Source organism: Falco rusticolus, chromosome 4 (genome assembly GCF_015220075.1).
Source record: "Falco rusticolus isolate bFalRus1 chromosome 4, bFalRus1.pri, whole genome shotgun sequence".
NCBI lineage: Eukaryota > Metazoa > Chordata > Aves > Falconiformes > Falconidae > Falco > Falco rusticolus.
Window position 1 is genome coordinate 59,279,726 of NC_051190.1, and position 144,179 is coordinate 59,423,904.

A 144,179-nucleotide genomic window follows, 5' to 3' on the forward strand; every position below is an offset into this window, starting at 1 on the left:
GAAATATTCTATTCTATCCTATCCTATTCTATTCTATTCTATTCTATTCTATTCTATTCTATTCTATTCTATTCTATTCTATTCTATTCTATTCTATTCTATTCTATTCTATTCTGTTCTATTCTATTCTGTTCTATTCTATTCTGTTCTATTCTATTCTATTCTATTCTATTCTGTTCTATTCTATTCTGTTCTGTTCTATTCTATTCTATTCTATTCTATCTATTCTATCAATATGGTGATAGGTGCTTTATATATAAATATAAATATAAATATAAATATAAATATAAATATAAATATAAATATAAATATAAATATAAATATAAATATAAATATAAATATAAATATAAATATAAATATAAATATAAATATGGTAGATATGGATAAATATAAAGATAAATATGAATATAAAGATAAAGATAAATATATATGTATAAATATATATATACATAAATATATACATTATCTATATAAAAATATATGAATATATTATTTTATTATATATTCTATTCTATTCTACTCTATTCTATTCTATTCTGTGATTTAGGACAATTCAAACCTCACTTAAAGATATCATTAGCAAATAGGGGAGGGATGGCAATGAAAGGAAGCAGGGAGGAGAAATTGTAACTAGAAAAGGAAGAAAAAAAATACACATCCAAGCAAAATTTGTAATTCCCACATACAGGAAAGGAGAGGTAATGATGCACATCAAACTAATGAAATTATCCTGCAGACTGACTACTAGCTAATTAAATTTCTTACTTAGCATACATTAACTGAGCTGCAACTGGCGTTTCACTGCACTCAGATTAGCCAAAACTCTTCTCGTCAGCAGTGAGAAAAATGCCACAAGGGCAGAGCAAGACAGCTTTATTTCACACTACACCCACCACGAAGGGCAGGAGTCGGCGGATAGCCCAGGCAGGGGGTCAGCCGCCCACGAGGCTGGGGCTCAGCTCTGAGCAAAGCCTGGGGGGGACCGCAGCGCACCGCCCCAGCACAGTGCCGCAGGCACAGGCATCAGCACCACCGTGTGTAGCCCTCAGATAAAAGGCCACCCTCTACAAGTGACATGGTGGAGGGGTCACATTCATGGTTTTTCAGGGGCTGCAGACCAGGCGTGTTCTGACTGAGAACCGAGGAATATGTTCTTCTGATCTGACAACCCCATTCGTGAGAGCTGGAGCACAGAAGGGAAATCAGATTTATTCTGGTTCATGTGGGTAACCCAGCAGGACTATTTTGTGGATGGAGATTCATTATTTAGCAATTTTACTGAGGTCAGTAGAGCTGTATTAGGATACATCTCTCCACGACTGGAAGCTAATAGCTCTAGGACAGCAGACCAGCACACCTCTCTGTGCGCACACCCCCACACCCAGGGTGCCTTTTTTTACCCTTAAAATGTGATAGACTCCAGACAAGAAGTTAAGATACTTCAGGTTTAAAAGTAATAAGTGTGCCTGTCGGGATTTTTTCTTTTCTAGAAACATGAAGTCAGAGGTTGGCATCACCTGCAGAGCCCACAGAAGTCCTCCCAGTAGTTTGAGCCGGGAACAGGAGGTGGGCAGCAGTCAGACATGTTGGGGAGCCCAGGAATTAGATGGAGAAACTGTCCTGTTGCCCATCCCATTTTACATCCTGCTGGTACAGGTCTGCTCTCCCATATCCCTGTGGTAAGGCTAAAAGCAAACTTGTTGAGTGGGGCCACATCTCTGATTGCACTTTTCTAGGGTATTTCACAATCTCTGTCACTTAGCATATTCGTGGGCACAACTAAACAACACCAGCCACAGCTTGGCACCATTCAGGTGGGCAGAAGGGCTTCGTAAGGCCTCCAGAGAGCAACCCTCCTAATGGCAATTACTGCTTTTTAGAAAAGGATTAGAGGTTAATGGTAGAAAAGTACCCACACAGGAGCTGACGGCTGCTGTTATGGAAGACTCTTCCCCCCTGGTTTGCTTCAGTTTGGTTTTAAGGAGCCTTTGGGAGCATGATGCTGTCACGATGCTGAAGTTCAGCTGGAGACAAGTGCTGAATCACAGCAAATGTTTCACTTAAAGTGAACCTCATTCTAGATTTCAGAGAGATGGGATTAGATTATTTTTCTGAATTTTAGTCAGATAATATACACATTCCCTTACCAAATGATGTAATCCTTAATCAATACTTAAAGCTTTAAGATACATAAATTTATCTTTTTTTTTTTTTTGGCATTTTTCCCATACTTTTCAGCTAAATTGCAAACAACCACAAAACTTGACTGAAAAGTTCTCCATCATGCATTTTTGTCCCTCTACATTAGGATTCAAGGTAAATCATTCAGTAAAGTTTATCTGGGTCTGCAATCCAACGATAAAGGTCAGGCACACTGGAAATCCTGATTCCACCACACACCTCCCCCCAAAACAGTAAATATCTTACAGGGAGGGCTCATCACATCAAGCGTCAGAGAGTCTACCTCCAGAACAGACCCCATGATGAACCACAAGAAGGGTCATCCCACTTTTCCAGGCATGTGTTTATACCCGTCTGTATGCACTGCCTTAAAAAAGCCCTTCTCAAACACCAAAACAATCACTTCTGTGTTACTCAACCATTGCTGAATAATCACTCTGAGTCTACTGTGTCTTCCTGCTGGCTGAAACAATTCCCATCCGTAAAAACCATAAAAAGGTCTTTGGGACAAGAGCTGAAAAATCGTCAAACTGGAAGGCCCATGAGTCAAAGCTCTGTTCCAATGCTTAGCTGAGGCATTGCAGAGCAAAAGAAACAGTTTCCGTTTCCCACAGACCAATGTTTCTTCAATTCCTACCCTTCAAGGTCAGTTAAAGTTTTCAAAATGTACTTGACAAAAGTTGTGCAGCTTTAGCAAGCGGCCACCTCTCCGGGGCCCCAGCTCATCTGAATAGCGTGCCGTAACCTTCAGCCTGTCTTGATGTCTGATTCCCTGCTTGGATCCTATTATCATTACTCACTGGGGACACCAGGTATGTTTGAAGGAAGCCAAGTCTTCCAGCTTGTCAGCTATGAAATATGTTGCCTGAGGCTGCCCAGGCTTTTGTTATTCCTTATTCAGTATGTGGGCTAAGGCTACCTGCAGCTTTCACCCTCTTTGCTGCGCAGATGGATTTATCTTTTGACCGCTGACATTTAGGAAGAGGGGAGAGTTGTCTTGCAGCATCGGACACATACAGCCTTTAGCCGTACAAAACACAACGTTACTCAGAATTGCAGTGCCTCGAAGTGACAGAGGGAGCGTTGCCCAGTAAAACCTGTGGCAGTAAAGCCAGCTCAGGCTCACGGCTGGTCTGCAGCTGGACGTGCGTCTCTAATTCACCCCAGTTTCTTTACTTTGGTCATCCATTTACCACTCCTTCCCTATCTCCTCTCACAGCACATCTCTAAGAAAAGAAGGGTTGCTGTCAAATGGAAAGCGTCGCCACCCAGGCCCTCACCCCACGCCAGCACATGCCCTCTTGATGGCAGGGCACTGGCTCTGGGATTCTGCAGCTTTGTGCCCGCACCTCTGCCACAGACTGCTTCTGAGATGCACACCTCCTTGCACAAGCGCCCGACACTGCAGCTCTTGAAACATATGCACGCACCACGGGATGCCTCTGCGTGTGGACGTGTCAGGACTTCAAGAGCACAAGCCGATGTGCAGCTAACAGCAGGGCTGGGAGTGGTGGGGGCAGGCTCTCCCCGTTTGCCTCCAGCACAGGGTAGTTTTGCTGGCACCCTTCTCCAAAGCTGGTGGCACCGGCCACCCCAGAAGGGACAATGAGGGAGATGGACCCCAGCACTGACCCACAGCGTGGGGCCACGCAGGTCAGAGCCACGTGCTGTCATTGCACTCTGGTAAATGCATGTGCACATTCAGTGGCAGCAAAGCCAGGAAGGGACAATGTGCCTGGTGCAGGCAAGTGGTCCCCAAGCACCAGCCCCTAGAGCATGTCTGATCTCCCACATCCAGGTAAATGCCTTGGCTGTGGCCAGGCACCATGCTGGAGGGCAACGTGGGTGCTGTCACCTTCTCCAGCACTGGTATGGACTCCAGGAGAAGCAGCACTTGGGCACCTGAGAGCCAGGCTTCCCTGCCTGCACCCCGCTTGCCACATGGCCCAGGCTGCCTCTGGCAGGGGTGGGTGGGTGTGAAATCAGTTCATGCTGCAACATGGGTGGGCTTCAAGACTCTCAAGCTGAAGAGAGAGCTTCCAGGTGGTGCCAAGGCTCTCAGGAACATCCATCTCAGTGCCAAAAGCCACGCCGGACCCAGGGAGGCACTGCGCTGCTGCGAGGACGGTCATGGGTGGCACAGCAGGATTGGGTACCTACCGCAGAAGGGGTGGAGAGATGGGGGCTCCAGAGAGGGGTCTCTGAAGTGAGTGAGCAGGCCCAGGGACATGATATGAGGGTGTCACCGTCCTGTAACACAAGGCCACGGGTGCCACTGGCTACTCCTCCCACAGCGAGGGCTGCCAGGAGGTCACTTCATTCCAAGGTCATAGGAGGAAAGCTGCATTTCCCGACAGGGAAACAGATCCTCACATATGTCAGCTGGGAGACTTTTCTTTTATAAAGAAGTATTAGGAAAAGGAAAACCTTTTACATTCAATGGCTGTTTCCCTCGCAGTTGCTTTAAAATCACATCCAAGCCTTTCCCCGGGTTTGCTGTGGCTCAGACACGCTCCATCTAGTGGCAATGCCACCGCCGCGGCACGAGGACCCCTGGCCACCCGAGCTGTGAAACACGAGGGCAGGGACACAGAGAAGGCTCCGGGCCAGCCATGGTGCAGGCTGCATGCTGCTGCTGGGGCTAAAGGATGGGGACAGCTGAGCTCCGACCCTCATTTCTGCTGCAACACCCACTGATGCTCAGGGCACGTGGGGAGGATGCTCACGAGAGTGGCAAAAGCAAAGCTGGGAATTAAGTTCTTACCAGTCACGTAGCCCTGAAAACCTTCACAAACCCACTGACTCAAGGAGTGTGTGCTCCTGGTCCATCTCGATGCAGAAAAACTGCACAACATGCCTTCAGGTGAGGATTTGAGCAGAAAGTTCTCCACCTTCCACCAGCCTGCTCCAGTGAGCCAGTCACTGCCCGCTCCTTCCCTCCCCTCCCATCTTGGGGATGCACCTCCCTACTAAGTTTAGCCCTTAATTTTCAAATTTCCATTGACTTTTTGATAAAATGCCTAAAAAATATATATAATTAGATCAGAAAGAAAGTCTTTAAGCCCGGAGGGTTTTACTTACAACTCACTGGCTGCTCTGTAACATGCCAGCAATCAAGCAAACAGGTTATAGACCAGTTCAGCCACAGAAACAGAAAATTTGCTTATTCCACTAAAGATAAAAAAGAAGAACCTGAAGATATCACATGAGAAAGAGAGGGACACAAGGATGCGGGGTTACTCCATTTTTAGCTAAGCGAGGCTTCTGCAATCGTTCCTCTCAGGTACACGTGCTGATTTTGTTTGTCCTCCTCCCTTCCTCATCCCCAACAGCTCCCTAACCCTCTGCTCACTGTCAGCGGAGATAATGGTCTCAACTATACCGAGCTACAAGTTGTGTGAAAACAGGTGCTTGCATGGAACAGTAGCCTTAAATGTCCTCACTGAAAGACAGTGGCGTTTACTGTGAAGTCACACATGAGAAAGTCCCTGGAAAGCAGGTGGTGGTTGTTCTACTGATCTAGAAAATTTCTTTCTTGTGGAGTGAGCAGAGAGATGAGATTAGCTTTTACCTGGCTAAGAGCCATAGCTCTCATTTTAAATAGGAAGGGAAAAGTCAGACAAGCAAATCAAAGTCATGGGGGCAATTTCACATTTGTGCAGGATGGACACTGCTGGTTTGGTTCATAAACTCCCTCTCCCCACGTCCCAGGCCTTGCACTGATGCAAAGGCTGCTAGCTCACCGTCAGCAGAGCTGGGTAAAGCTCAGGCTTAGCATAAAAGATCCAGATTCACTGACACAGCTCATGCGGTACCCAGCATCCTGGCCAGTGCTTTGGAAGAGGTTCCTAACCTCAGGACGCTGCATCGCTGTTGGAGGGGAACTACGTGAGGACAGCAGAAGTGACTCAGCCTGTCAACGCTGTCTGCACTTTGTAATTATAATATATAGCACTTTCCTCAAGGAGCCGCACACACAGTAATGAAGCAAGTGTCACACCGGCCCTCCGCGGGCGGCATGGGGAGCCCTGTGTGACCGCTGGGAACACTGGTGGAGTGAGGAGCCTCGGCTGAGGTTTGAGCAGGGCTTGTGCAACAGGGATGGGGGTAGGTGGGGATCCCCTGGCTCCAGCTCCACACTCCCACTGTCAAAGGCAGCGGCTGTGCCAGCAGCTCTCAGAAGGCAGTTCAGCTGTCTGAGCTGAAGGCTCAGCAGTTCAGCAGGGACCCTCTCCCAGAACACAGTGACTCTGAACGCTGCCCCGGCAAAAAAAAGCCCTGGAAACAGCATTAGTTGGTGGAAGCATAAGCAGGACTTTTTTCTGCATCCTTGAAAGTGGTCTGGGCTTTTGTGGTTCCTGATGGAGAAACACCTCACACTGTCCAGGTTCCCTTGGGGTGAGCAAAGCTAGGACGAGGAGCCCTGCCTTGCAGGGCAGGCGTGCGGAGGTGGTCCCTCGCCCACACGGGTGGCAGGACCACCGCTAAGCTGCCCCTGGGAAAGGGCTTCCCTGAAAGCTGTGGCAGCATTTGTGGGGGGAGATAATAATTTACCTCATTTTCGTAAGAGTCAAAACCAGTGGGGACGGGCCCCGTGCCCTGAGTGGGGTCGGCGCCGGGAGCCGGGCGGTGCGGGCGGCAGGTGGCAGCAGAGGCCGCGCTGAGCAGCCGTCGGGCGGCGCCGGGTCTCGCATCTCCCCTGCCCCGCATGTCCCCTGCCCCGCATCTCCCCCTGCTCCGCATCTCCCCCTGCTCCGCATCTCCCCCTGCTCCGCATCTCCCCTGCACCGCATCTCCCCCTGCTCCGCATCTCCCCTGCACCGCATCTCCCCCTGCCCCGCAGCACCGTGTCTCCGCATCTCCCCCCGTCCCGCATCTCCCCCTGCCCCGCAACTCCCGCTGCCCCGCATCTCCCCCTGCCCTGCATCTCCCCCTGCTCCGCATCTCCCCTGCCCGCATCTCCCCCTGCCAGCAGCACTCCCTGTCCCGCATCTCCCCCTGCCCCGCATTTCCTTCTGCTCTGCAGCGCTCCCTGCCCCGCAGCGCTCCCTTCCCGCAGCGCTCCCTCCCCCCCGCGGGTTGTCTCCGCAGGGTGCCCCCAGCCCTGCAGAAGATGTGCCCAGCACTGGCACTGGGCCCGGCGGGCAGCCCACAGCTGGAGGGGACCTTGTCACTGGGTTTGGGGTTTTCCCCCCTTTTCCAAACGCAGCCGCCCTCCCTGGGACCAGCCCCGCACGGCGGTTTAGGGGATCACCCGGAGCTGCCTGCTGCTCCCACTGCAGCCAGTCTAGAAGGGGCAGGTATTTTGGACAGACTGTGACAGCCGGGAGCAAGGAGGGACACAGTATACCGCGGCAGTATATCCTAGTTTAAAGCTTCCCAGCAGTGGAACACTTCCCTGTGTTTTCACCTCGTCCTTTCTGCACAATACAGTGTTCCGCAGGGAAGGCGCCTTGCTGCAGTGTCCCCTGGCACCTTCGTTGGCCTTAGTTCAGCGGCATCCACAAAGGCACCTGCCTTTCCAGCCCAGATCCATCATAACGTTGAGACTCCACCTTGGTGAGAGGTCCAGGCATCTGGATCCAGGTGTCAGCTCTGCGTGCCGTGATTTTCTGCCCTTACTGCACGCACAGTGATGTCTTCTGGGGACCTGAGATCCAAACAAATTCCAGCATTTCTTATTTCTGTGGCTCTTTCCATTTCCTATCGTAACATAAAGGAATAGAAAAGCCATCCCAGTAAAGGGACAGGGGATAAAGAAAAGACTTTTGCTGATATTTGTGATCAAAGGTCCAAATCTAGGGACTGCTGAGCAGAGATCAGGTACCTCCTCCAGCGACATTTCCATGGAGGTGACCACAGACCTTAATGACCGATGCAATGAAGAACAATTGACTTCAGTATTTCTTGTACTGTTACCTTTCTTTGTGAGAAGCAGGTTCGAATCATATTTTGAAGACGCGGTTTCATTCAGTCCCGTTTGCCTCGTTGGTGCCGATGTGGAGTACAACCTTCTGTCTTGTGGGGCATCACCTCCAGCGGCCGCTGTGCAATCCCTGGTTCATCTGAGAGCAATCCCGTCCGCGCTGCATGCAGGGCTGCCGTGCTGTGGGTATGCAGGGTACTAAACAAGTAATTCTGGGTGATTCTGAAAACTGAAGAGTCCCTCCTCTCTACCAACAAAAGAAATAATAAGGGACAAGATAATTGGCAGATGATCTTTTTCATTTTCCGTTCTAGGTTTAATGAGTACAATGAGCCTTTTGATTTATTTACACAGAAGCCAGAAGGGTCTGGATTCAGACAACCAGAAGTTTTGAGGAACCGAAACTCACTCTGAAACCCAAACAGAAGCAAACAATTGCAGTGACCCAGGTACTGCTGTGCCTCGGAGGTACAGGGCGGGGGCTCACCTAGAGAGTCCAGATGTAAAGTGATGCTCTGCAAAGACAGGCATGAACAGGATGAATCCACAGCTTTCTGAAAAGACAAGTGCCAGCCATTCCCACCCCCCTGGAAAGACTCCTTCATTGTCACTTCAAAGATGCTCATTCTTGTGAAAGCTGATCTTGTTGTTAGAATAAGCCTTATTTATAGCATAAGCTATAAATTGCAGCTCCCTTAATTTTCTTCTCTCCCATTTTCATATCATGTTTATATTTAGTTAGGAGACTCTGTCCTTGTGGCTCTCAGAACCCTCACAGTTACAAAACTTCTTCCTGAAGCTGAATTGTTTGAACTTACAAAAACGCTTTAAAGAAACTTTAACATGACCTGCAGTATCTTCATAAAAGACTAAGCAATTTTTTAAGTGCTGCAGCAGTACATTTGTACAGGTAAAATTACATACGGGTGTGTTTTCTTAATGTTTTTATCGTAGCTGCATCACACTAGTAAGTTGTAGGGCATAAACTGTGGACAAGACATAATTAGGAGCACTATTTATTTTCATTAAAGTGTATTATTAGATACAGTATTCCAAATCCCCAGAGGTGCAGCAACAGGTTTCTAAAGGAATGTATGCAAAATATCTTCTCATCATACAGAAATTCTGCTTCACATGCTGTATCTCCTGTGCAAAACGTACTCACTGAGGAAAATGGCTACCTCTTGTAAGTGCTTAGGAAATACTGCTTTGCTGGTGAATGTGAGAGAGTTTCAAGGGGGAAATATTGCTGTAACTCGGGTATTGAACGCATGGCGAAGGAGTCTCTCAGCTCATGACCTAATCCATATTGATGGTGAACAAGTTTTGCTGCTTGGTGACTTGGTGACGTCCCTTGCTGGCCGCAGCTGGTCTTACCTCTGGGCTGGCATCAGGCTGTGGTGAGGGACAGCACAGGGAAAGGTGAGCCCTGCCTGGTGGCACCAGCTCTGTCCACACCAGGGACATGCGGACCTGGTCTAGCAGGTGATTGCTCCAGGGCCAAGCCACTCCTGGCTGACCAGGCCACCAGGAGGTCTGTACTTTGCCCCTTTGAATGCAGGTTCCCTATAAATGAAGAGGTCAGTCTTCCAGGATTTCTCTTCTAGGCTCAGAGGACACTGTTGTATTTGGACATCTTTTACCTCTGTCCAACAAAACTTCTGTTTAATACAGGCTGAGCTCAGAGCCATCACCTGAAGAGGGGAGACACCACCCAATGGTGCTTCTGGTGTTTTCTGATGTTTCCAGCTGAACAGAAAAGCAGATAAAGGAAAACCTTCACACTCTAAAATCTACCCAGCCCACCTGCATCTGGCTTTCCACCTGCTGAGACTACCCTGGACGCTGCTGCCTGTGTCCCCGTCAGGATTGCAGCAGATGTCCCTGGGGCTAGCAACCACAGCCCTGCCCATGCCATGGCCCAGGTTGCCCAGGTTGCTTCCCAGTGCCCAGGTTGCCCTCTTGCAGCTCCTGGGGCAGGAGTAGCCAAACCACCCGGCACAAGGCATCTGCTCGGGTGACACCGCCTTTGGATAAAATGATGCTACGAGGCCAGCTTAGATAAAACGTCATTTACAGGGAGAGGTAATAGCTAAAAATGGAGCAGTCACACCAAAATCTGAACTCGGACAATCCCTCACCCCACAACTCAGACTGCTAAAACCATGTCTAGAAATCCTAAACCCACAAAAGAGAGCTCTGAACCAGAGGGATCAGGAGGAGCCTGGTGTCATGGCAAACAGGCTGAAGGACCCTGGCAGGCAGCACCCTCCTTCTCCTCTTTCTGCAGAGGAGCTGGATCTCACCATTCTGGTTGATGTCCCTGACCAGCAGGATTCGAGATAGCACACTGGGATGATGAGATTTCTCCTGGAATGCCCTAGGACTTTCAGGGGTTTAAAACAGTGTTTCTGAACAGCTAGTCATTTTAAGCCACTTGAGGAAAGTTGCAATAGTTAATCACTACTCTTTCCATGAGTGGAAAAAAAATTACAAGAACTATCGCTAGAGAAAGTTTCCATCTCTGAAGAGCAGAGAAATGTACTCCTGTTTCTTTGCAAGCACGATCAGAAGGAAGAAGATCTCTGAATTTTAATGCGTGCCTCTGCGTGTGATTAAGCCCATGTGAGAAGATGGCAGCAGTGCCGCTGCCTGTATGGACAACTGAAGATTCATGTTGGCAGGGGAAGGAAAGGATGAACAAAGGTCACAGCAAACCCCAGGGGTGTCCTTTACAATATCCCCTTGGCTTTCAGTGCACACAGAAGCAGCACCGACTGGGCTCCGCTCTGGGCAATTGCACCGATGCATGGCCAGTGCCCTCCCATGCCAGCACTGCTGCCCCGGCCCGTCTGACGTGTCTCTGGTGTCGATTTATGAGTGGGGAAGAAGGAGCTGCCCAGAGCAGCTGTCACGTTGTCATCTTTGCTGCACTTTCATGTCTGCAGTTCCTGTTCTCCTGCACACATGGATACCAAGTAGGCTAACCAGCCTAGTGTGAAGCCACCCCACAGCAGACACACGATCTCATATTATCTTAACTCCTTCACCTTTAAAAGCTGATCTGATTAATTGGACTCAAAAATCACAGGTATCTAACAGGTAGGTGCCAGTGCCCGGGAGGGAGCCTTGGCTGGATGCAGGGCACGGCAAGGTGATCTACGGAGTCATCCTTAAGTAAAATAATCAGTAAAACACGCAGATGAGCTGTTCTCCAGGCGTGCAGCCGCAGCCCAGCCTGGGCAGCTTCTGATAGAGTGAGAGGTTGCAAAGGGTCAGCAACAAACAGCCTCAGGGCACAAGCAGATGAGAGCAGTCTTCATCCCTGGGGCCAGCTGAAGATAGAAACGGAGCCCAAAGAAAAGCATTCAGATAAACAGGAATTATTTTCTGGTTTATGCTGATCCCATGCTTACCTGCAACTTCCAGCTCTTTCCACTTCTACTAACGTTAAAACAGGGGTAAATATGTTCAAGTGGCTTTGTTAAACTGCCACCAAGAACGTTAAAAGCAGAGCTGTAAGGCGTGAGTGTCTGTCCCTGCTTTTCTCAGGATTTTCCTAGGGCAAGGGGAATCCCACAGACCCCGTGAGAGAAGGATGCTCCTCAGCTCCTGACTGTCACTCCACACCTCTGGCCTGAGCACATGACGTTCCCTGTCTCAATTTCTTCCTCTAACAGAAGGACTAAAATCAATCATAGTGAAAAAGGAAAGTCAAATTAACACAGTCCATATTAATGGGCAACTTATTAAATGGAGAGGAAAGCCTTTTCACAGCAACCTACGCAGATGCATACATCTGCAATTATCTTTTTTAATTCTAAATCAAAGCAAATTAGCAGTCTAGTGCCAAGCAGTAAACATGATTTGATTACACATTTCATACCCAGGATAAAACAGGATTTTTTGAAGAACCCAATTACTCCCATGCATCCTGCTTTCTCTGTGTTACGCACAGCTCACCACCACAGCAGTGGCAGCTCAGCGCATGGTCAGCTTCTCAAAGCTTTCCTTTTGGCCTGGCAGACTGAGTAGATACTAAGATTGTAGGAACTGGCATTACCACAACTCACTGCGCGTTGGGTGGTACTTTTAGTGTCACCTACAGCTCCACCTCCTGGAGTGGCCAAGAGCAAGGTCCTGCCCCTGGGTTGGGGCAATCCCCAGTATCAGTACAAGTGGGGGGATAAACGGATGGAAAGCAGCCCTGTGGAGAAGGACCTGGGGACACTGGTGGGTGAAAAATGGAACATGAGCCAGCAATGGGTGATTGCAGTCCAGAAAGTGAGCCATGCGCTGGGCTGCACCACAAGAAGCATGGCCAGCAGTTAAAGGAGGTGATTCTCCCCTTCTGCTCTGCTCTTGAGACCCCACCTGGAGTGCTGCATCCAGCTCTGGGGTCCTCAGCACACGAAAGACATGGACGTGTTACAGCAGGTCCAGAGGAGGGCCATGAAGATGGTCAGAGGGCAGGAACACAAAAAGAGATTTTTTTATGCTGAGGGTGATGAGGTACTGGAACTGGCTGCCCAGAGAAGTTGTAGATCTCCCACCCCTGGAAGTGTTCAAGGCCAGGCTGGACAGGGCTTTGAGCAACCCCATCTAGTGGAAGATACCCCTGTCCATGGCAGGGAGGTTGTACTAGATGATCTTTAAAGGTCCCTGCCAACCCAAGCCATTCTACGATTCTACTCAGCCCCATGCAGCCACTCACTCACTCCCCCACAGTGGGATGGGGAAGAGGATCGGAAGAGTAAAAGTGAGAAACCTCATGGGCTGAGATAAAGGTAGTTTGATAGGTAAAGCAGAAGCCGTGCATGAAATCAAAGCAAAAGAAGGAATTCATTCACTACTTTCCATCTCAGGCAGGTGTCCGGCCACCCCCAGGAAAGCCGGGCTCCATCATGTGTAACAGTTACCTGGGAAGACAAACTCCATAATGCTGAACGTTGCCCCCTTCGTTCTTCTTCCCCCAGCTCATATACTCTGCATGATGTTATACGGTATGGAATATCCCTTCTGTCAGTTCAGGCCAGCTGTCCTGGCTGTGGCTGAAGCCAGGACAGTGATGTTGCCAGACCAACAGAGCAAACAAGAGGGTCCAGAGGAACTTTACAATGAATTTGGCCATCACTAAGGTCATGTTTTTGTGCTCAAAAGCTGTACGGCAGGTGAACTCAAACATGAGACAAGGATGCGTCTTTGGGAGACTCAGCATATGAATGTCTCAACAGCCTATTTAGAGTTAAATGTAAGCATTCAATATAAATAAATATATTCTTACAGGAGGGACATTTGTGTCCAGCAAACATCACGTACAAGTTGTTGTGACGGTGCGTATATAAACAATAAATCTTGGCTAATAAACCTGTCTGTAATGGCTTGCTTCTCGCCAGCTTTTGATTTACTCTCATCACAAAGCAGGAGGCAAACACCAGGAACCAGTGTTCCGCCAGGCTGCAGAACCCAAGAAAATCAACAAATAGAATAAACCAGCATTAGCAGGCTTGTTACAGCCACGCCAGAGCAAGACCCCACTACACAATCTGGTCCCTCCAAGCACTTTGTTCCATGCTGACCTAAAGAAAAACCTTCTTGTCTTCAGTGCTGCCTTTAACTCTGAGTGTGGCCACATTTCTGCATGAAGATCACAGAGTCAATCAAGAAGAGCACAGCTGGAGGGAGAGATGGGGTGTAGGTGGCAGATGGCAGACAGACGTGCCGCAACTCTCCTCCTCCTTCTAGAAGGGAACTGTCTTGCCCTTGCCATAACCACAGAGCACAAACGATCCTCTTTTTCCCATCAGAAGTCACAGGACCCTGAAACTGCAGCCAGTTTTGCTTAGAAAGCAGCACGCTGGTGTGCCTGCCACATGTAACTGGTGACACTCTCTTGCCACTGTCTAGTCTCACCTGTTTGGAGAAGGGCTCAGAAGTACCTATTTGTGTCAGAGGAGCAGCATGTTGAGGAGCAGCAAGTACCAACTACAGCAGAAACCTCTGCCACACGTGCTAACTGGTCATTTATCACTCCAAGAGCCTGGGGCTGCAGGTGACGGATGACAGTGCAGAACTTTTCAGACACCAGGATTATGTCTTGTCCTACGGCATGAAAGAGGACAGGTGACAAAACCCAACCAGAACTTAAAGAACAGCGCCCAGCAACAGATCACGCTGTAAAGGCTGTCAGTGTTTTCGTCTATGCAGACACAATAACTAGCGCTGTCACACAGATTCACTGTCATGTAAAGTCAGTCACATATTCTGTGCATTTTGAGGGTGGAAGAAGTGAGGCAAAGATTATTCTTCTTCTTTAGTGCTGCTGAGTTATTATTACAAGTTTTCATCCATGCCGAAATTGGGATTCACACTGCAAACTGGCAGAGCATAGAATTGCAAGAAGTCAGCAACAAAACCAGAGGTCTAGCTCTGCGTGTTTGCAGCCACCAAACATGTACTTTGGAAGAAAATTTGCCACAATGGATAAAACTACCAGGGAGTAATGAGTGGTGTTGATGCAGGAGGGTGGGACTAGATGGCCGTGGCGGTGTCCGTGCTGCTGTCAGTAGGCTGTCCACCTGGTACTTGGTTAAACCCAGCTGCACTGCTTTCAGTGCAGGTTTAAGTTTGGTGATAATCGCAAGAGAGGTCAGTGCGGCTGCTTCCATGCTTCATGTTAAACGTGTTTTCATTCCCCAGGGACTGAAGTTACTTGGGCTTTCATCACTGGATCCAGCAGCTAAAGGGCAAAACCCAGGGAGAGCAATTCAGTCTTTGCTGATGTATTAAATTCCCTTCCAATGACACAAAGTGTACATCGCTTTGCTAAAAATCCAGGGAGCCAGACTCACCACAGCAAAGCAAACCAGACCTTCTGTTGAAAGAAGCAAAGCAAAGCAGCACTGAGTGCAACAGGTCCTTTGACCTTCTTCATCATTTCCAAATTCAATAAGCAGAGAAGCCCAGGAATCATGGTTTTTTCCACTATGAAACATAGCCCACTGTAAGTTGGGTTTGGTATGGGTGTTTTTCAGAAGGGAAGGAAAGGAATTAAATTATTTATAGGTAGAAAAAGAGCTCATTTTCTGCCTTTGTATTTTCTCATGCTGCACTTTTTAAGTTTATAGGATGGTGCTACCAAAGCTGTAATTTTCCTGCAGTCCTTTGAAGGACACACCTCTCCTTATACTTCTGCCCCTCTTTTTTCTTAGCACACTGCTCTGGTTTCAGCTGAGAAAAAGTTAATTTTCTTCTTAGTGCTGTGTTTTGGATTTAGGATGAGAACAATGCTGATAACACACCGATGGTTTAGTTGTTGCTCAGTAGTGCTTGCCCTAAGTCAAGGACTTTTCAGTGTCCCATGCTCTGCCAGTGAGCAGGGGCACAAGATACTGGGATGAAGCAGAGCCAGGACAGCTGACCCGAACTAGCCAAAGGGATATTCCATACCATAGAACGTCATGCTTGGTATGTAAACTGGGGGGGGGAACTGGCTGGGGGCTGCTGATCACTGTCTGGGCATCGGTCAGCAGGTGGTGAGGAATTGTAACATCACTTGGTTTGGTTTTTTTCCCTTGGGTTTTATTCCTCTCAGTTTCTCTCTCCTTTTCATTACAATTGTTATTATTATTTTATTTTATTTCAATTATTAAATTGTTCTTATCTCAACCCAGAAGTTTTATCTTCTTCTGATTCTCCTCCCCATGCCACTGGCGGGGGAGGGGGCAGGGATTGAGGGAGCAGCTGTGTGGTACTTACCTGTGGCTGGGGTCGGTCCATGACACCCACTCACGCAGAGGATGCTCAGGCCAGAGACTTCACCTTTGCTCACTAAGGGCTAGCACGGCTGCTTGCAGCTTCTGTGTGGCGGGAGGGTGATGAGTTTCTAGAGCTCTGTGCAATTGAAGGTTAAACAATTAGTAATGTCAGTTATGTCACCTATATAAATGACTGAACTACCCTGAAGTGCTGCACAATGTGCTAGCGTTTTTGTTAGAGGCACGTGCTACAAGGAGTAGCTGGTAAGTTTGCAGTTATGCTTAGTGTGGTGCTTGAGGAAAAAATAAAATTGAGAAGTTCAGACTCTGGATAAACTGCAAGACTTCTGCAGCATTTCAGCACTTACAAAGTGATGCTGCTGCTGCAAAACTGGATATATGAATTCCCATTTCAGTTTCCCTACATTGAGCACATTTGATTATAGTTTTATAATCAAATATATATAATTATAATTATAAAATGTTTTGTTTCTACTTTGTTTTCTCTATTAATTTCATTCCAACTACTTTACTGTTTGATACTTTGTTAATTCATTTTGCCTTCCTAGTCAAAAAGTCCCAAGCTGGTTTCATCAAAATAGACAGTTTCTTGCAATATAGTTCAATTTAAATGGAATCATTTACTAATTTGTCAGCTCCCAGAGGCTCCTAGCTTCGCAAAATCCCACCCACCCACCTTTTTTGGGGGGCAGGGGACATTTTCCTTCATTGCTCAGAGGCACTAGCATCAAGTTTCCAGTCTCACTTGATATTGCCCCCGTATCTCTTTCAATGCAAGCACAGTAGTACTTACTATGCCTCCACAGGATGCTCACCTGCTCCAGCTTCAGGCTGACAACCAGCGGCTCAGATTTTTAGAGCCATCTCAGCATGTACCATCACATTTCTTGTGTTCCCTTGTCCTTGTTGGCCCAGCTATTGAGCTCAATATTTCATTTAGCCCTCATACATTGGTTCTTGGAAAGTCCCAAGGTCTCACATCCATTTGGAAATAGGTTTTTAATGGCTCTGTAAATAGTTTAGCATTTGAAATGATCAGAGAGAAGCACCGCAGCTCCAGCCCATGGGCAAGTTTTGTTCTCTTGCCATTGCATTGCTCACGAGTGACTGATGCTCCCAGGGGTTCAGTGCAGCTCACTGACACAGGGCAGCAACCGCACTGGGGGGGACAACATCCTTTACTTAATCAGATGATATCACCAGATAAAACCGAGGAGTTTTCAATGACAAAAGCCTTCCTCCAGGTGCACACATGATCCAGAGCTTGGCCGCTTTGATCATCCGTGTATCAGCTCTTTTAGGAAGAGATATTTCCTCTCCTTGTAAGGCTTTTTCTAGTACTTCTGGGTCATCACAGCTGTAACAGTGCTGCCAACAGTTTGTCAAGATCAGCCTTTCACCCCAAATGCAGATGAATGGCTGTTGGACAGAGCTTGCGTTTGATCCCTTTGCATTTCAGGTATGTTGCTACCTTAGGGCACAGCAAATCAGAGCAGTTCACCAATGCCGTTTTCTCCTACCTAACTTCCAAGATCAAGATAGATACTACTTTTAATAACTAGCCTTTGTTGTATCATCTGTTCCACGGAAGCAGAAATGCAGTTCACATAAAAAAACCTTCTTGGGCTGGTAAGAGAGGAAATGAAGCTGTATCAGTCACTGCTGACCGAGAGGGAAAGGCTTCATAGAACAGACATGTTGGGATGTTCATTGCAAAGGAACTCTGGGGAACTTGCTAGTGAGCAAAGTGCTTGATATCCTCTCCAGAGCCGAGCCGTGACCCCACATTCACATGAGGACAGACACGTTGAAGAGCACAGGAGGAAATCAGTGCTGCTGTTCACCCCGCAGACAGCATCCTGGGGGGGCGAGAGGCTGGTCAGAGGCTGAAGACACAAAATAGATTACTTTTAATGCCCTCAGTAGCATTTTTAATATCCTGGATCATTTATATACCGCACTGGGTGGTCTGTCAGAAAGATGGTGGCATTTGGGAGGCCAAGTAAAGCAGTCTTCAGTCCAGCAAGAGCTAGCGAGTCTGGAAAGTTAAATACATGGTCATTGCAGCCTTCTCTGGACAAAGAGGGAGAAGAAGGAGCCAGAGGGAAAAGCACTGTGAAATTAGACGGTAAGAAGCACTGGACCAACCAATGCACCACATGAGAAACAAAGATGCTGGTTTTGCTGGGGAGATGTGAGTCTCATTCTCACCCAGTCCAGGCAGAGTCAGAAAGATGGGTTTGCTGTATTCAAAACTCCGCTAAAAAGCCGATTTAAGTATGCCTTGGACCACCGTTCCTCTGAGTTCTCCCCTGAAGTGGTGCGAGCTGTAACCATCAAGCCCCTCAGCTAAAGGATGCTGGAAGAGGAAGGATACGGCTGTGCTCTGATTCCTTCTGTCCCTCCCAGTGCGTTTCAGTCAGGGTCTCTCCTGCCAGCTCCCCCCTGGCTGGGCTGAGAGCACAAAAACGCACTCGTCCGTAGGATTATTCCATAGAATAATAGTAGGATTATCCAGGTTTGAACGCTGGAGCGAGTTGCCACAGAAGGGCTCTGTGGATGCACTTTAGCCAGGCAGGAGAGCAAAACTTCACTGCAGGCAGAACCAGGCTGGGTTACTTCCCTTCTGGGGTGGCCTTGGAGCACACAGCCCAGCCAGGGCTCCATAACTTTTTACCCCTCCTGACTCCTCTGCAATTCCCATCTTTCTCCAAGCTGGCCTAGTGGCTCCAGCCTGCCTCTCTCCACGTGGGGCTGGAAGCCACCACATCGCCACGTGAAGTATTGCGCACTTCTCTTCACACACACACCCCCTTTTTTTTTTTCTCCTTTGAAAGTGTTTTATTGCTTTAACAGAACATAGGAAATTCTAAGCAGGTTGGAAATACTCACGTATTTTTCTTCAGAGGGTTCCTTCTGGGAAGGCTGACCGACCTCGCCTGGGCTCTTGGCTGGCGTATCACTGAGCTCCTGCTCCAGCCTGGCCTCTGGAAGGCTGGTGGGCCCCAAGTGTTTGGGCCCCAGGGATCAACTCTGATCTCCCAAATGTAGCTCAAAGACACAGCTTTTCTGACAAAGCCATTTCTCTCTCTTCTCTCACAAAGTCTCTTTGTACTGCAGGAAGGGACTGTATGATATAATTGCTGTCAATAAAAAGCTGTGAGTTCATCAAATGTAAATGTCACATTCCAAAAGCCATGAAAAGGGTGAGGAGGTATCATTGCTTAGCAAAGTATTTTCAGTATCTGGAAAAAGAAACCTCCTGTTCACCAGAAAGGACCGTGTGATTTCCCACATCCCCAAACACCCCAAGCCGAATGAAATAAAGTGAAGATCAGTCCTACAAAGCCACAGAGAACAGGGAAGGAGATATCTTGTTTCACCTCCTTTCTCTTTGATGTAGCTGCTTCATTTAAAAGCCATCTAGTTGACATGCTAATAAAATTTGGCCTCTTGAACTTAAAAGATTAATTATTTTTTTTCTTTTTGGTAGCTTGCTGTGAGGAAATGTCCTAGGCAGGCCCATTCCAAGCTGTGTTGGATCTGGGATGCCCCTGGACACCAGGCTTCCTCCCTGGCAGACACAGCCTGCTCTCCTGACAAAACATGGCTTGAGGACCAAAGAAATGTACCCTATTGATAAAGGGTAGGAATATTTTTCCAAGCATCACTCACTCTTCACAATTGTCTGCGTACATACTCCGCAGGTTAAAATTCCCTTAGCAGAGCTCCAAGCATCTCCTGAGGGCTCAGTCACCTTCCTCTTGGCTTCCTCCAGGGAAAGCTCCTGTATCCCAGAGGAAGCTTCTCAAGCTACGCCTTTCCCTCACAAGGAGCCTGTTGTATTTCAAAGAGACAGTGGATTGCTTTTTTAAGAAAATGGTGGCACTTCCTAATGCACCACCTAGCGCTAGCACTGCCTGCTCTGCACCGAACAGCCGGTACACAGATCCCGCTCCCAAAGAACGTGGATGGGCAGCAAGCCCATGGGGATGGCAGCACCAGCATCAGAATGAAATGGCCTGGGTAGGCGCTGCTTGTGCCAGAACTGCTGGCCTACGGGCCGTGCAAGCCACAGCAGCAGCCAGGCTCAAGATGTTTAGGAACCCCAACAACTAGAAAGCATTTTCCTTCAACACCAGCAGACTGTCTGAAGACTAAGAAATCAACAAGTGAGCACCTGTAGCTGGCAGTGCTTCCTGCAGAATGAATTTTATCAAACAAAATCATTTTGGAGACAGCCTCTCTGGTGAGTGCCTCTCCTCTCACAGCCATGCAGCTCAAACGGAACACATCTGCAACTTCCTTATTAATATTTTTGCATTCATTTCTGCTATTCCATAGAAATTCTAGGAAAACTTACCCCCGTTAAACCCTGAAATAATTTGTTCAAGTTTGTTCCAAGGTTTCAGCCTCTCTCTTTCCTTGTTTCACTCCTCGGTGCACGCTTTCTCCTGTTGCCGCTCCTTGGCTCCGCTGCTTTAGTGTTTCTTTATTCTTGCTGCGAGCAGCATAGGACAGGCAGAAGAGAAAGGGAGAAGCCTTTGACTGGCTGTCAAGATGTGAACTTTGAATTTAGCTACCCTGGGTTTTATTCCCTGCTTCACCATTCCCAGTGCAAATTCCTCTCAATCTTAATTTCCATCCATCAAAAGGGCAGCTCTTGCCTAACATACATTCGTCTATGCAAACTCCTAGCACCCTGTAAAGCATCACAGTATTTAAAGTATATATACATCAACAAAGCTGTCTTCTCATCTAATCTTTTGTCTTGAGGTAGGACAAATTAAACGGCGCTTAGAAAATGTTTGATGAACTTTTAATAGCAGAGCTCTGCAAAGACTGAAGTTGCACAACCTTCCCAAACACATCCACTCCGGTGCTTACCTGCTCTGCTCAGATGTTTTATACAACTTGAACCTTGTAGTTGATTTTCCATTCAGGAGAAGCTCTACCCGAGTTGAAACCAGCAAGAGTCGTGAAAAGCAGCGTGAAAAGATTCTGTAAACACATCAGCAGCAAAAAAGAAAAGAAAGGACAAGGGAAGTCTGCTGCTCAGTGTGGCAAGAGACCTAGTGATGAAAGGTGTGAAAAAGGCCAAGGTATCCAGTGCCTTTTTTCTCTCTTTTCACAGTTTTGGGCTCCCCCAGAGGGTAAGACGATGACCTACTAGAGCAAGTCCAGCAGAAGCCCATGAAGGTGATGAGGGGTGTAGGCCCACAACGTGCAAGGAGAGGCTGAGCTGAGTGTGCTCAGCCTTAGGAACAGAAGGTCTTGTTGCCTCTTACAGCTCCTGCTAGGAGCACAGAATGAAGACAAGAGCCAGACTCTGCCTGTAGGTGCACATGGATGAAATTAAGTCAACAGCCACTTGTGGGGAAAATGGACATTCTGATTAGATATGAGGACAGTTTACTTATTACCTTGAGGGTAGCAAAATACAGACACAGAATGCCCACAGAGATTGTGGCATCGCCATCGTTCAAGATACTGAAAATTTGCCTGGTCCTCCGGAGGTGTCTTCCAGCTGTACTTCTACAGTTCTGGTCTACAATTGTACTTTACAACTCATGGCAAAGAAAGCTGCAGGGTGATTAGCGGAGACCATGTCTCCCTGACTTCCAGCAGATCCCTACCTGACGGGACATCTTTGCTCTTACAGACACATTCTACATTTATCTTTAAATAACTGCTGTATCAGGAGAGAATTTCTAGGAAGAACACAAGCTTACATTACAGACCTCACGCTTCTGCAAGCAACTACACATGAAAGGCACTTATATTTTTCCTGACTATAGGAGTCAGGATGGAACAGACACTTAAGTATTATAACCTTACACTAAAGGAAAAGTGTGTTTGTAACAGCAACCTAGTATCAGAACACTTCATCAAACCCTTTCCCTATCACTAATCACACACACAGCAACATCTGTGCAGGCCAGTTGGCTCTGGACGGCTCCTGTGGTTCTTGAAAGACTATTTCTTGGCAGGTTCTGTTTTTGACTCTAATTGAAAGGTTAATCAAATCAGTCATACTTGTATGTTGGCTAAATAAACACACAGTCTCCACTGATGATGAAACAGATGCAGTAGCACTCCCAGCTCCCACGGGGTTCATTTGTTCCATGATTGCATTAGGTTTTCTTCAAGCTCCTCTATGCAGTATCTGACAGCATTTTGGATAGTTTTCATAAGGAAATTTACCTTTCAGATGCTATTGCATTCACATGTCTCTTAACTCCAGCAGCTTTGGGCAAACACACTGTATATCCGCCGCGCTGCTTCAGCATGGAAGAAGTTAATCCTGCAAAAGGTGAGAACTCTTACCGGGGCAAAAACGCACGGTCGAGTCTAGCAGTTTACGTTGCTGAGGCAGAACCTGCTAACACATGCAAACCTGGTTTCTCTCTGCCTCTCCTCCCTCAGTGCCGAGTTTCATTTTGCAGAAAACTATTTTAGCAGGTCTTGTTACCTCCTAGAACCCAGTCCTGCACATTCATATGCCTCGTGTTCGATTTCATGCACAGTTAAATGATGCCGCCGACTCCTTACCTGTGTCTATCCTCTCTTTCAAACCAGTGTTTACATTTAACACAGCAATTCATTGTTTGTAAGGCATGCAGAAGATATGCTGAATGCATGAGAGTTAGAAAATATTTATTCAAGTTAAGAGGTTTTGCGTATCACAACATTTTCACAAGTCCAAAAGCTACAACAGCTGATATTTGTTTCAAAGGAAAAGGCATCCAAAAACTACCTGCAACCTGCTAACTAGTATAATAAAGTCTCAAGCCGTACAGAGATTAACACAGATATAGATTATTTCAATATTACACCTTCTGAAGTGTATTTAAAGGAGAAAAAAAGTGTACTTTTCTCTCCATTAAGAAAACGATACCTATGCAATGCACTATGAAGTTCTTTAGGGTGGGATTCATCTCATCTATTTTCTGTGTTATAAAAGATACATACAACTAAACTAGTTTGCTAAAGTGTTAAGAGATGCGCTCTCTGCAAGAGTCTTTAAGTCAGATTTCAGAGATCCTCTCCCTCCATTGACAGTAAAGGGAGAACAGACTTTCCAGGTCTACACGTTTGAACAATTTAAGTCATTTGCACAACTACTCATCAGCCAGCAGTTAACTCCCACGGCAGTTCTTCCTTCTTTGTTTTTGAAAGTTAAAGCATAAAATCATGCCATCAACTTCTGACCTTAAGTTTCCACATTAAAATCTTTTTCCTAATCTACCTCATAATGAAGAGCAAACTATTACGGAGAGCTGAATAGCAGCTAAGAAAAAGCACCTAACTTTGCTGTTACAAGTAAATAGCATTTGGGAAAAAGCACCATTTCCTCCCGCCCCATACCACACTTTTTTAACCTCCGATCCACCTAACACCATCTTGAGTCAAAGTATAACATTCTCATTTACTACATTTTGTCATCTTACCAAAAATCACGCTGATAGGAATTCTACCATTCTCATTACCAACACCTAGCCTCTCATCACTTACAACTGCAGCATCAAACAGGAGTAAATCAGGATAGCCGAGGAACCCAGAGCCAGCAGTAACAGGCAACAGGCACAGTGCTGACCTCCACGGGACTTCTTTTATCTTGAAATTTTACTACCACTGTGTTCTTACAGCTTCAATTTGTTACTTGCTTAAGCACTTTGTGGAACTGAGGCATGGGAAGAAAGGCAACTGATGCAGTGGTCAAGTATCAGGTGGATTCAGATTTTAAGCCGTAGCACAAGAGAGATATTCATAATTTCTCTGTAGAATGGGACAGGAAGAAACCGCATCAAGTTACGCCAGGAGAGGTTTAGATTAGATATTTAGGAAAAAAATTTTCACTGCAAGGGTGGTCACGTGTTGGAACAGGCTGCTCAAGGAGGTGGTGAATCACCATCCCTGGAGGTGTTTAAAAAATACTTTGATGTGGTGCTTAGGGACATGGTTTAGTGACTGGCTTGGCAGTCCTGGGTCAACGGTTGGACTTGATGAGCTCAATGGTCTTTTCCAACCTAAATGATCCCATAAGCTAAGAATAGCAGCTTACCTCAGTTTTGTAAAAGCTTCCCTGTGAAATGGTACTGCATAAAAATACAAAATCCTTGGGGATACAAAGTGTGATAAGCTACTGTTTAAAGTATTCTTTCATCTTGCATTTTGAATTGTTCTGTGATTGGTTCACCAGGTAGTATAATGTATTTGATGCCGTACAGACAAATGAGTATCTGCACTCCCCCACCAAAGTTCAATGGCTTGCTGATCAGAGAATAAATGCTTTCAGGACAGCCTTTTCATCTACTAGAATCTAAACTGACAAAAAATGGTAAAGTCACATTATTAGAACTGTGTGTGTACTAGGAAATACAACTGAATATAGAATTGGGAAATTGTTTTTTAATATTTATTTAGTAAAACTCACTATACAAACAAAAGTTATCACAACAGCGTAATAATGCAGGATTATAGTTTCTCCTTCCTTCGAGCTGCTTCTTTGTTTCAGTAAAAACATGTATATACATTTACAATGATTTCCCTTTAAAGCACTGGGATTTCATATATTAAAACATACCTGGTAAAATAAGCTTAAAATAATTTTACATTGCTTGGAAAAAGATTTGAGTAATTTACTCTTACCAGAGTGCGATTGTTGCACAGTATTCAAAAAAATGAACCACCACTAAAATATAGAGTAAAACATTTAAAAGTACATTTATTTAAAATGTGGGCAAAATATCAATATAAAAGAAAATAGAGTATAAGAAATAAAAATAAAGTACAAAACATTTTCATCTTCAACATCCATAATTTAATAGATAGCAAGCCCTTTTATTTTTACATCCAAATTACACGTTTGGCTGAAGTACCGTCATTTACGTTAAAATGTTTAAAAACGGGCTAATCATGATACCTGAAGTGGGCTCTTTTAAAATGGTAGTATAATACAAAACATAGTAAATTATGTTTCAGCATAATAAAATTACACATCCTAAAAAAGATGCAGTTTATTTATGCTTTCCTGCTTTACACTGCTCATCATCCCTAGGAAAACAGCTGGAAAACAGCATCCACAGGAAGTTTTAGTTGCTTTGTACAATGGCTGAACAGCTAGATTTAATGCTCCAAGGATTCCGAAGCAGTAAGGCATTTTACTATCCATCAAGTAAATTTATATGTATGCTTGTTAAGAAAGAAGAACTTCAAGAAGTGACTGCAAAATAGAAATTATATAAAAAACATGCATAAAGACACAGAACCCTTACTGGTCCCTTCACTTCATTTATCAAACAAGGTTTATAATCTTCTTCAGCAAAAAGGGATTTTCCTCACCTGCAAGTAAATCCTGAGAAGTATTATCCTTAGTGACAAGTGCTTTTTTCCTGTTGCTTAATACTCTACTACTATTACTTTTTGACAACCCTGATTCCCACCTCCCCGAAGTATTTCCTATCAAAAAGTAATTCCACTCTGAATTTAAGCTAGGTTTCTACGTGTTAAACTAGCCTCCTATCAAGTAAACATTACACATCCCAAAAAACCTAAATATCAGTTCCTAGTTAAGAAAAACTTCTAGCAAACCACACTTCCCTTAGCAGCAGACAGCCTTCACACAAAAAGGATATGATTCATAATCCAGTGTTTGAGTAAGTACTCCAGTCAGGACAAACTCAGCATTGTGGACATCTGGAAATATCGAAAACATGCACACAGTTTACACCCTACGAAGACATTCCTTCTCATTCTGTATGCACGTCAGGAGGGGCCATTCTGTACCCTCCTGCTCTTCACACAAAGGCATATGGGAGTATTGCCCCACCGCTATCAGGGCCCTATTATTAGCCATCACACACTTCACATCGCAAATACTTGGCTTCCTCGTGCATACCTTTGTTAACTTTTCACCTTAGCTGTTTTTACTTCAGTGTAAAACCCCAAATCTTTAAGTAACTTGATGAATACTGAGACAGTAATCCTGCCTCATGCAGGACTGAAGCCCCAAGTTCAAGCCTACCCTTCCAGAGATTTATGGTGACCTGGCTATAAAATACCTCTATCAGAAATACCTAGCAATCAGCTGGCTCAGATTTCTCCATGGTTTGCAGAACAGACCATATATTTCTCTATCGTTATTTGAAAGCTTCAAAAGATGTCTGTACTTGTAAAATAATAAGTAAAAAAATTTATCAGAATAACCACTACACTATACAAATTACACTGATAGTTTATACATACCTATGCCTCTTGCAAAATATTCTCGACATAAATGAAGGTCATTTTCACAGGAAATCAAGATTATCTCTGGCAAACTCTAAATGAAAGAAACGAATTGTAAGCTCAGAACAACACAGTAAGATATTACCAGTAAATTTTAAAAAGCAACACTCTACACACTTTATTCTGCTTATGCTCCATGAGTTTTCGAAAAGAAGGTTGTTTAGATAATACTTTTCCTCCAGCGCATTCCACAATAGCTTTCATGGTGGAAAGACTAGGACAAATTCCAGGTGTAATGTAAAAATATTTTCCCTACAAGACAAAAAAAAGAATATAAGAAAAAACGTTAGTTAACTGATTTCTGCAACGCGTTAAGTTTTATTATCACATAACTCTTCTCCGCATATTCAACCATGGGGCAGGCTTTGTAAGATGGTATTAGGTATCACAGCTTATGGCAACAAATTTACCAGCTTGTGAGTTGTCCATAATTACCACTGATGTCTTCTCTGGAGGGGAAAACCCACAATTTAGGTAACTTTGAATATCTTAGGTGTGCCTATTCAACACCTGTAAAATAACAACCAGGAAACCTTCAAATGCCCACTGGTTAAGCTAGCATTAAAACAAAAACCCAAACAAAACAAAAATAAAATAAAACCACTCCAAAAAATAAAAAAGGTAACTGCAGGTTGGCAAGACATATAAAAGCAACAATGCTCCTTGCTGCTTCAAGTACAGGGATGTCTCGAAGTGTTGCAAAAGAACTTTCAGCTTTTAATTAAGAGACAGTTTATTACTTCCTGATAAAAATTATCCTACTACTTGACCGAACCTGATACAGGTGATCAGATCACAAAGTAGATTATCTTTGTTTATCAGCTAGAAATAAAAAAAACACCTGCTATTTAGACTGCAAAATGGAGTGAAATGTAGTATTTAGACTTAATAAATTTGAGACATCAATTCTTATTCATTACAGGTTGTAAAAATATCCTTTTTAGGTGGTTTGCCTCAATAAACAGTCTCAAATTCAGTTAGGCTTAAGAATCTCAAGCAACTTGGATCTTCAGATACCTCTCTGCAATATAATGGGATTTTAACCGGAGGCGTAAAAAACATCTTGCACCATCCTAGCAAACAGCCTGGTGGTAAGCACAGTCTTCAAGGAGAATCAAACTGGAAATCCCTGAGGCTGAAGGGCAAACTCACCCTCAGACTTCCAATCTTACGGGCATGTGTTCTGACTACCAAGCTAGTGTAACAAAGAAAGGAGAAGAAAAGAAAAACAAAAAACCCATATCCCTTCTGTACATGGCTTTTTGCAAGCAACAGAGCTATGTTCTAAATTTTGTAAGGGAACACACACAGTCAAGTATACTGAGCATGTTTTGTTCACATCTACAGAAATCCACTCCCTCCCTCAGAGGGCTTAGATCCACCCCAATGATGCTTAGACAGGAAACAGGCATCCAGTAAAAAATAAAATTTTTAACAAATGCTTCACACTATATACTGGTCATTGCCCTCAGCTAGAAACCTGTGGTCCCAGTTCTGAAAAAAACGAGGCAGAAAAGCTTCAAGTACTTAAATGTCATTTTAAACTGCATACCTTGAACAGTGGAGCTACTTGTGCTCTCTTCAGAGACTCCTCTAAACTGAAGCAGAAAAGTACCTCAGCTTCAGCATCTCTGAGCACAAAGTTCTGCTCATCTGAAAAAGAAAGATTGACAACGTAACACGCAGCAGACAAAAACATCCACCTAACCCAGGATGTAATCTGATCAGAAAATGGTGGTGGTAGGGTGACTCTAAACCTACCAGTTTTAACATGATTATAATACCCCCTTTTTTTAGGCTTCTTACAGCGATGACCCACAATTACTTGAAGAATAAAACTACATGTGTATTTCATACTTGTATACCTAACGATAGCCACTGTCTTATAAAGTCCCTTTTTCTAACTTATTGGAGGAACTTGCAAATTTTTATTTGTTAATTCTCTGCAGGTAAAGGAGCAGAAGGATTAAGCTGAAGTTCAAACCCCTGTGACAACCTATGGAAGCCCAGAAAGTGTCTTCAATTCCTCATGCAGCTTTAACAGAGCAAGCTTTTCATCTGTCTCCCACGTCCTCTTATTCAACTGATTGTTCATTTTTTATTAGGGATAGAGTTTCAGTTTTAACTTTATCGTTCCACTAAAAGCTATGTCAAACATATTGCTAAAACAGACTTAATTCAAAACACCCAAGTCAAAGAAGAAAATATTCTACATGGAGAACAAATTGGTCTTTCAAAGGACAATTCCAACAATCTGCAAGAGATGGTGTTAAAGAGTCTTCTGTAAGAAATCCAGTAAGACAGTTTTTCTAAACAATTGCCATATTTTCCATCATTGTACTAGGTATGAAAGTGAAGGCAGACCACTAGCTACAAATCAACTAAATTTCAGTAGACAAGTGAAGTACTTCACGTACTAGATCAAAACCACCATCCTTCTAAATCCCCAGACTTTCTTTATCTTCTAATAGCTTTCAAATGGATTGATTTCTCAGTTCACTGATGCTGAACCAAGGAAGTTGCCTTCTTGAGATTTATAAAAATGTTTGCTGGGTTATTGGTTAATTATTTGCAGATTTAAGTCTCTATGACGGTTAGGCAGCAACATTATATAATGGCACCTTACAAACAAGTCATATAAAAAGCATAAAACAATCATAAAAGAAATAAACAGCCTTTAAGAAGACTTAGATAAAATAATGCAACCATAAGTAAAAATCTACAAATGGCTACACAAGAAAGAAATACAATGCTTAACAACATCCAACTACTTAATCACTCTAAAGCAAACTTTTAAAATACATTTTTACTTCATTTCAGGAAAAGAAACTGTATTAAATCAAATGAAAACTAAATGAAACCAAATGTTCTCTTGAAAGAGAATTAAAAAAAAAAACAAAACCAAAAAAAACCCACACAAAACTTCCCCATAATTTAGTCTTATGACAGCTTTATTTAACCGTACTAACATAATCCTCTAACTGAAGTGGAATACATACTAGCTGCTAATGTAATTGTTTAAAAACTCTGTGCATAATTCTTCAAGAGCTGTGACAAACTTGCAGAAGAATTAATAACTCCGCTTTCAAAAACTGAACTGTTTAGAAAACTGACAAGAAACGCTGAAGTCAGAAGTCAACACAACAAAGTATATTTAAATATGCTTGTCATGAACCTGAAGGGGGTTTTTTACTATATAAATTGGTACTAGCTTAACTTACCAACAAACTTCTGGCATTTGAAACACTCTTCTAACCACTCCGGAGTTACGATGTGCTTGACTACAGAAATTGCTGTCAGGAATTTGACAGTTCGCGTCACTTTACTGGCAATTAGGTGGGTACATTTCTGGGCAGATTCTGCTACTTCACCTCCAAGGATATACAGTTTCTGAAAGTTGTAGAAAACACACATCAGAATGGAATAGTCCTTTAAAAATTGGATGAAAATAATGAAGAACCGTAACATCACCATAAAATAAAACTAAGTTCCTAATAACACAGTAAACATAGGAGATTTCTGTATTACAGTCATTTCTTTACTAATAAAGCTGATTAATCTTGACAGAATTTACAGCCACCATGACGGAATTTACAGCCACCACAAAGGCATTTCCAGACATATATTTCATCTGGCAAGACTGAAAGCTACATTCTGCTTCTGCAGTTTTTCAGGTTTGGGTTGTGGTTTTTTAAGAAAGAAAATAACTGTTAAGATACAAATTAAAACCTTTAAGTGAAACACTCTATTAAATTTGAATAAGCAGAAAATGTAGTAACTCTTTTATGTGGAAGGTGTGGTATACACTGTAGCTACAGTAAACTCAATTTCTTAATTTTGCCAGTCTTTTCTTTGAAGAGAAAAGCACCTCGTGAAAAACATGTATTCTTTTCATACACTAGCTCCACATGTATTTTTGATGATACTGAGTAATCCCTTTCTCCTGGTTTAAACTACAACCCCAAACTAACTCATCACAGCTGCTATCTTGTCAGTTAAGATCCGAGTCATTATCCGAAGGGATTAGTAACACAACTGATCAACAGGTGAGGCATATCAAACTACCACAGATGTTTAGAGATAAGAGTGTTTCCTCTCATAAAACTTTAAAGAAGAAAAAAATGTTTGGACAGCTTTATTAGTATCTATGCGTCATGAATTTCTGATTTTCTATGGCAAGTATTTCATACAAATAAATTAACAAAACACCAATATCTTTAAGTATAAATATTTAAGATACTAGGGTGATTTTATTACATCAGTCATCAGGAGTCACCCAAGCAAGAAGGCCTACTGGGTATATTAGAACCCTGAAAATCTCTGGCATCCCTCTGCACTCTACTGCTCTGATAATAACGAACAAGTAGGATAGAGAGGGACAATGTTTTAAGCTTTTCTTTACAGTGCTGGCTTACTTTGATGGTTTGCATAAAGACAATACACAAAAGTATTATGCAATGACACCAAACCTCTCTAGTAATTTATTTCCTTCAGGGCATGTATAAACACATAGTACACTTACACACCTACGAAAGGCAAAGGCTGTTATTTCCATAGTTAACACACATTCACCTCAAACACTGTGTATCTATGAATGCAGACCTTGCAAGATTTCCTTTCTGATGTTCAAAGAAACTTTTGGGCATACAGGAGAAAAAAAAAAAAGACTACCCCTCCATCTCAAGAAGGTGAGAAGTAGCTAGAAACCTAAATTTGAAAGGTCTTGATGGTATCTTAGTTGCCAAGTTTAGATGGAACTTCACAAGCCTCGAGGCTGAAGTTCATTTTTTGTATTTGTGAGCCATAGCTGTTACCAAAACAGATTCTCCATATAATTAACACAGTGCCAACTCGACAGAAAATGAGGAATTGAGGCTGGAATTGTATGGGATCTACTAAAAAATATCTTATGCTCCAAAATATTTACTATGAAGTTTCAAATGCAAACACTGCAGGGGGAAAAAAACCTCCAAAGCCCAACTACTTTAGAAACAACTATAGGTATAATAAAGGTATTAGATATTTTTGAGCACACCAAAGCGATGCATATTTCTAAGAAATGTAGTGGACTCAAACTAGGCTTCACTTTTCACTACTGAAGCAGGCATCAGTAGCAGCATCTTTCCATGCACTACTGAGGTCAGCAGTTAAAAAACCCTCTGCTTCAAACCTCAGCCAAAAAGTGAAAAATAACATAAATGAAAAGTTATGTTGGAAAAAACATTTAGTCATTATTATGGTTCGAAGAATTTTTGGATTTTTACGCCATTAAAAGAAGGTTAAAAATTAAGAGTGAAGTTTTGGGGCAATTTTATTTGGGAACAAAACAAAATCTCTATGGGAACTTATTATCTCACATCTGTCATAAGCTTTGCCGTCAGTTTTCTTTGAAGCGTTTCGCATTACACATAACAACTACACTAGAGGAATCTTGGCTCTTATCCACTACAACCATCACTACTTTTCTGACCTAAACTTGGTCATGCCGTTTGCTGATTTAAAACCAAATGTAGAAGGTTTCTTAATTTTCAAAACACCACATGGAAAGAAAAACCAAGTAGCACAGAAGTATAAAGTTAACTAAAGCAGAACAGTTACCACATAAAGCTCACTTCATGTAAATCTACACTCTAGCCCCAGCCCCAGTAAGTATACATTTGTATCCACTAGATGTCTACTAATCAAGCCTTAGCTAGCAAAAATTCAACATGAAGAAAAAAAGTTATCAGGTGTTTCAGTGTAGTTCACAAGACAAAAGGATGAAAGTCACCTTAATGTACTGCTGAACTTGCATAGGCTCAAATCCTGTGAAGAGCACCACTGGCGTCAGTTCTGGGGTGAGTTTTTTAGTAGGTGGTGGTAGGTCTTCAATCCTAGGAAATACATGAAATACAGCAGGATGCGAAGTTTGGGGCCAGAGTATTATTATGTTAAAACTAGACAAGCACACTCTTGCTACTTCTACCAATGGAAGCACTCAGATGAACAAGAATTAGGCAGGATCAATCTTCTGAAGAAAAAAATTACTGTGTTGAGAAGAGGACATATTCTCCCATTTCTCTTCTCTCCCAATTCTCTTACTACTTCACTCTAGTTATTATTTTATTCTTGCCAGTTGAGTAGCTGGTAACATGCAAAAAACATTGATAGTTATTTCAATTAGCAGGGCTCAGGATGGAACCAGACTGATGACCAGCTGACACCTATGTGGAAAAGTAAATTAAGGACTACTAGCACCGATTGCTTGCTATTCTTACCTTGCTCTTTTAGAAGATGGCTGAAGACTGGATTCATTTTGCTTTGGTTTCAAAGGCAATCTCACACCCTGAAATTAAACCATCTACATGTTTATATTTGAATTGAGCAGGGAAACCAACTTCTATTCTGAAAGAGAAAAACTATACAACAGTATTCTGAGAACATATTAAAGAGAATCAAACACAAACCAAAAAGACATGTTACTGAACATGTACTGATGCACCTGTTGCTTACACAACTGACTTGAGCGAAGCTTGAGCAGTAACTAAAGCTTCTCCACAAAGTATGTAACCATTTAAGTGTACACCAAATAAAACAGTGTGGGACTTTTTTTCCTTTAAAGATGGTACATCATCAATAGAAAACCCAAAGAATTAAATGACTGAAAAACCTGTCCATTTATTAAATACATGAAGACTACTACTCGGTGTTTAAATATCAACAGAAAATACTGGCACCTGCATTCTAAACATTCAGGTTCCCCAACTACATAAACAGAAGCTCCAGTGTATGCTCAGGTACTCCCTGGTCAGACTCTCCTGCCTCCCCAGCCATGACAGCATTTGCCCGGGGGTACAGAAATGGAGCTTTTAGGTTCTCCTTGGCCTGGGAAAGTTGAAACCACAGCTCTCAAGTCGCAGGAGTGTGTGACTTCTATTCCTTTTTAACCTTCAAATCTACACCTGCAATTTAATGAGGAATGCTACAGGCAAATGACCAGAAAGACAGGCAGCATTATTCCAGCCTTGCGGCGAGGGTGGCCCTTTGGGAGGAACAGGCCGCAGGGGTTTGCTCCCTATGCTCAGGAACATGCGTTTTTATGCTAGACAGTCACTAGTAGGAGCATCTGGAAAGAAAAGTGCACACACTTGCTTTTTGATAGACATTTCAACTATGCAAACGGAAAAGGTAGACTGTATCAACACTATCTGACAGCCAGCTGTCCTTAAGAGGACCCCATACTTTAAATCCCCAGACAAACAGAAAAGCCTACTGTGAAAGCAGTGAAGTACTGGTCTGAAACTCCTACACGCCCTGCATTTTCTACTACCAAATCATATTCTTCATATGTGGGCATCCTGCAGGGAGCTGGACAAGATCATGCCCAGAAGTCTCTTTTGATCTAAGTTACAAGATTCTCACATCACATGGCCACGAAGGGTCCCCACAGAGTAAATACAGAAAGGGAGGTGCTAAATTAGGCTTCTGATCCCTAAGTTCCCTCCCATTTCCTACAGAACACAGGACATGGACCACCACCTGCTCTGGTGAAATCACACGAAGGCAGCACATGCCCAATTTGAAGATGAGCTCAACTGCAGTATGGATGCAAAGGGTGGTGGTAACAAGTCCAAAACTGAGTTGGTTAAAAAAATATTTAAAGTAATAATAGTGCATACTGATTCTCCTCAAGGATTTTTTTTATTTTGCCACTAGTAGAATCCATCCTTCTCCAGGAAAACATGAAGTACACAAATTTTTAAAAGCATTTAATTTTCTAAAGCTAGTTTCCTACAGGTCCACAAACAACTCCACACGGGTCTATAAGAAGAAGGAAATTTCAAACTTCTGGCCAGGGATACAGAAGTGGCTATTTCTAAAGCTGAAAGGTATTAAAAATAGTGCTCAGATCCCATTTTAAAGTATTAGTACAAACTAAGTTATGACAGTTACTAAGCTCCTCTATTCTGAAGAGTATACAAAACGACTGAGATAAGTGATCCAGAACACAAAAGGTGTGGCAAAACATTTTTGTGCAATGTAAAATGTTACCTGACAGTCACCTGTTGTACAAATGAACTGAAAGCTTAGTAGCTTAAACTGGGATTTACCTACTGTCAAGACAGACGCTGTGAAAACAGTTACCAAGTATAAATCTGAAAACAGGAGATACAAATATTTTTTTTGTACATTACAATACAAAAACTGAAACAGTTTTCTGCATGTTCAGAACAAAGAAACAGTTCAGAAGATGTTGCATTTTCCACCTCACTTCTTACATCTGGCTCCTGTTTTGCATGTTTCATAAAATACATTACAAAAATTGATGTTTTCTATCTTTTTTAAGGTACATTCTTCTTTGTTCACTTACACTGCTGTTATTTCCAAGGCTATCACCTACACTTTCTAAAGCATGAAATATTTTTAAATTACAAAATATATGGATTATATGCCCATGGTTTTAGTTCTTAGAATATTTCAAAGAGATTTTATAAAGTAGTTCCACCCTTAATTTACATTGTCTATCCTATTCAAAGTTTAGCCAATAGTCTATCAAAATTCTTACTGATTTTGGGTGTTCTGCCTTAAAAACCCTTATGTGGCCTGATTTTCAGATAGGTACTGACTCAAATACTAAGCCCTTTCTAAAGGTCTGATGTAAAAATTAAGGAATAACTAGCCCAAAATGTCTCAAAAGTAACTTAATTTTGTACATTGCACTCCAGTTTCTTAGTTCTGCAAAACCTTATTCCTCAGATTTCTCAAAATAAAATAGATACAGAAATATAATAAAACATTAGTAGGAAGTACAGCCAGGAGGTTCGGTATGGGTCTGTGTAAGCCCCCCTGTCATGTTGCTCACACTAAAAACACTAAAGAGCAATTTTACAAAACCAGCTGTATATATACAATAATTCCACATACCATTAGAAGTTCTGGTGATACCTTTAATGGGACTCTCCAAGCATCTAGGAATTTAAGAACAAAACAAAAATTAAACCATTGCAGTGTTATTTATAACAGAAAAACACATGCTTTTATTAAGCAGGTGCATATATGCATGCTAGAGAACACAGGGGTTTGTGACTGAAACTTACCCAGAAGGTTTAGAACTAGATGTTGACTAGGAGAAAGCGGATCCTGAAGACTGAATACCGTATACCGACTGTGCTGTATCTGCCGTAAAGCTTCAAAATTTCCTAGCAGTATGTCACAGAGCCATTGCGCATTTACACATGGTATTCTCCACTCTTTAGCCTTCTCATACTTCAAGCCACTGGGTCTTATTGTTCAGAAATGAAGAAAAATAAAATTACGTTCTGATAAAATAGGTAAAATTGCAATTTCTAATAATAAACCTAAAATACCAGTATTTCTTTGTTGGCCTACTATCTGTTGTAACTGTGACAGAGTAGATACTCTGAAAAAATACTTTTGTTCTAGGTGCCAGAACAAGTCAGTTAGGGTAGAATTTCTGCCCCAAACGGAATCCAATTAGACCTGGATTTAACTTAATTTTCCCATGTCAAACTTTAACAATTATTAAAAAGAAAGGTATTTTACTTATAGATTATGTAACTAACAGTCAGCATCGCTTACAAAATATTTTAAAATAGTAAATTTTTTTTTTTGCCTGGGTCCAGAAGGCCAAATTCATTGCGTAACAGTATGCACTAACTTAGTTCAAGGAACAACATCACTAAGTTCTGCTATCTAATTGCAGAATTTATTAAAATTAACATTCTCATAACGAGGTGAAACTAGCACCTCACGGTAAGGAAAACACTAACTGGCAATAGGCTACAAGAACGTGAATACTGCAGAAATAAACCACTTACTCTTTACAGATGAGAACGGTATTGCTGCGACAGAGATAGCCTGTGTATTTGGCACCTGCTAGGTAGGCCATCAGTTTCAGGTCATCTCTGTCACTATCAACAAATCCTGTCACAGAGATTATCTACAGATAGAAAGAGGCAGTTACAAATAACGGAACATCAATAGTTACTTACAAAATGCTCCTGTTGAAAATCTTTTACCATTACTAATCGTTTTACATTACAATGAAATACAGAGTACCGTAACTATGGCATATAGGCACTTAATTAAAACATGGCTTGTGGGATACATGAAGTACAATCTAAAACTAATTCGTTTATACATAAAAAAGTGAGGTTTCTAGCACTAGTTCTGCAGGAAGAATCATCTTCATTCTGCAGGAAGAATCATCTTCATTCTGATGGTCAGCTTTTTCTCATTTACAAAGACTATTACGAAATAGCTCACACCTAATTTTCTTCTCGTACATCTCACCTCTTTCTCCTGCTGCTGTTTATATTCAGGGAGACACAGAAATGCTCACACTTACTTTGCCCTTCTCTGCTTTTAAAAATCTTTTTAATGCTCTGCTCTACTCTGCCATGAAGCCAAATAAACCATGCCAGCCAATTATTGGTGGTGAACTGTAATTCCACTTCTTCCATTCTTATCCTTAGTTTTGCCAGGTTGCCACTCTCTCTTTTTATTTAGGAAAAAGCAACAGCAATTCTGTTGTTGATAATAAGCTACATTTATTACGTTACATATTACATTTACTACCAACCCCTGTGCTCACAGGCATATTGTTGTATTCTAATTTTCCCAAACCTGTATTTCTTTTTATGTCTTTTAGAACAGGCTAGCAGCAAGGCCATCATCCTGTATGTCTGTATTCAGCAAAAAGAAACGCGATGTGTAACATACTTTGGCATCTTGTTTCATATTGCACAGTGTTACTTCAAGATGCATCTGATTCAACTCTGCACGTTTCCCTTTCCACCCCACAAAATTCAGCTTGCCCAGTGCTCCTCACTGCATGGGCTGCTTGTAACTGCAACCTCCTATTCTCTGATTAACAATACGAGCTTCCTTTTTTTATATTTGCTGGGTATTGACCGAGAAAAAGAAACCCCTCAAAAAATCCCCTCAAAACATTGGGTTATGGTAAAGGAAGCAGAGACTGTTAGATGTGCTGTTAGTAAAAAAACGACACAGCTTGGATTCCTGCCGTCTTGCTATGTACAACTCATAGAAACTGAGATGCAAACATTACAAGAGGCTCATTCCCAAACAAGGTGTTACTCCTCAGCACTCAGAACTCAGTAAGACTTGCAAAGCACTCATAATCACCCAGCAGCCTGCACCACATCAACACAGGACCTTAAGATTAACAGCAGCTTTTCTTCCAAGACGAAAGAAATGCCTATTATGCTTCGAGTAACCACTTTCTAGCTACATTTTAATGTTGCTCTTGTAAGAAAGCAAGCATTCCTTAGAAGTAAGCTTTTTCATCTTACATGTTGAGAGCATGGCTTTCCTCCTGGTGGAAATGCCACTGGAAAATGAAGGGCTCGATGAGGTGGTACCATTTTCTTCTTCTTCAAGATTGAGTTGAGCCAATGTGCTGTAATGCATCTCTTCCTTTCTCTTAAAGCCTATGAATACAGGCATAAAAACAGCTTTTAAAAAGCAAAATACATCTTCATTTTATTTTAAACTTTTTCTACAACACAAAGCTTCAATTTTAGTAATTTTTCTCTTTCTTTTCAGTATCCTCCTTCTCACAGCATCTTTCTCAGTGCTCTCCGGAATAAATCCATGACATGCATTATGAAAATTTGTTATACCATAAACCACAAATCATAAAAAAGCACGTAATGAAAGACTGTAATTTTATACTTGCAATCTAACCATTAAGTACATACTGAAAAGCCCTACCTTTCCAGTAATGAAAGCATGCATGAATAGACGATACTGGTTTGCATACCTGAGCATACATGTTACTGACTTGGCTTTCACAAAGAAGATGTGTACATCTGCTTGTTAGGGTAGGGTCCACTGTCCCACCATGTGCTTGAATGATCTGATAAAGACAACAAACCCACAACTTCTAATATATGCAACGATTTTTAAATTACCCTAAGAAATAAACAGTCTGAAATGAAAGTCTACTCTTTAGGACACTGCCACCATCAGCACCATTTCACTGAAGAGTTACCCCCCCAAAAAAAGGCTTGTTATCTACCTTAAGAACATTTTGGAAAAGAATTAAAAAAAAAAAAAAAAAAAAAGAAAAAAGAGAAAACAAAATTAAATATGCACCTTCTCACTGAGCTACCAAAAAAATAATCTATATTTTAGAATCAATTAAAAAACCAAATAAATATATATAAACAAAAATAACCCTTCTCACGTTTTTTATTGTTGCAGTATAACTATTAAACAATTCTTCATGAACTACTCAATTCTATCTCAGCAATAAACACAAGTGCTGTTAAAAATGTCAACAGCTTACTTGATTATGCAAAATTGTAGGGAAAATTCAACTATAAAATCCATCAGAAGTTTCTGAAGAACATCAAAGTCCTCTCATTTAGGAAAGGATACAATCAGATTTTTCTGAAAAATAGAAGTTGGCAAAAAACAGAAACACTCTATTCTTCCATCTTATTCACTCAGGTGGATACCTCACAGGCTATTAAATGCCAAAATTATATGCAAAAAAAGAGTCTTTTTATACAATCAAGTTAAAGATAGATAGCAATGCTATATTACATTTGCTGTACTACAGCTGCCTGATTAAAAGCATAATAGTTGGGAAATAGTTAAGGCTATAACTTATTTAGCTAATGTTCTCACTAAAGACCTAATTGAACCAGGCTGCAGATCTAAAGCATTTTTATTACTTTTTCTGGTCAGCTGCAGCTGAATCATGTTTTTTTAGGTTGTAACACACATTACACAAAAGGATGCCTAAAGAAAAGCAAATAGTGCTGAAATACTTCCAAAGATTTCTTCTAGAATTTAGTTACTATGACATTACATTATCATAGTTGTTTAAAAATACAGCAGAATCTTACCCGTTTCCAGGTTGCTAACAGCTGTTTGTCAGACATCTGTTCTGGGTAATCAGCAATTGCAAAGACACAGCCCAGTAGGAAATAGTCTTCTGGAACTGGAATAGTTTGGCACATAAAAGAACAAAAAATTAAATACTTACAAGTCTGAAGAGTTCATCTCGGAACATATTTGCTACACTAACCTTTTCTATTACCACATTATAAACGTCATTCAATTTTCAAGTAAATCTTTCTTGGAAAAAGTAGGATCCAAAATTTCAAAGCTGACAGCCCACACCTAAAGGCACAGTTCAGCCCAGGATGGTTTTGTTCTGGGTGGTTTTTATCCTGGGGAAGGGGGGCTAAAGGGGCACCAAAAGGAAAACAAACAACTATTTTATACAGATCAGCAATTAATAGTCAAAACAATCAAAAGCTTTCAGTTCTACTAGCACGGACAGAATTCAAAGGTATGACAGCTTTCTATCTGATACTGAATCCTCATTAATTTACTAGTACTTCCATTATTTAAGCTGTCTTTCCAGTTGCTATGCTGTTTGAAAGCTTCCCCATTCCCCTCTTCCAAAGTTAAAAAACCCCTTATGGTATGCACAGACTATCACTGTTCTCACAGTATAATTTATATGCTAGGGGCATAAAGTATATATTTGAAAAGAGAATGTTCTCAGTGCTCTCATGCTTTTCAGATTTCTGGATCATCCTTGGTTATAATTGAAATCTGTTTGTCTAAAAATTAGTAGAAGAGGTCCTGCGCCATGAATGGCATTTCTAAGTCTTACAATCCCATACTTACATACAAAGTAAACAGAGCATTACTTTTTTTATATTCTAAACCACATTATATCATGTCATTAGCCACTTTTTTCCAGAATCAGAAGGCAATAATTACTAACTCTCCGCTGCTGGATCGTGTCCAAAAAGTGGCTGCTGTTGCAGTTGTTGCTGTTGCTGCTGGTGGTGTTGTGGCTGCTGGGCTGCAACTTGATGCTGTAGTGTTTGAGATGTCTGAGTTAAGTGCTGTGTTGCCTGATTCTGCATTTGTTGTTGCTGATGCTGTTGGTGTAATCGCTGCAAGTGCTGCTGCTGCATTTGCTGCTGCTGATGTTGCAGCTGCTGATGTTGCAGCTGTTGTTGCAGATTCTGTTGCTGTAGCTGCTGCAACTGTTGCTGCTGTAGCTGCTGCTGCTGCAACTGATGAAGTTGCTGTTGCAAAGCATGCTGCTGTTGGAACTGGAGCTGTTGCTGAGGTCGATGTAGCTGCTGTTGAGCATGTAACTGCTGCTGGGGAAACTGAAGCTGCTGCTGTGTGAACTGGTGCTGCTGATGAACTTGCTGTTGCTGTTGCGAAAACTGATGAGGCTGTTGCTGTTGGAAAGACTGCTGGGAAATCTGGGGCTGTTGCTGCTGCTGCTGTTGTAGCTGCATAAGTTGTTGAGGTTGAAGGTGTAAAAGAGGATGGTGCTGTTGCTGCTGTGCTTGATGTGACTGCTGTAATAAATGTGTCTCTGGTGTTAGTTTCACTTGACTAAACAGCACCACATTTGGATGTCCCTGTTGGCTATGATTTACTTGTTGTTCTAAACTTTTTGTAGGTGCTGAAAGTGATTGTAATATCTAGAAAACAAAGATTAGTTTTGTGACCTTTTTGTTGTCATTCAGTTTTTAAAATATTAAAGAACTACTGGGCAAATACAGTTTTCAAAAGAAGAGAACCCTATGCTTAAATATATTGTGAGCTAAACAAAAATCTTTAAATTACTAGCAAAATGAAAAGTGGACTGACACGTAGAAGTGCATGGAGCTACAGATGGCTCCTAATATAAGGCAATGCATGTTTTAGCAAAATTTAAGATTAAAACCCACCCTTGTATTACTGATGATATCTCCAATAGCATTATGACTATTAACACTATAGTAATAATGACATTGATCAACTCAATCAACTGTAAATATGTATTTTACAATTCTGATGGCCTGTTACATTAAATTTAGTTCCATAGCCTTAATTAACTTAAAAACTGCTAATAAAGTCTCTACTAATTAGTGCTGTTTGAAACATGGGAACCTAGCCAACCCATACTTAATAATAATAGATTTTAGGTTTATACAGAATGCTGAAGTAACGTGGAGTTTAATTCATTTTTAGGTATGTAACTCACTGTTAAGGGAAGAATCATTTCACGCTAAGGAGGCACAAGTTAGCAAGTGTGTTTTTAAAGCATCAGAAAAGGGAAAATTAGGCAATCTCCTAATAATCAGCATGAGCTCTACATATTTATTAGAACATTTTAATATCAACTACCTATTAAAAATTAGAAGGAGCAATAGGAAACTAGGCTCGCCACTCAAAGTCTTTTAAACATGAAGTCAGCTTTAGTGAATTCTGCAAAGCTTGTTTCCTTCACCCACACCATTTCATCACATACAGTGTGAACTTCAGTGATGCATGTGGGCGAGAGAGAGGAATCAAAGCACATCACTAAAACACTAAGCCAATTAACTGTATCCTCTCAATGAGCTGTCCATCTACTCTTCATCAGAGGTGGCTCAAGTATTTTTTACAATGCACTTCAAAACATCCCAGAATTTTGATGTTGGTACAGCATACATGTACAACCACATTTATGAATGCATTACCCATACTAATGTCTAGACAGCACCACAGTATAACTTCAATAACTAAAAATAACACACAAAAAGAGTGTTTCTGATGCTCAGTATGAGATCTTCATACTGCTCTGCACAAGAAGCCCCAAAAGTCAAAATTACAGAAGCTTCAGGACACATATTTCAAAATAAAGGAATAAAACTTTCAAAAGTATCCAAGACTATATTCAGAAAGTAACTTTCTATCTGTAAAATTCCTTATTACAGATCTTGCCATTCAGCAGAAATCTGAGGTTTGAATTAAACATGAACTTCCCAAGACTGTGCACCAAGGCATGGAATCCACCCAAGACTGGTACCCAAGCAGGATACAAAGCACAATTAAGACTAGCCAGAAGGAAGTTAGAAGGAAAAAGGTAGAATTGGTATTCCTCCCTCTAGGAAGCAGATTCACAGCTCTTAAGACGCAAAGCTTTCCTCCTCATGCTGGAGCTAGAATGGCAACATACAGCAGCCTGATGTGGTACTTAAGAACACTCCTTGCAGACCATAGTCATGTCCCTAGTCTAACAGACTTTGGGAGAACAAAGTCTAGCCAAAGCACAATACCATCAACTGCCCTGGGGCTCTATTACTTACAGAAAAATACTTCCACAGAGGTGCCACTAAAGAGTATTTGATAGTACAATGACTGGGTTGTAGAAGATGTGGTGTTCAGACATGAAAGCATCAGCCAATTTTCCAGGCACTGGCCAACTGCCCAGGATGCTGATGGTTCTCCTCAGTCCTGACCCAAAAGTCTCAGTCCTTAAAACAATTCAAGGCACTGAGAAGAGGAATCTAAGATTCAGTTTTAAAATGAAGCCTGTATTTCCATTTCATATTCAGAACCCATATGGAAACAAAGAATATTTCTGAGTGACTCCACCTTTTGTGTTTAAGTACTAGCTGTAAGCTTCTAGATTATTCAGGCACCTTTGAAAGTTTTACCATCAGATGAGCATCCAAATAAATGCACCAGTGCAATTACTTAAGTAAAGAGATGTCTAACATTTACCAGAACCTACTTTTCTCATGTTCCCTTCCCATGAACATCTAAGAATTTCAATGCTGCAAGTTATTTCAGTGCATGCTCACTCACTTTTTGTTTTCTTCCAAAAATAAATTCAATACAAAAGCTGCAAGTATTTCAACTATACGAGCAGCATAAGAACTTATAAATTAGAACTACCGCATCATAATCCTGACTATACCATATAACAACTTAATGATGCCCAGCAGAACACAGTATAGAGCTGAACCTGCTGTGAGAACGATCAATTTCACAGTTATATGTGTTTATAGGACAAATAATCCCTTGCACTGAATGAAAAGCTTGAACGGTATGAAATCAGGTTTTCTGAGCTAGCCAAGTAATACTAAATTGAAGAACTATTTTTTCTTTTTGCTCTTACCGAGAAATCAGTACTGAAACTCTAAAGCACACTATAGTTGAACACAGCTCTACACTTCCACACATTTTTTCCAAATGCGTTCTTACTTCCGTGAACCTGCTAGGAATGAAGTTACTTATTATGGGGAGGTTACTAATTTGGCCACAACCTCTACGTAATATGGGGAACTTTTAATCCTCTATACATTTAAAGAACAGTAACAGGAAACTGAAGTTCCTGGATGTGATAGTTCCTAAGAAAAAGTCCAATATCATATAAATTAAAAATCCAACACTTACATGTGCTACATTTGATGGTCTATTAATCTGCTGAATATCAGCACTATTAGTAATATTCCTTAATGTCCGCACGGCTGGACTCCACGTAGCCATCATTTCCTGTCGATCAGAACTTTGGGCACCTTGTACTGAAGCCATTAGATTGCCTCTCATATCTGGAGGCAAAATATTACCTGGCACTGGTGGGACATTGGCACATAAATTAATTAACCCAGAGTCTTTCCCTTGAGGCAACCTACGCTTTGCTGTAGATGCCTGGGGGACTTCAGCTGGTGTCCAATTCAAATTCCTTTCTTGCTTTTCTGGAGAGGAATCTGAAGAATCATCAAACATCAGTTCCCCTTTTGCCTTATCAGCAGTAGTAGATTTTGGTGAAAAAACTTGATCACCCAAAGGTGATCCTTCTCGAGAAGATGCAGGGCTTGATAATTTTTCATCAGTACTAGCTTCATTTTGAGAATCTTGTTCTTCGTTTTCTGCTTCTTCCTCCTCTTCCTCCTCCTCCTCTTCTTCCTCCTCGTATATAATTAAACGAGGATGATAAGGAGTCTCTTCTTTTCTAGTCTTATCAGCTATAGAATCTAGTACCCAGTCTGGTGTCACAATTTTAATGCTGTCCCGTTTACAAGCACATTCATATTTTTCCTGGAGAGAAACAGGAGGGGAGGGGGGGGAAGAATAAGTTTTATTTCAAGACAAAAAATCCCAAATAACGTTTTTGAGGGCAGGGCTAGAGCATGGAGAGGCAGACCAAAAGAGGCTGTCCAATAAGAAAAAGTGATCTCTCCCAGAACCAACAGGATATTCCACACTACTGTGTGAAACCACAAGTTCCAAGAGATTGTAACAAAAACCTCCATATTTACAATATAAAGGACTCAAAAGGCACAACTGCAGAAGATTAAGTCTTCACTTGCAAAAACACCACTGCTCGAATTCTTCTCAAACCAAATCACCAAAGGTTTCAAAATCATGACGTTTGGTTCTGAAAAAGCCTTCAGAACTCCAGCAATCAGGAACACCACAGTCAATACTAAGAAGCAGCTGATTTTTAGGTGGACATTACTGTGAGTCTAAATACAGTGCATACTTAGATTTTCTCCACTAAAAAAAAATATGGATAAATAACCACAAAAAAACCCAAACAACAAAAAACCCAAAACACCACCGTGAAAAATCACTTAGGGAAAAACTCAGAATTTCACAATAGAGACAAGTATTTACAAGGTGATCGCTGACAAAAAATGCATCTCAGCAGGAACTGAAATCAGACACTGCTGGGGTATTTCCCATATGCCTTCTCAGAAGCTGCAAACTGTAATGTTGCCCTCAACTGGAAAATGACACTTCTGTCCAAATATTGGCTAAATCTATTTCAGTGAGAGCTTACAATGACAACGAAGTATAAAACTTTATCCCCCTCTCCTTCCTTATGATTTCATCATTTCAAGATATATACAAATAGTAAAACTTTACTGTTTCCTTTCTTATGAAATAGAAATAAGACACAGTCAGTGCTCTATTGATACAAGCATCCTTTTGATGGAAGCCCCTCACAAATATCGAGACAGTGGGGGAAAAAAAAAAAAAAAAGAAAACTTTCTTCAGAAGATTTGAAACTAATTTCAGGATCTCATATTTAAAAGTGATTGAACTGGGATTTTCTTTGTATGTCAAACAATAAAAATTAACAACCAGCACATTCACAGGAAATTAATTTAATTTAATGATTCTCTAGAGTTATTTCCTACGATGAAACTGTCATTCATACACAATAAAGAGATTACAGATGAAACCAAGTTTATTTGCAGATATGAGTTTTCATTCTTTCTTTGTGGTGAGAATTATTAAGAATCTTGTTTTATCATCTTGTGTCTAGTCAAAGCAAGCATTTCAATCTTCCTAGTGTCAAAACTGTTCTCATTACAAACGGCTGCAGATTCCCTTGTAGTAGTATGTCAGAGCAACAGGACTAGAAGCATTTTAAAGTAATCATCCTATAAAACTGTTCCCATTCAAAGATTATGTAAATTTAAACAAGATACTTATTTTATTGCACAGATATGAAATGCTAATGTGGGGGGGGTTCAGTTTCTTGACTGGCAAGCTCAAGACAACATCCTTGAGTCTAAAAAGCTTACAATTTAAGGCAACACTTCTTAAACATGTATTACTGCCTCTTAAAAACACCATTTTAGGTAGCAAAGCTCTTTGTCCAAACACTACATTTTGCTGTGATGGAGGAGACAACTAGGATGCTGTTTGGTAAACCTTTTAACTCTGCCATAGAATAAAGATCATGCACTTAAAAAAAAAAAAAAAAACAGCCAAAACCAAAAAACCCACATCCCCTTCCAAAAAAAATCTCTGCAAAGATTCCTAAGAGTTTTAAATGTAACAGGGAAGAAAAAGCAAGCATTTCCAATGTCCATACCTTCTCTTCCAATGCCAGCCCATGTTTTATTGTAAAGTACTTTCCTATGTATTGCACACACAATACATAAATACAATAAACAGTTTATTGTCATCCTACTAGCCACGTTTTCCCCTCAGTATTAGAGAGTTTACACTAACTCCAAAATATGAAAAGCATTATTGGTGGGACAATAATATACTCTATTTGTATAAAGCAACATCAGAAACTTGACAAAGTTTTACAGATTTATCTAAGGAGGTAGCGCATAGAACCTGATCTTAAGAGTTACTCACATTCTAACTAAACTGTGTGACCCCTCACACTGATTTGAAACTTTAAAAAATGGTAATGGAAATGTGCTCATGTTATTAAAGGACAAAAAATAAAACACAAAAAACAAAACCAAAAGCTTGCTCTGTCCACCACGTTAACTAAAAGCATCCAAGCAATCATTTTTAAGTGAGCTTCTATTTGTTTTCAGTTATTTTCAGTCTCTGAACAAACACGCTACATCAATTATAAATGTATTTCTTTTTCAGGAGGAGTACCTGAACACTTCCTGAAGTTCCAGTGAACTATTACAACCGAAACATTACCAGCATTACAGTAAAGAAGGGTATTCTGATGTGCTTAATGCTGCCTTTAGCCAGTTACCTGGCCTGATTCAGTTTCTCCATCTGCATGAAGACAGCAACATTCGACTTCCTACATGGGAGTAGGAAGTCAAGCGATGACACTATTTGATACCCTTGAGAGTAGAGAGGCTTTACAGAAAGATGGGGACAGACTATAGAGAGCTGGACAATCACCAACCGTATTAAATTTAACAACAGCAAGTGCCACATTCTGCACCTGGGACAGTGTAACCCTAGTTACACATACAAACTGGAGGACGAGAGACCGAAGAGCAGCCCTGTTGGAAAGGGATATGGGGGTTTGGGTGGACAGTCAGTCGGATACGATTCAACAGTGTGCCCTGGCAGCCAAAAGGGACAACCAAGCCAAAAGGGGTGAATCAAGCACAGCATAGCTAGCCACCCGAGGAAGGTGATTGCTGCGCTTTACACTGCACTGGTGTGGCTGCACCTCGAGTACTGTGCGCAGTTCTGGGCAACTCAGTTTATAGGAGGAGGAGATCAAACTATTAGTGTGCCCAGAGGAGGCCAACCAAGATGGTGAAAGGTCTTGGCTTGTAAGGAGCAGCTGAGATCACTTGGTTTGTTCAGCTTGGAGAAGAGAAGGCTGAGGGGTGACCTCCTCACACTCTACAGCTTCCTCAAGGTGGGTAGTGAAGGGGGAGCTGCTGCTGATCCTCTCTCTGGCAACCAGCGATAGGATTTGAAGAAATGGAATGAAGCTGCATCAGGGGAAGTTCAGATGAGACATTAGGAAAAGCTTCTTCACCAAGAGGGTGGCTGGTCACTGGAACGGGCTCCCCAGGGAAGTGCTCATGGCACCAAGTCTGTCAGAGTTCAAGGGGCGTCTGGACAAGAGTTCAAGGGGCGTCTCAAGTCATATGGTTTAGCTTTAGGGAGTTCTGCCAGGCGCGGGGAGTTGGATGAGATGATCCTTACGGTTCCCTTCCAACTTGAGATAGTCTATGATGCTATGATGGGAGTGATCTGAACTATGACTACTTTATCAGCAATTGGACAGCAACACTGTGTACTGTTTATCCTATCATCTAAGAGGAATGAGCTGAGCGATTTTGAGACTTCTCTGTTCTTTAAAAAACAAACAAACAAACAAAAAAACCAATCCCTGTTCCTCCTTCTGCACTCTTTAGCTCTTTCTCCCTCAAAACATCGAAGAGCATTTTATCTATTTTTCAATTTTGTCCTTTGTTTTTCTTCACTGATTATGTATCTACAGATTTACAAACCACAACCACTAGCTATTAGGACATGTCAAAATTAGGTTAAGACAAGCAGAATAAAGAATAACATGCTTTATTCAATCAGAAATACAAATACCTGGACATCTTTTGAATTAATCAGGCTTAAAGCGATGCAGAAAATAAATACAGACTGAATAGCTGCAATGCATAATTGTGTTGAATTTAGCTGTTCAGGACTAATGAACAGTTCTAAGAATCCTAACTTCAGGGAGACGGAAAATTTTTGATTATTCAAAAGCAAATGAGAGCTACAACAAGGAGAATTGTACATGTAATAAACTCTTACCCCCTTTGGCTCAGGCACAATCAAATGAGTACACTTATTATTGAGGCTCAGCTGGCAATTCCCTCCATAAAAAGTAATCAAAGCCCACAGCGTACTTCGGTCTTCAGATAAAACCTAAAAGGAAGGTAATAAGCCCTTTAGTTCTATGCAACCAGCTGCCTTCTGCTTGAAGAATTTTAGTACAATCCATGACATGCTATTTACAAGTCTGACTGCTGTATTACCTATCAGTTTTAAATACCAAATTAGCATGAAAGTTACAAAGAAAAAAAAGAGTGGCAAAGAGACACAACAAAAAAAGACATTGAACAATCATTTTTAACCTGCACAGAGAAAAACCTTCTTCACTTCTGTAAAACTCAACACTAATACATCACCTTCCACAGGAGAAAAAAGTTAGTAATCCAGCAAACAAGAATTATTTATCTCAGACAACCTGTTTAAATTCATTAAACAGAATTTTAACAAGTAGACCAAATTAACAGCCTGCGTAAACTCATGAAGTGTTTATTTCTAACCATTTATGTCACAGTAATGTCCCCCTCCCTTGCCAAGAAAGCACATGTATTTAAGCCATCAGCACTGGGAGTAAGTGACAGTATTACAGAAGCAATCTGTTTGAAAGTCTAAAGCACATATATTCCATCAGCACCTAGGCCCTGATCCTGTCCGTCTGCGCACACACCCTGGTCACAGACCCATGGAGCTGGCTATGGACACAGGCCACTGAAGCCCACCTTTCCTTACTTTACTCGCTGGCACCCTCGTTAAGGTTTCAGTGCATAAGCAGGTAAAACATGTTGACTGAATATTGTCTTAATGCAGAAACAGAAGAATAGGAGCAAAGACTTATAGTCTAGTGTACTCTTCATTTTAGAATCATTATAAGGCTTAATACTAGATAAATTACTGATTGAATGTTCACAGTCTGAAATGTCCATGCCCTCATTTTCAGTGAAAAACTGTCTTTGGCGATAATTCACCTAACATACGGGGAAAAAAGTCAAGAGTACAACAGAAAAACTGGGATCTCCTCAAAAAAACAAAGCATCACACAGATACTGTACATTGCAGTAGACTGAAACATGGTACACTTCTTACCTGAGAGAGACAGGCAGTGACTCCAAAAAAGATCTGACACGATTCTGGTGAAAAGCCATTTACACTGGAAAGCAGGTGTCAAGGATGCAAAACAATTTAAATGACAGTTTCCTGAGGGACATCAGAAGGAAATTAAACAGTGTGCACAGCACTCCTCAGCTATTTTTGTACTGGGTCTGGCTGAGCCCCGCAGCAGCCCTCACAGCGCTGTGCTTGTACGGCTGGCTAGAAGGGTGGTGATCACACAACAGTTTTGGCTGCTGCTGAGCAGCGCTCGCGCAGCATCAGGGCTGTCTCTCCAACCTTCCCCCACACACACACCAGTAGGCTGCGGGTGGGCAAGATCCTGGGAGGGGACACAGCCAGGACAGCTGACCCAAACTGACCAAAGGGATATTCCATACCGTATGATGTCTGCTCAGATAGAAAAGCTAAGAGAAAGGAGGAGGAAGGGGGGGGGCATTCATTTTTTACAACATTCGTCTTCTGGAGCAGCCACGCGTACTGAAGCCCTGCTTCCCGGGAAGAGCCTGAATATCACCTGCTGATGGGAAGTAAAGAATAACATCTTTTGTTTTCCTTCACTTGCACGCATGTGACTTTTGCTACTGCTTCATTAAACTGCCTTTATTGTGACCCACAATTTCTTTTTTCCATCTTATTTTCTCCCCCTCATTCTTCTGAGGTGGGGAGTGATAAAGCAGCTTAGTGGGCACCTGGCGTTCAGCCAAGGTCAATGTACCACAATTATCAAGTATTTGACCATTCAAAAACTCTTATCTTTAAAAGCACAATGTCTGTTTCAAACTGAAGTTGTATGGATAAAAAACAAATAATAAATGTGGTGGAAACTGGATCAGGACAACTCCAATATTATGACCAATTCTGGTAACAACATAAACTTGCCTCTTCCCAGAACACCTCCCTCAGCCCATCTCAGGATGCTCAGCTTGTAGGAGTCAAGTCATTAGCAAGAGCTTCCTTCCATTATCAAGAGCTTATGTTCCATGCTTAAAAATACAGAAGAATATGAAGAAGAAATTTTTACTTAGAGTCAGTAACAGACCATATAGAATTATTATGATGCACAAGAAATTCAATAAAACAAGACAGACCAAGAAAAGTGTGAAATAAAAGCTAATAGCAGACAGCTTTGAAAAACTTAAAAGTGCCTGTCTTGCATGCTTTTTAAAAAGGACAGCAATTTGGTGGATGAGTTTGTTTTAAACCAGAAAGAAATAAAAGCACAGCCTTAAAAAAATGAAAAGAAAATGGGTTAGAAACCAATACAGAAGCCAAAGGTTTCAGAAATGGCTAAGTTTGGTAACCAAATGGGGGAATTTTTGGTTGAAGAGATCTTTTGCAACCTAACCTGCCCTTTGTAATTTCCCAAAGGCTGGAAAAGTAGAAACTGTTCCCTAGCACACAGCATGACTATTACCTCCACACAAGGCACCGAACAACAAAAATACCAAGAGACAAGCTCATGTATCAAGAAAAACAACAAACCAAAGTATTAGAGAAATTAACTGCAAAGAGTAGTAGGCAAGTCAGTATAAGCAACTACCAAATCTTCCATTTGATTTTTTCCTACCGAGGTATGTAACTCTGCACTGGAAGTCAGCTAGGTACCTGATACAGGGAGGAGGGGAGAAGTCTAGGAGCTACTGTGAGACAGAAACATCCCACACTGGGATGTAACAGCAGAAACATTACCTGAAACTAACATGAAATTTTCCACCCTACTTTCAAAATTCAGCAAGACCTCTGGAAGCAATGCATATTTGTTTTCAGATACATGAAACAATATGTGAAAAAGAACAGTGAGAATTTTTACAGACCTAGTAAACATGACTTACAAGAGGAAACTTGAAAGACCAGAATTGATGTGTTTTAAGAAACTAAGATGACGCATTATCAAATCCTTGAAAGGCTGCCAAATGAAGAGAGAAGTAGTTTCTTCTTTTTCTTTTGCATGGTCCAGAACTTTTCCATTGGCACCCAGGATTCAGACAGCAAAAAGACACCCAGCACAGCAGGACAAGGTGACACATTCACAACTGAGGTGTAAAAGCAGGAAAGAAACACAACTGTAGGCTTCCTGGGGAGGGAAGTCTGTAACTAGCTAGTTTGAAGGACCTGGAGAAAAGGGACACAAGAGCTGCAGGTAAGGGGATTTTGAGAAAGCAAAAAGCTAAGGACTGAAAGCTTTGCTAGGGCCCTGAGCACTATGACTTTGGAGCAAAGAGTCAGGAACTGGTAAGCTGAGCAAATGTGTTTAAGCCCCAGAGACTGCCACTCCATGCAGTGGAAGTGTTGGTGAAGGCAAATGAACATGCTAAGAAATAAAGATGAACGGAGGAGAAAGAGGCTGCCAGTACTGGAGCAGACAACCTAAGAAGAGCAGCTTGGGTGATTTCTGGATCCCAGCTGGGCTTGGGATAAAAGAGGATAAAATTGTAGCTGGAGGAGCCTGAGTGTGAAGAGGGACACAGCTGTAAATACCTGAGAGAAGCTGCGGTTGAAAAGGCAGCCACAAGTGGATTTTATTTTGTTTCCTTTTTAGATATAGGCACTTAACTGCTCAGTCTCGCTTTCGGCACTTTCATCCTTTATTGGAGCTCATCCTTACAATGCATTTCTTTTTGCGAATTGGAACAATACCATAAGCAGTATATTAGCTCAGCTCCTCAACTGCCTCTGCTAAAGTAATGGTTCAAAATAAGAAAATAATCTCTTAGCAAATGTATTAAGAGATTTAAATATTTTTGCATTTTTTATCTGTGTCAATAATGGTCACTACTATTTTGGCTGTAGAGATACTTCAGGAAAAGAAACCTTGTGGTTCAAAAAAAAAAAAAAATAGCACTGAAGCCCTTGCTTAGATGGTTAGTGTGTAAGCTATATACAACCACAGTTACACCTGTTCAACAATATTAACACTAAATTTAACTGTGGAGGATGAACTCAGGCTCTAGTAAGATTTATCAATGATCTGGACAAGAGGATTGAGTGCACCCTTAGTAAGTTTGCAGATGACATCAAGTTGGGGAGGAGTGTTGATCCGCCTGAGGGCAAGAGGCTCTGCAGAGGGATCTGGACAGGCTGGAAAGATGGGCTGAGGCTAGCTTTGTATGAGGTTCAAGAAGGCTCAGTGCCGGGTCCTGCACCTGGGTCACAAAAACCCCACGCAGCTGCAGGCTTGGGGAAGGACAGCTGAAAAGCTGCCTGGCAGAAAAAGACCTGGGGGTGCTGGCTGACAGCTAGCTGAACAAAAGCCAGCAGTGTGCCCAGGTGGCCAAGAAGGCAAACAGCATCCTGGCTCATATCCAAACCAGTGTGGCCAGCAGGACTAGGGGTTTGATTGTTCCCCTGTGCTCAGCATCAGTGAGGCCGCACCTTAAACCCTGTGTTCAGGGTTGGGCCCCTCGCTACAAGAAAGATGCTGAGGGGCTGGAGCGTGTCCAGACAGGCAGGGGGCTGGGGAAGGGGCTGGGGCACAAGTCTTATGAAGAACGGCTGAGGGAACTCGGCTGATGGAACTCGGGGGGTTGTTTAGCATGGAGATAAGGAGGCTCAGAGGGGACCTTATCACTCTCTACAACTACCTGAAAGGAGGCTGCATCGAGGTGCATGTCAGTGTCTTCTCTCAATCAACAAGTGACAGGACAAGAGGAAAAGGCCTCAAGTTGCACCTGGGGAGGTTTAGATTGGATATTAGGAAAAAATTTTCACCAGAAGGGTTGTTAAGCATTGGAACGGGCTGCCCAGGGAAGTGTTGGAGTCACCATCCCTGGAGGTATTTAAAAGACATGTAGATGCGGCACTTCAGGACATGGTTTAGTGGTGAACTTGGCAGTGTTACATTAACAGTTGGACTCAATGATCTTAAAGGTCTTTTCCACCCTAAACTATGCTGTGATTCTACTCTATGATTGTTCTCCCCATTCAGAGTTGGCTCAGATAAATCAAAACAGGGTTAGACTGCAGCACGGTAATGGGGTTAAACTCTAGCAACACAACAGTGAGGCACTGTAAATTGACTGGGGAGACTATGAAACCTCTACTATGGGAGGGGCCTTGTAAAACAGGAGAGAGAATGGTTTTGACAGAAGCGACCTGAAAAAGACAGATGGACCACTTGATTTCTGTAACTTCCCTCCCTTTTCCACACTTTCATAATGATTTTGTGTTTAAGATGCATGCACAGCGCATCTTGTTGGAAAAAATGACTACAGAAACAGATGTGCATTGTGTTACAAGTACACACTGCGATTTTTGAAATGAAACAAGATTATTTTTCCCCTGCTGTTGACAGACATACCAGCAATACTTAAATTTTGAGACACAGAAGAGATAACACACAGCAGGCTGACAACAATGCCCAGAGCACTTTTAAAACCTAAGACTGTATTACTGCCATTATCCAGAATACTCCAAGAATTTCAAGTCTGATATCATCCTAAATTCTAAGGTAGAGATTCAGTACTAGATCCTTCAAAAGCGTACAGTTGTCTACTCGCTGCCTTAACATCTGCTCCTAGCACATAAAGCAGCAACAGCTCAGTATTTAACTGTTAAGACCCTCCGTTTGACTGCAGCTTGCACTCTCTAAAGAGCAGGAGTGAAACAGACACAACAGTTACAAGCAGCACAACAATAATGTCCCAAGCGGGTCTGGAAAACAGAAAGAGGGAATAGCAAAAAACCACTCTTTTTTTTTTTCTCCTCCCAGCAACAAGAATTCTGAAGTGCTCTGACCCTCTTTCATTTGTACAAGATCGTGGAAAAATAAACCTTTCTCATTCTTGCTTTTGCTGCTATGAACAGAATTAAGAAAGAAATCACCAGCCTTCTTTATGGCACTGTAACTGAGGTTTTCACATACGAAACTGTCTTTCCTTCTTCACGAAAGCTGCTTCTAGATCAATTTTTCTGTTATTTCCCTTCAACTGCAGGTTAGTCAGGTTTTGCAAACATTAGTTAGCAGGGAACAGGAGAACACTCTGCCTTCTGAAGTCCCCCCAGTGAAAACAACTTTCATAGTAGAATGCCAAAATGTATTTATAAGAAACAGGCAAAAAACCTTATGCTTTTCTATTGTATTAAATCTTTCTACATTAAACTTCAACAATTGACAGGCAAATACTCATCAAGTAAGTACCAGAATTGGTAAACCAACATAAAATTTTTAAGGCTTTTATTAGATCCATGTATCTGACAAAAGATGTTTTGAGGACTTGTTTCTTCAGAAATTCAATGACCACTTTGAGCATTGCATCTCCAAATTAAAACATAAACAAAAGACAAAACCATAGAATCTCAAACCTCTACCTAAACAGGGTCCAAAACCAATCAAATGGAAAAAGTAAGCTATTCCTATTAACTACTATATTTTTTTCATTATGGTAGTACCTAAAACCCTAAGGAGAGGCCGGATGCCGCTGCGCTAGAAGTCGTAAAGAGACTGAAACAGAACAAAGTTAAGACTTAACAACCCATTTTAGTGAGCACTATAAGGCTCAGAATAAAATCTAAAACCACCAGGTTCTAAGGACATGAAGTGCTAGAAAGAATGAAGTCAAAGGTCCGAGACACATTTATTGCTGACAGGTGTACTAAACTTCCTTCATCCATGCAACTCAGGAATACGATACCACTGAGACCTGGTCTTTTCATTTGCCCATTCCTGTACAGCCACAATAAAGACTTCCTGAGCAATAGCCATTGAGAGCTACATTCACACATTTATTGCTACAATTTAGTTATGGACTGCATCACTCAGTGGTTTTATCTGTTGATTTCTCTTCTGGGTATTTAATAACGTCAGCTTTTAAGAGTACCCTTCTGTCTGAAACCAGGGGGGTTTAAAAGACCAATTTTCTAATAATGCTACTTCTCCATGGGAAAGAAGAACACTAATAAAGCAATGCTAGATTACTTAAACTGGAAAATGTAGCTAATTCCAAACTATTTTATTACTTTTTCAGCCAGTCTTCAGGAACAGGGAGAAGGCTTACAGATGTGTAAAATAAGCAATGGTACACTCCCATCCCGATGATGAAAGGATGATAAACACATTATTTCCAGATGCAAAAGACAAAATCCACCAGCCTAGATCACATCACAATAATTTTTATTTTTTTTTTTTAATACAGGAGTAGCTCTGCTAATTTGGATTTTGCCGTGTAATTTTGGTCCATTTTTTTCAATTTGAAGCCAAGTTATTCATGGAAAACTTTCTTCTGCTTCAGTCAGAAGACTATCCACAACTACAGCAAGCTTTTCACACTAACTGCTGAATCCTATCTGACACATTGATTATCATGATCAAAACAGCTGTAAAGACCTCACTGTATCATTTTATCTGACAAATTCAATGCTTTCTTTTCCTACAGTTCACTCCCTGAGCTGAATTTTCTTGGAGAAGTAGAGAATATGCAGGCTATTTCCAAAACAGTAGAGACACTGCGAGATGCAAAAGCACATACCTTGAAATAAAGGTGTAAAACATGAACTCTGAATCACTGAAGCACATTAAGACCCTACTCCCTAATACAAACACCTGGATTTTTGCATCTACCACCTCTTGTTTTCCATTATAGACACTACCACCTGCTAACCTCATTCCAAAATGAGATCTCATGCCTGACAGCATACCTCTCTAGTCCTGGCACTATTTATTGCAATCATCCGCTTATCTTTACTGAAATGTATTGCTCTGCTTCAGCTTTTCCATATATAGACCCTTTATCATGGTGTGAGAAAAAGATGTATGAATCTTTATGTATGATAATAGCCACTGTCACCGTTCCTATGATGCACAGAAAAAAGTGAATGGAACATAAATAAAAATGAAACAGTAATAACTGACAAGAAGAGGAAGGAATATGCCATCCATATGCAAGAATATATGCTCCAAACAACTCAAGAAACATAGATCTAGCCAAACGTGACCAACAAGGATCTACACCAAAGACTGCCCCAAAAAAGGGAATACTAAAACTACCTGTTTATAAGGTGTTACTTGTAATACAGTGCTGTTTGAGTGACTGTGTGTTTATACCTTACTTAATTCTACTTCTAGAAAAGGCAGAATAGGCCATTCTACCACGCACCAGCATTTGCCCCCTTACTGCACTTCAGCATTTTTCCTGGATCCTCACAGTTAATTATCAACTTCCATCTTCCACCTAAATTGTTTTGAGTCCATTTGATGACAGTGTTCTTGCCAGTGCCTATTAAGCATCTGAAGTAGCCAGAAGGACAGGAAAAGTGATGCAAGACAAAGAAGCTCCAGGCACGTGCAATTTTGGCAGGCATTTAGGTATCCTATCATTTTTTAAAAATGAAGCTGTACATACTTGAAACATTCTTTAATCCCTCCATGGTATCTATTTTAACATGTTTCCTGTAGAATTGATTCAAATTTGAACTTAAAGGATACGGCAGAAGAGCTCCACAGCGAACAGACAAGATCACCCAGGAAGGCTGAAAAATAAAAACCACAAAACATTAAAAACCTCAGTCTGCATGTCCAAAATATGAATTACCTTCTAAGTTCATATTGCAGCTAGTTTTAAGATGTATCTTCCAGCTTCAAAAGTCTTAAGTGGTTCACAGGCATTGTATTTAGGCCTTTACAAAAAAAGGCTGTTCTGCTTTGTTTCTAAAAGTTAATACGAAGACTGCTCAAAGGTTGTGCAGCAATATGGTAGCTAGGTCCCTTTCTCTTGTCCTGCTATTGTGCCAGGAAAACCACTTACTGTATTATCATTCTCTCCCTTTTTCCCATTCTCCCTGCTCTAAACAAAACAAAACCAAACCCCACACAAAAAAACCCTACCTTACAATCACCACCAAGGAGTCAGGAACCATAACCTTACATAGAAAGAAGTTTCTAAACATGCAGCAATGCTGGCTGCTAAGCACACAGGTGATCTCCCGTAACTGACAGTATTCTGGGACAGAAGGGCTCAAAGGGAGACAGGGAGGTGGAGGAGAATGGAGGAGATGTAGGACAGTGGTCCCAATACAGCACAGAAGGAAGAAGGGGGTAACAGTAACATCACGTTCAGTATGAAATTACTTTTCCTCAAAAAACAGACAAAAAAATATATTGTGGTAACAGTTTATGGTGTCCCAATTCTTGCTATTCTCTTTCCCTTAGAAGATGGTACAAAAAAAAAGAAAAACATTTAATTTGTAACTCCTCAGTCAGGAAGGGGAGATTTTCCTCCCTTAAGATTTTCTCTTCCTTATTCTCTACAAGCTACCTTTACCTCCAACTTGTGTTTGCTTAATGCTTAGTCAGATCTTCTTGATTACAGATCATGCTGCAATGTGTTCAAGTCAAACTAAGTGAAACTACTGAAAGACTTGTTCTCATTTGCAAATGAAAAAGCAGAGCTAGTAGCAATTATAAGTAAAATGAAATTATTTAAGTAAATGGCATTAGAAAGCACAAAGCACTGTTATGATGCTGATGTCCTTCCTTCATACGAGAACGGCAGCAGTTTTCTTGTTTATAAGATTAAAATTATGCCACAGAACACTTCAGACAAAGGAACTAAAAATTAATCAGCTCACCAACCATAACCATAAGGTCTCTAGCTAAGCACCTTTTATTTTTTTGAATGAATTCATACTTATACACTGTCAGGTGAACTTTCATGACATAAGCTATAAAAATTTACTACTGTCACCTACAACCATATGGAAAAGATAACCCAAAATCATCTACCCAAAGGTATTGGCAGTGAAATACTGGTGTTTCTTCTTCTAATAATTCCCATGACTTGCAGAGTCACAAGCTCAAATTTTCAAAGATGAAGCCCAGAATCTTTCACTGGAAATATAACCCAGTGGTGCCAGATAGTTACAAAATAGCAGTCTTCCAGTACCTAAAGGGGCCAACAAGAAAGCTGGAGAGGGACTTTTTACAAGGGCATGCAGTGATAGGACAAGGGGTGATGGCTTTAGACTGAAAGAGGGGAGATTTAGATTAGATATAAGAAAGAAATTCTTTTCTGTGAGGGTGATGAGGCACTGGATTGCCTCAAAAAAGCTGTGGGTTGCCCAGAGCAGCTGTGGGTGCCCCATCCCTGGCAGTGCCCAAGGCCAGGCTGGACGGGGCTTGGAGCAACCGGGGCTGGTGGCAGGTGTCCCTGCCCATGGCAGTGGGGTGGGAACTAGATGATCTTTAAGGTCCTTTCCAACACAAACCATTCAGATTCTATAAAAATGCAGGTAATTCCAGTATGGGTAAGAAAAAAGGAAGAAAAAAAAAAACAACTTGAAAAACTAAAATCAAGAGAATAAAAATCTATTTTTCTACAAGTTCCTATTGTTTAAAATTGGTATAGTACACATACGCATTATCAACAAAACCATTTTGCACTTTGCCAATTATTTTTTTTTTAAAGTCACTGCAGTCTGCATTCTAAATTCAGGTCTTCCATTGCCAGAAGCTTCTAATAACCTTCCCATCAGAAACATTTCTGAAGTACAGCTAGTAGGACACCATCTCACAGATGACTAAAGGAAGAATCTGGGAAAAAAAAAACCAAACAGAAAACAAACAAACCAACAAAAACCAGCAAAGCACTGACAGATACAGAGCAACATTAGAAAGGAGAGAACAGAATTGTAGTAAAAGTCTACCGGTCAGGATAAAAGTTTGTGTAACAAAAAATTTTTAAAGGTATGTTTCATTTGGTCATCATCCAATCATGGACATTTTCTGTTAATAATAATGAAATAGATATGTCAGTACTTTGACACCATCATGGATGAGTCATTCACCTTTACCACAGGGAGATCAAAAACTTCACGAGATTCTCCAACTTCTGGATTGTCCCCATCTTCTGAAATAATATGTGAAGCCAGTGCATTGTAAGAGACTTCCTTTGCTTTCCCAGCTTTCAGAAGTTGAATAACCTAAACCCAAAAGAGAACACGGAGAAGCCTTTTTAGCACCTTTTATTTGAGAAAAACATTAATGAAAAAACACACTAACATGAGAGGAATGAATATCACCTTCTGTCTTAGCTGCCCTCCTGTAAGTGGCTAGCACTATTTTTGAAGTTGCCAAACGCATCCCGTTTAAAACCTGGCTGCCAATGGTTTATGCCTCTGCCATATTTTAATCATTTAAGTTAAGGATTTACTTTCCAAAATAATTCAGGCTGGGCAGAAATCTGGAAAACGTCAACATTCTTCCAAAACACATATTCCTCAAAAAACAACTCAAAACAATTATATCTCAGGCAGGGCAAGAAAGCCTTTCTTCTCACTGTTTGTTTTTGCATATGGTGGCTTTGGAAGCATTTCAATATACTTTAAAATACAAATTTGAAGTTTTAAGAAAAGGTGATCCAATGGTTACCTTAGAAAAGGTAGCACCATAATGGTACATAGCAGTCTTCATAGGAATTCTTCCAGATTTTGCTAGTTATTTACTTGGGGGGGTGGGGGTGGATTGTGCATGTCCTGTAAATGCTCATTTAACAGCTAAAATAAGAACTCCACCTTTACCAAACACATTTGTTTCCGTTATTTCTAGTTCAAATCAACATGCCTCATCCCAGAGCATATAAGTAAGTTTGAAGAAGCCACCCAGCTGCTCCAAAACAGTGCAGACAGACAGAACTGCGGAAAGAACATCCCTAATACCCCCTTGGTATGAGAAGGATCTGCAAGCAAAAAAAAAGTTGTAAGCAATGCCTTGAGAAGAGAAAACGTTCTAACAAAGGGTTGACATGTTGGGAAAAGAAGTGATGGAAGGCCAAGTGATTTAGAGAAATAAGAAAAAGAAAAAAATAGAAGTAGGAGGACACATGCCCCCTAAGTTACAGCCTTAGAGAGCTGGAATTGAAATGTCTCACTCCATCGCTCTGTCCTCAGAAAACGCAAAACACCTCATAACTCGCAAAGCATATCTTACTCCTGCTTTTGCAAGGCCCATATAGAAGATGTTGGTTGAAGAGCTCAGCATTCTCTCAGCTCAACTGTAGAAACGTGTGCTGAATCCAGCCACGTCCCCCAAAAATGGGACTCACTTTTATTTGAATAAAAGTAGCAGAGAAGGTAGTGGGGTGTAGAGGGGAGGAAGAGAAAAATGTTTTAAAACATCAAGGTCTAGAGTTCAAATGTCAAAATGCCAATCAAAATTATCCTCTCCTTTTTTCTTTTATTATTCAGAAATAAATAGCATTTCTCTTCATAATGATTTTGCAGAACCAAACTGATGCTCATTCTCCAAAACCTGCTGGGGACATTCCCTTCATAACAGGATGCCGTTATGAACAGCAGAGAGCAAGGCACCATATTCATCAAACAAAATATTAAGTAATTGGTCCTTCAGCAATTCCTACTTACCCTGTACGCTAAACAGGACAGAGAAGGCACTGAAAAGGAGACTCTCAAAAGGTGGTGTTGGGCTATTATAAAGCATCTATGCTAAGCAGAAAAACAAGGCTGGAAAAACCACCACTCAGCGAGGACACAATTTTGGTATTTCCTCAATGAAGCACTCAACTTTACAATTGCATTTAAAATAATAAATCAACTTTTTTCTGCAGTGGATGAATATGTGACATTATCAAATTGCAACAGAATTACTCAAAAATAACCAAGAAAATTGATCACAAGCTTGCCGTTCTTGCCACCACACAAGAACAGGAGAGAATGTTTCCATTTTACACACAATCTCCTAAATCACAGGATACCTTCCTGCATGAAATCCAGCTAACCACAGGGTAACACAGGATGCTATAATTCCAATGGGAAAAGCTAAATCAAAATAAAGCACTTTTGAAAACAATAGATGTTTAAGACCAGCCCCCACCACACAAGCTCCTCATCTTGCGCAGCTCCCCTGAGTTACAAGCCCCATTCAACTGGTTTAAGAGAAGCCTAAAAACAGGAGTGAATATAATAAAAAGTGAGCACACAAATCTGACAGTTTGGGAAAGAAGTTACAACTAATGAGCTAGAAGTATGAATTTCTTTATATCAAAACAATGACACATTAAACTGTGCAGAGTCTGCTTATACAAAAGGTTCAGGTAGTAAGTTTAAACATTATGAATATGATAGATGATAACTTCAAATGATTACTTAAAGTGGTGTGAATAAAGGCCTCCTAATTTAGCTCACACCAACATCAAAAGGCCTCCCAGATCACAGGACTTCCTTCAGTTTAAGTAGAGCCTAGACTCAAAAGTTGTATTGGCACAATTAAAGGACTTCACCTATACTAGTATTAACCATATACCTGTTATGGTATATGGTTATATACCATATAGAAATATGGTATATAATAGAAAATTTCTATATTTCTATATAATAGAAAATAAAATGCTGAAAAGCCCCAATATGATCATTGTAAAAATCCTGCACTTCAAGTGGTAGCTTGTATGACTTATAAATGAAATTTTGGGTTTGGGGCAAATAAATTTTATCTTTGTTCTCTGCCTCTCAAATCTGTGTTGGAAGAAACAAGAGGAAGAGCTCAAAACTAAGAAGACAATAGGCATAAAAAAAATAATAATAAAACAAGAGATAACCAGAAACCAAATATCCTGCTCAAAGTCCTTATGCTGCACTGCATTACTTTTTATCTCTTTTTGTATGAAATACTGATTTTAACTGGTGTTACCAAAGCATGACTGTTTCAGCTTACATCTTTTGGGAAAGCAAGAAAAGCATTTATCAAAAAAATAATAGCTGACATCTACTCATCACCCCCTCTAAGGTGTGAGCAGCCAAGTGCACATCCCAATGGAATGGCTTTAAAGTTGAGAGCCAGCAGCCTAATTCTCCCTCATTTGCCAAAGAACATCTAGGCACAATTCCAGACCTTTGTTTCCTTTCTAGTTTATGCTGCATATTTATAGGTACTGGGTATGCAGTTAATCACCTGAATATATTACTTTTTTTCATTCTCGGATTTGTTTTGATTAGAGTGCTCACTTGTGCTAGGCCTGTTTTAATATTTATTAAGATAACTGGTTTTCCATGAAACCATTTGGAAATTTAAGCTGATCAAAGTGTGCTCCTCCCCAACAGATGAAGGAGGAAACTTCTTTTCAAAATCAAGCTAGCATCCGTTTGTACATGAAGAAGTAAAAAGCACAAAATATATTTGTAATTTTTGTATTAGTAATGGAACACTTCACTAAAAGAACTGTTTTTAAAAGCTATTTGTGGAGTTCAATTTAGAAATTCTGCTTTCTGTCTTGTTTCAAAACACAGCCGATAAATACTGCTCTGGTTCAGGTTGTTCCCAGGGTACCACAGAGGGCACCTGCAGAAGAGAGGACAAAGGCAGCCACCACAAGCTGGCCAAGAGCTCAGCACAACACACCTCCCCGCTCCAACCTGGCTCTGCAACCTCCAACCCAGGCTGGACTCAGCCCTCCCCGGTGCCTTGTGCTCCCATGGGCTCACCAGCACAGAGGCGAGCCCCTGGCCTCCATGTAACACTGTGCCATGCCAGCAAGCCATTTCAGAAACCAGAGCACCAGAAGGAAGAGCGTTTGAACAGGCCAGCCGGCCGCCTCAACAACTCAGATCTGCAGGACTTCTCAATTCGGGCATCGCTCATGATGAGGAAGTGGCTCAACAGCCTCCAGCATGGCCTGATCTTGGAAGGAGTGTAGCCTGTTCTGCGCAGTGCTGTGCCTGACCTTACCAACTCCGCCAGAGCCACCTTCCATGTCTGCCTGCAACCCAGAGAAGCCATCCACAAACAGAGGAGAGTTTAGTGTACTGATAAAACTAGAGCAAATCAAAGCCTTAAGACAATGACACTGACTGCTAAGAACAAAACCTAAGTAAGAAAACTAGCTTAAGAGAATGCTTGTTTACTCACTCTATGGGAATACCACTGATTGTCTTGTTGTGTCAACACAGAACTAACTACATGCCTTTTGGGACATTATTTATGATAGATGATACATAAGAGCACAATTAGGTTTTTTGCACTCATCTTCATACACATAATAATATTGCTGCTATAGATTATTTTTTTTTTTAAATACAAAAATTGTTACTCAAGCTCTAACACACTGTCAAAAATTTTATGTCTTAAGACCTTGGGAATCTTTTCCTGCTCTTTCGAATTATTCCTAGACTGTCCTTCTATTAGCATATAATCCTATTCCTATGAATAAATACCATTGCAGCAGGTCAGTGCCTACATCTCAAGTTCACTTAAAGGCCTACAAGACTCAGCAAATGCCAAGGCATGAGAGTGAAGGAACCCAACGCTGAACTAAGAAGCTGCAGCAACTACCAAAGCAGCAAAGACTTTCATTTCAGCGTGAAACACGCAGCATCTGTGCAAAGGTGCTGTCCTGGAGCCAGATACGGTGGGCTTCAAACGCTTGTCTAATGGGACAAACCACGGAAACTTTTTAACCACTGTCACCAGAGGTGACTGGACCTTATTAAGGGCCAGCCCCAGCACCCAGGGGGCTGCCCTGGGCCGGATCCATCACCGGGGGGGCTGCCCCGGGCCGGCCCCGACACCCGGTGAGGCCGCCCTGGGCCACCGCAGGCCAACCTTGCCCCCAGGGCAGCGCCCTAGGCCGGAGGGCCGGGCAGCCGCCTGTCAGCGCCTGCCGCCCCCCGCCGCCCCCTCGCCCCCAACGCGGCCGGGCGGTCCCGGCCCGGGCACCACAGCCCCGGGGGGGCGCACGCGGCGGCCGGAGGGCAGGGCCCGGCGGCGGTAGGAGGGCAGCGCCAGGCCAGCCTTCCCCCGCGCCGCCGGCGGCCTGTCAGCGTCCCGCGGCCGGATACAGCGCCGGGGCGGGGACGGGAGGGGCCGGCGCCGAGGGCGGGCCGGCGGGGGACCGAGCGCGGCCCCGCGGAGCGGCCGGGGCGGAGGAGCAGCGAGCAGAGCCGCTGCCCGCCCGGGCCGGGCGCTCACAGGAAGTCCCTTCGCCCGCCCCTCCTCCGCTCAGGCGGCTCTACGGGGCCTGCGCGCCCGGGCCGCGGGCTCCATGGCGGGTGGCGGCGCGCTGTCCGCGGGCAGGGCCGGTACCGCCCGGTACCCCGCCCCCCCCCGCCGCGCGCGCTCCTTCTCCCCCCTCCCCCGCGCCGCCCCGGGGGCAGCAGGGCGCGTGCCGCGAAGCGCTGCGTGAGGCTCGAGCCCGCGTACGGAAACGTCGGGGGAAGGGGGGTACAGGGAGCTGGGCGATCCCACAGTGCCCCCCCGGGGGGGGGGGGGTGCGAGAAGGAGCTGAGGGAAGGGGCGAGGGGGAGGGTGACCCAGTACCTTGGGGTCGATGTCTCCCACCACGAAGAACTTGACATCTTTGAACATCTCCTCCGGGACTTTCAACTCCTCGTCCGCCGACATGGTCCCGGCCGCCGACACGGCGCCCCCCGGGCACCCCCTCCCCGCTGTCCCCCGCGTTCACTGTGCAGAGCCGCCGGGGCCCGGGTCTCCCGTCCCCTCCCCCCGCCGAGCCGCCGAACCGCGCGAGCAAGGCGCGCGCTGTGGGACACACCATCCCCCGCCGGGACTCAGGGGGGGTAGAAGTGGGAAGGGAGAGCCGCCAGTACAAAACGACTCCCCCCGCCCGATCATCCCCTCCCCGCTGCCGCAGGATAGTGCCCACTCCTGACGGACGGGCGCTATCTCCGCTTCTTTTCCTCGCTCCGAACCGGACCGGGAACCAGCATCCGGGTCCGAAACTCCCCCCGCACGGAACGCAATGGACTCGCCCCGAACGACAGGGGCGGGCAGCGGAGATACTCGGACCCGCCCATTGGCAAACAGGCGAGGGAAGGGGGAGGGGAGCGCACCGCCCCCCAGCCCCGCCCCTCCGGGCCTCCCAGGCCCCGCCCCGCCGCCCAGGCCCCGCCCCTCCCTCCCGCTGTGGGGGTGACAGCGACGATCGCCGCGGCTCCCCTGAGTGGCGGCCGCCCGTTCCGACCCCGGCCCCGCTTCCCCCCGCGCCCGCAGGGGACCCCCCCGGCTGGCGGAGGGGCCCTCCCAGAGCCGAGGGGAGCAGTGGGTGGCGGCCGGCGGCCTCTCAGCCGGCAGCGGCCGGTGCCCCCCCGAGACCTGGGCCCGGAGCTGGGCCCAGCGTGGCTGGGAGGGCCCGAGCGGGGCTGGAGCCGCGCTCCCCAAAAGCACGGTGATAGCGAGGGGGCTGGGCCCGCGGCACTCGGTTTTCCTCTATTTCTGCTTCAACTCTTCAGACCTACCACCTGGTCTTTTCCTTTTTCTCCACGAAGAGATCTCACCCTTTGGTTGCAGGTTTTATTGCATTGCCCCCCCCCCACCAATTTACTTTTTCAGTGAAAACCAAGGTTAAAGTCCTTAAACTTTTATATGATGTGCTTTTTTTTGTAGTACAGGAAAAAACAGGCTTTCATCTATGTTCATCGGGGGGAATCAAGCAACAGCAGGTGACTACTGCACACTGTACAGGCTGTACACCGATTACAACATTTTGGATCCAGTTTCAAACCATTTTTTCAATCCTTCAAGAACTTTTCAAAATCCAATTCTTTCCCAAGCAAAACACGTTAGCCGTTCCAGCTGGGCGTGTCTGCAAATCCCATAGGCATAATAATTATTCCAGCATCCAACCCAATGAACATATTACTACTGATATCAGACATTTTCCCTCAAAAGCCTACTCAGAGCATCCTTCTGTGTTGATAGTAAATCATTCAAACCTGGAGGGGGATATGTCTTACCTAACTCTGGAAAACCGATCAGAAAACAGTAATTACCACTTTACCTTTATATAAATTACTTTTGTAGTCAACAGAGAGAAATGAGAACTTTCAGAGCCTGATTCATCTGATGTAATTTAAACATCCGTGCATAGTCAGATAAATCTTGCCCCCACGCTGTGCTTTCCAAAGGAATTTTGGACCCCTCATAATACTTTTACGTGGGCAATATTTCCCTCCTGTACTTAAGAGAGATGTTACAACGTGGCATCAAAAGCCTTACTGAAATAAAAATAAAGGGCACGTATTGTTTGCCTCCTATCCATGAGGCCTGTCACACTTTCCCAGGATAAAACTAAATTAAAGTCAGTTTTCTCGAAAAATACCTGGTAGAAACTATTAATCTGTGTACAAGCAATCCATTATTTGTCAAGTATTTTGGGAGGAGTTGAAGTGAAATTTACAGTACACAAGTGCCTAACTTCCTTCTCATCATTTTTCAAGGTGCTTCACGTGCCTTTATTCTGATCTGGATCTCTACATGACACCCACCCCTTTCTACTCTAGCTATGTAAGAAATACCCAGCCTGTCACCTGTTCTTTGAGTACTCCAGGAAGAGATCTTACCCTTTGGTTGCAGATTTTATTGTGTTGCTCCCCCCAGTAACAATTTACTTTTACTTTTTTTACTTCTACAATTTACTTAAACTTTTACATGATACACTTTTTTTGTAGTAAAGGGGGGGGGGGGGAAGTAGAAATAGCCATCTGCTTTTAAATTGGCTTACCCCTTTCATCCAATAATTTATATTCTCATCTCACTTTCTGTCTTTTCTAATAATCCTTGTTTAGAGTATTTTTTTTCTGCCCCAAGTATTACCTGGATTTTCTTTGAAAAACACTTCTCTGAGCCTTCCCTTCCTTTATAGTCACTGCCCAGGCCCCCCAGTCCAGCCCTGGCTTTCTTTGTTCCATAATTTTCACTCTTTCCAACTCCATTTTTGATCCATTTTGACTTCTTCCCACTGAATTAGAACTACTTAGACCAAAATCTTCATTCACCGGCAGTGAAATCTTTTTCTTATTCTTCTTCATCTACCAGATATCATTAGCACCATTGCTTCCTGAGTTTCCTTTCCTTTTGGATTTCAGTGCCTCTGTAATCATCTGCATCTTCCAGCACTGGTAATTCTCACCTCTTTTCTTTCATAAATATTGCTGTCTCTCAAGTTTCTGTTCCACATTTTTCTCAGAGTTCTTTTCTCTTCATGATGTCATTAATTACTTGGCTTCATCTTCTTTCTCAGTGTGATTGCTAAATTGCCCCTTCTCACAAGGGTACTTTCCTTATATCTAAACTTACATGCTATTGCATATTCCCACTCCACACAAAGAAAACCAAAGTGATCTGTCCTCTTGATTTCCCTCCTCAGCCTATTTTCCTTGGTACTTATAATGAGTTCCCCTGGCCTTCCTATCCTTTGGATTTACCATAGCCACATTAATTTTTAGTTCTTCGTACAACTTCAAAATTACAAGTATTTCAAACCAGGCTGGGCTATGCTAATACTGACACAGAAGAAGCATAATGCAAACAACCAGCGCACTTTGAATGGGGTTTTAATCATAATGCCCCTTCCCAAACCTTCAGCTGAAATTGTGCTGTTGCAGCATCAGATGGGGCCACTTTGGATCTTCTGTTTGTTCAGCTAGTCACAGCAGAAGAATATGAGATAAATTTGGTATTTAAAATCCCAACAATTTGAAGATCCTCTACAATATATCATATATTAGCAATATGAGGTCTGGCTACTATGTTAAATCACTGAAGCTCATTGCAAAAGCAGTTTTTCACAAAAAGATATCCATTAATAAGGTGTCAACCTTAAGCAGAATTTGTCTTTTTCACTAATTATGACAAAAATCCAAGAATAAAGTTTAATTCCATCCACAGTATGGAAGAATAATGCAATTGGAGGGGGGGGGGCCAGGGGGAGGCAGGGAAGAGAGGCTAAGAATTAACTAAAATAGCTTTACCAAAATAAATTTGTTTTATAAATTCAGTCCTGGAAAGCAAAGATAAAGTTGTTGGAGCCCTGACCTGGGATGTGGGACATGGACCTTTTAGTGGCCCCTGAGAAGGAATTGTGTAAATCCCAGTGTTGGATTTTGTGTCATATAGACTGGCTGTTGTATTATCAGCAGTGGTACTAATCTCACACAGAAGTATCTTTTTTTATCCAGTTTCGCTGGCTTCAAGATGACGACTTCCAGGAGAAAAGACTACTCACACGAGTTGCAAATTCTTCCCCTTAATTATCTTCTAAATAAGCAGTAGAATTCAATTAATGAACATACATTTTACCTCTTTATGTATTTCATGAGTCACCTGTCAACAAGTTATTTAAATTCTAGTAATCTGACTATTTCTAATAAAAATTAACAGCTCCAATTTCTCCACTGTGTGTGTGATCTAGTCTGCAAACCATAAGAACAGAAAACTAGAGTGGAAAATTATGTTATCAAACAAGAAAAAATATCCCCTGTATTTGGCAGAAATAAATTCTGGGTTCTGCACACAGGTCAGCACACAGAACTAAGATCAGTGGGCTGGTCCCACTGCTTAGTCATAGTAAGGCACAGAACAAAGTGCTCACCTACATCTATCCATTATGGATTTGTTAGGTTATGAGATAAAACTTATCTGCATGAGAGTGACAATGGCAGGAGGGGGAGCCCAAATAACAGCCTGCCAGACTGCTCCCAGGCCTGTCTCAGGGGCCATCAGCCCATCAAAGTCCCATCTGCACAAGCCAGAGGAGCACAGGGGCAGCAGGGCTGGTGGAACCCAAACTGAGGTAGCACCGCCTTGTGCGAGCCCCTCAGCCCCAGATCAAGCCGGAGCAGGCGGCGAGTGGGTGAAGTGGCCTGGGGGCAAAGGGGTGAGTGGGTCTCTGAGGGCCAGCTCTGGGTGTCAGAGGACCTGGCTATCTCTAGGGGTAGGAGCACAGGGGGGTGACTTATGGGACCTGAGGACTCCTGGCCAGTTTGTGTGTGCCTGATGCTCTGTATCACCAACCGGAGCAGGACTGCAGCCTCGGGGCTTTTACATCCAGATGCCAGTAACTGGGGATACAGGGATCGAGGGGCCAGCTACTGGGCAGGCTGAGTGTCTGAGAGCCGCTGCTGAACAGACCTACGTTGTAGATGTCCATACATAGTCTCACTAGTGGAGTTCCATACTGTCCAGCCAGAGGGGGAGCAGGATAAGGCCGTTGGTGCTGTCCATGTTGGTGTGAGTGCTCTGAGTGTGCCTGTAATGTGTGTGGCTGTGTACGTATGTAATGTATGTGTGTGCTTCCCTGTATGTGCCAGCTGGCAATACACGTTCAGCCTTGCTGCTAGTTGGACCTGGAGACAGGGAGCAGCAGCAGCCTCATCTCCCCAGGGCTGTAGGATCCAGGATGATACATTTCCTTCTAACAATATTCATTCTCCCCATTCATATCATGCTCTTTCAGAAGGGTTTGCAGCCTCTCCCTGTCACATCACTGGACTTGTGCCCATCAGGTAACATGGGATGCTGCTCTGTGTCATGGCAGCATGCTCCTGTGTCAAGCCAAGGTGTCTGACCAACACCACAGATGGATGAGAATAGTTCAAAGGAACTGAACTCCTGCAAAGGTGCTAAGCATGTGGCCGAACCTTAATCTACCCAAGAAACATCCAAGATTGGACTCGTACAAGTACAGTCTCTGCTCTGATGCAGCCACAACAGTGTAATTGCATGGGAGCCAGCACTCGCAGAGATCAATTACGCCTCGATACGAGTTTATTTCTGGGCTTACTCTAGTGAATAGAGTGAACAGAGATTGTGCACATTGCCATAGTCCACAATGATCTGAACAGCACTTATCTGTACTATAAACACACCAAGCACAGTACCCAATAAGTCTTAACTATGAGAGTTCTGTACACAGAAGTTTATGACCGTGTTTCCAGAAAAGCTCTAAAGCAATCTTTATTTTGCAACGGGTGTTGCTTGCACATAGGGAAAGCCAACTGAGCTGACAAGATTTGTGCAGACAATTAGCCTTTGCTTACATAAATGCCTTATTTGTGTGCACAAATGATTATATGAAAAATTCATATGCACCTACAATATCACATTTAGGCATAATTGCTTGTGAAAAAACAACAGTTTGATTTTTTCTTGCTGTTAATTAAATTCAAAGCTTAGATTAAATTGTACATTTGTTTTACTCCAGTGAGCAGAAGGCTTTCCAAGTCCTTTGTTAATAATACATACTTGTTGGTAGAAGCTGGCTCTCTAGATGCTACTTTTCCAATAAAATATATCTTCACAAAGCACCCAGTTTTTTACAGAAAGCTGATGTTGGTTTCAATGTGTCTGGAAAGTTGTTGAGAAGTCACAGAAGGCATGCTTCCTGCATTAATCACCATACTGATTTCTCAAGGTGAATAAGAATCTGGGTTTATAATCTGAACCAAAATATGCAAAACAGATACATAGAGGACTCTGCTTTGGCTTGAAAAATGCCTATGCATTTTTCCTTTCCTTCAGTGGGACTACTTGCAATGGGAAATATGATTTATAATTAAAAACTTTCTTTGTATCTGTACTGCAACACTGAATCCTAAAAGGCTCTCTTGGAACTGATAATTTCATTTTCAATTCTTTTCCAGTTCCGTAACTGCACAGCGAATGCCTTGTCATTTGCTTGACAGCTTTCTTTTTTAATATAATAGTTACAAAATGTTTTGCAAGTGCCAAGTAACAAGGTGTGTCTTTACTATAACTGTGCATAAGTGAGCAGGGGAGGAGAATGCTCTTATTAGGACATCTAATGTAAGGGCATTTTTTATCAGAAGTGAGACATCGTATGAAAGGAGGAGATACACTCCTTTCTATTACCTGCTAAGGAACGTACCTGGCATATTAGCCTACAGGGAGAGGGGAATGAAATGTTGTGTGTCACATTGCAAGGATAAAAAAACAGCCCTAAGCTGCAGCTGGGCATGTCTTTATCAAAACGTAGCTAGCGGGACAGTGTACCATGTAATTGCACTAGTTACACGTGTCTAAAGCCACTCCTGCTCCAAGTTGTTCTCCAACAGGTGTCACCTAGCACCACATCATTGCAGGGCTTGCTTGGAGTAGGTCTGCTGGGAGGGCTGCATAGCAGTTTTTAGCGGAAAAAAAAAAAAAAAAAAAGAATTAATTATGCAGACTGATGCAGGGCTCTTCAAAACTGCTGAGCCTCCACACATACAGCTGAAAGGAGCTGCCAGCATGGATGGGGGAGAACAGAGCAACCCCTAGTTAATCCCTCTTCTTTCAAACTTCCAGTGATAACATCTACACAACCTTCCCGATACCTTGTTCTAGTGTTGTAAAAATCCCTTATGGTTAGAAAGCCTTCCCCCATATCTGATGGAAACCTTCTGTTCAGTAAATGAGGCTGATTCTTTCTTCCTCAGACTACCAGTAACCCTCTCTATATAATTTTTTTTAGATACCTACATACATACTTTATATATAAAAGTATGTATGTATATATATAACATTATAGTACTTATATGTGTTCTGGACCCAACTGTAATGCACCATGAAAGAAGAATGCAAGTTCCCCCACTGCTCTGGGCAAGAACAAATAATTTGCCACAAATAAAATGTGATACCGTAATTCATAGGCTCCATTCTTTGCATCTCAGGAGAAGTCTTTGCTTCTGCTCCTACCAAAGTACCTACCAATTTCTGTACATTTTCTGAGTTTGAGAAAAGATGTTTATGAAGTGTGGTGGGTAATTATCCCCATAGCTCTTCTTTGTAGCTTGTGAAGATTTCCTTCATTGATGGGCTTCCCATCAGCCAAACAATGGAGAACGGAAATTTTCCTTTAAGCCAAGGCTTTCATTCATGCAGGCTTGAAAAAAAGTTAATGAAACCTGGAGTTACTAAAAAGAGTTTTTCTAGAAAGGAACAAGCTTGGCATTATTTGTGCCAAATTTTTAATACGTGATTCACAGGATGCTAACACTCATATTTATTTTTACATTATTAATGCATAAATGCAGAAAAAGGCAACTGAAATTGGTGGCATTCCAGAGTATGTTACAGAAGAGTGTGAAGAGTGAGCTTGGGTACCTCTCTGAGATGATCTCTGTTATTCATTTATGGCTTTGTGTTCAGGACTAAAAACCCTAAATTTGTGCTGATAAAAACATTACATCACATTGCCCTCTTTTTTTATGCTGTCCAGAAAAGTTAAATGTTTTGCTTATCCAGAAAGAGGAATGGACACTTGCCTGAGTATGTGGCATCCATCACAGCTGTGCTACTACTCTGCTGGCTCACTGCAGCTCTAGGAGGGGCAGCTTTCCTCCCTCCTTGCCACGGCAGCCTGGGTGGGTGGGTGGGTTTTGCCAAATTTCTGTTACTCCTCTCCAACAGGTTGTGACTCCTACCTGACCAACGTGGAGCCAAACTCACTGAAAGCTAATCATCTGGTCCCCTTCCTCAGCCTGGATTTCTGCAAGCAGCATAAAGGAGAGCTCCATGGTGCTGAGGTGGGACGAGCTGTCTGCTGCTAACTTGGACTTTCCAACCTGCAATCCCATTTAAGTTGACTTTAACCACCCCAAAACCTTCCCTGGTTCTGGTCGCTCATTTCTGCCTTTGCACTTTTTGCATTACGATGCTCACACAAGAGTTCCAGTGCCTCGGGGGTGACCGAGGCTGATCTTGCTGAAAACAGACAGTTAGAAATAGTTGGTTTGTCTGCAGGTGATTTTCCTGACTCGGTTAACCTGGTGCTGGCTCAGCATGGGCAGTGACTCAGTGTCCGTGGAGTGGGAGATGGAGAGCAGCAGCTACGCGAGCCTGCCTGGCCGCCCATGCCACCAAAGAAATTTGTATGTAGCCACGGTGTCTTAGCGCTAAAACCAACGAAAAACATTTCTGCCGGGAAGCTTTCCCTGGCTGACGTAAATTCACAGCAACTCCATCAACTTTGGAGCAGTTCCTCCAACTAACAGAGTGTAAGGCCAGAAGGTCACTTAGATTAACCGTTCATGTGGAGCACTGGGAGCAGAATTGATCACTCCATTGTTTTTCTCTAAAAACAGCCCAGTCTGGGAGCATGTCTGCTTTATCGCCTTCCCCAATGCTGAAGCTTAGAGCAGCGTTTTCAGGGTAGCCGAAAAGACAGGTGCCTACACATCTTTACAGACAGACACAGAGATATATGTACCGATCTGCCCGTGATACGGTACAAACAGAGAAGCTGATTGCATTTGTCACACATACCGGTGGCAGCAGCTTTGGGAGGCTCCCAGTACTTACACATGGATGTAACTGTACTGTGCAGGCAAGTAGTTATTGTTGCCAGTTTGGACTGCCACTTCTTTTTTCTGTGGATGGAACCTGATTTCTGTTTCTCACATATTTTCAAATGAAACACCGACATCTTTGAAAAATGTCTGATGACATTCTGGTAACAGCCTTGAGGCTAGAAGAAACCAGTAAGTCTTCTGGTCAGCCTTTCTTATAATTTGCCCTTGAATTTAATCCAAAATACTCTTGCTCTGAGCTGAGTATCCTGAGTGACTGGTTAGTCAAAGTGGAACTTCCTGAAAGATATCAAATCTTGATCTGAAGACATCAAGAGATGAAGAATCCATTACTGCTCTTAGCTGATCAATGGTTTTAACATGACCTAGCAGCCAGCTTAATTAATTAGAGATTAAGATCTAGAACCCTCTGCCTTTTTCCTATGCCAAGCACAAAACATTATGAAGTAACACATTTGTTACTCAAGTCCCTAATTGTATGCCACTCTTCAATGCAAAAAAAAAAAAAAAAAAGAATTATTGATTTGCTATCTAGAGTAAGTCTGTTTTAATGATTTCAACTACTCAGTACTAACCAGGAGTTTGGATTCAGACAAACAGGTTCATTGTCAATAGTTCTCTCATTAGAGCTAAGCTCAGGATGAATGCAGGCATACTGCTTATACGCTCAGGGCAGTCCTGGCTGTCTTTTTTTTTTTTTTTCATCCAGGAGGCTTTCAGGGAAATAAAGGCTCTGAAGGTCCCTAAATGTTCCCGCTACTTCAAAGACATGCTCAGTGATACGCTGAGGCTCCCCCAATATGAACAGATAGTTCTCTGATTCAAGAAAGCCTACAACTGATTTATGTCTAGGAATTGATAAGGTCTAATTCCTCCATAAACTGGCTGAGGCCAAATAAGATTTAAGTTCACAGTGTGGCTCCTTCAGTGTCTAGCAAGGTCTTTCACCCCTACCATATCCCTGATGTCTCTACAGCCCAGGCAGATATGGTTAAAACTGCCCGGGAATTGGGGAAAAGGGAAAAGTGTCATATCACATGCAAAAAAAAATGTGATCACTTTGAACTTCAAGACACCAGGCTATGATGAAGCTGTTTCTATCGATTCTGGCATACTACAGCCTGAATTTGTTAGCTCTCCCATGTGCTTAAAGGACCATCCCCCTCCTTCATCCCTGAGGCTTCTGTCGTATCCATGTCAGTGCTGGTCATTTTTAATCTATGACACTGCGTAGACACTCACGGATACTGGTTTAGCCCTCAAAGAAGCCACTGAAAGCTTCTCTGGGTTTCTGTAGAGCTTGCTGCATTCCCTATATAAATTAGAGCAGCTTCAGGGTCCCAGGACTTGCTAAGTCTGAATTCTCAGTGTTGCAAATGGAAGAAATCATGGCATGAGGCAGCAAGCACCAAAGCTGTAATGATCTTCCTTCAGGGAGTCAATTACATTTGCTGTTTGCCTTGTGGCACACGTAGGTGATTACAGTGTGGAGGCCAGGATACGTTTGTTTAATGTATCCTTGAACTCTATTACATTTTCCACTCATCTTGCTAGAGCCTTATCTTCAATTACACTCCTTTCCATATGCCCCAAGCTGTTATTTGTTACAAGACCAACCTGACCCTCTTGTATCCAAAATGTCAGTGAATTAAATCAAATTTTTATACTTTTCAACTTGAACAGTTATCTCACGATGCACATAACAAACAGAAAATGAGATCTACATTTTATTAGACACAGTGGCACTTACTGATTTTTAACTATTAGGCAGAACCATTTTGCTGTTTGCAGTTACAATTCCATTATTTTTCTCTGTGGCTGGATAGCTGTCAATTGATTTAACTCATTCTAAATGTGTAGGATAGTGTTCTCCATAGTGTTGCTTGCATTCAAAGAATTGGATACATTTCTATTCTTTTTTTCCTAAAAGGGAAGGCACACTTCCACAGTTACATTTCTCTACAGTCTAAGCTTTTTTGCCTCCTATATTTTGTGACAATTTTCCCAAGCTTTGTCTCTGAGTCAGGGATGCTCCAAAATCACATTCTTAGCTTTAATCATACCCTCAAACCCTGCTCATTTTGACAGGACTAAAGCACATAATTGAAATTAAACACAGTTGTGAATGAGGATGGGCTCCTGAAACAAGTCCATGTGAAAAACAGCCCAGTGGGTGCGTTCCAATGGCTAACATATATATATATCATCTAGTTGCCGTGCTGTGCTGTACACTTTTTACGCTTTATATGTACGTGCTAATAATTTATCATTCATGCAGTGTTCATAACGATTAAGTGATAAAGGCACCAAACTGGGATCTAATCAATGCAAATATTTAGGTCCATCACAGGATACAGGGAGGTTTGCCCGCAGCACAGCCTAGCTACCACGTGGCTCTTCTACAAGCCAGAGTCGACTCACACGTTCATAAATAATCCAGTTGGTAAGTATCAAAAGGTTACAAACCCTCACTAGTTTTTTGTGTGAACTCCTGTTTCAGGGCAATGGAAGGAAGAGAGCCATGCAGGGAGGTGAATCTAACCCTCTTTACGTTAAACTGACAAAACCAGAAGCATATATGTCATCATTTACTGTATCTCAATTTGCAGAGGGTAATTTCTCATAATAGGCTGACTTGATTGTCTACTGAACATACCCTGGAGACTGTTTGGTCTTGCTTTTGTATAGCAAAAGCTCACCCACGTCTCTCTTCACTCTGAAGGACAGAGGATATAAAAGCTACTATAGGAGTATTGTTATTCAGATAAAGAAAAGAAAGCTTAATTCAGATAGGGATGTCTTGTTGAGATTTACTAAGCAGTTCAGATGACTTAGATACCAACACTTTAGACAGTTCAGTTTTGCAAAAAAATCTTCTTACATTTTCAAATAATAATCCTCCTTGAAATGACTGGAAGAGATACACCCAGAGCCATAGATTTCTTAAGGAAATCTATTTCCTCACCTATTTCACTGATGCTTACACAAAGCAGCTGCCATAAATTTTTCTAATAAACGCTATAGATGGCTAACTCCATTTACATGACCCAAGCCCTTGCACTAAACCTCACCTGTGTAAAATAGTCCAGCTGGGTGTTTATCAGTAACTGTTTGCAAGGTTGCAGACCACCCCTGTGGTTCTCCATGACCCATGGTGCTCTTTCGTAACCCTTGTCATTAATGTGAGGCTGTAACGCAGTGTTTAATGGGGCATGCCTCTCACTGGGCAGGAGGGATTATCTGGGGCAAAGACACTGGGATATATGGTTCCTTGCAGTCACAGCTGTCATAAAAACAGAAAAGCGGCAAGAAAACCTCCTTGGAATAGAGAACATGCACTGTGGCAGGGACCATGTGTCTTTGTGCGTCTTCCTCACGAGGCAGCAAGCCCTGGGCTCCACTGGCAGATCCCAGGGAGGTGTGGCCGTGCTGCAGAAGGGGAGATGGCAGGAGAAGGACAGAGCACCAGCAGCCAGACTGGCTGGAGTGTAACCAAAACAGGAGGGATGGGGAGCACACGTGTGTGGGCAGCTCTGCAAAACAGAGAATAGTGCTAGAAGTAAAAGCTAAAAGACAGGAGATGTCATATGCGTGCATGTTGGATGAAAGGCTTTAAAACATGAAAACATTAAGTGGTTGTTTCTCATTTTTCTATTTAATTACTGGTCACAGTTACAAAACCACTTTTATAACTCAACTGTCAAGTCAGTTGCTAGTGGTGATGTTGTAAAAGCTGACCATGTTAACTCCTCCAGTGCTCAATAAAGCACAGAAGAAAGGAGACGCATTAACATATAGTAAAGATGGTGAAATGTGTGGAGGAAGAAGGACACTGACAGTCTGCCCAGAAAGCTTTGAAGATGTATCAAGTCAGATGAGTAGTCCTTTTAAAAAACATAGTGATTTCTTTGTTTCCCAAATAATATTCAGCTTTTAAAGTAATACATGAGCCATCTTCTATGCAGATGGATAATACCTTCTTTAACGAAGACAGCCCATGAAGTATGCTCATACGAGACCCTGAATAATTCAATGGTATCAAAATGGGAGGGTTTTGCTAAATTTACACTGAAATTCTGATTGGGAAGTCACCTTTTTTGTTCCTTTAGCAGCTGAGTTTGAATCCACTGTGATACAGTTGAAACTTGAAAGTAGAAGGCAACCAACCACAGAAGAGGCAGAAAAAGGAGCTACAGAAAATGAACTTACAGAAGCCACCAGCTTAAAAGGCCAGCCAGGTCCCTTGCCTTTCAGATCACTTACTAAAATCTCTGCAGGGACAAGAACTACACGATACGTTGCATCTACCTGGAGGCACCTGAAGAGCGGTGGAAGGGGAGGCTCTGAGAAGAAAGGAAAAATGCGCTAGTTGCAGGTGCCAGCAGCTCCCTCTAAGCCTGGTGGCTTCACTTCGGGACAAGGCAAGGGTGGGCACACAGTGGTACCCCGGGGTAATTCAGAGATGCGGGTCTCAGCCGCTCTTGCTGGGTCAGTTTTCCCCATCTCCAGCTCTCGCTTGAGCATTCTCCCACTGTCACACGTTGCGGGAGCTGAGCGTGAGCTCACAAACCACCAGGCCACCACCTCGGAGGTACAGTCTACCCACTTTGACTCACAGACCAGCAGGCAGAAGAAAACTAAGCTATTTTACAATAAAATGCGTTGCTAGACAATTAAGAAGAGTCTGGCAACATTTTGCTGTCAAAGTAGTGAATATTGGTTGTCAAAAATAATGATGCCACTAATAATAACCCTTGTGAGAAAGAGAGAGACATTTAGACACATTTATACAATCACTTTCATCCCATGAGTTCAGAGAATTTTACAGCAGTAGCAAGAAGACACTGCTGTGGTAGAAGAAACCAAAATAAAACATTTATAACATGATACTGCCAAATTCTATGAGAGAAATTATGTTTGGGGTCCTTTAAAAGCAGCCGTCTCTTTCAAATAGCTGGAAAAGTTTGCTGTCTTGCCTGTGATCAAGAGGGAAGATTTTTGTCAGCCTGCAAACACTCTTCTTGCACAGGCACGGGAGCAGAATCATTTTAGTTGCAGAAAGAAAATATGTGGTCATATCCTACCATTTGACTTTTTCTAACTTGTAAATAATTCCTCTCATTTGGATGAGCCTCTCACTCGCTTCAATAGCAACAAAGATATGAAACATAAATAAGTAAACTTCCGCAGCGTTCCCATTTTCTCTAATGACCTGCCATGTTGCACAGCTTGTAAATACTGGGAATTTGGCCTTACTTAAATTAACAGCAGTTTTGCTGATCTGGATGACGTGGGAAGGCAGGGGCAGGGAAACATATAGGTATGCCGAATAATCAGGGGGAGGAAAATGTTCCACAGCTGGAAGGAAACAGCCTGTGACTGTGAATCCGAGACACTCATCAGCGACACTCAAGCTGAGAAAGCTGTACCCCTGTGCCTGTGCTTCCTCTGGCAGGTGGAGGTGTGGCTGTGGCTGGTCAGAAATCTCCAGGGAGGAAAGCAGCAACCAAAGGCCTGTAAAGAAATTAGGCTGTTGGAGTGGAAGAACCACAGAATCACAGAATCAATCACAGAATCACAGAATGGTCTGGGTTGGAAGGGACCTCAAAGATCGCTTGGTTCCCACCCCCCCGCCACAGGCAGGGTCCCCTCCCGCCAGCCCAGGTTGCTCCCAGCCCCGTCCAGCCTGGCCTTGGGCACTGCCAGGGATGGGGCACCCACAGCTTCCCTGGGCAGCCTGGGCCAGTGCCTCACCACTGAGAAAAGACATCCCTTGATGATGCATGTATTTTGTTGTCAATACATAATATTGACATTTTTGCACATATTGCCAATCAGTGGCAATAACAAAACCAGCCTGGAATGCTAAAGTTAATGGAGGATTGGGAATAAGGTACTCCAACCAAGGAAAACATGGGCATGGGAACACACTGCCAAGGAGCCAAAGGGAGTGGAATGGGGATAGAGGGAGGTGTAAGAAAAAGAGTTGAAGAACTGCTGGTCCGGGAAAGTGTTTTAGAGCAATTTCTGTTCTTATTGTGGTAAACGGATCTTAAAACTTTTTGCCTCTGGAGTTCTGAAACAACAGTACTAGACTATGGATGTATTTATGTAAATAAAGGTTCAAAAACCTACCACCTGCAAGGAAGAAGAAAGGCAACCTGGAAAACAACACACAACAGAAAAACTTGTGTTCAGCCTGACACTATCACAGCCTTCCCTATAGCTTCACACCTGGGCAAATCATCTGCCAAAATGCATAAAGCTCAAGATAAACAAATCTCTTCCACAACTTGGCATATTGAAAAAGGGTCTGAACTGAAATGGTAATTGAGTTTTAGAGACCCATCCATTTGCTGTCATCGTGCCATCTGTCTCCCTGGCAGAGTCCTGATAGTTTGCATTGGCAGCTTTGATTGCCAAAGCTCATGTATTAAGTTAGAGCTACCTAGTCTTCCCACACAGTTTCTTATTTTCCTATAGACCTGCTATTCTAGATGATTCACAGAACTGCAGGATACTGTGTACTCCCAGAAGCATAATATATTTTCATATTGTTAAACATTTAAAAAAAAAAAAAACAGAAATACAAATAATTTTTTATTGTGGTTTGTAAGCAACCTGCAGAGACCAAGTCCATCAGAGTCCAGAGAAAGGCTTACTTCTCAGGGACTGACCACAGGTAAGGAAGATGACAGGCGCTGGTGTATATATGTGTTAAGTATTTGCTATCACCAGAGTAATAAATGAAAATTGTGGATGCCTTATGAGGGCAGTACCCCCTGAGGCAGGCTCCAAGCTACTGCATTACTGTCATCACTACTCACTGTAAAGCACCTTTGACTAAAAGCCAATATGACACCTAGCATAACTCTGTTGACTCCCCTGCAGTTACACAAATGATGAATGTTGCCCCTTAAGGTATGAAAGAAGTGATTAAAGTATTTACATTTCATTTATTTACACAGAGTGCAACTTTAACTGCGGTGGCGAATGATGCGGGAGTTGCCCGAAGACTTTATCGAGTTACGTTCCACTGGTCCTTTGACCACAAACATGTTTTTGGCTACACAAGAACAAAGGGTTTAATTCCAGCAGGAGTTAATTCACGCTGGGCAGAAGACAGACCAGCACTCCTGGCAGTTCATTTACTGGGGCATACACAGTAATGTGCAAGGTACCAGAGTCCATCCTGCCTTTAGACCAGCTCTGTAATAGATTGTGGCCAAATTCAAGAGGCACAAGGACTGAGATGCTTACCAGGGAGTTTACATAAGGGAGGACTAAGCTTTAGGCAAGACAGATACACTTTTGTTCTTGTTCTGCTTTGTTCCTATTGCAGATTTAAACAATACTTTAGTGATGTTGCTGAAGTCACACAATTGGTGACAATTCTTAGAGGAAGGCTTGCATGCCCTAAACCAAATGAGCCCTGCCACTAAAGGATGAGGAGTAGTTTTCCAGCCTTACAAATAAACAGACAACAGGATTTTAGCTCATTGTTTTAATTTCTGCCCCAAGACAGAGAGATTTGTCAAAGTTCCTCATAAGGATCTGGAGCAAGAGAACCCTGTTTGGCAGACAGGTCAGTCACTGGGCACTCTGGGGATGTGGGGCACTCAGGTCCCCCTTGTTCTTGTTCCTGCTCCAACATACTCCCCCAATCCTGCTGAGTGTCCTACTAACAGACAGCAGGATTAATGTCTGCTTCTCAGTCAGTAGGAATTGCTCCACTTTGCAGTAAGTAATCACACGTTACTGGGAGAGAAAGCCGGACTCCATCTTCCAGTTGCTGCGGCACTTGGCTGGGATGTTAGAAAACCTCAGGTAAGTCTGTGCTCCAGCAAATACGCAATTAGTAACCAGCTTCAACATCAGAAACCTGAAAGGGCTACCCAAAATAGCCAGCTGCTTGGCAGTTAAAATGCTTATGTGAGACACATAGCATCACGATTCAAGCCCGTAGCCTGAGCTGCAATGCTTTGAACCTTGATTGCCTATTTCCCAAATGCACGCTGCCACGGACCACTGGAGTGGAGGGGAATCACCCAGTCTCCCTCCCAAACACAGCTGCTACCCTGCACCTGAGACAGCTTTTATGGGATGAATTAGATGAAGAGATGAATTTCAGAAAAGCTGGTGTGTGTCCCTGAAGAGCTCTGGTTCAGCATTCCCCTCCCCGCTTCCAAAACTACAGTCCTGCCACGACACGTGAGCCAGAGGTGGGGCATCAGGAGAGTCTATCCCAGTGCTGATACTGGCCATCTCTGAAGCTCTCGGGTTTGGAAGACTAGAGTGAGATCAGAAGTGTGGATGGGCTCAGAGGGTGTGAGAACAACCTCACAGGCTGTGCGCTTTAACTGTGTTTGCGTTTGAACCTTTTGCTGTTCTAGGAGAGGAGTGGGTGGCCTGCAAGTGTGTTCAAAAAGCATGTCTGGATGTAATAAGCGTGAGCTGGAGCTGACAAATGTTAAATGAAATTTAAGTGATGATTACCTGAGTTTTAGAGATTGCCTTGACAGGACACACACTTACTGAGCAGTCTGGCTGGCAACTGAGCAGAGCTTTCAGTGTTGGCTCACACATACAGCGAGTAGACATGTTCCTTTAATCCTTGTTTAACCTAGCAGCTCTGCCTACCCTGTAGACTGAAATTCTCATTCATTCATTTATTATGCCCAGCAAAAACACTTCCTGAGCCACCTCTTCTCCCTTTTCTGCCAGTTACAACAGAGGTTCAAAAGACCTGCATGCAGATTCACAATATAAGGCCATTCACCTGGCCCCCAAGAGCAGATACTACTTGGATGTGCACATAGGTGGTGGCACTGATTGTGTTGGGAATTCCCTCCAAACCTCCAACCATCCGCTACATATTTTTGAATGGGAATGTACCTCCAGTAAATGGTATTGAGTAGCAAGCAGCATTTAACAACTTTACTGGAGGGAACCCTGCTAAATCTAGGGACGTCCTGTTATTTTTTAATTCCTCTGGCTCCATCAGTGAGGATGTGAGATAAACCTGACTTTGTAGTGTAGATCCGTTTCTCAGAGACTTTCACAGATGCGATCATTCCACAAATGTTATCCGCTCGCTACAGATTCCAGCCTTCCACTCACTTTACAAATATCAACAGTTCTGAGGAAATCAGTGGTCTTACTAATCTGTGTAAAGTAAACAGCATTTTGTCCTTAAAAATAACAACATTCAGTCACCTCCAGAATCTGGTGCATTCAGGCAACGTGCTTAAAGACTGCAGAATCAGAACTGAGGAACGATCTAGGCTGGAAGGGACCTCTGAAAATCATCTAATCCAACCCCCTTTAAAGAAGGGCCAACTTCAAAATTAGATCAGGTCACTCACAGTGCTGTCCAGCTGAATTTTGATCACCAAGGATGGAGATTTCACAGCCTCTTTGGACCCATTTCAGTCTTTGACCAGTCTCTAAGCGATTATTTATTTCCTAAATTCCAATAGGAGTATCAGATGCTGTGACTTGCATTCATTGCATCTTGCCCTATAGCTATGGACCTCCAAGAAGAGTTTGCCTCCACCCTCTCTACACCCTTCCCTGAGGCAGCTGGAGACAGCACTAAGATTTTCCCCTTAACCTTCTCTTTTTAAGATTGATAAACTCAGTTCTCCCTATATATATACATCATAGGCCAGTCCACTCATCATCTTGATAACCCGGCACCGGACTTCCACCAGTAAGTCAGTGGCTTGTGTTGAGGAACCCCAAACTGAACATAAAATTCCAAGGTTTTTTGGGTAGGGGGAAATAGCTACACCCCTCGACCTGACAGCCACACTTTTGCTCATATAGACCAGGATGCTCCAGGATGTGCAGTGGCACATTGCAGACTAAGCTTCTTGCCCAAGAGGCCACCCAGGCTCTCTTCTGCAAAATGTTGTCTACCCAATCAGCCCTCAGCTTGTACTGTTCTATAGGGTTCTCCCATCCCAGTTGCACACCTTTGCATTTCTGTATATGTTTTCTTTGTGTGTGTATATATATATATGTATTTGTCTACATTTTCTATTTCAAATTAGTACTCAGCTGACCCATTCAACTCCAGAATCTGCTAATATATATTTTTTAAAGTCCAGTAAGTAAGATAATGAAAATAATCATAATTTTTCATTAGAACATAATCTAGTTTTACTTCCTCAGATTTAATACATTTTATTTCCATTTCCCTTTAAATGTAATTTCTGTCTATTTGTTCCTGAAGCAAAAAATAATAGTATCTATTCAGAAGCACATAGTCCATAATTTGTGGTTGATTCTGTTAATTCTGGGCTTTACATGCTTTTCTGGGAAGGGCCCACACAACAAAAAGCTCTCGGTCCTAGCAGTTGCTAAGTGTTTTGATCGACTGAATGACAGTCAAGGATGTTTGGCACCTTGAAAACCAGGAATTTTAAATCAGGAAGCTTTATAAAAGCTTGCAGACCCCGTTTGTCCTTTGAGTCGTGAGTAAAAATCCCGCCTGTTCCAAAATTCTCAGTATTCATGTGTATGACAGATAAAATCATCATCTCTCCCCTAAAAAGATGGCAAGAGATTTCCAAAATGATGGTATCGTCTCTAAGGCCACATCTGTCTAGTAACTACAGTAGGCCAGGTCCTGTTCTCCAGCTCTGAGGACAAGCATCAGTGCACAGCATGAGTCCATGCTGGGGAAATTCCCTGCCCACCAAAACAAGGGCCTGGACGTGTTTGGGATATGCTGCCTTGTGTTTCGCTTGGTAGCATGGAGACACAAGTAGCTGCACCAGAAAACACAGTGTTTCTTTAGCCGTTGTTATTGTTACTCTGCTGTTTTTCATTGAAACGTCCAGAGAGATTCAGGAGAGACAGCAGAAAGCACCGGTGTGGCTTTACCCCCTGTACCCCACGAGCACGGTGTGCACCAGGTGCACCCCCAACTCCCTGAAAGTGCTGTTCACCAAGTGTCACCATCACCAATTCTCACGGCTGTTGCCCTTCCTTCCCTCCTCCTCCCCCCAAGATGCAGCCTACCAGCCCCATGCCAGCGCCTGCCAGCTTCTTACATCACGTGTCAGCTCTGACTGAAAAGCTCTTTGGGACCGTTATCCAGGGACCGTCCGGAGAAGCTGGGTGCCAGCACCGACACAGCCCTGCCTGGATGCCACCCCAGGCTCGCTGGCTGGAGCTGGCATCCCTGCACGGTGCAGGTGCATGGGGAAACCTGCTCGCTGGGTTTAAATCCTGCCTGCCGCTGCGAGGCCCAGAATCCCACCTCCCATCACAACAGACAGGTAACACCCGGCGAAACGCTCCAACCTGTCAGTAACGGTTCACGTTGTCAATTTAACCATTAGTAACAACAGCCAAGCGATGGATTCTTCCCAACCGAAGGCCCGCCAATCGTTAGGAAGTTAGGAAACGCCAGTGAGGAAGTTCCCAAAGACGTAATCCCCTGCCACATCCCCCCCCCCGCACGGAGCAACCCGCATCGCTGACGGGTCGGCTGGACACAGGCTCCAGCATGTATGGGAGCTGTAGGGTGCCCGTGACACCCCACCAACACCCCTTCAGGCGAGCCCGGGCGCAGCCGCCCAGGGATGCGAACTTTCTGCGCCTGACGGGGATGCGCCCCGCGGGGGGCGAAGCCGCCCCGAGCCGGAGCGGTGCGGGCGGAGCCGGGGCTGCCCCCGCGGGGTGCGGGGTGCGGGGTGCGGGCTGCTCTCGCCCCGCTCCGACCGGCGCCGGCTCCCGGGGCCGATCCGCGCACCGAAATGACTAAGCACCCACCGCCAGCCCCGCGCCGCTGCCCGCCGAGAGGCCGCTCGCTCCGCACCCGCGCACGGCGGGGGGGACTCACCTGCCCGCCCCGAGCCCCGCCAGCCGCCAGCGCCGGCTCCTCCGCAGGGACAGCCGCTCCGCCGCCAGCGCCAGCGCCAGCGCCGCCCCGCTCCGCAGCCGCGCACCCCGCCGCGCCCGCGGAGCCGCCGCCTCCCGCCCGCCGGGGCTGGCGCGCCGGGGCGGGCCGGGGGCTGCCGTCAGGCTGACGCAGGGCTCTTCCTCCCGGGGATGAAGACCCCGGCGGCGGGCAGACAGCAGCCGCCGCGCCCGGCGCCTCTCGGGGCTGCCGCGGACCCTCCGCGCCCGCGGTAGGGCGGCGCTCCGCCCCCCCCCCAGCCCCGCCGCCCCGGCAGTGCGCAGCGCCCAGCCCCGCCGCCGCGGCCCGGGGCGCCCGGGGTGCCCGGGGTGCCCGGGGTGCCCGGCGCATGGAGCGCCCGCTCAACCTCAGCTGCCTCGCCGAGATGCCGCCGGACACCGGCAACCGGAGTGGGTCCTCCGGTAGCCCGGACGGCGGCCGGGCGCAGCTCTCCGTCTTCAGCGTGCTGGTCCTCACCCTGTTGGCCATGCTGGTGGTGGCCACGTTCCTCTGGAACGGGCTGGTCCTGGCCACCATCCTCCGCGTGCGCACTTTCCACCGCGTGCCCCACAATCTGGTGGCCTCCATGGCCATCTCCGACGTGATGGTGGCGGCCCTCGTCATGCCCCTCAGCCTGGTACGCGAGCTGTCCGGGCGGCGGTGGCGGCTGGGCCGGTCGCTCTGCCAGGTGTGGATCTCCTTTGACGTCCTGTGCTGCACCGCCAGCATCTGGAACGTCACAGCCATCGCCCTCGACCGCTACTGGTCCATCACCCGCCACCTGGAGTACACGCTCCGCATCCGGCGCCGCATCTCCAACATCATGATTGCCCTCACCTGGGCGCTCTCTGCCTTCATCTCCTTGGCCCCGCTGCTCTTTGGTTGGGGAGAGACTTACTCAGAGGACAGCGAGGAGTGCCAAGTCAGCCAGGAGCCTTCCTACACCATCTTCTCCACCTTTGGCGCCTTCTACCTGCCCCTCTGCGTGGTGCTCTTTGTGTACTGGAAGATCTACAAGGCCGCCAAGTTTCGAATTGGATCACGGAAGAGTAACTCCATCACCCCCATTGCACCAGAAGCCCTGGAGGTAGGTCAGCTTGTTGTATTTTGCTCTAGTCAACTGCTGGCAGCAGCCAAACCCTGCAGCAGTGGGGGAAACTCAGAGCTAAAGCGTGTGAGCAAACAGCATCCCGCCAAAGCCCTGTGAATCCTGGAGGCTTTCAAGGGAAAGTTGACTGCAAAGCATGCAAGCCCAGTCTTCTGACTCCTTCCGAGTCCCCAGCTGAGAGCGCGTAAGGTGTAGCTAAAGCAACTTTGGGCCAGATTCCGAGCCTGAGCTCCACGTGGGCGTGCGGTGATTCACAGATGTCCCCCCGTGGAATGCTGAATCAGTGCTGGTGAGCGTGAGTAAGGGGTCACCGTTCCTCCCGTGGGGAGGCATGTGGGGGTGGGAATGGATGGGATCCCATCTCCTGCTGGGGACGGGAACCTGGCAGGCAGCTGTGGCTTTGGGGAGGCTGTGAATTTACCCACACAGAAGGCAACACCTGCAGAACATCCTTGTAAATCCTTTCTATTCGTGGCTGCATCGTGTCGGTTCATCCCAGGCACGGTGACTGTGCACTGTAAAGACTTCTTGGGGGGGAGGAAGGAAATGCATGCTCATTTTCTCACCTCTCCTACCAAGGACTCTTAAAGTCAATGGGTTCAGAGAAAGCAAGGAGACTTTTGTGCATGGCGTGTGGGTGTGTGCCTGTTTGACTGATCTGATCGTAAATGGGGAAATGATCTTACTGCAACACTGTGTGAGCAGTTCCACGTGCCCGGATGTCACTTACTCTCTTTAGTTTCTAGCCTCACTTAAAAATAGTCTCTGCTACCCAGAAGAGGGTCATACAGCCACCCTCCCCTCAATTAGTGACGTGGGTGGTCTGCGTTCCCACGTGAGCTCTAGCCATCACTTGCATAGTTTGGTCACGTACCTGCTGTGTGGGATCAGCTGACTGAGGCACATATGGTGCAACTTGTGTTTCTGTTTGGCAGGTAAAAGAAGCTGCCCAGCAGCCGCAGATGGTCTTCACTGTCCGTCACGCCACCGTTACGTTCCAGACGGAGGGAGACACGTGGAGAGAGCAGAAGGAAAAGAAAGCTGCCCTCATGGTGGGCATCCTTATCGGGGTCTTTGTGCTCTGCTGGATCCCCTTCTTCATCACAGAGCTCATCAACCCCCTCTGCTCCTGTGACATCCCACCCATTTGGAAGAGTATTTTTCTATGGCTAGGCTATTCAAATTCCTTTTTTAATCCACTCATCTACACTGCTTTCAACAAAAACTACAACAATGCCTTCAGGAACCTATTCTTTAGACAGCACTGAGCAGAAAAAGCTTTCCCACTGCCCCAGGAAGCTGATTTCAACTCCCAATGAATCCTACCAAATTCCTGAGGAAGTTCAAAGCCACAGGTACCGAGGTGATGCTAAAGACGCATCCCCACGGGTCGTATGTCCCAGCAACAGTCCCGGTTTCTACGCAGACTCTCCAGCCTCTAAGTCAGTTGCTATTTTTCCTGCAAACAGCATGTAAGAGTTTCTCTGGCCAGCAGCACAGCATTCTTCCTCCAGTGCACCACCGCTTTCCTCCCACCTCCCTAGTGACATTCTGTTTGGTGGCAGCAATGGTGCAGAGGAGTCTTCTGGCAAAAAAGTCATGTTTGAAACTCTGGCTTGGCCACTGCTAGTATCTCACAGCATTAATTGACTTTGTCCCACGTGCAAAACTGGGATCCTTTAATGTCAGGAGGTTTTGTGACTATGTATGAAACTAGATATTTTATGGCTTGGTTGAAAAAGCTGTTTGTCTTGTCTTTCCCTGGTAGAGACTGTTAAGCATTTGTATTTGGGGAATAAAACCCTCAGTAAGGGCTAAGAGCAGACTCCAAGTACAAAGCGTTTTCTCACATGCTTTATCAATAATTAATTGTGCTATTTGATATTGGATTCCATGTAGCAAGTTTTTAAAAAAATATTTATTGTGAAAGCTTAATGCATGGTGTACCCTGGAATGAGAGAGAATGCATGGGAAATACACCTCTTGTTCTCCAACTGCTATGTGTCAGCATCTGGCTCAGACCTTTACTTCCAGAAATATCAGTTGTAAATGTTAATCTTTGTGTCTGTGGTTCCCATTCTAAACCATAAATGTATTTTGAGCAGCTGTTGGGGCGGGTTTCCTGTGGTTTGCAGGGGGTGCAAGGAGTGTATTTCAAATTGCCCGTCAATGAGGAGCTGTGTTTTACTATTTCTGAATGCGATTCAGGTCTTCTTGAAACCAAAGCAAAGACCCCACTTTGTTTCTGTGAGCACTGGGTCGCAGGCAAAGGGCAGCTAACGACCAGTGATGTTTCATTCTGGAAGCATAACAAAACCTTAGAGCTGCTCTTCCGCAAAGACTGGGCTGAAATATTTCTTCTTTTGCCGACCTGTCCTTCTGCGCCTCCCCGCTAAGGCTGCAGTCCTGCCTGGTCGTTATCGCTCTGTTGCCTCCCCACCTTTCCATGTTGCCAACAAAATTATAGTCCTTGGCATTTCACTCCTAGAATTAGAACTGTGCACTTTATACTGCACCGCTGGAAGATTGACAGTCCTTCAGATAAAGAAAAGCATTAGTTTTAACTATCAGTTCTTAGGGGGCAGACACTGAAATCAGACCAGAACTGAAATAGTGGAGAAAAAGATGAGATAGGAATCAGATTGACATGATTTCATGTCAGATATCTCAAAGAGAAGAGATAAAAGGGAAAAACATAAATAAATCATGAGAAAGTTCCCTGGGGGTGGGCAGGATTATTTCCTATACTTAGCTCATGAGACATCAGGTGTTAAAACTATCACTGGTCCTCTGAACCAGTCAAAAATCCTGGTAGAGTTGGTTATAAAAGTCCTTTTTATATCTTGGGACAGGTGAAAATGGAAGCAGAGCTCAAAGTGCTATCAAGTGTCGCAGCTCTTTCAGGACCAGTTAGACAAACATGTGTCAGGACTGACGTAGATGTGGCTGATCCTGCCTTGCAGCAAGAGGAACAGGATGGCCCTTGAGATCTTTTTCCACACTATTTTATAAAAGCCTGTTAGAAATGTTAGGTGAAATCCTGCCCTCGTTGAAAGCAATGGACAAATTCTCAGTGATTTCAGGCAAATCAGAATTTTATCTAGCATGTCTTGTCTTGTAAAAGCATAGTTTTAATGTTAATTAATTCAAAGAGAAGATGGGTGGGATGGGAGCAATCTTCTAACTCCCCTGAAAGAGTGTCTGATCTGCACTAACAGTGGACCAGTCTCTCTACAGCTAGTAAAGAGCATTTTCTTTCTTTGTTACATGTTTTAAAGTATTACCAGTGACATCTCTGATGTTTCAAAAATGATAATAAACTCCTGAGCTGCTTCTTTTTTTACTGGATGTAAAGGTTGCATTGCTTCCTCTGGACAGTCCATCACTGATGTAGAGTTTTTCTTTTCAGAAACTGACTTTTGTTATGTCAAGGGCTCTTTAGCCAAAAATGAGTTGGAAAAAATGCTTCCTTGTCCAAGCCAGACCTTCAGCTAAGCTTGGTGGTGCCTGAAAGTAGGAGACAACTTGTTAGGCCACCACGGCAACGCATTAAACAGTAAAGCATGGATTAACTGGGAAGTTGGACTTCAGCTCCCCGTTTCCACACATAACATCCTGTCTACACAACCTTGTTTCAGTCCCGGCTGTGTCCATCCCATTTTTATTTGCTCTCTGATGAGTATTGCAGATTCTCTATCTGTGTTGTGTGGGATCCTTGCACAGGCTGTGGAATCAACTGCAAACTCAAATTAGTATCCTGTGTAAGCAGACAAAAATTAAACTGAAATCTATGGGGAATACCCCTACTTCTGCTGCGGCTCGGTGCTGGGATGAAGCTCCCTTTCATTACACCCTGTGTTTATTCATGCTATGCCTTAAACGGTGACAGGGAGACAGGAGAGAATTTTAAAACAGCACTGGATAATTCTAATTTGTCTGTAGTCATGTGCAGTCCACCATCCTGGTGTTAATTACATCCACATTTGACAGCTCACATCGCATACAATCCATATTGATCTTCTGCAAATAACAGCTTCCAGTTGGTCATAAGTTTTGTTCTTTTGAATCTCAACATAATTAGCAGCTACATTAGGGGCCAATTCCTGCAGCTCTTGCTTGAAACTTAAGACCACTGATTTTTCTCCTAAGTACCATTTCTGCAATGTAATATGACCATGCAGGGAAAAGATTCTGGAAATTGTGCTGAAGAATCATACTGAAACATGCCACGATGGTCCAAGCACAGTGAAGGGGCACAAAGAAACCTTGACTTCCAGTCCTGGCTCTGATGCCTTTTACAAACCTCTCAGCATTCAAACACAGATGCTGAGTGGGGTCCCAGAGACCCAAATCATGTTTGAAGACATATACAACCCCGGCTTCAAAGGATCTATCTTGTACCTTCTTGTTCCCATTTATAAAACAGAACCAGTGGTGTGAAGAGATCTGCCTCACTGAGGCTTTGTGAGGATTAATTAGTAAATGTTTATCATGTACCAGGAAGATGGAACACGCTGGTTTGAATGCCGAGCAGCATTATAAATTGGGCTTCTATTAATTCCTCGGAAGAACATCATTACCCATTATTACTGAGTTTCCTATGCAATTTTATGGCTATATAATACTTGCAGAAAATATTTAAGTAACCTTCTTCCACTTACAATTAATTTATTTTCCTCTCGATGCTCTGACAGTTCAATGAACATCTGTATGGGAGCTTGATAGCTAGGGCAATGACGGCGGGTGCTGGAAGCTGCCTGCTGAATGCCTCCTCGCAATGCTGAATGCATATTGTCAAGGTTCAAGGAGCAGCAGCTCTGCAGGCAGTCTGCTACCGTGTTTCCTTCATTTTTTAAGGAGAAGAAAAGGTCACAAAAGAATGGCCTTGAATTACATGACAGGTTGGCTAACCACCTTCCTCCTCCACCCCCATCCCGCTGACCTTTCTTCTCGATGCAGGCAGGGCAGGCAGGTGACTCCAGGACACGCACCGATCCTGCGTGCCCAGAGGTGGGCCACGCATGACTTCAACCCTTGTTAATTTTCCTGGACTTTTCCTAAAAATTACCACTCGGAGACATGGCCTTTAAACTGGCAGCGGCAGCTGGAAGTGGGAGTTTGCTGGAAGTAAAGTTGCAGGCAATTAGAGAAATTTCACCTGACAAAGGTAATTAATGACTATTAGTTCCAGCGATTGCTGCAGTGAGGCACGACTGACAAAGTGTCAATGTGATTTTTGCCATGCAGTGATTTGAGGTGCTTTGCTGGTGAGGGGCTCATCACTGTTTGAATCTTGCATCCCTTGTTTTACCTGCATTGGTACAGCAGTCAGCGAAGTCACGGTGAGCATGATACGGGCACCATCAATGCTCCACATGGTTATAGTGGGGTGAAACATCCATGGCAAAATCTTCATCCCCACCACTACCCTCCCCGGCTGAACATCATGCAACTACCAGCATATTTATCAAATTTAAGAGGTGGCCAAAGAGCTCTTTAAATCATCATTATTTTCAGTAATACTGAAGTGCTGAGGAAGTGGCAGAAGACTGGAAGAGAGCAGAAGTTGTGCCAGGATTTTAAAAGGGCAAACTGGGAAAGCCAAGTGTTTGTAAGGCTAATACTGTTACTGATTTGCAGCTTGAAACTGATCCTTGGCAAAAATGTGTAACAGCTGATAAAAGACTCAATGAATAAAAAATTACAGGAAATAAATATAATTAATATAAATCACATTGATGTCTGTCTTTGATTGCGGCGCATGGTTCGTTGCTGATGGTGATATAAAGTATTCACTCCTCAGTAATGAATCTGATTTGACAACTCTCAACACTTCCATGAAAAAGTGAAGAAGAAACCAATACGAGGTTCAGACTGTCCAATATTTGCTAATGACTCATGGACTGGGAAAGGTGTAAATACAGCAAATGAAGTCACTGGTACAGAGAAATGAGGATGCAAACAGAACGGGGGCATTTTAGCCTGGCAGGAGGGAAAGCTGTGCGTGCACCCAGGAGCAGTGGGATGGGACCCATGTTGCAGGCAGGGAGGCATGGCAACGTCAGGGTGCATCAGGAGCTGAACGTATGGGACTGTTCAGCATTTTGGGGACAAGAAGACGTATTTCTTACCTGTGCACAGGCTGTGACCGGCTGTGGATTTTATTCTGGTCACTGGAGGAGAGGCTATGATTTCAGTTCATTGCCTTTTTGCTTTCCCCCTCTCCATGCCGCTGCCAGGCAGCCAGCCTTGGCATTGCCATTCTCTCAGCCATGAAATTTCCCATGCTGGCCAAGTCAAATACTTTCCCTAATCATCCTAAAAAGCAAGACAGATGGGCTCTTTCTCTGGATCCTCCAGTGCATTGCTCTTGTTTCTCTGTCTAACAGTTTCAGCAGTAAGAACAACAGCTTCTGCAATGCTGAACATCCACTGCCTGCTCGGTGGACAGGAGCAGGCAGGGCTGGGTGCAGCTCCAGAGGCTGGTCCATGGAGCAGGCGCTGCCCCACCACTGCTGTCTGACAGCCACTAGGATGAGCAAGGAGAAAATGGGAGCTATACCCTTGCCTCAGATTTCTGCTGGAGGCATTCCTGATGAACCAGTCCCTAATCCTGCTTGTAGCTGCCCTCCCTGCTGCTGGTGAGACCAAACCCAGCCAGGCTGAGCCTGCCATGGGTCCAATCATCTCTGCAGGAACACAAAAGGGAGGGGAATAAATTTCCCCAACCCACTGAAGCCCTAATTGCAGGGAAAAAATATATCCCCAGCCCTGCCTGCTTCTCTGGGAGATGACATGTCTTCTGCATGACTTGGGCATCCACCCTACCCAGTTCAGCCTCCTTCCCACTGCCAGCTGTAGAGGGTGAAGATCTCAAATCATTCAAAATTACCTGCTGCTGGCCAGGTCCCCAGGTTGGTTCAAGCATTGGCCTGAAAAGCTGCATTTTCCATCAGTTCAGGGCTGCAACCTGAGGCCAGTGCTCCTTCCTTGTGCCTTTCCGCCAGCGAATTGTGGTTACACACAGGTCTCACCAGCCTTGGCTGCTGGTACAGAGGATGGCAACCTTTCAAAATTAGCATCCCTACTTGTCAGGAAAAGCCCCTTGTATCTGGGTTCGGTTGAGGTGCCACAAAATCCCAAGATCTGCTTCCTGGACTACCGCGATTCAATGTTTGAATCACAAGACACCTGACTGGGCAGTCCCAAAGCTTATACCATACCTGGTCTGTCTCATTTTGCTAAGGTCCATCACATGTCCCACCTTTCTACCACTCTCCTGTGATGCTGCATTAGTGCTCTGGACATCAGGCAGCTGTTCACATGTTGGTCGGGGTGCTGCCTCTGCAACAGCTCCCCGGCCTGGCACAGCTGGACCAGAAAGGGCTGCTTCCAACCCAAAAAAGCCTGTGGTACATACACCGCAGTAAAAATTAATGTGATCACCTTGCAATCCCCTTCTAGATCTGCTAACAGCCTTCCATCCCGCCCCACAGGTCACCAGTGCTCCTGTCAGGCAGGATTTAAAGGGGAAAAGCAGAGCTCATGGTCACGTAGTTTCATGGTTTAAATGGAGACCTGCTTTCAAGGCAAGGGGGGGGGGGGGGGGGGGCAGATAATTTTGATGCAGTGCCAGACTCGGCTCTTTCGGCAGGCACTGGAGCATATGGAGCCTCTCGCACAATTGCCTGGGAGTTTCAGGTCTGTGATGTTCTTTCTCTTCTCAGCTGCTCACCTGGTGCCAAAGTTTCCAGATGCATTAAGGCAGGATGCCCCGCCACATGTCTTGGACCTTCCACATCACAGTGTCGCGGTGAATATTAAGCAGGCAGGAGGAGCAGAGCAGATGCAAAGTGCAAGTACACTTGCTGGCACAAGGCGTTACTCAATATCTGGAATTTGAACAGAAAAAGAGACTGCAAGCCCACGGTTAGGTAATTAAGCTTTTCCAAGGCTTTTTAAAAGCAGGCAGGTAGACGCCAGGGTAAGATAATGCGGCACGCAGCCACACTCCTCTGCTTCCCGCAGTTTTGCAGCACAGACCTCAGCCTTACCGGGGATTTCAGAGCACATTACCTGGGCTAAAGCCCTAGGGTTACTTTATAAGCTGTTAATAGTTGCCAGCCAAAACGAGTGTCAGGGCTGTTTCTTATTAGAATGAGCATTTAAGGTACCTGGAGAAGAGTGTAAGTAGCATAAACCCTTTAAATTCCTTCCAAAACCCCAGAAGTAGCCAGCGTTTGCATGCAAAACACAGCAAATGACCTTTAAATGGAACCTATTTGACAGCAAATCTGCTGCTGCTCGCAGATCAGCTTCTTCACCACTTTTATTCACACGTGTCTCCAAAACAGCAGGTACCCACCCACCATGCACACGCTACAGCATCTTCCCCGGGTGATTCCTGCATCGCTGGCACATGCCCGTCCCACACAGGGCCGTGCCCTGGTTTCCCCAGCTTTAGGTGCAAGGCAACAGCCCTGGCCACACAGACTCCTGTCCCCAGGTGTCCTGGCCTTTGGGGTGCACTGGGTAATTCATCTGGGTGTGGAGCAGCTGGGCTGGTTTTCACCCTGCTGTCCCACACCCCTCCAGCCAGCAGCCCCAGCTGAGCAGCAGCTCCCACCCCATGCTGCTTCTCCTGGCTCCCTTCTTGCTCTGGGGGGTGCCCAGAGGAGATCTCCGATGGGTTGGTGGAGCCTGGTTCCCTGTGCACTGCCAGGGTGGTGTTCCCAGAGCCAGGGCTGCTCCTCCACTCAAGGGCTCATAGTGATGATAACCCCGTCAACAACCAAATGAGCTGTGCCCCAGATCAAATGGGGTAGTTAAGAGCCGGTGGGCTGCACCAGGGCATCCCCCTGGAATGTCTGTTTGCAATGGGCTCTGGGTACTGCAGAACCATAAAGCAGGCATGATGCTCACAGTGGGAGGCATTTTTCAGGAGAAGAGGGAATCGTCTCAGCCCCAGCCTCTCCAGTGCTGTTAGTGGGAGAGTTGCTTTTTAGGACACCCTTTCCTACCGAGGGGCTTGCACGTGCCCTGGCAGCACAGCAGGGCCCCCGTCCATGCACCCAGCACCAGAGCCACCGAGCAGACGAAGAGCACTGCACTTGTACCCCAGCTCGTACACAAAGATGTGGACCCGCACGCAGCCTGGAGCCTGCCAGAAAGAGACGAGGCAGTTCTGGAGGCCGGGCAGAAAGGTGAGGAGAGAGCGGTTTGGCTCTGCCCCACAGGAGCAGGCGGCCATGGGGCAGCAGGAGCTGCAGGCGACAGACAGCGCGCTCTGCCCAGCTCCGCTGCCGCGGGCTTTGGCAGCAGGCAGACAGCGAGATGACTCGGCTGGCTTGCAGGGAAGAAGATGAGGTCAAAAGCACCATCTGGCCCGCTCACCTCTTTGCTCCTCTGTGGCAAGATAAGAGTCTGTTTGGCCAGACGTGAGGTCAAGGGCTGAGTGTGCTCTTATCTGCTCGAGGGTGGCCGACGCAGGGCACAGGGAGGCTGATTATCTTTCATTTTCTTATGCCAGCTGCCATGCTGGGGGGGGGGGGGGGGGGGGAAGCAGCAATATCCCTTTGATTGTTGCCAGATGTGGTCCTTATACAGACAGTGAGATGCTTTGGAAGTGGTTTTTTTTATTTATTTGAATGGTAACGAAGCACCTAAAGAACGCAGATAACCCAAACTTTAGTGCAGATGGTGGAAGGAAAGGGAAAGTGCTCTCTCCGCAGCTGAGCAAGTATCCTCCAGCTTTGCAAGATGTCTCAATACTATGCAAAATGAGCAGCGTGTACATGTTGTTCAGCACTTGGATGCTCAGCTTCGTACATCCCTTTGTAAGTGGAAAACACCTTTTCCCTTCCCCTTTCCAGCTGTTACAATAGCCTTCTGAACCAGATCGAATCCACTGTCCTACTTTCCCTTCCCCTTCGAGTGCTCTGAATTTTGAGATGCTTCAGAGTAGGATTAGCACTGAATATTCCCAGGCTCCTTTATCCATCTAATATTTCTATTCCATGCAAAGGCAAAGCCCTTGCTGGCTGGAGTCCCCAGTGATACATGTTGCTCAGAGCCAGGGGCTTTGGGACATCTGCGCAGCATCGGGGAAGAGGCAGCTCTGAATTAACTCAAGCCTTGCTGCCCCACATACTACATAGACACCCCACAGCACTGAGTAAGCAAGAAAACCACAAGTACCCAAATTGTAGGGTGATACTGTTTCTGAAGAATGGGTGATTTATTTTATGGGGCCGGGATGCAACTTTTTTATGCACAAATGTCCTTAGAAGACTTCCAAGAGACAGGTCAGTACAGGAGCCTCTTTTGTCCTCTGCTCTCTGATCAGAGCAGCACAGGAGATGTGTGAATGCATACACACATCTGTTTCCCAGATTCATTGCTGTGAGTGCTCCCACCAAGCAAATGGCACTGCATACCTAAAGATACCCAGGAAAATATGTTCTCCTTGGGCACAATGATAAGTCCACACACACTGGAAAATGTGAACGCAGACACCTAATTTTCCTGCAAAACATACACACGTGAACATATGCACACAGTACTTTTTCACGCTGCATCAACCATTTTAGCTGGGTTTTGGTTATTTTGCTCTTGACTAGAAAGACTGTGCAAATGTATGAAGGACAAAAATCTCTCTCAGTAAAATCTTAATTACTACAGCCTCTCTCTGATCAAGGATAAAAGGAAAGGGATATCAAAAGCAAACTGATTTTCACCAAGGAAAATTCTGTTAAGTTGTTGAATTTTCCTGTTTTCATCACTTATATGTGATTTGAGGAGATAAAACATTTCCAGAACTCTTTCTGGAAGAGATTAGCCAAATATTTTTGGAAATCTCCCTGATCACTCAGGATTGATTGCTCTTTTACTAGTCGCTATACATGAAGGGTCGATGTTATAGACAGAGGCTGTTACAGACAGAGCTAAGAAAAGGGACCAGGAGCTCACAGAATCATGGAATGCTTGAGGCTGGCAGGGACCTCTGGGGATTATCTGGTCCAGACCCCTGCTTCAGCAGGGCCACCTAGAGCTGGTTGCCCATGACCATGTCCAGATGGCTTTTGAGTATCTCCAAGGATGGAGACCCCACAACCATCCTGGGCAACCTGTGCCAATGCTTAGTCACGCAACAAAATAGTGTTTCCTGATATTCAGAGGGAACCTCCTGTGTGTCAGTTTGTGCCCATTGCCTCTGGTCCTGTCACTGTGCACCACTGGAAAGAGCCTGGCTCTGTCTTCTTTGCACCCTCCCCTTCAGGTAGTTATATACAGGGCTCCCTGAGCCTTCTCTTCTCTAGATTCAACAGTCCCAGCTCTCTCAGACTTTCTTCACAGGAAAGAGGCTCTAGTCCCTTCATCATCCTTGCAGCTCTTCACTGGAATCTCTCCAGTATGTCCATGTCTCTCTTGTACTGAAGAGCCCAGAACTGGACACAGCAGTCCAGGTGTGGCCTCAGCAGAGCTGAGTAAAGGGGCAGGATCACCTCCCTCAACCCGCTGGCAATGCTTTGCCTAATGCAGCCCAGGACAGCATTCGCCCTCTTGGCTACCAGGGCATATTGCTGGCTCGTGTTCGACATGGAGTCCATCATGTGTCCAGCAGGACCCCCAGGTCCTTTTTCACCAAGGTGCTCTCCAGCTAGGTGTCCCCCCTGCATATGTTGGTGCACGAGGTTGTTCCTTCCAGTGCAGGTCTTTGCACTTCTCCTTGTTGAACTTTGTGCGGTTCCTGTTGGCCCATTTCTCCAGCCAGTTGAGGTCCCTCTGGATGGCAAGCATGATCCTCTGGTCTATCAGCCACTCCTCTCAGTCTAGTGTCACCTGCAAACTTGCTGAGGGTACATTCTGCCCCATCACCCAGATCATTAAGGAAGAGCATCAGCCTGTGGGGTACACTGGTAGTCACTGGCCTCCACCCAGACTTTGCCCTGCTGGCCACCACTCTCTAGGCCCAGCCATCCAGATGGTTTTCAACCCACCGCATCCAGCCCATGTATCAACACCCTCTCCATAAGGATCTTATGGGTGACAGTGGCAAGGGCCTTACTGAAGTCCAGGTAGACAATACAGTTGATGAACATGGTCACAACCAAGTAGTATTTTCTGAATCATCTCGCTGCCTAACTTCCCATTCAAAAGAAATGAGGTGAAAATTACATATTTTTCCACTGAGTATGAAAAAAGCCTACAGAGACTAGTTCACGTTCAAATATTAAACTTGGAAGACTTTTCTAGGCAGGTGAAATGAATCTTACTTGGGGTACAAATTAATTTAGAACCAGGAGAAGTGCAGAAAATTAGTTTACTTTTTTTTTCCTCTCTGATGACTGGATGAGTCTAGGAGGCTGGCAGGGATCTTTTCCTTCTTCCCTCTTTTGATTCTCCTCTCACACATTAAAAAAGACACACGGAGGGTCAGTTTTGGTCCTCTGGGCCTAGGGCATCTGGGCTGTGAAAACAAATTTTTACTGCTGTATCATGCTTGCTGCTGTGTTGTCCATTTGCCAAGCTTCTTTGCTTTCTCTGAGGCCCCTCAGACTCCAGCTTACCTAAAGACACTTGTCACACTTGGCATCTTCACATTTTGCCCTGTCTCCAAATCATTGCAGGTGGCAATGGATATTACTACTATGATGCCATAGAAGCAATAAAACCTCAGCCACTACTGAAGCCTGTGGTACCCACAGCTATCCTTTGCAATTATAAACCTCCATCATTTAATCCTTTTTGCTTCCATGCATGGTTGCATTCTAGGAAAATATTTTTACACACGTGCTTAGAGTCTTAGGTTCTCTAGTTACACCTTGAACAGGTCCAAGTATTCATGATGCTCCTGTTCGAGCAACTGGCTAAAACCAAAAGCATCTTGGACCATGGATGTTTCAAATTCTTTTCTGAGCCTAGAAACTGGTATTAGCAAAACCACTGCATTTGCAAAGCTGGTTTCTCCACCCCCTGTTCTGTAACCTGTGTAAGTCACTCTTATTTTCAGTGGCTCAGAACTGACTGTTAGTCTAAACCTATTGAAATGACCTGAGTGAGGTTTGGGGTTTTTTTTGAAAGGTCTTTAGCTTTAAACTAACTGGGCAGAAAAACACAGGAGCAAGCACATCCTTTGGACTGCAATACAACAGATAACTTTATCTCTTCATATTCATATCCTCTATTGCAGTTAAATCCACTGTATTGTTCCAACGTCTGATTGCACGTAGGAAGCAGGTGTATAGCCTGTACTCTGACTTACAGTATTCTAGGAATTAATTAAAACTATTTTTTTAAATAAAGAAAAAAAATTTTCTCCTTTTTGTTGCTGCCATCAGAGATCATCTGGAGAATTCTTGTAGCTACATGTCTCACAAGTATTTAAAGTAGAAAAACATATAATAGTCTCTTGTTTTCACTTCTTTTTCTTCCTTTAGAAAAAAAAAAAATAGTGTGAGTTGCCTGAAAGTTGTTTGGTGGTGTGTGGGTGTATTATGTGTGTGTCAAACTCACCACGGGGAAGCTAATGAAGAGTGAGGAGTTTTTCCCACAACTTAAACATCTCTCCCAATCATTCATTTGACTGGCATTTCTAGGAAAAAGCCAATGGTTTGAGGATTAAAGAAAAGCCAGAAACGCAGAGGTGACAGACAGCAACATTCAGCTGTGGCTGACGTTGCAACATATCCCTGCAATTTCTGCCGTAAGGCTGATCTGTCTGGGAAGGTGACAAGCTGCCATTTTGCCATCAGGTTGCTCTGTATTCAGCTCTACATGCCCTGTGGAGCTGAAAAATGCTCAGCCACCCCCGTGCACCCCCGAGGAGGCAGCCCCCATGTGCCCGGCAGCTATGTGCCATTTTGCCAACAGTTTCTTGGGTCTTGTGGCACTTCAGTGCTGGCTTATGGAAATGAAGGTTAATCTGGTCAGACAAGAAGAGGTTTTGGCAGCCCATTCCTGTTCTCATTGTGTGATGCTTCTGCCTGAGACAGTTAAAACGGACTTTGTGACAAGCCAGAGCTCAGATGTATGAACAGGGGTTATTGCTTCATGATAACGCAGCACATATCAGGCGTGAGAAAGCACTCCATGAACCTGTTAGCAGGAGGTGCTGGAAAATACAAGCATATCTTCATCCAAGATGAGACTTAGATGATATAAACCTTTGTTTCAAGAATATCCATCATTAATTATGTGGAGGTTTTTACTTGGTGGGGGTTTTTACTTGGTGGAATGAAAGGGAGCATAGCAGGACTTTCTTCTTTAGCCCAAGATCCTACTCATCAAATACCTCCTTGGAGTGAGTTCCTAAAATCCATGTAGAACAGGAGATTTACTACAGTACCTCAGCAGACAGTGGGGAAATGTATGTTTTTTAACAGGTGACACACTGGTTCTTTGGCTACTGGCCATTCTTTGTAAATAAGAACATGAACGTTCCTTGTGTCCTGTGGTCTCAACAGGAAACCACTCTCCCGCAGCTGAGTATTACAGTAAATACAAAAAGCCCTTCCACTGGCGACTGCAAGTGTTACATGTATTTTTGAGCCTGGAGACAAAACAGCAGGCTGAACTTCCAGCTCACAGTTTCATGTCAAAAGTGCCCATGCTTAAGATGCCAGAGCTTATGCTTTTTCGCCCATCAATGGTCAGTGGAAATGGATGTTTGATTTACCAGGTAGATTTTTGAGTAACATCTGCTCAGGAAATGATACATGGATACACCCTGCTCATGGGCGGGAACAATGCTTTAAAACACACCTGCTATTGACTAGTATTAAACAGGTCATATGGGGTTCTTACTTGGAATTTGAAAACCCATCAAGCAAATAGCAGGAAGTCACCACCTAGACAAGTGTTGCCTATTGGTAACACTGCATTTCTTAACCATTGTCAGGTTACTCCCTAGCAATTCTGCATTGCAAAACAGTAGAAGGTGCCTGGCTGAAGCAATGATCACATTATTGCCCATATTATGGTCTGAAAGCACGAGAAAGTCCATGGGGTTGGTGCTGTTCTTGTGTTGCAGCCCTGCCTTTGCCTGGCCATAAGTCCTGTATGGGCCCTTTCCCCATCCCTGACCCACCTGAACTTGGCTCATCCCTGTTCCCATTCCCACAGAGATGCCCAACATGACTGGGCTCATGCTGAACGCACTTTTTTGGGAAATGCTGTTGAATGAGGGGAAAGTTTAGAACCAGGTTTCTCACTTCCCATGAGGTTAATATATGATATATATTATTTATATATGTAGCTTCAAGTGCCAAGTTCCTGGCCAAGGCTTGCACTTCAGAAGCTCCCTGAGGGCTCTGCAGTTTCCCCCTGGCCATTGACATGGGCTGCTCCTCTGAGCAAATTTCCATCACTGCTGAACCAGCCACAGACACCCAGGACAATCCTAGACACCAACTTTATGTTGTGTTGCAGTTGGATGCCTAAAGTATGCAGATAGGCAGAGTAGATCTTGCCTTTGATCTGTGCACATGCACCATCTCCTTTACGCTTTTACTACCAGTTGTAAAATCCTTCCCTCCAATGAGCTGTGATCCTTTTGAGGAGTGGGCTCCTTGCTGCTTCCCTGCTGCAGATGCCAAAAGGATTTATGGAGGGTGAAAGCTGAACAAAAGGCTCTAAGGAGGAGCTCTCAGTTAGCAGTGCTGGACTGGCAGCGCTGGAGGACAAAACACTGTGTTTGCAGTTCAGGGTTCCACAAAGTGAGAGCCGGGAGCCCCCTCACTGGGCTGTAACCTCTCCTCGGTGCAACCTCAGAACAATGTCTCCGAGCTGGACCAGCGGGCAAGGGGCACAGCAAGGCTGCATCCCTCCCTGGGGAATAACCCATTTGGGAAAACAGCGAGTTCCCATTGCCCAGAGCCTGCAGCTGCAACCGTGTGCTCCTCAGCAGCACACACTGACATTTAGCAGCAATGTCTCAGGGCAGAGCAGGACCACTCTTGCAGGAAATTTTCTGTCCTGTGCTATAGAAGTTAGAACTGATGCTTCAGCAAGCTCTGCAGTCTTATGGAATATAGACTGTCCTCTTTTGACCCACTTATCAGATGGTCTTTAATGTTTTTGAAGACAATTTTTGCATGTAAGGTATACTGCTCAGCTGCATGGTAGGTACTGCTTGAGTTGAAAAAAAAAAAAACAAAACACCCTCCCCAAAAAAACTCAAACAATAAGCGCTCCGAGCACAACTGGTTCCACCCTCCTACTGCATGGGCTGTTCTGAGATCATCATCCTACATTTTATTATATACATTCTTTCTAAACCCATTCATCCAAAACGCCTTTTTTTTAAAGTGGGGAAAAGGGAAAAGGGGCGGGTGGGTGTGTGCAGAAGAAAGAGGGAAGCTGTAACGGTTGACAAGGACTTGCTCCTGCAGGCAGAGCAGAGGGCACTGAACCTTTCCCAGGGTGGGGAAGTGGTGGGTTTGTAAGATGGAAATAACCTGCACGTGGGTGATCCCATCTTGGGCACTCACCCGCCCACCAACCTGGTGGAGCCTGGTCCTACTCATAATTCAGCAATAAACACTGGACACAGAGTGAGTCCTAACACCAGAGGACCTTATTGCTTAAAGAAACAGCTTCTCATCCAGGCTTGGAAATGTCTTTTAGACTCACATATACATTATGAGGGGACACAGCTCCATAGGCAGCTCTGTGACGTGGTCGTAGCAAATGGTGGAGGAAAGGCAAGAGTACTGGACTGGCCAGGTGCTGTGCCTGTCTTCCTTTGAATCAACTCCTGGCTGCAAACCCCAAAGGGCTCTGATGTGAGAAGTCAAAGAGAAAATGTAGTCAGAGCTGCTTATATGGTCCACTGGTTTCTGATGCTAAATCAGCAGAAAGAAAAATGCAGGCAGCAGTGACAGGAGCATTAGCAAGATGTTCTGAGCCCAATATTTGGGTTTTTCAAAAAGCAGCAAAGGATGCCGCAGCAAATACAGAACTTGGAGGGACTTGAACAATTGTGCTTGTATTTTCAAAGCATCCTAAATGGAAACACTCAGTTTAATTTCTTGAATTTCTCTGAGATCTCAAAACATTCTACAGATATCAGAGTGACAGGAGAAAAAATACCTCTCCAGCCATTCATTGAGTCCCACTGGAAAAGGGCTGGGACAAGAAAACAGCCAGTCAGGCCAGAGCAGCATGCAACAATTAAAGCAGCAATGGATATTTCTCCTGCAAGGACATTCATCACATCACCTTCAGACTGAACTGTAAAGCAAGTCACCATAGCTTAGTAGGCTCACAAGAAGAGGTTTTCTTAGGAGGAAATTTTGAAAGGTTAAGAGTTTGCAGTGATTTTAGTTCAGGTTCTGAGCTCAGTGCTCAGTGCTGAATTTAGTTGTGCTGCTGCTCAGGGCTGATGCTGGGTTTCAGAGGGGAATGAGCTGAAGTTATGTTATGGAAACATATTGCAGCACGTGCTCCATTGTGGTTGCAGTGTATATCCTTGAATTATACTACGTAGAATCATTTAATTCACAGCTTCATCCCAGCAAGTTACAGTAAATGTAGTACTGTGGAGCAACACCTTCCCTGCCTCCTCAAGTATCTGTATCACCCTCCCTTGTGTGCCAGCCGTGGCTGTTTGCAGGCCAGAAGATCTGGGTCTGGACAGCCAGTTCCCTGCTCTCCTGTGACCTGTAAGTCCTCTTTGGTGTCAAGAGATGAGGTTGGTAGAGGGAAAAAATGACCTCTCAGTATGGGGACCACTGTGGAGCTTCATGAAGCTCTCGCCATCACTTTCCTGTAGCAAACCACAGATCAGAGCTTCTCCCACTGCCAGCTTTACACCCTCCCGTCTGCCCACTCACACAGAGGCTTTGACAGCAGGGACTCTCCCCAACAGGGTCCAAGGTGAAATTCAACCACAAAAGAGGCCAAATTTTGCCAGGGCAGTTACCTGTGTGAAGAGCTAACCAAGCAATTTACCCCTATCTGGAAGCAAATAACTGGTTTGGGGTTTTTTTTTGTAAAAGATTCAGACCAGGAGAGACAGAAGGGCTGAGGCTGGTGAAGGAAACAGGGTTGGAACCTATAGAAGCTGTAATAAGAGGGGGTCTTCTGGGATGATCCCAGTAGTCAATCAGAGATCTGGGATTACTTCTTAAGCTTCTTCTCAAGTTTTGATTTTAGTTCCCTCTAACACTACTGGCTTTGATAATCACTCTTCCTCATGTTTGAAAATTACTGCCCTGAAGACTGAATCTGAGAGATGCTCACATTAACATTAATGCAGCCTTGGACTCCTAGTCTGCTAATCCAAAAGAAACCCCACAATAAACCACTCCCTTGATCCAAATGGTCAATGATATGCACTGAGAAAACTGCAGGGAGACATCCCGGGGTGAACAAGTCCCCGGAGGGACATTAATGGTATGAAGAGAAACTGGCGTTACACCAGCATCTGGATCTGGGCAGTGCCTGGGGCTGTTATAGAGAGGTGGGATATTAAAGACCTGAAGACTGCCAGGATCTTACCTGCCCCCAAAACATAGCTTCAAGACCCAGAGCAAACCCTCCATGCTCCACAAACTGTTCATCATCCCCGTATGAAAGCTACAGAGGCAATACCAATCTAAACCCAAATGTCAGAATTGAGATTGCTGCTGAAATTTAGCTGTAGTTAAGAGAATTACCCCCTAAAAATCCAACTCAAATATTTGGGAATGCTCACTGCTGAGCAGGAGCTAAGAAAACTTGTTTACAGCTGGCTCCCTGTTTAGAACAATTAATCACTAAGCCTTGGCTGCACTTGCCACAAATCACTGGAAAGGACGCTTGTCAGGTTGTGTTAAGCCGAAGCACTGTGAGACAGTCAGCTACTGTCTGGGATACAGATGAAAACTGGCATGTTAGCTCACTGCTAATAGGTGACTTGCTAAAAGAAAAGAGAAACTATCCATTGAGGTCACAGGGACCACCTTTTTTCCCCTTAATTACTCTGTGATACCTGGACTGAATCCATGATTTGAGATGCTCCTGGAGCTCCACAGTCGTGGGCTCTTCTCTGGCCATCAAGGAATAAAATGCATTCAGAAGCATGCAAAAGATAAAACTAATGAGAGAGGAAGAAAAATTTCGGAAAAGAGGAACAATTTCTTCCACTATTCTTTGGAAGATGATGGAGCAGCAGCAGAAGTGGCCTTAACAGTAGATACAAATCTGCAAAACACCGGAAAACATGAGTTTGTGCGGGCAGACCCATCCACAAGGTGAGTCTTTGCATTTACAAACTCTGAGCTTTACCCTGGCCAGGGGCTGGGTGAGGGACACAGGCTCTGCAGTTTCATCTTCAACCATGGGTATCCTCCACTGCTGACCCTTACCTTCCCGCTTGGTCACAGACCTGCCTGGTCACTGGGGACATGCCCGGAGACCTGGCTAGTGGCCATAGTTCTATCTGCACAGGCAGTCTAGATGGCTGGGTTAGACTATCAAAGGTTATTACCCCAGCTGGAAAAGAGATAAAAATGATAAATACTTCTCATTCACCAGCACGTGAGATAAGTTACACACACTGTAAAAGGAACCAGAAGCTGAGTTTAGAATTTTATGTGAAAGCAAGAGAGTATCTTGGTGTGAAATAGTTATTTTTGTTTAAATGAGAAATAAAGTCAAGATGAATGTGTGCGACGTTCCCAAACCTTCCCTGAAGAAGCATGAACTTTACAGATTTATAGGCCTGTCTGGAAATATTCAGCAGCATTCACCTAGGTCATTATCACACACAAAGTAGTCCAGGTACAGACTTCTAATTACCATTAAAAATAATAAAGTATCTAGAACATAATTCCTTGGCATTTGCAATTGCATTTTTTCCCCATACCGCAGACATGAAGTGATCGCTGTGGCTTTCAGCTGACGCCTAAGAAGCATCAAGGAAAATGGAGACATCAAATATTAAGAAGTCTTTTACTTACACGTTATCTCGGCAAAAGAATGGCTTTCTTCAGTTAAGCAATGAGTTGCTGTTTCAATCTGTTTCGGTGTCTCCTTCCTTGTTAAAGTGCAAAGCCTTCAGCAAGAAGAGTTTTCTGTTTAGGAGGTCCTTCAGCCTCCTTACACTATCTTTCTGAACACGCTTACACTTATTTTGCCTCCAAGTGAACGCATTTGCATTTTATAATGCATTCTGATTCCAAAATACATTTCAGAAAAATCACATACCAAAGATATATTCTAGAGTAGATATCAGCTGATGTTTCCTTAAACTAATAGTTATTAGGGATAAAAGTTTCCTCTTTCTTGAGCATCATCATCTAAAATTAATAGCAATAAGGTACAATTTGAGGTGTAGAATGTTGCTAATCAGACTGAAATTACAACACCAAGTCATTTAATACTGAAGCAAGTCACCTTAGACAGAAAGGCAGTCTGGACCACCCAAAGACAGCTGGGTTGGTGCCAGCTACAGACCTGCTCCTCAGGATGCTAAACTAGACTCAGTAGCATTTGGTGACGATATTGGAAGTAAGGAACATTTCAAAAGGTCCGTTTTTTCTTTTTTTAATATGACCTTTCTGACCACCACTGAAATGTTTTTGATAAATGGCAAGGCTATCTCCAGGTCCCTGAGAAGAAACCAGCATCCTTGCAGTTAGGCAGGTGCATTAATTAGGGCTGGCTGTCTCCAGGGTAAAAGGTCTGCAGAGGACCAGGAGGAAGAAGAGGCAGAGTACTGATGGAGGAGAGGGGACATCAGTTCATAACTTACACTCCTGTGAAGTGCATGACATTTTGCTGTGGATACTGAGAAGTACGGCTAACAATACCAGGAAGCATTTCTGCACTGAGAGGGTGGTCAAACACTGGAAGAGGCTTCCTGGAGGGATGGTCGGTGCCCCAAGCCTGTCAGTGTTTGAGAGGCATTTGGGCAATTTCCTTAATAACATGCTTTAGCTTTTGGTCAGCCCTGAACTGGTCAGGCAGTTGAATTAGATGCTTATTGTAGGTCACTTCCAACTGAAATACTTCATCCCATCCCATCCCATCCCATCCTATGCTACGCTATTCTAGGGAGTTGAAGGACTTTATGCACTAAAATTTTCTTCATCAAACTTGCCTACAGATTGGCCCTGCTAGCTCAGATGGCTCCTCCATTGGACCCACGTTCTGGCTGTCGGACAGGGCAGTTGGCTTCTCAGCCTGAGCCAGGACACAAACTGGTTTCTATCTGGTGCATGAGGCTGTGCCCAGGGCTGGGCAGGGCTTGTCTGCAGGGGTTTAGCCAGGGGCAGTGTGCCCCATGTCCTTGGTGCTGGCTTTAGGACTGGCACAGTGGCAAAACATAGCACGTGGGTTTTTTTTCAGGGCTGCCTGAGAACAAACCCCCTCCTGCTTGTAAAGCGTACGGGGATCCGCACGCGGCTGCTCCCACCCCACCGCGTTGCCTCTTCCTAGCAGCAGTTCCCCACATCGCACACCAGCAATGCCAGGGCCATAACATTTACTGTGATTTTATCAGATTTGTGTAAAAAATATTCTTAAATAAGAAAAATGGGTAAACAAACCAGTTTTAATACAAACATGACCAAGCAGTCCAGACTGGAGCAGAGTGCTTGCCCGTGCTGGGGGTTTCGGTCCAAACCCCAATGCTGGCAGGAGCAGGAAAGGCCCCTCAGAGAAATCTGTTCCCTTTCAAGTTATTTGATGTTTCTCAGCTGCACTCTGCTTTTACCAAACAGACTTTCTCACATCAACAATTTGTCATCTGAGGAGGGAGAGAAGCAATTCCCATTTCCCATTCTCCTAAACACTCATCTTTTTTTAAACAGGTTTGTTATGCCTCCTTTCGCAATGAGAAATGGGCAGAGTAAGAACACCACGAAGCAATTTATAGCACATTGGCTATATATATGAGCTCTTTTCTCAGATCAAGGCAGGTTTGTTCCCCCCACCTCCCTCTCAGTAGGGAAGCCAGCTGCTGTGCTCCCTGCGGGAAAGGGCTGGTCCCACACGAGGTTGCACAACTCGTGCTTGTGTATTGCAGAGATGCTGGAGGCCAGCGGGGTTCAGTCCCCATGCCTGCAGATGTGCCAGGCAGCCTTGCCTCCTGCTCTGCAGGGTGATGCTCCAGGGGGAACACCAAAGTGCAGCAGCTCTTGCTACACCAGCAGGAAGGCAGGAGAGTAGGCAGTTTAGCTGGAAGAAGCCTCACGGACTGAGGTTGTGGCCCTACGTGCTCCTTGCCTGGCCCAAATGGCTATGAAATCTGCACACACCTGCAATTTCTGATTTTTCATACTGGCTTGCTCATATATTTTCAGCCCACATGCAGTCATCTATACACAAGCCCTAGGCAGGTGAAGCATACGGACACTTAGGTGGCACTATCAGTTTTCTAACATGCATTTTGGTTTTGGTATCTAAGTTCTGTTCAAGCTTACAAATAGCATCCAAGATAGAAAGGGTACATACTGCTTACACTCTTCTAACCTACCTGGTGAATGAGAAAGAGTCATAACATTGCAGGAGGAGACTGCTTGAGACCACCTCCCCCAAGGCACATGAAATAGCCCATGTACATCTGCGGCAACCCATCTAACAAGTTCAGTCAGGCCTCATAAAACATTCTGGAGAGGCTGGATAAACATCACAAAGTGAGATCACTCTACAGGTTTCACTCAGCTTGTCCTCGTATCCCACTGCTTGCTTCAGGGCTGTAATTTCTTGTCCAGAACTGCTCATAGGAGCAGCTATTTTCCAACAGAAAAGGATTGAAACCCTCTGTAGTAAGGAATGTGTGGGCTTTTGCATGCTGTATCCACTTTGTTCACAGTTTGCAGGCAATTTAAAATCAGCTGTTGAAGATACTGAGGCAGGCTCTGCTTATTATGTGAAAAGCTTTTACAAAAAATCTTGGATCAAGTTTGCTGAGGGGTGTTTCATAGTACTGAATATCCGTAATTTTAACCACATACATTTTAAATAACACTTTTTAAAATTGTCATATGAAGTACTGCCACAGAATAATCCCGCCAGTTTGGAAACCCAGTGCAGCATTTAACTTGTCTCTTCTAAATTGCTCTTTTAGCACATATTCATTCCCCAAATCCTTTTTTAACAGGAGGGCTACCTTGAAAGCTGTGCAAAGTACATAAACCTCAGAACAAGACGTATAGTAATGCCCATTACTGCTCGCATACAACATTGCCCAACTGGCACGTGAGCTCTTCAATGCAAGAATGCTACGCTCTTTAGAAAGCACTCCCATGTTATTCATGTTTATAAATAATATTAAACAGCTGTATGTATGTGTGCCTGGTGATGTGCAGATGGGTGTTTGACTGAACCTTGGGATTCCAAATTCAACTGTTTTCAGACAAGCAAAGGATTCCTTAAAAAGAAGCAAAATCTGATTTTTGGAAAATGAGCCAAATTTCAAGCTTATAGCTAATGAAGAGGTGGAGGATGCTTTCAGCTGTGGATGTTTCCATGTGTCCAGCTGCAAGAATGAAGCCCACTCAAAGAGAGCACGGACACATGGCCGTTCGGGAACTAGGGACAAAATATATGAATTGAGAAGGATTAAAAACATCCATTACAGCTGAAATCAGTCAAGGGAATAATTCAACAGGCATGCCATGTAATGCTTTATCCATTTGTTAAACCAAGCAGACAGTGGTCACTCAGAAAAGAGCTTCCCTTTAAGCTCAAATCTCCAGTTTTGGGAACACTTGGATTTTACCCATCGTATCTGTGACTCTCCTGGTGTCACTGCTATCTCCCTATCAGAATTTCTATTTGCATTGCCTCTCAGTTTATTCTGTCAGGTGTATCTGCACTGCTTTTGCATGTTGAGACACTTATTCAAACCCCTCCAAAGCCTTCAAATCCTGCACATCAAAGCATCCAACAGGCAAATCCAGTTACTTCCAACTAGTGTTTACATAACTAGATTTAGTAGTGGGCTCAATATGCAGAAATGTAGAAGATATTTTCCATGAATAAATTGAGAGGGATTTAGGTGCTTTATGTTTATTTGAAATTCAATAGGCATGCCATGTAATGCTTTCTCCATGAGCTTCCCAAATGTGCCAGGAACAATGCACAGGCTGAAAGCCATCATTTCAAGGTGCTGCAGGCTTTGTTCTGCTACAAAGGCAGATTTCTCCCCATCCTCTGGATTCACTTCTATTTGTAATGTTTCAAATCTAACACAGAAAAACCAAACCCGAACCAGCTACAGTCCCCAGGAAGCCATATGTCTGTGCTAATGGATAAGAATCTTAAAAGTGACTTAATTTTGTTTGCTGCCATCTGTTTCAACCAGTATCATTTTTTTGGCTGAACCAGTGCAGTACAACTTGTATCAAACAAAGTTGTACCCATGTTGGAGTAGGAGAGCATCTCCCAATTCCCAGTCGAAATCCCTCTTGGACCACCTACTGAGACTCCTTAACAAGTGCTGGGCTGTACTTCAGCAGCACTTCATGGTAATGTTGGGAGCTCAGCTTCATCCTCATGCCATTTCTTCTCCCACCAGCCTTATTTCACCCGCTGGCCAACATTCAGGGCTCACCACCCCTGCTCTGCTGTTTGCCGCGGACATTCAGCCCGTACAGGAGGCTCTGCCCCGTCTTGTGCACGGACAGATTCAGACCCATCTTCCCTTTCCCAAAATGCAGCTTCAGGCTGGTGCAGCTTCTTCTGCAGAAAATTTCTTCCCTGCAAACCAGCCAGGCCACATCTCAAAATGCAAATGCCATAGACAAACCTGCAGGCCACCTCTCAGATCCCCCGCATTTGCCTGAATAACACCACCCCCACCACCCCCAAAGAATTGCTCAGCCATTCAGCAGAGCCAGGCTACTTGCTTGAACTCCCCCAGCCCCATCTCCACCTCTTTTGGGGTGGTAGCCCCTGTCCCCTCACCTCACCTGTGGACACCACAGAGGTGGCTGCCCATCAGATCCATTCACTGACCTTCACAGCTCAGCTCAGCACAGAGATGGCTCGTCTGGGACCCAGCACGCTGTTCCCATCACACGTCTGATTATGGAAGGAGTCAAATTCCTGTTGGTCTTGTTAACCTGCCCAGATGGAAACCAGACGTGCAGAGGTGATATTTCTACCTCCAACATTAGCTTCTTCAATTCAGTGTCCCTGTTTCACAGAACGGAGGAGTAACTTCAATTTTAGATGAATCTATCCTGGGTAGTCTTATATCTGTGGTAGCCCTTTTTCTTGCCAATTTTTCCAGTGTGACTGCCGTTAACCGAACCGCTTCCCTTATTTTTTCCATGATTGCTAATTTCCCTGATACTGCAGACAGGATTTATGACTTTTTTGCAGCATCCAGTAATATCATAAGCCAGCTGAGGATGACTTTTTTCCTCATAAATATTAAAGCCAGCTGTACAGGGAGCTCACACTCTACCAACAACTTGCTTTCTAGTAAATGTCAGAATAAGAAAATGGAAAGAAGTTCTTCTTGCTGTGGTTTTCCCCAAACTTTGTGAGATCCCATGTTGTCCGAATGGGGAGATGTTGTAGGAAACATGACCTGACTCCTGATCGCCTGAGGTCCTTTCCAACCCAAACCCTTCTCCAGCTCCACAGAACTGCTGTAAATGTCACATCTCTACCAATTACACCAACTGGCCCAACTGCTTTGCCAAGCCACTGGCTCATGCTGAATCCTTTCTGGTGACAAATTTTTGCCTCCTGTGCTGCCCTTGACATCTGTCAGCAAATCCCAGGTCAGCCAATATTTCTCTGCTTTCCACTATTTCATGGGAAAATTTCTTTAGCAGGATGGGGGTCATTTTTTTGAGCTGGTTTGCTGTTCCAAAAAGAGAGATTTGCAGATGGGCTCCCGACACATGCAGATGTTCAGCAGTTGCTGTTGACGGAAAGATGCTGTCTAGCTGTTTAGTGTTTCCAGGAAAACCGACACCTCTCGACAGAGATCTTGGTTTATCTCCTTTGGCAAAGTCTCTGGGCTTTAAATCCTTTTGCCACATCCTGGTTTGTGACCCTTTCAATTTCATGCTCTGCCTTGGCCAGCTCACAATTCTCCTTATAAAGCTGGCTACTGCTGCTGTCTTACCCATCACCTTTTTCTATTTTAGTGAGATATAAATCAGAGGTCCTGCAAGGTCTTCCGAGTGCAAGGCAGAAGGAGATGCACAGCCATCTGTCCTCGGTGTCACCATGTTTATGTGCAGAGACATCCACAGCACTGCTTTGCTGAGCACAGGAGTGAACCAGCAACCGCAAAGAATTCCATTGCTTCCCGTTCAGCCAGCACTTGGTCCCAGACCTCAGTCTCAAAGGCACACGGGATCGCAGGGGACATTAAAGCTTTGTTTGCTACCTGCATTGCTTCTCATCGCCCGCTCATGCTCCTTCCAATACCACGCTCTGCAAATCTCCTCCCAAACTGCTGGCACTCCTGAGTAATTCCACATTTGCTTTTATGAGTACAAGCTCCTGCTTAATCGCCTGTAACGCTGCCTTGCATTAAAGGTACCGATTAAACATCTCACTTCCAATTTAAGGTTTATTCCTCCTTAGAAAAGATCACCCCCAAGCTCGTGCCCGTGCCGCTGCCACAGCCAGCGCACAGCACTGCGCTGGTGACCTTGACTTTCCTCCCCAGAGAAGCCAGTCTTTAGTCATCCCTGTAGCAACCTTCCTGGGTTTATTCCTTTATTCAGCAGCCTTCTTCCACCGAATCCCTTCAGCTACTCTGACACCAGGGAAAAATAAGCGACGTGAGCAGAAATGGGCAAGGGACAGTTAGGGTAAAGCTCCACTATTTTGTGGTGTAACGTATGCCAAAGCTGTAGCAACCCTAAGTTCTCATGGTGATTCATTTGATGTTAAGTGTCCTGCAAGGGAACATCTGACAAAAAAATTAAACACTCGAACAAGTTCTGATTGCTTTCCTCCTAAGAAAAATCATTAATATATCGGCAAACCCAACCCCCTCTGCAATGATTTTTCCCAACATACCTCCGCAGCAAAGGAGGAAGATCTGTTTGCCATCTCTGCACGTCTCACAGGATGCCCAAGTTTGATTTCACCTCCACCCACAGCCCAGTTCACAATACCCAGATCACTTATGCAGTAAGTTTTCTTTTCTTTTCTGCCCTGGCCTAGGCTGAAAGCACTGTTGCAACACAAAATACAGTTTAGGAGTCTTGAAGCCATCGTTTCATACCACCTTTCTGCCATGGCTACTTACTTGGATCTCACTTCACTGGCAGAAATCCCCAAAAAAGATGCAATGCTTTTTGTATTTGTATGAGAAGATTACAGCAGAACTGTTAAGTCTTTTATTCACTCTGGCTAATCTTCCTGTTAGCATCGACTTTTGCTGGAGCAGCTGCATTTCCAGGCTGTGGTGATGGAGAAGAGCCCTGCCCTTCCCAGCAGTGCTGTGGCAGGCACCATGCAGCCTCTGCTCACACTGCCTATGGCCAAGATGTGTTTTGTAAGTGTGGGCTGTTTATATATAAAATATAAAATGTTTTATATATGTATAAAAAAGAAGAATATGTTTCTCTTTCTTTCAGGCTAGAAAAGCAGGTCCACCCACACGTTGCACTGATGAGGGAAGCCGGCTCTGAGCAGTCAACAAGAAATTTCTGGGGGGAAGGGATGGATGATGAGACTGACATTTTACACTTGCAACCCCAACCAAACTCTGAGCCGATAAATACATCTAGTGAAGGCCTGTGTGCATCAGAGGTGGCTGCTGGTTGCTCATCAAAGCTGGCATTGCCACGGCAGCAGGCACCTGGATAAGTCCCCCCTGCTCGCTCACAGGTGAGGTGGCTTTTGCCCTTGCCGGGGTAAAGGGGAAGGCCAGACGATAGTTGTAGGTTCTCTGTTTCACATGGCCACACCAAGGGTCTCTGCCTGTGTGTGCAGAGTTATTACTCTCCGCCACATCCCAGGACTGGCCACAACGTCCTGATTCCAATAGGAGTCAGGGTTGGGGGGGTGGCAATGCTTCGTGATCAGCCAGTGGAGCTGGAGAGGGAACTGGTAGGGAAAAGCTCCACAAAACTATATTTTTTAAAGGAATGAGTCAAAATGCTTTGTTTTGCAGTGTTCAAAATGTCACATTTCTATTTTACAGTTCTAAATGACATTTCTAAATTTTACTTCAACTTCAGTACAAAAGCCTCAAGAAATTCATGGGGCTGTTATTTGTCTTCCCTCTCTAGACATTTTTCAGTGGGTTTCTTCAACTTTAAATGATCTTTCCTTCAAACCCTTGGTGCGCCTGATGAACTAACACAGCAAATACGTGTATGAAGCTGTTTGCTACCTGGCTTCTGGGCTTTTGTCATGGCAGACCTCAGCATGAGATCATGGGATGTCAACCTCGGGACTTTCAGGTGCCAGCAACAGCCCAGTTCCACCGTGGGCACAAGCATGACCATTCGTAACTACCTCAAGTAACCAAAATGACAGCACCAACTTTAAATGATTTTTAAAATAAATGCCAGTACATAAATGTTTTGAATCAAGGACCATCTTTACATTCAACACATGGTTCATGATGGGCCACTACACAGGTACTGCAGTTTACAGAACTGTGACACGTATACACCAACCAGTTTTTAAGAATTTTTGTCTGTAGGTGGTTTCTCCTTTTTTAATTTTAGCCTGTGTTTTGGCCTTTGAAGCTTTCCTTTATGTCTATTAAGGTGAGTTTTTTCCAGGAGGGAGAGAGGAGAAGTTGTTCATACACTCCCACTACTCCAAGATCTGGTGCTTTAGAAACACTGAATGTTATAAGGACTTGAAGAAAAAATGGCAGACCGGGACACTGGCTGCAATCTTCTCGTACAAATACAAAAAACATTGCATCAAGAAGTGCTGACTGAGCACCAAGCATTTTGTGGCTCCATCAGAAAGTACACAGTCTGTTCAGTTGTGCAGGAAACTCATTCAACTGAAATATATGCAGCCATTAGTAAAAATTTCATCAAGATTGATTTTTTAACCACTCAAATCCCTTCTGATATAACTTAAAAGAAACATATTGCAATAATGAGCTGTCTATATGGAGATAACACCTTGCAGAAACAAGGGACATGCCTCCAGTGTCCAGACAACCTTTGGAAGCATAAATACAAGCACACACTGAAACTCTTCAGGGAGTGGAGTTCTTACATTCACAGGTAGAGATCCAACTCTCAACATTGACAACTGGGAAATTCAGAAGAATAACCCAGGTCAGCCTCCCCCTCTATGAACTGTGGAAGACAAACTGTGTTTAGGAACGCGATGTCCCAGGGATGCTTTTAACCGGTACCCTAACTAGATGCATCACAGGGTCTTGATAACAAGAACCACAACCCTGCAAAGGCCTAATGCAGCACAGCCAGTGCTACAGCCAGCTGCTCAAACAGTTCTAGGAGCTGCAGAAGTTCTCTGGGTTACAGCTCAAAAGCACACAAGTGCAAAAAAATACATAGGAAAGGACTGACTAGGTCCAAAAGCTCCCAGGACTGGGAAGAAATAGGAACTAAATGCCGAAGGTATGGGGTGAGAAAGCACTGTTTCAGTTTCCTGCTGTAGAAACCAAGAAACAAGTAACGACTTTCACTGTTCTAGCCGTAAAAATTTAACCCTTTCATTTCACCAGAACGCTGATACTAACTGATGTTCACCTTCAACTAAAGAAGAGTGGGCTGGTGGAAGGAAGATCCTCAGTGACTTAATGAAAGTTAAAAAAAAAAAGGAGAGAAGCAACGCCTTGTAATGGGAAGTACCTGGGAGGAGCCACCTCGCAGTCGGTCGGGAGCTGGTGGAGAAAGCTTGCGTGGAAGGCTTGCTCGGCCTTGCTCGGACCAAGGAGGCTGTGGGGAAGGAATGGCAACGCCCAGGTAGCTGGTGGCGCTCACAGGTTCATGTTATTGCTAGAGAGGCCATTCCATCAAAATGGTAGCTCACATCACACCCTCCTCCCTCTTGGCCAACAACACGGACAGTAAGTGCAAGGTTCGCCCACCCCACGCCCCCTGGCCATGGGGGCTGCATTTACCCCTAAACTGTTCTGCTGCTGCTCCCTCCACCTAGCAAGGAAAACATCTCCCTGTGGGAGCTTGTAGGGAGCTGAGGCAGGGCCATCCCAGCTCCTGAGATTTCTGTGCAGCCACCAAGTGGAACAGTGGGTCACAATGACCCTGAGGCTTCCTGCAGAGAGAACAAGGCAGGTTTCAAATTTTGCAAGATGAAAGGGCTCTTACTATTGAAATCTTTATTCACATTTCAGAAAAAATAAAATAAAAACAGGAGTCTTACGTCTGAGTTGAAGCACTCCTCCTGTGCATTGACACACTGTGACTTCTCTGCCTGCAAAACTGCAAAGTGCTCCTGAGACCTCAGCCTCAGGCAGAGACAGCTTGTCCCATGCAGGCTGGGGGGCTGAGCAGCCAGGCAGGCTGTGCATTGAAGGTGAAAGAGCTGTACACGCCTGGGAGACGTTAGTACTTAATTCTGTTCATCAACACCTACTATTCTACCAACACATAAAATGTACGTGGAAACAGCACGAGAGCTACTCCTCCCAGAAAGCACCTCATGCTACCCACTGAGGCACAGCTCCACGCCATGCTGGTGTGGGCTACACGCCTGGCAAAAGACCAAACCAAAAACATCCAACCAAAAAACCACAATAGCCTCAGCAATCCATAAAAATACATCCAGTCCCCACAGTAAGCGCCCAAGGTGAAGCCTCATTGAAGACTGTCATTTACATGCTTATCTCCCAACTTCCCACAAATCTCTGAGCTTGCTGCCCCCTGCCCTTGGTGGTGCACTTGGTTGCACACAACAGAAGGGAAATGATTTGTGAATGTTGTGCAGAAATCAACACAGCTGAAAGCAGAGAGCAGTGCAAGCCTTGCAGTGACCATCGGTGTCCTGGGGGAACCCTCTGACCTTTCAGCCTGCCACACAGCACTCTGTCACTTCTTCTCTGGGACCCAAACACCTGGTAAGACTGTCATAATAAAAGATGATGCTCAAAAACCCTTCCAGACTAAGAACTCTTGCTTGCTTAATTCAGAAAAGCAGGCAAGAATCTCTTAGGTTTTGGTGAGTGAATTCCAAGCCATAGGATGTGATTTCATATTAAAAGCATGGTGCCATCTGCCGTACCACTGCAAGTAAGTGTAAAGCCAAAGTTATCAGCAACCTAACTGCCTGGCTAAGGTTGGCCAACTGTGTTACACTGGCGGTGTGTTTGAGGAGCAGGTCGTGCGTCCATTGCAAAGCCCTGCTCAGGACCATGAGTTTCTAGACAGCAGTAATGCACATAGAGTGATCAGGAAAGAGTTTTCCTTTGGAGATCCCTTCAGCTCCAGGGTCAGCTCTGCACAGATCTTCATGTGAAAGCCACGTGGTTTTTCTGGAGTTTGCCTGCACATTGTCCCAAACACACAGCATCACTCCTTCCTGCTCCCATCAGTGTCTTGCGTTCAGGAAGGCAGCTATTGACAATGAAACTTGTTTTGGGAAAAGCTCTTCTTTTGAGACCTGCTTCTTGGTCTAGCACCCTTGTTCCTCCTACCAGCCTCACTGGGGGGAGCTAAGGGTGAAGTTCCAGCTGCTACTTCTAAAATGGCAAAAAATATTGCATGCCATTGAATGTCATGCAGATCCAAGTATGCCATTATGTGTATCCACCTACTAGCTCTGCCCAAGAAAAAGGCTGTGAAAAGGCTTTATAGCTCTAAACGGGAGGAAATGAGGAATCTCATCACAGAATAAATCCTTCGGTCCCCTTCTGCATTCAGCAGATGGTACTAGATCTCTTCCCATGACATTGGTCCTAAAGGAAAAAAAAGAAAAAAGCCTCAGTCATCTGCACATCATTCTGTTAATCCCAGCCCACATGCTGTGGAAGGGTACAAAGTCTTTGCTCAAAAATCCAGTTCCTGTCGCTAAATTTGTACTGGCATCTAATGGGTGCCATAAATAAGTATGCCTGATAGTACCCAAGTGACTTCAGTGCAGGTTTGGGATTTGCATTACAATTCTTATCAGTTGTTCCATAGACTGATTCACTCATTAACTGATGCTTTGCCTGATAATTATTGCATAGCACTACCTGTGAAACAGTGATCCTGTTTGGTGGATGACTTAATGCAGAAACCTCACTGCATGAAGAAAACAGGAGAGGTGTCATATTTATTAATGCTCAGTGGCTGCTACAGTAAGTGCCTTTGCAGACAATACCCACACTCGCTCTGCAAGAATGTATAACTAATGCACTTCTGGAAATGATCTCATGAAGCAGAAACCATGAAGCCAAGAACAGATGGGAACCAAACTTTCACTCACTGTTGCATTTTGAAATTAGAAATAATTTCTAAATAAGAATTCTAATGAACAAAGAGATTGCAGAAGCAGAAATGCTCAGGATACGGTACTTCTAGTCTTTATTCTGGAACGCTGAGGTCTCCTCAGAAATGCATTTACTTTCAGTGATTATCTGCCTTTTTAAAAAAAAAGGCGTGTAATTGTGAGAAAATAATTACAGTGGAGTTAATGCGATGTGCTCAGTGAACACGTCTGTGTATCATTAAATAACCTCAAGGAAATTCTGCATGTGTATCAATTGCAAACAGGGCCGGGGGCGGGGGGTGGTGGGTAGCTACAGCACGCTAGCACAGACAGCTCAAAGAGTGACAGGAAGAACAGGTTACTACTGGGAAGCAAGGAACACCTCTGTCCCACATCTTATTAGACTCAATCTAAGAAAAAAATATGAAAGGAAATTCATCACATACAAGACAGGAGGTAGAGGTGGGTGGAAGGACCGACAAGCAAGCAGAGAAGCAATTCTGGAGAAATAATGAGCAGGAAATAAGCGTGGCGAGACGACCAAGGGAAAGAGTTGTGAGTCTGATTAATCTGTAGAAAGCAGGCAGGCATGGTTTATTGTGTATTTTTTACCACCTGGGAAAAAACTTTTTGTGGTTAGCCTAGTTCTCTCACCTTGTGGCTTTTTTTGCTTGTAGAACAAGGAGCAAAGTAAAAACCATGAGGTTCACAGCTTTGAATTTCATGTTACAGATGCAAATGAGCATGGTCAGCTCACAGTGGCTCACACCCGCAATGCCCAACCACAAATTTCAGGGCTAGAGACTGCCTTTGCACCACTCCCTCCCTTATATGCTGCTCGAGGGGCAGAAAAGCACATTGGAAGAGAGATAAAGCCCATGGATACGCCTAGGGTTGGAACAAGGTGGAGAGATCATCCTGCTGATGAGAATCGGACCTTAAATTGCAATTTCGAATAGCTTAAGCAAAGATCTGTTGAAGAGGGTTGGTTCTGCCCTCCACACAATGAATCCCTTGGGCAGCTTTGCAATGCCTGAGGTGGGGGTAACTTGGACTTCAGCATGGACCATACAGTTACTCTGGCTTCTGCACTGGCAATGGTGAGCTCCTGCTAAAAGGATGAGCAGCTCAGAGATAACTGGGAGTAGAAATGCTGGAGACTGTCACACTGGTGGAAAATCACTGCCTGAGCGAGCAGGAGCCTGCTTCTTATGCAAACCTAAAGATGAAAAGGCCATTTCAGTACATCTCATATGCACTACAGAGAACTCAAGCTGCCCAGACTTTGAGATTAGGTCTCATCTTCTGGCTTATCATTGAATGATTGTAGACAAATACAGGGAAAATACTGGTAAAGGAATCAAAGAGAATGTGGATTAAGTAATAAGGTAACACACCCAATGGAGATAAAAACGATGGAGGCTAAAAGGGGGCATTGCTTGGCTCTTTTCTGTTTGTTCTTTGTTAAAAATACAAAGATGAAAGACACGCCATACCTTTGAAAAGTGCATGGCTGAAGTGCAAGAGTTGCATGAATTACACAGCATCTTCTCTAAAGAGAAGAGACTTCTGTACACAGCAACAGCCATGCTTCATCTTCCCAAGTCCTCTGAGCACTTACCTCCACCCCTCAAACATCCATCCCTGTCAAGAGGCAATGAAAGCAGACTGCTGCCTGCTGTTAACCTTTTCAACTAGATAAAGAAAGAGCAAGGTGCTTGGCCTTGGGTCCGTCTGTCCCTGTAGCTCTTCAGAAAGACTAGTCAGAAACCAGCATTATCCTTTTCTCTACCTCTGATCTTCAATTCTTTTCTCGCTTTATTTGCAGGATCTTTTGAAGCTCCTGGCAGCAGGTCCCTGGAGCTACTCTGTTCTGCTGCATCAGAAGATTTTGATCTTTCACAAAAAAAAAAAAAAAAAAAAAGGAGATCTTGATGATTGAGAGGCTCAGCTCTAGCCTGCTTTGGATCCACAAGTTTGTTGTCCAAATATTTGTCTCACACTGGTGCAAACTTCCCCCAACATCCAAATCTATCAGTCTGCAGTATCAGGTGTATGCTGAAGAGACCACAGGATGTTACAGGGTGACCTGTTTGCCATCACTTCTCTTTCTTGTTAGAAGTAGAAACTGCAAAAAGGTTTTTTATAATAAAAACAAATTGAAGAGAATGCACTGTGGTGGGTTGACCCTGGCTGGATGCCAGGAGCCCCCAAAGCTGCTCTATTACCCTTCTCAACAGGAGAAGGGAGAGGAAATATAAGATAACGTCTCATGGGCTGAGGTAAGGACAGGGAAATCACTCACCAGTTACTGTCATAAGCAAAACAGACCTGACTTGGAGAAATTAATGTAACTTATTGACAATTAATCAGAGCAGGATAATGAGAAGTAAGAACAAATCTAAAAACACCTTCCACTGCTCCCTTCTCCCCAGGCTCAGCTCCACTCCCTGCTCTTCTACCTCTTCCCCTGAGCACCATGAGGGGATGGGGAATGGGGCTGCAGTCAGTCCATATCACTTCATCTCTGCCTCCTTCCCCCCCACACCACCCACCCACCCCAGCATGGGGTCCCTCCCACAGAGACAGTCTTCCACAAACTTCTCCAACATGAGCCCTTCCCACGGGCTGCAGTTCTTCACACACTGCTCCAGTGTGGGTCTCCCACAGGGTCACAAGCCCTGCCAGCAGCCCTGCTCCAATGTGGGCTCCTCTCCCCACGGGGCCACAGGTCCTGCCAGGAGCCTGCCCCAGCATGAGACTCCCACAGGGTCACATTCTCCCTCAGGCATCCCCCTGCTCCAGCATGGGGTCCTCCAGGGGCTGCAGGTGGGAGTCTGCACCATCACTAACCTCCATGGGCTGAGAGGGACAGCCAGCTTCACCACAGTCTTCCTCACAGGCTGCCAGGGAACCTCTGCTCCAGCACCTAGAGTCCCCCCACCTCCTCCTGTGCTGACCTGGGGAGCTGCTCTTACATTGTCTCCCCCCCTCTCCCAGCTGATGTCACACAGCAGTTTCTACTCTTTCATAACGATGTTGTCACAGGTGCTACCACCATCACTGATGGGCTCAGCTTCAGCCCGTAGAGTAAGAATGGGCAGGTGTGAGAGAGGAGGGCTGGAAAAGTGAAGGAAAATGAGAGGCTCCAGCTCACTGCAAATGAGAAGGCAGCAGAAGGACATGCGGGTGGGCAAAGGTGACCAAAGCCATGGGCCAGACCAGGGCAGGGCAGAGCACAAGAGCATGTGCCATGGCCAGAGACAGCAAGGCAGCCACAGGGAGGATGCTTTGAGTGTATCGCCAGCACTGAGCCGCTGATTACCCTGTTAGAGGCAATGGCTAAATCCCAGCTGACTTCAGCAGCAGATGCATCAGGTCTCAAAACTACAGGTCCTTTCTGTGTGGCTTTGAACAAAACATGTCCCACATGCAACATGTATTTTCCCCACTGTTTTCACCGTTGCGCTTTGTGTGCTGTCTCCCCTTTCCTCCACCTAGTTTCCAGACAGGGAAAACTGTTCACATAAAAGTTGATATTTTTTTTTTAGGAATGTTTGAGAGCAATAAAGGAAGGCAGTGTCTTTGTTCGTGTTGCTGTGAGCACATCGCATAACAAAGAATCATTCTGTTCTGTATATGCTGTGGAGCATCACATCTTGTTTTGCCAATTTTTTTGGCCTGCTAGGCAACAAAAATACAGGAATTTCAAGAGAACTTGTAAGATCTTAAATTCTGGTTTGCAGGCACACCTTGAATTGCTGCCTTTGAAAATCTAAAAAGTTAATACACTTTTTGGCTATGAGAAGCAAATCACGAATACCTGAATGGGCTTAGCAGCAGGGGAAAAATACCTTTGATATGGAGTAGTACCCACATTATGAGGAGAGGCAAAATACTACCTGTTACTTTAACACACGGATTTGTTTGCTTTCTGCTTTGCATTGATTTTGTACCATGTGAATTCACTGACTTTAATATAGTAACTATTGATTTGTACTAGTGAAAGAGAGTGGAGAATCCAGCCCTATCTATTACAAACAAAAAAAAACTCTTTTGGGGTTTATAGCAAACAATTTGCTTCAGCACAATTGTAAATGAAACTACAAATTCCAATTGAAATACAACTTTTTTCCAGGTTCATACTGCAGAATTTCTTTACAGAGGGTGGCAGAGGCTGTTCAGCCACCAGACAGTGTGCTTCTAGCATCGAGGGAACTAGAAAGTCTCCAAGCTGCAGAGGAGCTGTTTGTAGCATGGCTGCATCATATGTTCCTCGTGGTTTTTGCAGCGATCAGAAGATGAGCGCCGAACAAATCTCCTGAGCTCTGTTTTTGCCCCCAGAGTCAGCTTGTAGCACTCAGACCACAGTCACTGCAATGGCTCAGCCCTGTCCCTGCACCGCTGCTGAGCCTGCCTGGCCCCATTCCTGCCTCCTGGGTGTCCTCCGCGTCTCCAGTGCTCAGCCTGGGAAGCACCACAGTAATTTCTGCAGATGCAGGGAAGGCAGGTATGCACCCCTAGCCAGGAGCCAACTGCAACCTGCTCTGCCCAGCCAACACCAGCATCTAACGTCTACCTTCAAACACTTCATTAACCTTCTTCATCTAATTCCAGCTAAATGCGTTTACCCTGATTCACCGCCAATCAATCAGTGATTGGGTTTGTTGGCAATCATAAAGGCAGAAATGCACATCTCTGTGCTTCAGGCACCACGTCTGATCATTCCTTCCTCCTGGTTGCTTTTCTTTTTTGTTTGCCCTTGTGCAATTTGGAGCTGGTAAAATGTTCTGTAGGTTGTAAGACCTGGGACTGTCACCATCAAAAATAAGCCAATAAATGCCCCTTGGTCTGGCAGGGGAGCGTGAGTCATTTGGAGGTTTGAGGCTGTGAGTGGCCCAGCCAGTCTGTCTCAGCTGCCATTGCTTAATGAGCTTCTCAACGAACACCAAGCCCACGGCAGCACTCAGGAGAGCCCCTTATCTTGCCATGATCTCTGATTCACTGAAAAACGAGCGAGGCTTGTAGAGGCTGGGCCCCTTATGAGCATCTATGAGGATCTCCAGCTGGAGCTGAGTTCTCCTAAATAGCTGCAATACCCAAACTAATCCCCAGGTAAAGACCAAGATTACACCGTGCCTCTTGGCTTTGTGGAGAGAAGACTGAGCAAGCAGCAGCTGCCTGGGTACTGCAGGCATCTCTCATTTAGGGACCGCTCCTGTTAAGATGAGGTTGCTCCCCTGTAACTAAGCAGCACACACTGAGCAGACCTGAGCTACTGGAACTGCACTGAAGTTTCCAGGTGTAACACCAAAAATAAAAGCTGGCTGCATCTTCATACCAATCCCTGCTGGCAGCTGTGTCAGCCTGCAATTGCACCTCTCTGCAGCCCCATCGGCAGCACTCTGCCAGGGAAATGTGGAGGTGAATGTCTCATCCTGGCAAAACTGCTCTCCCAGCAATGTGGCTTCTTCCCCTGGTGAAGGAAGGTTTTGCTATGCCTGCATAAAATATAGCTCTGTCACATTGTTGTGTTCACAGTAAATGCACTTTGCAGGTATAATACCCCCCAAGCCCAGGCTCAGGTGGGTGTTTGGAGCAGGCATAGCCTCCGTGTTAAGCAGCAGGAGGGATAGTTTTCTAAGTTATGCATGGCCGAGGTAATTTATCACACTGAAAGTGCCATGCAAATAGGAGTAAATGAGATGGCTTGTTCAGTCTCTAATGAAAAGGAGAAGCCATTTCCACACAGAGCAGCTGTGAACCTTTTTGGCCTCCAGAAAGTTCACAGTGGGATGTAAATATCGCTGTCAACAATGAGACGGTGCACAGTTACTGCAGAGGGGGAGAATACAGAGTTCCTGCAAAACAGGATCTCAAAGTAATCCCAAACACAGGAGCTAAGCACAAGGAATGATTTCGAGCCTTGCAGCAAGTAGGAAACAACAGACCCCATCTCTCACCTGCCTCCTCAGGTGGATGGTGCGAAACAGCTCAGCTACCTGCACATCCTCAAACCTCAAGCTAAAGTCACAGAGCTGACCTTTGTATGGCTGTCCACATGTGCTGACATGTTTGAGGAATGTAACAGGGTAGATAGATAAATAGGGAAGAAGAAAATGGGTTTATTTCTCAATGTAGGAAAGCTGAAATGTCCTTTACTAAGACATTGATACATCCAGGAGCACAGCTTACAGCCCAAAACACTAGGTATTTGTGCTAGCTGCTGACCAGGAGTTACCTTCTGTACTGATGTCTGAAAAAATATTAGGCCATTTATATCCCATGGTGCTGATGGACTTCTGATTGATTGAGTAAATTAAAGCTGTATGAATAATTCATTAAATAAATCATTTATCTGAAGAATTTCTCTCCTGTTTTGTTTGCAGATCGGAGTGTGGCCCAAACAGTATCATACTGATTTAGAATTATTTCTCAGCTACTTCCTACCCATAATTGTAGCTCAGTCAATGATGCTGACAGCTTATTTCCAGTGCTGGATAGTGGCAGCACTGTCGGCAGGGCACAGCTCTGGCTGGGTACTGACAGTCTCAGCCCCAGTGGAAGCGGTGCTGAGGTATCCCCCAAGCCAAGGCCAAGGTCGATGCGATGCCATAAGGAATGGAGCAGAGGGATGAGGGTAACAGACGTCCCCCATTGTCTGGAGCGTGGAGAAACCCTGTGACAGCTCTGTCCTTTGGAGCAAGGTTTTCCAGGGTGTTGGTTATACTATGGAAAGCCACTCTGGGCTTCCAAACCTAAAGATGTTGTTCATTGAGAGGACAGCCTGTAAAGCACCCATAAAGCCCTCTCGCCATGTCTCCACGGACCAGATTCACGGGTCACTGCCTGGAGAGCTCAGGCCTAGAGCCAGTCCCCATCTACTGCCCCTCCTGCCCTGACTCATTTGCAGGTGGAAAACTTTTCTCCTCGCCCTAATCCTTGAGCAGCAGTGACCAGTCTTGTCATGGCCAAAGAGAAATTGGGGTTTCCGTGGAAATTGTTACACATATTCATTTAAGCCAGCTATTTACAACTATTTTCCTGTTTACTCTGAAATACTCTATATTCAAGAGCATTCCTGTGAGTTCAGTCACTGCCTGGAATAACCATGCAAAAAGGTAATAATGCAACCTGCTTTATAACCACACATGTATGTTCAAGTCTTTGCCTCTGCAGCATTTTTCTAGCTTTAGAATTAATATGGGAAGGGAATAAGCCAGGTGGAAGTGGGAAAAGAAAACCCATCCCCAAATTCAGGGTATCTTCCACCTGGTGGTCCCTCCTGTTTCTTTGCTCCTTTGAAAAAAGACTAAAAAGCAAATTAAAGGTCCACTTAATTAACATTTGGCTTATTTGGCCTTTCTGTCTGAAAGGACCGTGTTTTTTAACCTATGTGATATGTGTTAAGTTAATGCACCGTCATTTGTGTACCATCTCTTAGAGGCTATATATATCTGGATTGCCCAAATTCCACTGAAATAAAGGTCAGGACCCTCTCAGTGCCATGTTCCCAAAGGCACACAGAAAACCTTCAGCTCACCAATGTTTTTAGCTTTCTTTGTGTACTTCCTGTTATATCTTTTTCTTTTAACAAACAAAAAATCCTCTTTTAAAACAAGATTTCAGTATTGATAGCACTGCAGGCACAGCTTTGTTGAGCTGGCTTCTGCCTAGGAATATTCAGTGCATTTTTTCAAGAATTAGCTTGATATATTTTTTCTTCCCTTCCTTTCGCAGTCTTGAAATCAATGGAATCATGCAAGTGGAAGGCAAAACTTCAAGATAATACAGAATTTCTTGGCACATTTATTATGAACAAAGACATGCCAGCCACAAAGGATTCTTCTGAAATTCAGAGCTTTTGGGTTTGTTGAGTAGTGGTGTAAAGAGTATTGACTCTTTTTACTTATATATGAAGATCATCTGCACTGCAAAGGTAAAAGCACAGAAGACAGGATCTGAACTAGTCTCCAAAATTACCCAGGTCCTCTTGAAAATTGTAGTTAGACTCTCCCGATATAGATTTGCTCAGGGCAGGACTGAATTTTGCCTGGTAAGAGTACATGAAAGGTAGAATATAATCCTATGCTTTGAGGGAAAGCAATCTTAAATTGGAGGAGATGAAGGAGATGAAAGAGATGAAAGCCCATCCAGACACCTTGATCTGTGCTGTGTGCTAGCAAATAAAACAGGGTCCAAGTGTACAATTTTCCAGTCACCAAGGGCCAGGGCCAGGGTGCACCAGGAACCACTAGAGGAGGTATGGGGACAAGGTTAGGCTCCCTCCTGCCTGTGTGACAACTCCTCTGCTTTATTTAACAATGTTATTTATGCATTACTGTGCATATTTTTGTATCATTTCCCCCCGTATGCATTACTATCTGTTTGGTGATGCTGTTTCACTGCCTGGGCTCTCAGGAGGGCACGGTGAGATGTGCTGTGCAATGCCAGTGGTTTGGCATCAGCCATCACTGTCGCTTCACCTCGTTTTCCTTTTTCCCAAACATTCATTCTCTGAACAGCACAAGGCCCAGTGCCGATCCCACAGATCCCGTGCACGAGATCCCACAAGTAGTGTCCCTCTACTATGAAAATTGAGCATTTCTTCCTATCACCTTTTCCCCACTGCTAAGACAGTTATTACACCCAAGGACAGTGTGCCCAGTACATTACGAGGCCCAAGGCAGGTGACCAGAGCCCTGACACACAGCATACCATCCACTTCTGCTCTGCTTGCATGTAAAACCAAGACCCACTGCACCTGTGATATCGAGGTGGCACCAGACGTATGCAGGTTCGTCCAACAGCCCTGTCCAAAGGACCTTCCCTTTTGGCTGACGCACCATCCTTAAGAACTTTAGGGAAAAGTCCTGCCAAAAGCTTCCCGAAATACAGATATCATCTATTATCCAACTTGCCCTACACTCATTCACTCTTTTTGGAGAATTTATACTCCTGATACATACCTTTCCTCTAAAAATACAAAGTGAACATTCCCAGGAATCTAACCAAGCACTAATCAATCCTTCAGCAGGACAGATGTGTTTTCTAGTAATAATAGTAATTATCTCTAAAAGCCCTTGAAAGTTTGGCTGTTGTTTACCAAGCATAAATAGAAATAGAAGAGGAGCCATTTCAGGTTATAAAGCCAGGCTGCTGCTGCTGCTGTGCTCATAGAACCATTTCTCTGCTGCAAAGATCTTTCAGTGGTCAGAGCTCCCAAAATGATTAGTTTACCAAGGATATTTCTGCAAGATGGAGGAAAGTAAAAGAATCGCAGGTGTAGAAGTATAAGCCAGCCTTGGAAAAGTGGGGCAATCGATAATGAATCACTGCTAAATAGCTCACATCTATTTAGATTTTGTTACTTAATAGAGAAATTACTCTCTAACAAGCTGATGTTCCTGATGGTCTTGGGAAATATGCTACAAATGAGCCCATAAATTGCCCCCAGATCAACTTACCCAGCCACAGCTAACTCTATTTTCCTCCCTCTCAGGTACGCACACATGTGAATGTGATCCAACACCTCCACCTTCTCAATCACTAACCTGTTACGAATAAACATAGAAAACTGGGGTTCCAAAGCACAGTGGAAAGTCAATTTAAAACCAAATTACTACAAGAAATGCACAAAGCTTTCATTAATTCAAATTATTTCAAAATTCAGAGGAGCTGTATGTATGGCATAGCAGGTCCTTCCACACACAGATTCCCAGCATTGCCGAAATCTCAGCACAGCTCAGATTATAGCCAAAAAGAGTTTTTAACACTCCAGGCTCAGAAAAACATGTTGAAGAAAGCTTTTTCACAATCATTAGGATTCCAAGGGCAAAATAAGAATAAACTTTGTAACCCAGTGGCTGTGCTGGTCCTGTAAGGCATTGGGCACAGAGAGTGCTCGTCATCAAACCGAGACCTGTTCCTATGCAGAGGACACAGGGAACATCACCAAACCTTAAATTCCAAACCCAGACTTCACTATCTTCCTTATATTACCTGTTTTTCAGGCACTATATTCCCTCCAAACAGCATTATCACCTGTCACAAGCAGCATCGTAACAAGTAGTTTATACACACTAGAGGAATGAGGGGAAGAAATGTCATATTGGGTTAAAAAAAAACCCAAAACCTAACAACAAAAGCAATTATTAAGAACAACAAAAAGAAATTATCATGTGAGTAGACATTGTTAAGACCCACAATATAAAAACGTACATTCTAGTCCAGGTTACTTCAAAGTCAGTGGAATTTTGCTCGTCGATACGCATTGGATACAAGGCTCTTGTTTCTGGCTTGGTTCTGCTACCCTGAAGTCAGTGGTAAAATTTTCATTAAACTCTGGAGTGAGCTCAGTTGGGCTGTCATAACTGCTGTAAATAATTTGTCCTACAGATGTTAAAAAAAAAAAAAAAACAAAAACCCAAACAAAGTTAAAGCCTCTTTGTGGAAGTCTTATGGATGTTCAAAAACTATACTCACTATTTACAATCCCTTGCAATCGGCGGCAGAAGTAAAACAAATGCTAGTCTGAGTACCAGCATCCTTTACATCCCTTAGACTAATTCCATTCCCAGAAAGAAGGGGAGAAAACAGAAGAGAAAACGAGGGCTCCAGACCGGGGCTGTGCAGCGCCTGGCGTTCAGCTCTGCTCCAAAATTTGCCTCAGTTTGTTGTGCTAAACTTCCTCCTACTCCCCAATTATTTTTCATTTTATTCACAGCTGCACACATTGCGATAATTCGTTCCACAGGGAGAAAAGCGAAAGACACAGATTTCAAAAATCAACCCTTGTGCCGTGACTTTGTTTGAAAACTCTCCTAAATTAATTGCCCTTTGGCTCGGCAATGCAGCACAGCTTAGCGCCTTCCCTGCCGAAGCTGGGCTTCATTTAGGAGATGTCATGATGTCAGACTGAGGGATATTAAGGGAAGATCGGCACATCCCTGTGAATTTGCACGTTTCTCGGTTCACAGGCACCTCGCAGACACTTTCAGGTGGCTGCAGGAGGAATTTTTCCAGCGAGGAGTAAACACGAAGGTGTTGGCCTCTCTGGGAGATGGCAAGCAGTTAACTTCGGAGCTAATTACAGGGAGGCTGACAGATGTATCGTCCTGACAAAGAGCCTGCCGCCGGTTCTGCTGCGACAGAGGGAGTAAAGCCTCTCCCCATCTCTCGGCAGGGCCGTGACACCAGGGAGCAAGAAGACAAGGATGTCAGGACTTCTAATTATACACCAGGAACCTGCGAAGTTGGAGCATTAAAAGTGTTAGTTAAAAATAACGTCCCAGAGTGATGAAGTCAAGCAGCACGAGAAGGAAGAGTGCGGTGGTAGGAGTGAGGGGTTGGAGAGGGGGTCTTCTGCTCATCCCCTTGCTGGTGGGGTCAGTGGGGCTTCTCACCAGGGATCCACAGGACATGCGTACAGCTTCACATCTCCTGAAGCCTCGCCTGCATTTTCATTTGAGGTGTGTTTCCGAAAGCAGTTTTAAACTGAGTTTAAAGGCACTTCTGTTGAAAATATTGCCGGTATGATCCAACCAGCCAGTCGTCCTCCAGCCTGGAGGAAAGCCGCTTGCCTGTGAAGAGAGGAATGCACATTTACCGCTTAGCCTCAGGTTTTGAAGACTGCTCAGTTCCCAGCTCTGCCACAGACTGACCAAGCTAAGACACACAGGCACCTCTCCAGATAAATTTATTGCAGATACACTTAAAATCTTCTGCATAAAAAGGAACTTGTGCTTATTGAGCTTTTGTCTGAAAATCATCTGGCATGTTAATGTAAGTCACTTACTTAAACCAACTTGGAGGAGCATTTATTGAAAATCTACCCGCATCATCACTGCGGGCTGATCCGCTATGGGAGGTGCAGTTATGACAGATACTGAAGTGCTCCTTGTCCATGGAGCAAGACTAGAGGGCAGCTCCACACAGGGTGAAATGTCAGCCAGCTGGGCTGTACCAGTGGCATGTACACCAAAGCCTGGGGAAGAAACTGCACAGTGCTGAGATGCTTTGAGGACATGGGCTATAGCACACATAGCTACATTCTGTATGTTCCCTTATTCATCTTCAGATCCAAATTGTCATTGATTTGGTGGCCTGTGAGGCACCCACCCTGTAAATCATTGGCTGTTAGTTGGACAGGAGAGCTGCCATCCAGAGGGATGACCTAACAGCAGAAAGCAGATTCATTCTCATGTCTTGTTCAATATATTTAAAGCAGCTAATAGCAGTGGGAAGGACAGAGAAACTCTACCTACCAAAATACTCAGTTGGTGGCCTTCAGATGGGACCCCCTTTCCAGGACGTTGTCCATCTCTCAAGCAGCACTGAGTCCATCCAACCATCTCTGCACACTGGATGCCTTGACTCACCACCACCTCTGGTGGGGCTTTGAACCCACTCTAGACCAGCCTTAAGCCCAAAATTGGACAATTTAATAAACTTGTGGGACTATTGCTTTCCACCTGGCGTGACTGATCGCCTTGCAAACATGGCATCACAAAGGCTAAAACTGCATGCAGGAGGGACATTTTTATTAGAGCAGCACATCCCCAAATGAAAAAGTGCTGCTATCATAAAGCTGGCTCCTGCTTTTATCACTGCCCACAGCTCCAAACCAAAATGAAGTATTAGGAGGTAAATCACCTCCGTATGTTTCTCACAGGCACTTAGGAAGAGAAAGCAATTTTAGGGAGGACCACAAGGAATTCCTATCCCTCAGTGGGGGAATTCTATTATCTCTCTTTGTGCTGTAGCAGAGCTTGTCAATATTAAACAAAATAAATAAGAGAAATGGGAAGAGAAAACCAGACAGAAGCAGTCAGGGGCCTCAGATGGCACAGGAGCACAGCTCTTTCTGCCTTGGCCCCCATGGAGACAACAGCACAACTCATCTGCTCTGATGGGTGTTTGGCTTTCTAAGGAGAATTACACACACACAGTTGTGTGTTTTGTTTGCATTTTTTTAAGCATTTGCCACACTTAAGCATCTTCCAAGGGTACAAATGCAGCCAAGGTGAGCAGACATACCCACCTGCCAACCCCTGAAGAAATGCACCAGCAGTTACTGATGCTCTCATCATCTTTGGTTGCACTTCATTGGCCTACTCCTACTCATAGTCATCACTTGAAGGGTCACAGAATTTTCGCCATGAGTTTCCAGAGACAACTTTAAAAAGGTAAACTGGCATGAAAGGAGAGGAAAGATTTGGTTGAGTCTGAGCCCCTGAACTGTGCAGACTGGACAGCTAGGTGCTCACAGAATAGGAGCTTCTGGAAGAAGAAAACATCCACCCAGAGCACCGAGTGCTGCCTTCAGTACTTCTGCGCCGTGAAGTGATCTCAGATACCCTGATCATGACAATGATGCCATGTGCACATCAGCCAGTGGCCATCACTTTACAGAGAGGCACTGGCAAGGCATTAGCTGGAAAACTGTACAAAACTGTGCAACTGCAAAAAAACAGCCACAATTTTCAAGTGCAACTTGAAACACCAAGAAGGAATAATAATCAGCTCTATGTGTCTCTGGAAGAACCAGACAGTGGCAAGGGCAGTGCTGCAGGGAGATGTGTGCCTGGAGGCAGTGGAGCCTTCCCCTTTGGAGGGCTTTAGGAAGAGCTGCCAGGATTTCATGTGTAGTTGATTCACTTTCAGGGCAGCAGGAAAAATATTGTACTCTCTTGAAGACCTTTGAGCCCTATCACCCACATCTGTATTGCACATAGCCCTTACATGTGTGATGCCTCCAATATCGCTGTGTGTCTGTTCTTTTCATGGAGGGATCACTCTTCCCCACAGCAGAAGGGCTTTGAGGATGCAAAATCTAGACCATTTTCAAAGGACTGAGGCACTACTTTGATGAGAGTTATTGATAGCGTTGCGTGCGTGACACACATCTCCCGCGTTGGTTTTGCCAGTTATAAGGGGTTACGGTCATTCTAGACCTTTGCTGCCCAACTCTGCACACACCCGACATCCATACGCAGTCAAGAGTAATCAGCAGGACACGCCAGGCTTCAGGCAGTGAAATACAGCGCATGATCATGCTCTGACCATGCAGGACAAGGGAGCTGTTCCAGCAATCTCAGAACCACGAGACGAGCCACTGGAGTGAGCAGGGTGAAATAGGGCCTTGTCATAAAATTGTCATTATGCACGGAAGGACAGTGGATGAGAAATTATAATAGAACTTGTCTATTCTAATGAGAAAAGGGATGTATGGTGGTGAGCAAAGAAAGGCATTTCAAAAGAAGGAGAACAATGCCTTGTGGAAATTGCATGAGGCTGCTGTTTGCTTGGAGGTAGCAGAGGCTAAGACCTGACAGTTTCATCAAAGAAATTGTTTAGGAAATGGCCAAGGGAGCATACTTCATTGTTCAAATGTCAAACTGCTCATATCTAGAGAGGAGAGCGTACATTTATCAGCAGCAGTAGTGCACATCCCACAAACAACAGCAGAGAAAACAAAAAATTTATCATGGATCTGCCGTGACTCAGATATGCCTGGTGCTCTGGCTGAAGATACTGCACAGGAAAGGAAGAATCATATTGCATTTCCTAGAAAAGTGGAGTGATGGGCAAATACTGAGCATCATATAAGCCGTGACAGAAGAGAAAAAGCTTTTCCCAACCATTAGGTGGGGGAAAAAAGACTGTGCATCATCTCAGTGCAACAACAAGCAAGGGAGATGCATCTGGAGTAAATGACAGCTATTGAATTGGGGCAGCCATGAACAGACTGGAGGATTCAATCTAGGAGGTCAGGGGAGTACTGCTGAAGTAGTTTATTTTGTGGACAACAATAGATTAAGACAGATTTGCAAGAAAAAAATCTGCTGAAAGCAATTTTTCTTTACAAGAACAACTACCAGTTTTTAGGTGGAAAATGGACACATCTAAGGGAATCTGAGAGGGATATGTGTTGTGTCAAGAATAAACACATTTGTTGTGATGCACCTCAAGAAAAGTGGACAGGAACACTTCTCTGCTGGAGGTGAATTGCACACAGAGTTTGTTGGAACAATTCTGGTGTAAGTAAAGATTTATTGTGTGACATGCCTCGTGGTTCAAGCCCCTTTTCTTTTATATTGTTGTCTAAAAGCCAATGTTGATCACAAGAATCTTATTCACATCGTAAGTTACTGAAGCCGAAGCACAAAACTAGAGTGTCAGAGGTGAGTTACATGTCTTAAAGTTCGAGGCTTTTCATTTTACCTTTGTATCCATGTAAGTGATGAATGGACCCACCTGTGTTCTTCTTTATCATCAGACCCGCTGCATCCAGACTAAACTGCTTTGAATATTTGTGAATGAAATCTTAGGAAGGAAATCTAGGTCAATAGCTACGATGACAAATTTAGGCTAACATATGAGTTAACTGTGAAAAACTGCAAAAGCACTTTGTGCCACTAGGTGTCCAAGCAATAAAGTGACACATAAAATCCGTGTAGATAAACATAAAAAGTGATACAACTGGAAAAACTATTCCAGTTTTGCTTGTGTAATGATGGACTGTGAGCTATTACCAATCAGGAGAAAAAGACTAAGTTTATAATACATAGTTATATGAAACATCACCTTGGTGCAAAGGGTAAGTTGGGAATGGTTAGAAAAGCAACAGGGAACACAAAGAAAACATGCTACGCTAGCACATCAAACACAGTTCTGATACTCTAGCTGAAAATTAGTGTCACATAAAATTAATGTTGTAGAAAGGGAGGAATTACAGAGAAGGGTGATGGGATGATAAAATACATACTAAGGTTTCTGCATAAAGAATTTCTGAATAGACAAGGACTCTTAAACCAGGGAGGGAAAGAACTGGGAGGTTCTATGACAGTGATCTCAAAAATGGTGAGCGCTGTTCATTAAGGTCATCATCTCTGACCCAGCAGCTCCACAAGCCATAAGTAACTGGAGTCTAGGACAGCGTCCTAGGGAAGCCTTACGGCATGTATGGTTCTTTCACCCTTCCTGAGGTGTTCATAATTGGCCTTGGTTGGAGACAGGTTGCTGGGCTGGGTGGTCTAATCTGACTTTGCACCTCTCACAGTTTTTGGATACTTAGACCATGAATACAGCTATTTGTATCCCACACAACATAATGCAGCATTAGTACTTCTTATGTCCCCTAATCCCTCCTGCAGAAACCATACAGCTCCTCTCTCTCCTATTTGTTAGGATCAACAGTCTGACAGGGCTCCCAAATACGCTCATTTTTCTACTGCTTTCAGGTGGAAATTATTGCCCTGGGTGTCATAACGGGAACCAATTCCAGTAAATACATCTGTCACAGCACATTGCAAGCCACCTGTCTCCTTGCTCCTTCTCATATGCTACCCTCCAGCTTTCTTAAGAAGGTCCATCCACAGAGAAACACTGACATACCCCAGCCAATTCTATAATATATATTAAAAAATTATTATATATATATATATAAAATTATATTTATATATATATATATATATATATATATATAAGACCACAAATATAATAATACATGGTACAGAATGACTGGCTGGACCCATACAGCTCAGCACTGTGGTCTTGTTCAACCCAGACTCTACAACAATAAAGGCTGTTCTGCTTGCAGATGGCAATTTTGTTTGCATCCTGAAAACCAAGGCATGTGAAGAACGGGAGTTCACAGTTCAGCCTGCAGTGAAAAGGCAGCCCGCGAGCCTCCCCCTGCTATTCTCAGAAGCTACTTGCATATTTTACACACCTCTCTGATTACTTATCAGCCTTTTTTACATGCATGCAGATATTCAATCATCTCCTGGCTCTTCAAGCTTCTAGGTCAATGGGAAAAAAGTTAGTGATTCAACAAATGAATTAAATTTATGCACCCTACAGATGAAGAAAAGAGGAGTACAGCAGGTTCCGAGCAGGAATGAAGATTCAGACAGGAAAACGACAGCAAAGCATTTGACACGTATACAGCTTTGTATTTATGGTCATCCAAGATGCAATCAGGTAATTTCTGAATAGAACTGTGTCAGCTGGTGAAAACTGCTCCATGCAGGTGCTGGCAGGCTGATAACATGGTGACATGATTCACATCAGAAAATCTCTCATGCATAAGACCCAGTACACTGCCTCAGCACAGGCACCATTTGCAACACCCTCAGTGTCCTTCCTGAGCTCCGCTCTGGAAGGGCACAGGACTCCTGTGGGACCTGTGCTGTATCTGCCATGCCATGGAGCCACTGGTCTCCATGGGAAAGCTTTAGATGACCAAGTCATTTCAACCCAACAGTGTTCAGGCCACTCTGTAAAACATCAGTTTTCAAAGAAAACAGGCACAGAATAAGTGACAGTCAAGGCTTACACTTGATGATGTATGCAAATGGGTGGTGAAGCTAGAAAGGCTCTCAGCTTTCCCATCGTGCCTTCCCTTCCTGACGTACCAGCATCACCCTGCACCATGCGCACTGCAATGGCTTGCTTTGGGTCTGAGTGTGTAACGCTTGTGATGAGAATGCCCTGTCAGGTTGGAAGGACTCTGTAAATCTTTGCATTTGGGCTCAAAGCAAACTTAATTAGTGACCTGTTTACTTGAAAGAGGGCTATGTGCCCAAGTGTTCCTGTCTTCAACTGTAAACAAAAAATTATCAAAAGGTTCTCAAGGATTTGAGATAGTAATTAAAAGGAGATGAGTGATCTTCACAAACTACAGCGCAGCTGCTTTCCAAATGCATGTTGTGAAGCTCCTTGGCTGGGATGTTACTGTGATTGCAAATTACCATCTCTAAGGCTAAAGATATAACAGGATTCCCACACATCTCTCTCTCCCAGGCAGCTGTACATCGCCACGCGCAGGGTACACAGCCGCCACGTGACAGACGTTGTACTTGGAGCCATGTGGAAGGGAAGGCAGCAAACTTGTAACCCGTGTCTGGATACAGAGTGAAAAAAGGGTGTAGACAGACCTGTCAAACCAAACCTGGTGGCAATGGGGTGTCTTTCACACATCCTTCCTGCAGATCCCACCACTTAAAGTAAAATTTCCCACTGGGAAAACAGAGATCAAGTTTTTCTTAGGGAGAACAGATTTGTGGGGAGCAGGCAGGCATGTGCAGTTCCAGGAAGCTGTTAATTGGAAACAGCAACATTAACAAAACCATTTTTAAGACACTGAAAAATTCCTCTGCTTCTTCTTGAATGGAAGTTATGTCCTTAGTCTGCTTAGTGCAAGCTAATCCCTCGGCTCATTTGTGAAGAAAATAGTGATATAAACGGATAAAGCTCTCAAGATAGCTGCTAACAATCATGTTCCAAGCCAATTTTCTGCTTCACTAATACTCTGAAGCTAATCAGCATTTTTCTAAATGATCTCTTGATTTTTCTGCCCCCAAAATATTTCCTTGGAAATATTTATGCTGGTCACAAATGCTGTCGCTTATTTATACTTACCAAATAGAATATATTTTGCAGAAAATTTTCTTCTGGCTGCAGCTTCCAAAACTGAGTGACATTCCCCCAGGCTTGGTGCTTCCCCGGCATCCAAAGCTGAGGGTGTCTGCGTGCAAGGTGAGGGACAGCAGGGTGGCAGATGGCTGCCAGGGCGGACGCTGCGGCAGCAGGTGGCAGAGGGGTGGCAGGCACTGCGAGCTGGGCAGGTGGAGGCTTCACCAAGCCCCTGATATTGCCGACAAATTGAGGGGCTTGAGCTGGTTTTGCCTGGAATCAAGACTGGGATCTGCAGGTGGCTCTGAAGAAGACGCACAGGTGATGTACCTGCCTTTCAGGGCACGTCAAGCATGGGGCGACTAGGAACTGTGAGTTTCTATTAAATTTCACCACACGGTTTTAAACTATTGCATTGCCCTCCCTAGTAACCTTTGTAACAGTTGGTATTAAATTCACCAGCTCTCAGTTTTCTAATAATGAGGTATATTTAAGGAGGGAAATAGACCATTGGTGGCAGTTCACCTGTTCCATCCCTGGCTTCTCACTGAGGTCCTGGATGACTATCACCCGGTCCTTCACTTTGCAGATTTCTTCCATAAGCTTTTCTACCAACACTTGGGATGTTGCTGTTGTTGTTTCTACCAGCAGTTTCAGATGAAGCCTGTGATGAGCCCCAAGTAAAGGTGGTCCCCAAGATGCATTAAGAGGAACATAGATGAAAAAATTAATCCATTTTTTCTGCAATAGCCTTACCTAAGTTCTCCTTCTATACCTCAGTCTTCTATGGGCTTTACCACACTTGGGCAGGCCTCCTGTCCTAAAATATTTTTTTTAAATGTTATCATATATTGTTATTTTTACACCTTTTGCAAGCTGTTCCTCAAACAATTTTTAGCCTTTCTTCTTCAATTTTTAAACCTTTGAAGCAGAGTTTAAACTAGCTACTACATGGAGGGCACCGGAGCTTCAAGGTCCTTGTAGGACACCTGACATAAGTCATCTCTAAAGATACACCTGCTATCACTTCCAAAAGGGTTTCAGGTCTCCAGGAGAGAAAGACTGAGCCATGAAAACTACATAAATAGTAGATGGGTTCTGGGGGAAAAAAAATTAAAAATAAAAACAAAAAAGGAAGAAAAAAAACCCAACCAGAGAAAGTTAGAGATATGGGGCCTCTGCTTTCCCTGAGACATAGATAATTTTTAATTGAATTTGTGTTTGAGCGCCTTAATTTTTGTTCAGTATCTTCATATGAAAAAATATTTAGCCTATTTCTACATGCAATGCAGGACTATTGCTTATCTGGAGTTTTTCTGAAGGCAATGACTCCATTAAACAGCACCTTTTGCTACTAAATTTTACTGAAATACCTGGTGCTTGTTACTGTGAAAGGGTCAGGGAAGACGTTGCTGGCTACCTCTTAAGAGCCTTGCGAGGAGGAAAATGATGTGAGCTATGATAGGACCACAGGAATCAGACAGGAATGGGCTCAAAAAGCTCTATAATGGGCGAGATGTGGAAAGAATATTAAATTTGCAGTTAACTTCATTTAAGAAAAATCTTAGTGAAGGTAATTGAAGCATTTGCTATTTATATCTTTCCATTGACAGTAGAATTCATAATTTCCATAGAATGTGTTCAACAACATAATTTCCTTTTTTTCAGCTTCAGTTCCATTATTATCTGAATGAGATGTACTCCCAGAAACTGAAATCAAAGAATGCCTGCACAACCCCTTGCAAATGGTGCCCTTCAAAATGTTCTTTCCACGATGTGCAAATCCTTCTCAAGGATTCATGAGACACCATGGAAGACTCACAAGTTCTGCGAGCCAGAAAAATAACTGATTTAATTTATGCATTTTTAGTATTTAGTAGCATGTTTTACTCACTGGAGCAGAGAAGTATCAAGCAGGTAGATAAGAACAAGTCAAACAATTGCTTTGTCAGCAAGTTGCACTGGATGCAGAGAAAGGGCAGCAATGCCACAGCTAGACTGAGTTAAATATTGGAGTTCCTGCTACCTAAAACCATTGTCACTTCTGACAATTTATTCTTTTGATTCATAAAGCAGATACATTTTCAAAATTTCCATCTAGGTATAAATTACTAAAACAGATTAAGTTAAACAATGAAAATCAAACCAAGGAATGCCGAACCATTTTTGCCGTTTTGAAGGGAAGAAATTCTTTTTACCCTGGGACTCTCCAGACCGCCCTGCAAAAACTAAAGCCTAGAAGTCCCATGTATCCGCTTTTCAGAGACATTGAAGAGGCTTCCCACATCATGAAGCTCCTTCCCCCAGTGTCATAGCAACCTTGTCTTCAGATCAATTTAATAAACCAATCTATCTCAGCAGCATTTGGCACTGCTCCGGTGGGAATGCTGTGGGAACATTACTGTTCTGATAATTAGAAACTTCTGATTAATTTCTGGGTTAAATGTATTTGTGGTCATTTTATACCCATTTGTTCTCCTGCTGAGATTGCCTACACCTGACAGCTGGGCACCCTGAGAGCTCCTGGGTGCCAAGGGAGCAGCACTGCTTCTGTTTTTCTCACCTTCATTTCAGCCAAAACATGTCAAAATCGACATGTACCATCAGAAACTTCCCAGCTAGCTCCAGCTGCAAACATCTGCTGATCCACTGATAATGCAAACCCAAAGACTTCATATCTGGGAGATTTTCAGGGAGACTCAGCTGAACAAATGCACAGAAGGGATTCGGTTCTCTAGATGTATAAGCATCTAGTGCCATTTCAGGCTTCTGGGAGGCCGGGATGGTGCAGGTGGATGTGGCACAGGATCTGAGAGGGTCTCACCACTCTCTGAAGGCCAGGCAGGCTATGTTAGGGCTCCCCCAATACTTTTAGACAACCCTGTTAGGGTCCTGAATCCGACCTGCTTGTCCACCGCAGTGTAAGCTGTATAGCTCTCCAGGATCTGTTGACGCGGTTTCCATTGACTACAATGGGAGCTTAGACACTATTCTCACAAACAAATATGGACATGTAGGCAACTGAATATAGGTCTCAATTTCTGACCTGAATCGTACTCAATCTTCCAATATTAGCTGGAGAACCACCACTTTTCTGGACATCCTTATAGACAATTTTCCATACTCCCTTATGAACAATCTACCACATATTTGGGACATCTTTAGACAGTTCAGCATATTAACAGATTGGGCTAAACAAAATGTAAAGCATAGGCACGCATTTTCTTCTTGCTTTCCTCCAAGGGGTCACAGTGGCACAAGAGTACTCCTAAATTTATTGTGGGCATATAGGGATTTTTTTCAGGCTAGATTTCCAATGTCAACGTTTGAGAATTCAACTTTTTATAGTTGGATTTTATGCTTTCCCAAGGTAAAAGCATAAAAATTATGAGAACACGATTAGAAAAACTGGGCTGACCTAGTTTCAATTATCCTTAGAAGGCATTAGTTAGAAAAGATGACATTGTAATAAAGATTTTGTCCTCTAGAAGTGATGTTTCTTGTGGCATCAGACTATTGTTACCTGAGGCTCTTGTACTAGAGTCAGAAGGTATCTCAAACATGTCAGGGAAGTTGGGGAGAGCATTGTAACAGAGAAAAGGAAGAAGAGCACAGCCACCAGTGATGAGATGGAAACTTAAATAACGCATTGGACATCTCTAAATATAGGTTGATATAATTAAAAGGAGGGAAAAGACAAAAGAAGATTGCAACTGAACTTCATTATTTCAATACATCTCTGATGTGTTAGGATGGGTTGTTTCTTCATAGAGGCAGAAGGAGTATCTGAGAGGACTTGAATGTGGTGAAGGCTTCAGATGTCCTTGCCCTGTATGGTAGGACAGTTGGCAATCTGTCCCTCCAGCCAAGGGAAATGTCTGTAGGAAAGAGCTTCAGGCACCTCAAGAGTAGCAATGGAAACAACCAGAGAGACCACAAGGAGTAGTATAAAGGAGTTTTGGGAGAAGAAAGCTGTATCTTTAAAGTGAAGAGCTGTAGTGATTAAAGCAGTCAAGTTTAGCCAGGCTTTGCGTGGTGGGTTGACCTTGGCTGGACACCAGGTGCCCACCAAGCTACTCTATCACTCCTCTTCTCAGAAGAACAGGGCAGGAGAAAATAAGATGAAAAAAAACCCTTGCAGGTCAAGATAAAGGCTGTTTAATGAAGCTGTAGCAAAAGTTGTGCACATGAAAGTGAAGGAAAACAAAAGATGTTATTCTCTATTTCCCATCAGCAGGTGATATTCAGGTTCTTCCTGGGAAGCAGGGCTTCAGGATGCGTAGTGGTTGCTCCGGAAGACAAATGTCATAAAAAAAGAATGCCCCCCCCCTTCCTCCTCCTTTCTCTTAGCTTTTCTATCTGAGCAGACATCATATGGTATGGAATATCCCTTTGGTCAGTTTGGGTCAGCTGTCCTGGCTGTGTCCCCTCCCAGGATCTTGCCCACCCGCAGCCTACTGGTGTGTGTGGGGGGGAAGGTTGGAGAGACAGCCCTGATGCTGCGCGAGCGCTGCTCAGCAGCAGCCAAAACTGTTGTGTGATCACCACCCTTCTAGCCAGCAGTACAAGCACAGCGCTGTGAGGGCTGCTGCGGGGCTCAGCCAGACCCAGTACACCTTGTTACAAACATTAAAGCTAGCAGAAAAATGTTCTGGTGGCACATACATGGACACAAACACAGAGAAACAGGCAACAAGAGGCACGGAAGCAAAACTGCACAGCAGACGCTTACCTCGAGCCCCATTTTCAGTAAGGTAGTGCTGATGCTACCCACGGGCCAGAACAAGGAGGATGGAAGCATGAGCAGGAGCACAGAGTTGGGCTGACCTTAAACTCCAGAAATTTCACATCCAGCAGCTGGAAGGACCCGCTTCCCTTCCCGAGTCCCACCTAGCACCTCTGGACAGCAACAAGCACTTTAAGCTAATCCACCCAGCTAGGAATGGCATCATATGGCTGGAGAACAGCAAGTTTAAAAGGGAAAAATGAAAGGGAAGGAGTAAAATGCTGTTATGCTTGACCTCAAAAACATGTAAGATTTAAGATCAGATTTTGAAGAAAAGTACAATGGAGACAAACGATATAACAAGTGGTATGGACTCACCAAAGTTAGCTCAGGAACATAATTGGCTTTATAGATAGAGAGAGTGCAGTAGGGCTCAGCCACGCTGGCTTGAAGAGAGCATTTGATTAAATACCATCCCCGAGATTAGCTGATATGGGAAGGGGGGATCCTAAATGAACTGCAAACTGGGTGTGCTGCTGGGTGAAGGGGAGATGGAAACACAAACTGCTGCAAAGGTGAGGATCAGGCTGGAGGGAAATTATTAGGAGTTCCCCAAGAAACACTCTTGAGACCGATATTTTTATTAATTGCTTGGGCACAGAAAATGCCTGACAAAATCTACTAAAGCTAAAATTTAGAGGCAATGTCAATATGGAAGTGGCGAGAGATAACAGAAGCACATGATCCTGAGGACTGAGGTAAGAGAGGAGAGATAAAATTCACTGGTGCGACATGCAAGGTAATGTATTTGGGAACCAAATAAAAATGCAGCCTTCTGACATAAATGTGTAGCTCATCCCATGAAAATGATTGAGGAGTACTAGCTGATCAGAAAATTCAGCATAATGCAGCTATGAAAATGGGAAATGTGGTCTCAGTCTCAGGAGGGACTGGGTCTAACATCCCTCGGCTGGACTGGGGGGGAAGGGTCTCTGCAGCGGAGGTGGGAAACACAACTGTCCTTGCACATCCCCCAAAATGCCTCCTCTTCGCACTGCTTTGGGGGAAGCCCATCAAGTACCATGTGTGCAGAGCCACCTGACGGCCTGGTGGCCTTGGGTGCCCTGGATCTGGGCGCTAGGCACCATGGCCCAGGGTCCCAAGCCTCGGTCCTGCTTTGAGCCCCTTCCCTGGTGAGCCTGGCCAGCTCTGCGCTGCTTCTCCTCCTCCTCCACATCTTGGCAAGCAACTTCATCTGCTGCTGGCAAGCCAAGAGGTGCTCAGGAGAGTCCAAGTCTACACAGTGTCATCCCCAGTTTTCCCTTTGGACTGGAAAGGACAAGCTGGGTAACAAGGTCTTATTAGAGGACAGTGCCCTCCAGGTGCACAGCTGCTATTTGGGGGGGATTTAAACTCCACGATCAGCCAAGGGTCTCTCCCTCTTACCTCAGCATGCAGAAGAAAGCAAAGTTACAAGAAGTCTGCAGAGGAGCCAGGAGCCAACCCTAGCTCTCAATAGAAATACACAGATGCTTCACCTGCAAGACTCTCCTTCCCTGGGGAAAAAACCAAAAACGCACCAAAAAAATCACACTCACAAGCATTTGTAACATTCATTATCCAGACTTGCTGAAAGCCACTGAAACTAATCAAAATTCTGCATCTCATTCATATTACGCAAGTGAAAAATATATACGATCTGCTTGGGTGTGCTGACACATGCCCCTGTCAGGTATAATTAAGGCTCACATTCTTCTTCTTTCCTGCCACCAGTTGTATATATTCAGTTCCATTGCAATTTAATTACCCTTATTGCAGCATTTCTTCATTCGAAACAAATAGCTCCTAGGAATGGCGCTTTCAAGGGAACACAGTCGGCTTTTGGGGTGGGGGGGCACTAGTAATTGGCATTTGCAGTAAGCATGGGGAAATCCTAATTCCCAGTGCCTTGGGAAAGATAATGAAGTCTGCACAGTTCTGAGAAATTAGAAGGGAACTGGAGGTTTAAAACAACTTTTACAAAAGAAAACAGGAAACTTATGTTAGTTTTTGTTACAGGAGACTTGCAGACAAGCTAAACCTGTGTAAAGGAATTCAATCCCCATGTTAATCTTACTTATGTGCCACACAGCAGCAACTGAGGGCTCTGTTCAAACCTGGGACCCCCTTGTTCTGGTACTGTCCAAGCAGGTTACAGTAAATCCTCCATGCCACCTTGAATCCACAAGAGCTTGGGGAAAATTTCCCTTAGACCAACTTTTCTGATAGGAATTGAAATGCCTGCAAAATGATCTGGTTTAACCCAGCTCCGATTATTTTGGATGGGGGAATGGGCCCAGACAGTTTGTGCTGGGCAGACACCTGCCCTCCTGCTGCCGGGGAATGCCCTCTGGTTTGGATTTAAGGGCTCTGTGCATTTCCTTGAAGATCCTGAGTGTGTTTTCTGAACAAGGGCAGCGCCTGATGCCTCTGAAACCTGTTGAACCTGCTGCAGCCTACAAGGAGTCTGTCCA

The 144,179-nt window shown here is 44.1% G+C and overlaps 2 protein-coding genes across 4 annotated transcripts; one reads left to right on the top strand and one right to left on the bottom strand.

Annotated features, from left to right (window-relative positions):
• Nucleotides 1-24,890: 24,890 nt before the first annotated feature.
• Nucleotides 24,891-64,831, bottom strand: PAXIP1 (PAX interacting protein 1). Of its 3 annotated transcripts, XM_037384901.1 has the most exons (21): nt 64,376-64,830; nt 58,897-59,031; nt 56,540-56,583; nt 49,093-49,156; nt 47,992-48,105; nt 43,393-44,037; nt 39,947-40,667; nt 39,054-39,148; nt 37,961-38,056; nt 37,491-37,628; nt 35,994-36,115; nt 35,253-35,437; nt 35,080-35,123; nt 32,433-32,500; nt 31,946-32,048; nt 29,397-29,565; nt 27,728-27,828; nt 26,293-26,427; nt 26,134-26,209; nt 25,524-25,584; nt 24,891-25,075 (listed from the first exon to the last, which is right to left on the bottom strand). In XM_037384901.1, the coding sequence occupies exons 1-21, from the start codon at nt 64,457-64,459 to the stop codon at nt 25,060-25,062; spliced, it is 3,216 nt and encodes a 1,071-aa protein (XP_037240798.1). In that variant the 5' UTR covers nt 64,460-64,830; the 3' UTR covers nt 24,891-25,059. The 3 variants fall into 3 exon arrangements, with proteins under 3 accessions (XP_037240798.1, XP_037240800.1, XP_037240797.1); XM_037384903.1 differs by lacking the exon at nt 24,891-25,075 and having other exon boundaries at nt 25,082-25,584; nt 39,947-40,541; nt 64,376-64,831; XM_037384900.1 differs by lacking the exon at nt 24,891-25,075 and having other exon boundaries at nt 25,082-25,584.
• Nucleotides 64,832-85,424: 20,593 nt separating this feature from the next.
• On the top strand, nt 85,425-87,640 carry HTR5A (5-hydroxytryptamine receptor 5A). The gene is made up of 2 exons (XM_037387025.1): nt 85,425-86,162; nt 87,119-87,640. The coding sequence occupies exons 1-2, from the start codon at nt 85,425-85,427 to the stop codon at nt 87,449-87,451; spliced, it is 1,071 nt and encodes a 356-aa protein (XP_037242922.1). The 3' UTR covers nt 87,452-87,640.
• Nucleotides 87,641-144,179: the final 56,539 nt, after the last annotated feature.

Excerpts from the sequence above, each read along its gene's own strand:
- PAXIP1 (XM_037384900.1), bottom strand. The coding sequence starts at position 64,459 with ATGTCGGCGGACGAGGAGTTGAAAGTCCCGGAGGAGATGTTCAAAGAT. Across the intron at positions 32,501-35,079 it reads TATCACCAGAACTTCTAATG|GGTGTGAGATTGCCTTTGAA; the intron begins GTATGTGGAATT and ends GTTTAATTTCAG. Across the intron at positions 29,566-31,945 it reads AAGTTCAGCAGTACATTAAG|AAACTGTATATCCTTGGAGG; the intron begins GTGACTTTCATC and ends TACAACTTTCAG.
- HTR5A (XM_037387025.1), top strand. The coding sequence starts at position 85,425 with ATGGAGCGCCCGCTCAACCTCAGCTGCCTCGCCGAGATGCCGCCGGAC. Across the intron at positions 86,163-87,118 it reads TTGCACCAGAAGCCCTGGAG|GTAAAAGAAGCTGCCCAGCA; the intron begins GTAGGTCAGCTT and ends TCTGTTTGGCAG.